Raw genomic sequence first — 106,569 nt, 5'->3', positions numbered from 1 at the left:
TGCCTGGATGAGTCCCTTCAGCTTTTTGTCAAGGTTTTTCAGAAGTAGTTTGTCCTTGCCTGCTTCTTAGGGCTGAGAGGAATTTACTAGCCCAAAATCACCTACCTATCTTTGTGGCTATGTTGAGACAAGAACTGAGCGTCTCCCAATTTCTAGCCTTAACCACCAGTCCAAATTGAGTCCATTCAGAAAAGAGTATTATTTTGAAAAATGTCTGTCTGGCCTTTAGGTAGAGGAGCTGAGTTCACAGCTTTAAACACTAAATGCAGGTTAACACATTAGCATTCTTTGCCTAAACAAATCATAGTAAAACAAGGATTCTCCTAGCAGGGCAGGTTCCCACAAGAGGCTGAGGTACAAGCTATTTAATTCATTCAATTCCACTGGATTTGAGCCTAATTGTGGGCAAACAAGTTGCGTTTATTGATCACTGTTTCCCGCAGTTGGTGGACTTAACAGGCTTCTGGGTTTCTGGTTTTGTATAATGTACAAAGACAATGATATTAATGATGTTATCCATTCAGTCATGTCCAACTCATGGGAGATTCTATGGGCCAGGTCTCTCCACATCAATGTACACAGAACACTACAGCAATTGGGTTATAGAACACACTGGGGCAAGCTAGTTTGTGGCTTGATGTGGAAGAATAGAATGATTATAAATGAGATTATTGCCACTAAATCTTCCTTTTTCCTGTTTGTTCCATATCCCGTAGGCACATAAAGAATAAAAAAAATCCAAGATTTTAAATTGTATAAAAATTACAATAAAGGACCACAAAAATTGAGAGCTGACTATAGCCATTACTACTTAGGAAATCCTCCATTTGGAGGATCACTTAACCCAGGCAACTGACTAAATACTTAACATGGTTTTTATCAGATGTGACTGAGCATGTCCTACAAACATTATCAGAGAACTTTCCTGGAATACTTCTGTTGCATGGAGGACTATTTATCTAGATGGGAGATTGGACAAAGCATTTTTTTAAAGCCAGAGCTCTATGATCTATAACATTTTACTTGGCTGATTTCAAAAAGCTAAGCAGTGTCAAAACTTGGTTAGTAGTTGGATGGATGATTACCAAGAAATCTCAAGGCTGCAGGCCTTGGGAAGTTAAAACAGGTCCCCCAAATAAGCAGGTTGAACTACTTCTATATTTCCCATGCTGTTTGGTAAGTTCCCAGGAGATGAGTTCACCTTGAAGGAGATTTGACTTTATAAACAAGTTAAAAGAAGGGTAAGGTTAACTGCTACCATCAGAAGCTGGCTGCAGGACCAAGAGTATATCTCACTTACTAATAATCCCTGTGAGTCATCAGAAATGCTAACTGTAAAACCATGACTTAGAATTACTTCATTTTTTTATAGAAACAAATATACAAAGATCTAATTTAAACCCTAGCAATGAAAGAAGTCTTTTGAGGCTAGATTCAAATCCTAGAAAAAGACAAACAGCCAGTTTGGTTTAGTGGTTAAGACATAAGGCTAGAAAACAAGAGTCTGAAAAACAATTGGGTAACTTAGGGCCAGTCCCTCTCTCTCAGCCCAACACACCTCACAGGGTTGTTGTTGTGAGGAAAATGGGAGGAGGAAGGTGTGTTAGATATGTTTGCCACCTTGTACAAATAATAAAGGTGGGATATCAACAAACAAATCATACAGCAGATTACTATTAGCAAGCAGCAATGTGTTTAGGTGTTTGACTCAGCATTATTTAATGCAGGGTTGAGTTAACTCTAAACAAGCATGTTATATGAATGCACCACAAGCTTCTCCAGTTCTTCCTCTACAGAAAGTAGATTTTTGTCCTTAAATGGCATCAGAATTTTATACACATCTGAATGAGTCTGACTTTTAAATCAAATCAGTGTTGCTAAATTACATAAGCCTAATTCTTCCCGTGCTAATTTTATTAGTACAGTAACATGAAAATACTTAAGACTGGTTAATTAGCTTCCTCAATTTCCTTACACTGGTATTAGTAAAGATGGCAGAAAGTTTGGCTAGCTGATATTAATCTCCTTTTCAAGGGTTTTGCAAAATCCCCATAAACATGTGTTTTAGAGGAATTGATGCTGATTGACACAAATAGCTTGCAATCGCCATAGCTAAATAAGAATTCAAACTTCAAGCATAGCCAAAGTTTCAGGCAAGCAAACACAGTAAAGTATTACAGGATTTTTTGAGACATGTTTGTTGAGGTTTTAAAATAGATGGATATAGCTGCAGTTTAGAAGGGCACCTTTAAAACAAAAGTAGAGGCAGAACAAAATGAGACAATTTTGGAAGTGATTAAAATCTGCCTTTTAATCATACAGAATATGTATATGCAACACAACTAACAAGAACTTTAAATTACATTGCATTGCACGAGACTTTTATCTAGATTCTAGAGATAAGGATATACTTAAATAAACAAGGAGAGTATGCAGTAATGCAAGGAAGTGATAAGTGTAGCTTGCATGTGACTATTTGGACCCTTTTTATGGCCCCAGAGGCATCTCCTGAGTGGACAAAAAAAATGCTATTTTGTTTGGAGGAGGATTGTGGAGAAGGTTAAGCAAGTAAAGAAGCTTAGGCTATTAATTTCAGTTCTTAACCTAGAACCATCAAGTAATTTGAGTCTTGGCTCCGTATATTGTATAAAACTCTTGATCGAACTTTAGCAACCTTACTGTCTGTAATATGATTTAATTCCTAAATGTTATACACAATGTTTTTAAGGACTGCTGAAATTGAAATTTCCAAATTACTGTCTATAAAACATTAGCATATTCTAAGAAAATGTTCTCAACTCAAAGGGTGAACTCTCCAGCAAATGTAGTTATGCCTAGTCAACCAAATCCTTAGATGCATTTCTCTCAATGGGTAATTAAAGAGTAAGCAAGAATAAAAGCAAAGAGTACTATAGTATCCCATCCCCTTCCCAGTAATGCTTAGGAGGATTATAGAAATGAAAATTTCTCCTTGAAATACAATTTGCCAATCTAGATAGTGTCTGGCAAGGTTGGTTGGAGGATTAAGGAGGCTGGTTAATTTCTCCATTCAGTTTAACCAATTTACTTACTAGGACAGGTGAATTAATCTATGTTTACAATTTTCTATTTTTAAGAACTTTTGCAAAATAAAACTTTTTAATCTTATTTAAAATCTAATATTTCCATAGAATCTGCAAATATGCCTCCATAGTCATCAAATTCTGCCCCAAAATAAATTATAGGCATTTTTCATTAAACAATCATAGTTTAAAGGATGCTAGTTCTAAAATTTCTTTATTTGTATTTCCAAAATAGGAAACTGGTCAAATTCTTCAGAACTGTCTATATCTAAATGTTGCATCTCATTTTATTGGGAAAAGAAATGTTACATCTATATGTTTTTCCTGTACTATGCAATATAGTACAACTCTAAGCTCAAACTGAGCTCTGGACCAAAGCAGAGTTGAAGTGGGCTCTTTTCAAGTGACAAAATGATCCCTGAACTAAATCCTATGGCCAATATATACACCAGTTGTAGGAATGGTGAAGGAGAGCCATGCTTAGCATGTGAATACCTTTTATAGTTCCAGCAGGCAAAGAGAGAGGCATGGCAGAATTATGAGACATTAATTGCTGCCCCTAGGGAAAGAAAAATTGCAGGTGTAGATCCTATTTTTAGAGTACAGATAGAAAATCTTATTTTCAAGCTCACAATTTTCACCTTAACTACATCTTCTCCTCCTTCAAGATTAAGTTTAAGCTGTGTCATATACAGGTAGTCCTTGATTTACAGCTGCAATTGAGCCCCACATTTCTGTTGCTAAGTGAAATATTTCTTGATTTTTGCCCCATTTTACAACTTTTCTTGCCACAGTTAAGTGAATCCAGCTTCCCCCATTGACTTTGCTAGTCAGAAAATTGCAAAAGGTGATCACATGACCCCAGGATGCTGCAACCGTCCTGAGTTAGTTGCCAAGTGGCTGAATTTTGATCACATGACCATGGGGATGCTGCAAAGGTCATGTGAAAAATGGTCATAAGTCTCTTTTTTCAGTGCTGTTGTAATATTGAATGGTCACTAAGCAAACTGTTTTAAGTAGAGGACTACCTGTATTGTAACCAGCCATGTGAATTTCCCTACTTTTTCACTCCTTTGGGGGAAAATCAAGACTGAGAATAGAACTGTTAAGAATATGTGTTTTAGACTATTCTAATCCCTCACTAGAATAGCCACACAGTTTTGGGTCAACATCTGTTGCAGACATGTCATTTTTCTGCTTCTCCTTTTTTCCTATCTCTATCTTTCCTAAACAGATAACATAAATATCTGTATTGGCCAGAGAGAGTGGAAGATGCTTGCCATCTCACAATGCTCAGTACTACCCATGGTCCTGCTAGCTGACCAATGGGAAGTACAGAAATCTGCTTTCTCTGATCCTTGTCTCATTGTTTGTCGCAAGAAAAAGGTTAATAACAAAATAACAGAGTTGGAAGTGATCTTGGAGGTTTTCTACTCCAACCTGCTTGGTCAAGCAGGAGACCCTACACCAGACATGTCAAACTCGCGACGTCACGTAACATTGTGCAACGTATTGGAACTTTTTTCCCATTGCCAGCAATGGGGTGGGTGCGATTTTCTCGTGACGCATCCGGCCCACGGGTTGGCAGTTTGACACCTCTGCCCTACACCATTCCAAGGAAATGGCTGTCCAATCTCTTCTTAAAAGCTCCAGGGATGGAGCACCCACAACATGCAGAGGCAAGTCATTCCACTGAATTTCTCCTTAGTTCTAGGTTGCTTCTCTGCTTGATAAGTTTCCATCCATTACTTCTCATCCTGTCCTCAGGTGCTTTGGAGCCCACTGAACAGGTAATAAGGCACAATGATATGTTTACTTCAGCAATTTAATAATACAGAAGAAACGGTAGTAAGATGCCCAGAATCTTTCTAGCTGTACAACTAAATGCAAGCTAAGCAGAGAATTGCGACCAGTCCAAAATCAACCCATGATATCATGGCAGAGAATGAGTATAGTGGGCCATGACAGCTTTCCAAATTTTAACTTGAGTGTAGAAGAATATCCCTAGGAGCAAACAAACCTGCTGAGGTCCCCTTCAGAAATTGCAGCTGGGGCTCTTACCTCTACCACTTATCTTGAGGAAACAACATGTGCCAACAGCATTAAAATGGGATCTACACATCATGAAAATTAAGGTTGAGGAAGCAAGATTGTAGGTTCAACTATCAAGTGCATGCCCAATGATGCTGGCTTCATAAAAGCAAATCACCGTGCATTACTTTGTAAATCTTTATCAAGAGAAATATTTTTTTATTTTTATTAAAAGTGCTTCAGCCAAATTTTCAGTTTTCAACCCTAGTTTTTTTAACGATTTCTCCAAAATATTTTGAATATCTGTTGTGCAGCTCTGTTATTTGCTATTATCATGCATAAGATTACCCCTTCCCATTTGGATTACTCTGGAAAGAGACCAGTCAGTTTGAAAGGACAATCTATATGAAAACAATATCAGGCTTGAATGCTAACCTTTTTCACAATATATTCTTTTTCATCCACAGATCAGGATATAACACTTAGAGCTATAAATCTGATGTCTCAGTTAGAACCAGATTAATGTATTATTAAATCCCAAATGTGAATTATCAATTTGTATTTCACAACTACTTTTATGAAAATCACGTCATTTTTTTTAATTTGGGGGGCACAATTCACTATATACAGGTAGTCCTTGACTTACGATCACAATTGAACCCAAAATTTCTCTTAAGTGAGACATTTGTTAAGTGAGTTTTGCCCCATTTTATTACCTTTCTTGCCTCAGTTGTTAAGTGAATCAGTGCAGCTGGTAAGTTAGTAGCCCAGTTGTTAAATGAATCTGGCTTCCACATTTGCTTATAAGAAGGTCACATAAGATGATCAAATGACCTTGGGACACAGCAACAGTCAAAAATATGAACCAGTTGCCAAGCATCTGAATTTTAATCACGTGATCATGTGGATGCTTCAAAGGTCGTAACTGTGACAAACAGTCATAAGTCATTGTTTTCAGTGCTGCTGTAACTTTGAATGGTCACTAAATGAACTGTTGTAAGCCAAGGACTACCTGTAATTCTGCAATATAGAAATTAGGAGATTTCTTGCTATTTTCCAGTGACTTATCACTTGGACATTACAGCTTATTTGTAAGGTGTTATATTTAGATTAATATAATAATTAACAATTTTGATATAGAGAAAACAATCAAGACCTTTTTTGCTATTGTTTAATCAGATTTTAAATTCGCAAATTAGAAAAACATTTATAGGTATGTTAAAAACACCCTTAAAACATAGCAGTATGCTACATAATTGTAGCATCCCCAAGACAAAACTAGAAATAAGTAATTATTAAAATATCACATCACAGTGTAAACTAATACAGTGGTATCTTAAATTACCATACACCAAGACCTAATTGTATGGATCTGTTGAAAAATAACAATTTTAAAAAAATATAGAGAGATTGGAATAATAAAAATGAAATCCATGGATAAAGTCTTTATATTTTGATTTCGGAAGGCAATTTGAGGAAATACTGCAACTATCCACTTCTGAAGCATATTTTCCTCTTAAAAAGCAGATACTGGAAGGGAAAAGTACGTAACTGTTTCCACATTCAACTGAGAAAAGTCCCTTTAATGTGTATCCAAATGTGAACTGAACTCCACATTCATATTTTTGCACTGATTAACATTTATATTAACTTTAGTAACTAAGTTATGTCCATGGTGTTGCTGGTTTCCATTCAGTACCTGTAGAATATTCTTGCAGAGCTAGCAAACATATAGTTTCAATATCGTATTTTCCGGCGTATAAGACGACTGGGCGTATAAGACGACCCCCCAACTTTTGAGGTGATTTTCATGGGTTAAAAAGTCGTCTTATACGCCGGAAAATACAGTAGTATTTTTATATACTGTTAGACATCTTTTTGCCGTTGTTAAGCTCATAGATAGCAGAAAATAATCAGATAGCAGAATGAGTAACCATGAAAAACAAAAGGACATGAAATTATATAGAGTAGGACAAACTGAAAAGAAAAACAAAGCTAGTGAAATGGTTCTCTTAACAAAGCCTTCTGAAGAGGTCGGATGCAATTATGATATGCACTGTTTTAAACAATGTTTGAGACTTCTGCGATAAGAGGGACAGATTTTACAAGTACAGTATGTGCAATGGAAACAGAAAAGCCAACATGAATGGAGCTGCCTATCAAATTGCTACAGTGACCTAAACAATTATCCCAGGGACTCAGCTTGAATCAATGCTAAAAAAAATATTTAAAAAAAGAAAAAGGTGTGACAATAAGATTGAAACCTGTTAAAGACAAAGAGCAATACAAACTTCCAGTATTTTCAAGTTGGCCCAGAATGGAAATCACATACTATAGAAAAATAATTAATACAATTATTACAAATATCCTGGTTTATGAAAATTTGTACACCTAGGGGTTTCTTGCTTGCTACACTACTTCCCAGGCCTTTTAGATTGGTTTCCTAGTGGAGGTTTTCAGGAACACATAGGAATTACTATGGGAGGATGCAAACATATTTCATAATCGAACTTTGGCTAAAATAAAATGTTTTGCCTTGTAAAATTCTCTTTTAATTTTTCCTTTCACACAGCAGGCTGTTTTAATGTGTGTGTTGTAGAACAACATTGGGTGAACCAGTATCCATAGTAATCTTTTTCTAAAGTCGTGGGTTAGATATTTTTCTGCATTGGAGTCTTCTAACTGGAAGACCTTTTCAAATCGAAAATGTTATTATTTCCATCTAATATCCTTTAACAAAGTCAGGTTAATTTTTAATTGCAAAATGGGCACATTTTTGTAATGTGATTTTGGGTCTGGGGGTTTGAAGAGGTTTGCATCCCAGAGTCCTTTTGTTTCTGCTCTGTATTTTCAAAAAACGCACTGCTGAATATCAGCCCTTATGCTGCAGAATGTGGGGGTAGAATCTCAAGGAAGCAAGAGAGGGTTTTCATAGGTTGGCCCCCAGTTTATGTAAAACACTTTATGCTATAGTTAAGATTGAGCATTTAAACTACTGTACTGACTTCAAAGCATGTTTATGCAAATGAAGCACCCCTGTTGGAAGTACTATACAGTACTAAAGCAGCCACATACCTTCCTTGCCGGTCCCAGTGGTTGTGTGTGTGTGTGTCTTTCCCTCTCTATGGAAACAACTGGGGACAGCTTCCAAAGCAGCTGCATGAACTTTGCAAAGGACACAGCTCCTCTGATGCACCAGCAAAAGGTATTCCATCATTACTAATATGTTCTGTAATGCTAGTGCCTTGCATAGCTCTAATTATAGTTTTCAAAATGTGAGTCTGGAAAAAAAAAGGAATTTCCTTTGTGGGCAAGGATAAAAACTCAAATACAGGTAGTCCTTGACTTATAGCCACAATTGAGCCCAAAATTTATGTTGCTAAGTGAGACATTTGTTAAGTGAGTTTTGCTCCATTTTATGACTTTTCTTGCCACAGTTGTTAAGTGAATCATTGCAGTTGTTAGCTTAGTAACCCAGTTGTTAAATGAATCTGGCTTCCCTACTGACTTTGTCAGAAGGTTGCAAAAGGTGATCACATGACCCCAGGACACTGCAACCATTGTAAATATGAACCAGTGCCAAGCATCCAAATTTTGATCACATGGTGACGGGGATCCTGCAATCGTCATAAGTGTGAAAAATGGTCATAAGTCACTTTTTTCAGTGCCACCGTAACTTTGATTAGTCATTGAATAAACTGTTGTAAGCCGAGGACTACCTGTGCTTAAGTTCTCAAATAATAAATAATGAAAAATAAATATCTCTTGGGAAAATAACCAGTATCTTTTGAGAAACTTGCAAGTATTATATTTCTAAAGTCCCTATGGAACTTGTTATTCATTCCCAAAAGATTAAACTTGGCTAGACATATAGGAACAGGTGAAAGGCAGGTTTTTCCAGTTTTCAGTAGTTTCCAATGTTTTCTATGAGTAAAATAAATAGCTCCTTTTTCATACACTGGAAGTGAGTTTCCTCGTAAATTCTGAAACTGAATATATGTGTGAGAGAGAAGAAAGGAGGGACAGAGGGAAGAGATAGAGAGAGAAATGCTATTCATCTGGTATCTAAAAAGTAGATTCTCTTGAAATAGCAATGAACAAGGCTGTAGATAAGGAAAACTAATCTTCAGTAAATAGGAGCTACCTCTACTGATGTTGACATTTTTGTACAGGTAACAGATATACCATTGCAGTGAATGCACCAAAATATATTTCTGTCTTCCTCTTTCCAATGAATAGCCATGGATATCTTTAATATGTTAACTGAACAACAGGGCAGACGTGTTCAGCCATTATAGAAAACAGTTATAGCAAGGTATCACTGCAGGCTGTATTAACAAGCTTCATTTCATGTACCCAACATAGTTTCTTCCTGATGTCATACAGTAGAGATTTCTGCATAAAGAAGACTTCTTATGGAGCTGTATAGTGAAGCTAGAGCTTCCATTATGTATCTGAATTTGAGGGGGGGCAGGGGAGAAATAATTTGGCACAAATAAAACCATACTAAGCCTACTTGCATGTTGCTCCATCCATGTTCTGCAATAAACTAAAAGAATGTTTGTATTTACATCAGGAGATACAATAAGCTTGTTTCTCCTAATGTTAATGTTTATTTCCACCAGCATGAAAGCCCTTTTTAATATTCAGTTACCTGCTCTCCAAATGAACACTCCATTTGCTAGGGAAATTATTAACTCACATCATTTGTTTCCTCCCGCAAAACACATCTGTCTGTAGTTCTCTCTAGAAGGAAGGTTTCAGAACAGAATGAACACCCCAAACAAGAAACACAGCCTACTCTTATTTCTCATTGAAAGACAGATTGGAAGGTCAAATTTACAATAACTTGACTTTCCTACTGAAATGTCTGTATCATTTCTTTCCTAGGTTCCTGACAATACCCAAGAGCTATTTCTCTCTTTCTGGGTTCCTTAAATATTTGGACATGTGGTATATAACATTTAGGTTTTAAAACAAAATAGGAATGAAAAATCAGCTTATTTTAATAATAACCAAATGCCATTTTTCATTTCTTACTGTGGGTCATTTTCTTTGTATTTTAAGGATAACATCTTTTCCATTCAGTAAAAAAAAATCTAACAGATACGCAAGCAAGCAAATGAAAGTTATAGCCCTTTAGCATATAATTTCTTTACCGATTGTAAATCTTCATCAGAAAGTAACTAATAATTTATCAATTCCCTTGATATATTTTCAAGGTAAAATTATGAAACAAAGAATTGGTTGGGAAAGTTTTATCAAATGTTACACTATGATCCCCATATATTACATCCCGCTTTAATTTTTTTCTAAACCACAGATATTCTGGTGTTACAGGGTTTATGGTGTTCAACTAGAAAGATAGTACCAATTTAACAATTTCACTCTTTGTTTAATATAAACTGAATTATAACCATGAGATAAAGAGGCCATCTTAAGCACCTTTTCACACTAATTCTGTAACTGATCCACCTTTACTAGTGATGCCCTGTGAAATGATTTCTATAGGATTAGATTTTTTATTGGAAAGCTGCAGCTTTAATAGGAATTCTGTGTACATTTTGTGAAGGTTGCTGCAAAACATACTCATCCTAAAGAGCAAAATTAAATTAAAACATTTGGCTCTAGAAAGGATGACTTTTAATATTTAAAAAAAGTTTTCAGAGGGCTTTCCTTTAACCACTGTTTTTAATCAGGAAAACCAGCTATGATTTAACATTAACAATGCTTTTCATTCTCTATTGTACAAACCTGATATACTAAGATAACCCTCCACTGAGGTGCTTATTGCAGTTCCTTCTTTTGACTTCAGGCAGTGGGGGTTTTCTGCTTCCATTTCTCATTTTGTCCCTCAGAATCCAAAGCTTATTTTTTAAATGATACTTTAAATATAATATACTAAACATGAAAATACTATTTAGAAACATTACTTTTCAGTAGATAGAGGGTTTAAGGCAATGCAAGATTTTTTCCTTCTGGTGTTCCAGATTGACACAACCATTTCCCACCCACATAAGTTCCTAAGGATTTACAATGTACATTCAGCATAGCGGCACGCCGATGACATACGTCGTTGGTCTTGAGTGCCCACTGAAATAATTGTAATATTTCCATATAAGGCGTGATCCACAGGAACATGGCACGGGAGCGGTTAATTAGCTTTGCTTTCATCTTACTAGTATATTCTCTAGAGATATAGCATTCTTTTCTTACTAACCATCCTTTCAGACAAATATAACCTCCCCTTTTAAAAGGTGCTATAAATGGTCTTGAAAATATAAAATATAGCATCTATAGCATCTGTAATCATTGTTTTGTTGCTGTATTTCTGGATGTGATTTCTCTTCTTTGATTGAAGCTATTTGCCACAGAATAACTATTATGTCCCGTAATTCTTTTTTCTTTTCCTTCTTCTTGCTGTTTGGACCATGAAGGCTGGATGCTTTCTTGCTCTTTATTTCGTTTTTGAGTTCTTTTCATTGGAAACATCAGCACTAAAATGCAGGCAATATGGAGGGAGAAATACCAGGAACTAATGCAAAGAGACAGAAAGCAAGAGCTTTGATCATTACATGATGTTTCAACACTTCTATATTTATCTACTTATCAGAAAACCAGCAGTACAAGGCAACGTACGTACATACGTGTGTGTGTGTGTGTGTGTGTGTGTGTGTGTGTGTGTGTAGGTGTAGAAATTATTTGGCTATCTCAGATTGTAGTTTAAATCCTAAAGATAATATATAGCTTATTATCCTTCTCCCCTGTCAATTATTCCAAACTGAGAAAGCCTAGCCATTTTCTAATGCCAGAAACACCATCATGTGGTTACAATATGCAAATGGAACAGAGGGAAAATATGTGGTTCAGAGGAGTGAACTTGCTCATTGGAAATCCCTTTTAGAATTTTTTTAAAATACTTATTCCTCTAATAACTTGCTCATTGGAAATCCCTTTTAGAATTTTTAAAAATACTTATTCCTCTAATAAGTATTTTCAGTTTTTCCAGTGTTCCAGTACCATGAACAAAGCATTTTATTTGTTTCTAAGTTCATTTTATTTAAAGGAAATTGTGATTTTATGTTAATTTCCTAAATCTCAATCAGGCACCAAACATCGCATAAAATTCTAGCCACTGAAATTGAAAAATGGATTACAGTATTGGTTTCTCAACCGTCAGCACATGTAAATAGCTTCCCTTCCATTTAAAGTGGCATTTTTTAAAAAAGACAAAGATCAACTTACCTGTAAAATATGTAGGAGGGTTTTATAGAGAGGAGTACAAATGGCACAACTGTGTAACTTATTGCTATTTGAGTTGTGATCCATGTCATGATATCATAACATAACTTAATGGCTGGATAATCAAGAAAATAATTTCTAATGTTCTTTCTAATCTAAATTTAAAGAGAGATACATTTAATTAGTAAGTAAACTTTTTTATAGAACAGGTAGTATCTATATAGATCTTACAAAAAGCTACATCTAAAGGCAGCTAAATAAAAAGACAACATTACCTCAGTCAATTACTTGAGAGACACAATGTTTGTAAATTTCAATACAAACTGACCTGGTAGATCCTTCCTGTACAATATGTGGATTAAATCATAACTAATCTTGAGATTGTATACTTCTCTGAAATCTGTGCTGCATTTTCAACTCAAAAAATTTACCACAATGCTTTTTAAATATGGAGTTTGAGAACTAATACTTAAAAAATAATTTCTTTAAAAAGTATGCTTAAAGTATACTGGCACCCTCCATTGCCCGATGTTACCGTTACCATCTCCCTTATATGCCAGCATATACCTTAGAAGAACTTTACTCGCTGCGAGATTCCCCCCTCTCGCAGGAGCGTCCATCTGTTTTGCAGAAGATCTTTCTTGATGACGGGTTGTGGGACCCTGAGTGATGGCATGCTGCAAAGAGGAGTTTGAGGGGGTTTTTATTGAGATTTTTAAATAAAATTTTAAGGGGATCCAGAATGAACTTGGTGGAGTTCGACCCGGACAGCAGTCCAGACCATCGGATGGTCGCGGGGGGGGGGAGTAGGTATTTGGGGATGGGCTCAGCTCCAAGTGAGGAGGGTCTTCCTATTTTGATGGTGATTGGGAGGGGCAGAGAGTGTGGGAGCAGAGGGCTCTATCGTAATCGGGGAACGGACCACCACTGTCTTCAAGCGGTTGCCTGTTCCCACCCTCATTGCTCTTCTCAGTCCCCCGGGGGCATAGGATTGCAGGACCCTGGGCTTAGGCTGGTTTATTTCAATGCAGGTCCATGGTGAACAAGGCTCCCCTCATACACGATCTTATTGAGGAGGAGAACGCGGACCTGGCCTGCATCACGGAGACCTGGTTCGGCCAAGAGGGGGGTGTCCCCCTCTCGGAATTATGCCCACCAGGCTTCCGGGTGCTTCACCAGCCACGGGCCCAGGGCAGGGGCGGGGTGGTGGTGGCTATTATTAGGGAGAGTCTTTGTCCGTGAGTGGCCACTATCCCTCAGATAGGCGGGTGTGAGTCTCTCCTTTTGAAGTGGGGTCCTGGAGTTCAGTTGGGCCTATTGATTACGTACCTGTCTACCAGCTGCGTGTCAGCAGCCCTGCCCAAACTTCTCGATGTCTTGTCCGGGTTGGCGATTGAGTTCCCCAGGCTCATAGTTCTGGGGGACTTCAATCTGCCTTCCATGGGTGAAGCATCTGAGTTGGCTCGGGAGTTCATGTCCTCCATGACTGCCATGGACCTGACTCAAATAATTCAGGACCCGACTCATAATGGAGGGCACACACTCGACCTGGTTTTTATCTCTGGGCAGTGGATTAATGGTCTGGGTAGGGGAGATTTAACCATACAACCCCTGTCATGGTCCGATCATTTCCTTCTCCAGCTAGACTTTCAGTACGCCACCCCCCGCCGCTGGGAGGCGGAACTGACTAGGTGGTTTCGCCCCAGGCACCTAATGGACCCTGAAAGGTTCCAGATGGAGCTTGGGACATTTCCTGCTTCCCTTGCCCACGACTCTGCCGAGGCCCTAGTGGCGGCCTGGGAGAGGGTGGCTGCTGGGGCCTTGGATCAAGTTGTGCCTTTGCGGCCTCTGACCCGTCGCAGATCCCGGGTGTCCCCCTGGTTTACTGAGGGACTCCGAGAGATGAAGCGCCGGAAAAGATGCCTAGAGAGCTGTTGGAGGTCCAGCAGATCCGAATCTGATCGAACACAGCTAAGAACTTATCTTAAGTCTTACCTAGTGGTGATGGAAGCAGCAAAGCGTGTTTACTTTTTCACTCTCATTGCGTCCACAGATAACCGCCCAGCCGCCTTGTTTAGAGTGACCCGCTCACTGCTTAATCAGCGACTGAGGGATGACCCCTTGCAAGGTAGGGCTGAGGAATTTGTACAGTATCTGCAGGACAAAATCGCTCAGATCCAGACTGGTTTGGACTCCGACTGGGCGGAATCCGGCAGAGTGGAAAGGGCAGGCCTTGGTTATACCATTTGGGGTGAGTTTGACCCTGTGTCTTTGGATGATGTGGATAGGATTATGTGTAGACTGAGCGCTACAACCTGTTTATTGGACCCATGTCCCTCCTGGCTAGTTTCGGCTGCTGGGGAGGTGACGGGGGGGGGGCTCCAGGCAGTTGTCAACACTTCATTGACAGAGGGTGTCTTCCCCTCCGCCTTAAAAGAGGCAGTGGTGAGGCCCCTCCTCAAGAAGCCTGCTCTGGACCCGGCCTCGTTAAATAACTATCGTCCTGTCTCCAACCTTCGCTTTGTAGCAAAGGTTGTTGAGAGTGTTGTGGCGCGTCAGCTTCCGCATTTCCTGGATGAAGCGACGGGTCAGAGGCCGCAAAGGCACAACTCGATGTAAAATAATGCAGAAACAAAATAAAAGAGACAGACCAATAAACACATGTGAAAAATAGAAACTTGTTGAAAGTGTAAAAAATTTGGTCGGGAAATTGTTTATTATCATCATATTTGCAAACAGTCTCTGTCATTATGCCTGACCTGAGGAACAGCATAGCCTTCAAGAGCCAGTTAGTCCCATTCTTACTGGTCTATGTGTAAGACATTAAAGATCTTTTTCTGTCCTGAGGCATGGTCATTATTAAGGAATTAATCAGATAGATGCATGAAGAGCTTTAGGCACAAAGTGTTGTTTAATATCTTTATTTAACTTTATGTTAACTGCTTAAGAGTTAAAGCTGTGACAGCCATATAAATTGAATATGTAAATAATCAAATATAGGTAGTCCTCAACTTACAACAGTTCATTTAGGGAACATTCAAAGTTACAACAGCACTGGAAAAAGTGATTTATGACTGTTTTTCACACTTACGACCCTTGCAGCATGCTCATGATCATGTGATCAAAATTCGGATGCTTGGCAACTGACTCATCACCGTTGCTGTGTCCCAAGGTCAAGTGATGACCTTTTGCAACTTTTTGACAAGTAAAATCAATGTAGAAGCCAGATTTACTTAATAACCGTGTCACTAACTTATCATCTGCAGTTATTCACTTAACAACTGGGTCAATAAAGGCCGTAAAATGGGGCAAAACTCATTTAACAAATGTCTCACTTAACAACAGAAATTTTGGGCTCAGTTGTGGTCGTAAGTTGAGGGCTACCTGTAATGCCATAAAGCAATTTAATGATTTTCAAAAGTCTTTTTTATTATAAAGCAAGGCTTTTTATTGTTTTTATAAACAACTAATCTAAAATTTTAAAAGTAAACACTAAGTAAGTTTTGAATTCATACAACTAATTCAAAAAAAGAGCACAACTACTTTTTAACTGATAAATAAGGGATACGTACCGTTCGTGCTGCAAGCGTCATTAGTACCCCTGTTAAGAAAGTTAAATAATATCCAGGATATACCCCATGCCAAATGGCTGATAAGATAAAGGTTTGTATTGTTGGACTGAAAGAGGCTCGCTCATAGCATACTCTGAAAGTAAAAAATATAATAATAAAGCATCATGTAGAAAGAACTGCATTTTTGCAACACTGAGGCCTGCCAAAAATCCTTGAAAGTTCCAAGCTGCATTCAAGACAATCAATCCTGCCGAATTTACAAATTATTAAGAAACGGACTAAGTTATCATTCAAGTTATAAAATGGTCTTTAAGAAGTGATTTTTCCCCATAATAAAAGTTATTGGAAATTTAAAGTTAACTAGGCAATCCATGCCCCAATGTGTCGTCTTTTCAGAAATATTTGCTCACCTAAATAGAGAAATGGAATGACCATGGGTGGGCAAAAAAGCAGTGGGAGTGGAAACACTGACTTCCTGTCAGCTTCCCCACTGAATTTCCTTGTGAGAAGTTGACAAGGAGCATCAGAAGTCTTCCTTCCTTCCTTCCTTCCTTCCTTCCTTCCTTCCTTCCTTCCTTCCTTCCTTCCTTCCTTCCTCCTCCCTCCAATTCCTGCATTTATTGTGCTTGTGGGAAGCTTGCAGAGAGAAAGTGTGAAGGCCATCAGAAACTTGCAAGTCCAAGGCCAAAATACTGACAAATGACTGCTTCTAGGTGGGGCAGGGAGTGCAGGAGTGTGGGTCAGGAATGGTATATGGGGTGCACAAGAGTGCTGCATGGTTTGAGAAGCGTGTGTAGGTATGTGCCAGAGATGCTGCTTGAGACTGCTGTGTGGGGCCAATTAGGGAGGGTGCTTGGGAATGCTTAATAGGTGCTGCAGAGATCCGGGCAAACATGCAGGGGGAGGGTACAGAGTGGAAACAATGCATCGGAATGTTCAAGAAGTGCAGAGCAACATCAAAACAGCAATAACTTCCCCCTAATTTCATTCTCTCAGGAGTCCTTGGTCCCAGATTTTTTATTTATATACTGTATATATTTAATTTGCATCCCACCTTTATTATTTCTACAAAAACTCAGGGCAGCAAACATATCCAACACACTTTCCTCCTCCTAGTTTAGACACATTCTGTAAGATGGCCCATCCAAAGTGCCTTGGTTCAGAAACTGGTGTCCTATAATGACTGTTTTGCCCAGTTAAAGCTCATGACAAGAGTTTTAGTAGCATATAGATATAATACTAAGAGAGTAACAATCAGTAGTAAACTATATCACCATGACTAAATAACGTCCTAGATCAGGCATGTCAAACTGCCGGCCTGCAGGCCGGATGCATCATACTGAAACCGTGCCCACCTCATTGCCGGCAATGGGGGAAAAGTCATGTGACATCGCGAGTTTGACATGCCTGTCCTAGATGATAAGGTAAGCAAAATTCAGAATTTCTCCCCATTTGTCTCTTGTGCACTGCCAAAATAACACCAGAGAAAGTCAGGCGGTCCTGACGAGCAAGACAGAATGAGATGCTGAGACTGCTGGAAGGGGAATTGCCCCAGTCAAGCCCATATATCTACCCTACATTGTTAGGAAGATTCCTTGACCATTAATAAATTCTTGGGTACAAAAATTGCAGAATGCTGGAAGAGAAATAAAACATTTCTACTACGCATTTAGGGTCTAAGACCATTATTCCAATGCAGAACTTCCAAAACCTAGGAATCTGGCAAAATATGCTTCTTGAAAATGGCACACTGTTACACCAATTCTAGCAACTTTGACATTAGGGAGCTGGCACCGAAAGGGAGCTAAATTCTGAGGGATTTCTAGAGATTCCAGCTCTGATTTATAGCCATATACACCAGCCTTAGTCTTCCTGAAGCAAAGGAAAAGGACAATGGATAAGCAAACAGAATAGATTCGGGGTAAACCTTTATTATTAACACTATTATCCCTAAATCTTTTGGGATAGCTTGGTAATACTGAATTATCAGCAACAGAATAATAGTTAATATTCTATATCAGCTTCTGAGAGTACTTTTGATTACAGTGGGATGTACATCAACCAACCAACCAACCAACCAACCAACCAACCAACCAACCAACGTACCTTTTGAGCCAAAGTGCTGTCTGAATATTCCAGTTATCAAGAAACATCTTGAAACTTGTTGAAAACTGTAATATGAATGCAACATTGTAAAAAAATAAATTGTATTATTTCAGAAAAGTAAGTATAAACTCTATATCCCAAAGAGATGGGCAACATAATTTACCAAGAGCCTTGGTGGAGCAGTGGGCTAATGCCGCCTTAAGTAACACCAGCTGCCTGCAATTAGTGCAGGTTCGCATCCCACCAGGCTCAAGGTTGACTCAGCCTTCCATCCTTCCGAGGTAGGTAAAATGAGGACCCAGATTGTTGGGGGCAATTAAGCTGACTTTGTAATAATGCCGCTTGGGGGTATGTGTGAAAGCCCTAATAAGCAGGCATATACATAGAATGAAGGCTACTGCTAAGCTTGTAAGCCACCCTGAGTCTTCGGAGAAGGGTGGGATATAAATGGAATTAAAAAAATACATAAATATTTCAGGGTCTTTGGCGGCTGCCTTAAGTCAAGTTTTTAAAACAATATTCTCAGAGTATTCTTTAGCAAGATTTACTAATACACAGGTGTCAAACTCGATCATGTCACATGATTGCATTCTTTCCAATAAGAGGTCACATTCATTCACATAGTATGTTGTATACTCTACATCAGGGGTGTCAAACTCACATCACATGACGTGTCACGACTTTTTTGCCATTGCTGGCAATGGGGTGGGCGCGGTTTTGCTATGATGCATCCAGCCCGCGGGCCAGCAGTTTGACACCCCTGCTCTATATAATATAGATTGTAATTACAGGTAATATATTAGGTCTGAAATCTTGTCTAGTGTAGGAAGGTGAAATATATAGTTGAGAAAACAATGAATAAAGGCTAGAGAAGGTGACTTTAGGTAGGACAGGATCTTGACTATTAATAACTCCTGAGAAGTCCATACATTAATTGTAACATCTGTTTCCAACAGATTGAAAAGGAAGGGGTTTCTTATCTCCTACAATAATAGCAAGTGTGCACATATAGTAAAGGGAGAATTTTCTTTTCTCCATTAATTTCAGTAAACATGTGGTGCTTGCTTATATTCTTGTTGAGCAAGTAAAATTTAAAACCAGAGAATTGGCCATACAATAAAAGAAAAGGAAATAATGCAAAATTTAGTTAGATTTGCATGGAACCACTGTTGCCTGAGACAAATTGAGAAGATGCTGACAAACAGAGAACTTGTGCTCTTTTAAGCAAGAGGTTTATGGTGACATCGGAAGAGGTACAAAGGTGGCAATGGCAGAATTTTCCTATTTTCACTGTGGTCACTGTGAAAATAGGTTCGGATCAAAACTATATTCTTGAAACTCTAACTTAAGCATTCTGAAAAGATTGATCTGACAAACCTGATTGGCACAAACAGATGTTAACTGGAAAGCATTTAGCCCCCAACTGCCACCTCACAGAAAAAAAGCATCTTCTATTATCTTGAAAGCATAACCATTTTATTACCTTTCGTTTTAATGCACCAGAAATATATTCAATTTTGTTGGAACAGATTAATACAACTATGCCTTTCTATAAAGATGTTCTCTCTCTCTCTCTCTCTGTATATATATGTATGTATGTATATATGTGTATATGTGTGTGTGTGTGTGTGTGTGTGTGTGTGTGTGTATCATTCTATTCATAAGATACAAGGAAAGGAGCAGAAAGATAAGAAGTATTATTTGTATTATTTATTTCTATTTATACACCACTCAGAGTCCCTCTGTGAGCAGGATGGATAGTTACTACTAAATGTTGGAAAGAAGGAAAGAAAGAAAGAGAGAGAGAGAGAGAGAGAGAGAGAGGGAGGGAGGGAGGGAGGGAGGGAGGGAGGAAGGAAGGAAGGAAGGAAGGAAGGAAGGAAGGAAGGAAAAAAAGAACTTGATGACAGGGAGCTGTAATGAACTCCTGGTCTCTTTTTTTAATACAGGTAGTCCTCAACCTATGACCACAATTGAGGTTAAAATTTCTATTGCTTAGTGAGACAGTTGTTATGTGAATTCTGCCCCATTTTATGACCTTTCTTGCCACAGCTGTTAAATGAATCACTGCGGTTGTTAAGTTAGTGACACGGTTATTACGTGAATCTTGCTTCACCATGGACTTTCCTTGTCAGAAGGTCACAAATGGTGATCATATGACCCATGGATGCTACAACCGTCATAAATATGAGTCAGTTGCCAAGCTTCTGAGTTTTCACGGGACCATGGGGATGCTGCAATGGTTGTAAATGTGAAAAATGGTCACAAGTCACTTTTTTCAGTACTGTTGTAACTTGGAATGTTCACTAAACAAACTGTTGTAAGTCAAGGACTACCTGTACATCGTTGCAATAAGGATAATGAAATTCTTGCTCATATTAAGTTCATTTTATTACTGTAACACATTACAACAAAGCAATACTATACACATTATGTAAATAATATCCCCATTTGGAAAGTGATGAACTAACCTCTATATGTAGAATTCGTAGATTTGAAATCAAATCCCAGTGTGGGACTCCATTTTTATCATAGCCTCTAAAGCCAAATCCAGCTGCATTATTAATTGCCTCTGCTGCAAAAAAAAAGTCAGGAATTGTAGAAAGCTATAAAAATATTACATATGGTAGCATTTCTTCTCACACAGAACTTTTAAAAAGTATATCTTGCAACTACTGTCGAAGCTATCACTAAACACCAAATACCAGCAAAACTCAATTTCTCACTATTTTCACAATATATAACACAAATTATTAAAAAGTACATTTCAAATTTAATGTTTTAAAAATAATGTAATTATTTTCCTAAATCTAAAGCCAGAGTAGAATCCACACTTACATATTTTATATCAGCTCTTCACCCCTCCCCCCCCAACTTTTTGAGCACCAGAGACTGGTTCCATGGAGAGTGGTTTTTCCGTGGACCAGAAGGGGCGTGGTTTCAAATGCTGACTGCATCCCCCACTGCTTGTTTGCGTGGCCCAGTGTCGGTTCACGGATCGGGGGTTGGGGACCCTTGTTTTATAGGATTCTCAGTACAATGTGGATGTTGGCAATATTTCATATTGAAAGTAAATTGTAAAACTATTAAAATAATTCTTTTCCTAAAAGTTACAATAATTGAAAGTGTTAAATCATATGATTCATATGACCACTGGATTTTTAAAAAGAGAAAATACCCTTTAAATAAATACTTGCCAATGTTTATCCAATAATAGGGTAGCATAGTTTTTTTTTTCTTTCTATGTTTTGCTACCCTAAGTACAAATACAGCAGATCTCATTCAACTATGGTAGTTATTTACAATGCCTGCTATGATGCTTCTGAGTCCTAATGGCCCTACTGCAAATATATATAATTATATTAAATAAATATATTTATTAAAATTGATTTGAAATTTAAATTATTTGTTAAATAATTAAAAATGTTAAAAGTTAATCATACACACACACACACACACACATATATATATATAATCCAGCAGCTCTTTTATTTCAAGAATTATACTGAAAATCTATTGCACAACATTGATTTAAAGATAGTAAGGGGGAATCAGATTAAGATACAGATAGCTGAAGAAAGCAGCAAGAACTACCAGGGTTGAACTTAAGTATGATCTATTATAGTCTTTGACTCATTTGCCATTCCACAAACTGGTTTAAAAATGGATTTCATAGTCAGCTATAAGGAATTTCTTGCAGTCTATTTAAAAGCCTATAAATTAAGATTATCAAAACAATTTAAGTAAACATTTTTGGAGTAAATTTAAATAAAACAAATACCACTTTTAATATTTCATTAACAATTAATTATTGGGTTACACCTAGATTAAAATGGAAATCATCATTTCCATCAAAGGTATCCAAGCAATCAACATAAAGAATGAATGGTATCATGAGCAATCTTTCCCTAAAATATTCTGCTTAGCTATCGCACTATCACAAATCATACTTTTATTTTTAAATCTGAGCTCAAAACACCTAATAAAACACTTTATTCACCATTAAAAAACTAATGCTTCTACAGTGTAAGAATTCCATTGGACATAGTTCTTCCTTGCCCCACAAGGGGGCACACTATTAAACTAATTCTTTCAGCCTTCTGTTATAAAACTTGTCAAAGGAACACTCCCTTCCCTTCCCCTCAATCCTCTTACCCAAAGTCCATGCAAAATAATACTTCGGCCTCGCAGCCATTAGTGACAGGTATAGGTAGACAATCTTTGTAGGAAACGATGCAGTTGCTCTGAATTGGTCATCAATGTTGTATTCTACAGGAAAAGTTTTGCTAACAGTCATATGAAATAATAAGGATAGTCCACACACTACAAGTTTCTGCGCCACAGCTATCTGAAACATGCAAGATATAAGACATTGTGAGCATCCTTTATACAGAAATCTTTTAAACATATTTATTTATAACTGATTTAACATATGAAGCATATTGCTCTTGCATGATTAAAATAAAATAAGACTTTCAGGGGTGGGTAATGATGGCCTTTTTACGACTTGTGGAGTTCAACTCCATCCTGGCTCAGGAATTCTGGCAGATGAAGTCCACAGGTCATAAAGGGGCCACCTCGGCTTTAAACCCTACCTGTCCAATATCAAATTAAAGGCAGGGAGGGTGAACTAATTGGCTAAAAAGAAAAAAGAGAACATTTATTGACTTGCAAGAGTGTCAAAGGAAAGAGACCAGGAGAAAAAGGGCCTGATGCTTTGGAAGACATGGCACTCAACTGTGTGCTAATAGAAATAATATAGCTTCCTTAGCTCTCTTCTAGATAAGCATATATCTAAAAACCTGGCACCAAGGAAGCTGGAAATAAATATAATCTTTAGCATCATAATTGCCATGATTAATGAGGCAGTTGTTTGCTTTCGGATTTTTTAAATTATTATTATTTCTAGTCTTAATGCAGGAGTCTGTTTTTAGAGGCCATTTTGGATTTCTTGTACATATTAGGGATCATAAAACTGACCTATTAGGGAATGAGGCATTCTGTTATTGAAATTGATTAGTTTTACATATTCCTTAATCATATCATAAAAGATAAAGCTAAGTAACATGCAACCAAAGATTATATTCTTCAACCTTTTACAAGACTACCTTACACCTTAAAAAAGAAGTTCTGAGCTATGAATATGATACAGAAAATATTTTATAGCCCATTATATATCAGCAATAGGTAATCATTTTAACCCATTTAATTTGGAATTATGTGACCATATATTAGCATTCAAAGTATAGCTTTAACTCCAATGTGGGTGATGTATAGCTTTTTGGAATTTTATTAGCATCCTGACACTGGTTCTTTATTGTTATTCTTTTTTACTCTTGCTACACTAGTTCATTTTGTTATTGTTGATATTTCTGCACACCTATGTAGGTTGTGATTTGGCTAATTACTGTATATGATTTTATCTCCTTGTCCTGTGCAAACAGCATGATGCAAATTTATGCATGTCTTGTCAAAAATAAATCTCAATTGCTTAGTCTGATTTAATGCTAAATACTGTATGTACACATAAAATTGTAAATCTCAGTATGTTTAACTAGCAGCTTGCAATATGGTCTCAGTTTCTATGTATTTGAAATATATTAAGAGAAGGTTGTGCGGCTTGGCTATATAACTGCAAAGAAAGCAATTTAAGAAAGAAACAAAAAACAACTATTCCCAACAGGGAGAAAAAAGCAAAACCTGAAAATGGTATTTATTGAAATGCTGAGAATCCTTAGTCTAAGAAGCCAAATAAACTTCAGCAGAGAATCTTTTTCAGAGGCAACAGAATACTTTGGAAAGAAAAACTCACTTCTCTGCCTCTGAAAAATGTTCTATCAAAATGCATTAGACTTTTTAAAGTAGTATAAAGAAATTGCTTTATGACAAGGCTAAGGTTTTGCTTTTCTCTCTCTTTCTTACAAATCAATCCGCAGATGTCCTTCTCATTTCGTACGTTTGCTTCTTTCAAAATTTCACACAATCATAAACTTTACTATAACACATAAGACTAATTATAGGAAGACAATAAAGTCATCAGAAAGGCCATGCATTAATATATCATACCTACATTTACTAGTCACAGAGGGAAATGAAATAGTATTTTAGAGTTTTAATACATTTAAGTTAAATAGGATATCAAATACCTCAGCATTTAAATTCCATGTTACTAAATTGTTATTTGCCTTCACCCACTCACCATTTAAACTGTAAGTACTGTATGTGTCAAAACTAGGGGATATTGATCAAAAACATACTCTATGTTGTTAGTAAGTCTTTTTATTTCTAGGTCTTAAGTATTAAGAATTGCAGTGTTTAAACAGAAACAATAATAAAATATGCTGTTCCATTTTTACTGGTAAATTCAGCAAAGAAAATAAAAGGGCCAACTGCAAATATACAAAACTATGACGTAACTGAAAGGATTTATAAATAGGTAATAAAATTCAACAGTATGCATAGAAAGAAAATTTTAAGAAAAGAACAAAAATTTATTTGGGGGTTAAGAAATCTATTTTGAACATAAGCTATTTTATCAGAGAGATGATTCAAATTATTAATTGACCCCAGAAGATACTTCAGTTAATTTATGAGAAGTCAAGATTGTGAGCCTTAATTTATAAGACAGTACTCATGGCAACAGAAATGCAAGAAGCATTTTAGATAATTTAAGTAAACAAGCAAGGTTCATTTAGAAGATAAGTTTTATTAGCAGGCTATATAGAATGTATATTTTGTTAATGTTTGTTTTGATTTGTTTAACAAAGCAAAGCAGTTCTGTAATTTCTCTACTGTAATTTCTGCTGGCTTAACATCACCCTTCCCTCAGATTCTAAATATACATTCTACTTGAAGAAGTTTTGCCTCTATACAGGGTTAATACATCCAATATATTTTTCTCAAGTAAAATATTGGATCAGAAAACAACTACAAGTAATAATTATAGCAATACAGTAAGCTAATAGATGCCCATATACAGTATATAACACACTCACATACAAGAAATAATTTTTCAGATTACAGTATTGAATCATTATGCCAATCCATTTGTTAGAAATTTTTAAATTACTTACAAAAATGTATCATTATATTTAGTATGCTGTATCATATACATTAAAAATATACCCGCCTGCTCTAAAAAGATATTTGCTTCCTGGTGGAGATAATTTAGGTGAGTAATCTCATAGAACAATAAAAGACTGTCTATATTGTTTTAATTTAAGAACAATAGTTCATAGAAAAACTCTACTTATTAAGCTCTACTTATTAAAGCTTACTTTTGTAACTCTAACTGCTCTTCCCATGAGAAACCCCAGAGCTGATATCCACGTATCTTTTCATTCGCTGAATTTACATTTCACTTCAGAAAAGAGAGCTCTAGATAGACTTTCCATGTTACCCTTTTAAAATATGGAAGTAGTTCACCTTCTGGTAGAATTAATATGTCCAATTTTCTCATTTTGGTTAGGATGCTGTAGGTTCCCAACCAAAAGATGTTTTTTTCTATGGTGGTCCTCATATTGTGAAATAAGCTCCCTCTGGGGGTAAGACTTGGATCATGAGTAAAAGCTACAGATGGCACAAAACATGCAGTCATATTTCTGATTAGATACTCCTGACATGTGAGAATAACTCCTATCTTTATAGTGCTGCATTGGCTACTAGATTTCCAGACCTAGTCAAAAGGGCTGGTTATTCAAGTCCTTTAAGCCAGGGCATTCATTGGGTTGTATTTACCAGACTTAAATCTGCCTGCTAAGTCTGGTTATTTACAGGGGGTCTTTTGCAAATCTCCTCTGTGAGGCACATGAGATGCGGATTGGGCACCAACTTTCTGTAGCAGTTCCCGTTCTAGGGAATACTCTTGTCCAAGAGAGACAGATGTTCCCAACACTACCAGCATTTCCCAAACAAGCCAAAAAAGCTTGTTCCAGCATCCATTTGGCTCGTCAGCTGATTTATTTATGGGCAACTGTGATTAAGTTTCTTTACTGTTTACTGATGCCATTATGTGTCTTAAATTTTCATTTTGACTCTCTAGTACCCTACCCAGAACTTGGGGAAATGGGCCATTAAATATTGTAAAATAAATAAAATAATATACATTTGCAGTTGGCTTGTTTTCATTTTTAATTGAATGCAAGAGGTCTACTCCCTTTTTCTTTTCTGTGTCAAGTACTATTACCTTTTGATTACAAAAATGAAGGGTTATATACAGTATATTTGGCAACAGGATACAAGAAACCTGTTTTTAGTCCCTGCTGAATTCATCCATAAGGTCCTGGGCAAGTAGTTATTTCATTTTCTTTGTAAGTAAGTTGAATAATAGTGTTGAACACAACAACGAATGTATCAAATACCTTATTTCTAATATACCATTATTTCAACTAGGTATGTCAATATTCAGTAATAAACTATTTATATGGAAGGGTTTTTTTTGTCTAGTTTAATTTTGAAAGTAAATTCTTGACTGTGCTAAGAACTAAAGTATTGCCAAGTTCTAATTCAAGAACTTCCACTTAAGTTGTTGGCTCCTATCATAGGCTAAATAAATGAAGCAATAACATGGTTCATAGTATGTAAAACCAGCCATTCCCAATGTAATGCACTCTCCAAATATTTTAACAATTCTCATAATTCATTTTCCTAGTTTGGAATTATAAGGATTGTAAGTTCAATAGATCTGGAGGGCAGCAAGTTGGGGAAGACTAGTGTACCATGTGGTATCTGCATTATAGTATTTCTTCTTCTAGAAATTAATTAAGTGATGTGTTTACATCAGGTGCCTAAAATTTTGCATCTCACTGAAATCAGCTGTAATACGATAACTAAGTCTTAGCTCACTGGATTTTAACTCAGGCTTTTAATGACTGAATTAACTAAATAATGTTTTAATTAAACCATTTCAATGCTTGGTTGCCTCCTCAGAAAATGCCATTAGTTCAGTAAAATCTTCCAAGTGTAATAAAGATTGTTGCGCTTGGATTCGTTAAATACTGATGATTAAACTGCAAGGATTCAAGAGCCAAAAATATTTCTATGAAGCCAGAAGCAAAAGAGATTTGTTCCATAGAAACATAGGAATATAAGAATAGCTGAAAGCTGTAAGAAGAAGAAACTTACGAAGATAGACAATAATTTCAGACAGTTGACACCACTTTGAGCACCAACAAATGATAGCTTGTAAAAAGGTATAATAGGAGTGAGATATTAAATAAGTCACTTTAAAATGTTGGCTAGGTTCAGTTAACATGCAATTAGCAAATAGACAGTGTTATTTTAAACTTGTATCATGCACCTAACAAAAGGAAAAGGGGCATTTGTTAATTTTATGTTACAGAAATGAAATTCAAACAACAACAAAAAGGAAGCTTATTAGATTAGGCAGAACACCGTTCTTTCAAATAGAGTTTCACCTTTGCTGATCCTCATAGTGCAAGAAATTTAAACTTAATCTAAAAACGTCTCACTGTATTCTTTGTTTTTAAAACCAGTATGAGAATCCAGCAAAAAAATACCCCACCCTATTTTAAACAAGCATTTCAGCAATACAAGGCAGAAGTGAAACATTTATATAACCATATAAAACTGCAAGTTGCAAAGAGAAAGTGCGGAAAATCAAGAGCTGCACCATTCAAAGTGTTTCCCCAAAGCACATATAATACGCTACAAAAGACAGCCAGGTTTCTCTTAATAACAAATGGGGAATATGTGAAGTGTCAAGAGCACACACGGTTTTGCTTAATGTCAGAAAGCTAATGCGGCATAAACAACAAAATATGTTAAGCAGATAAGCAGTACAATGGAAAAAAACTTACCTGTCCTGAGTAATTAAATCACATTTTGAAGTAGTGTTATTTATAGATCCTCACTGATAGATGCGCTTATTTATACATCAGAATTTTGTAGTAAGTCTTTATAGAGAGGAAGTAAACATCACCCAATTATCAATATTTGTTTATATTAGGAATAAAAAACCATTTTTATATTTGAAGTTGAACCTGGGAATGACGTTCTAAACTTCCTACATTTTTTTGGCTTCTGTGAGTTGAAACTGGTATTTGCCAATAAGTAAAACCAACATACCATCATCTCCACTTTTAATATAGGTTTGAAAGCAGCCAACCAATTTGTTTCGATATTGGCTGTAGGAAAGGTGAAAACAGAATCTTAATGCCATGAAAAGATTGTGAACAATCATATAGGGATTGTTCTGGTTCACAGCAGAGTATAGTGACACTTTCTGACTCAATATCCACGGAATGCATTAGTTACATCAGTTTGGAAAATTATTCTTGTTGTTTAAATCCTCTCTCTGTAGGGAAAGATGCAAACTTTCCCAAGGAATGAAGGGAAGAAGGAAAGATATTTTTATTGCCCCAAATCAGGATCAACCAAATGGGGGAGGAATTGTAAGTTTAAAAAAGAAGCAATTAAAATTGTTTTATCAGAAAAGTTATTGGAATGTATAAAGAAAAATAGAACCCTATAAAATCAAAATGAAAATCCCATCTAAACTTTAACAAAACAGCTATAAAGAGGCCATCTTGTTAAAATAACATGCAGAAAAACAGCATCCAAAACATTTTGGCTTGTATTAGTTTATCTATTATTATTTTGCATCCATATCTTAAATTCTATCAGCCACCTATTCCATAAGTGTTTATGAAATGGGTGGTTGTACCAGTTAATAAAATAAATAATAAAAATAAAATAAAATAATAAAATAAAATAAAATAATAAAATAAAATAAAATAATAAAATAAAATAAAATAAAATAAAATAAAATAAAATAAAATAAAATAAAATAAAATAAAATAAAATAAAATAGTGCTTCAGTTCTGCAACTGCAGAACATTGCAATTCTGTACATCATTTATTTGGAATAAATGCACTGATCATTTAGTCAAGAGTTATTTAATTACAAGTAAATATGATTGCATTAGAACATGTAAACTGCAACTTTTTGGGGGGAAAAATAAGTTCCCTTTATCATTCAAGTCAGGTACCGAAAGATTTGTGCACAGAGTAATCAGTTACACCCATTATGCTAAAATAAACTGTTATCTTCTTCAAAATACCAAGTAATTTTGATTAATATTTCATTATTTTTTTAAAAAAATTATTAGTAAATGTTAAAATAAAGCATTTTCTTAAAATAGCAGAGACTGAGTTGGATTTATCATTATAAGGGCTTGCAACACAAGACAATTTTTAATTAAAAAAAACTGTCCCATGGTAAACTTAATGCCTTGGACAGAAGTCCCAGAATTACAAGATGATAGATTTTAAGATATTACAAACAATATTTATTACATATCTACATGCATGAAATTCTTGCTGAAAATGAAATGCCGCTATATGAAACTGCTTTTAATTGCTTTTTACTTGAGAACATACATTTTTTGTTTAATGTAATAGATATTCAGTGTTATGATTAGTTTTTTGTTCTATAAAATGATTGTATACTTCAGCTTAAAGCAATGAGGCAGATGTGCATCTAATGCCTGTAACCACTGCCCACCTTACAGTGTATGAGGAAATGTTTACCAACAATTGCAGAATGTTTAGCAGTTTATGGTTCTGAAAATTAATACAACTGGCATTTATACTTATCAGCAATTACTAAACCCGTGTTTGCACATCACTATAAAACAACTTCTCTTCATCTTTGACTAAAAAATAATGGAAGGGGAATCCCTTAATGTTGCCTGATGATATTACTAACCAAAGTATGCAGCTAACAGAAAATAAATAAGCCAGACTAGCCTTCAGAAATGGCCCAAAGTGGGTAGAAAAGAACCTGAGAGAAGGAGGAGGGGGGAAGCTGGTAAGCATACAGGTGGACTTGAGAAGTTGTTGCTCAACACCATGAGAACCTAGAAAGGGGGGCGGGGGGACCCAGAAAGGTGATGAAAGGATGCTTGTTTTATTTTTATTTTATTTTATTTTTTAAAAAAAACTGTATCTAAAGAAGTAGTCATGCTCTCATCTTGTAAGGAAGCATCCAAGGCGTGGTGGCTCTTTTAAGAGAGGTGAAAGCCTATTTTCTGAGAGAAATCCCAACGGAAGGTCTCCATAAAAGCAAAGGAGAGGTAGAGCGAAGACTTCAGCTAAGAAAACCAAGTCAAATTTATAAATGCTAACTGGAGAGGAGAAAATCAGAGGAGACAAGTTTTTGATTTAAATGCAGATAGTCCTTGATTTACAACCGTAATTGAGCCTTGAATTACAGTGTTTATAAATTGTGCTGGCAGTCCACTGAGTCGTCATGAGACTGACCCAGTTTTGCTACATTTCTCTGTGGTGGTCATTAAGTGAATCACAGTGGTCATTCTGCAAATCCGTATTTGTTAAATGAACCCACTCTCTGCAGTGGGCATTTTTCCCCAGAAACAGGAAGTAAACAGCAGTTTCCAGCAAGAAATGTCATAAATTGTGGTCACATGAACATGGGATATTCTAAATAGCCTTAAATGCAGATCAGTTCCCAAGTGCCCAAAATATGATCATATGACCACAGAGGAGTTCCTTCCGTCAGAATATTGAATCCAGGTTGCTAGTACCTTTTTGGAGGGTCTATGATAACTTCAAATGATTGCTAAGTGGCTGGTCATAAATTGAGGTCTACCTGTATATATTTAATTAAACAAGTGGCTAATTAAGGTTTCAGATTTTGAGAGAAAAGTGTGATTTGGAGCAACTAGGATGTTTCAGATGATGGAAACAATTCAAGGTATTATTATTTTTTCCCTCTGGGAAGCTGAACCCAGAAAAAAAATCAAGATCTTTAAGAAGTTCCTGGCAGATATTGCATAAGAATCCATGTGCACTTCAAATCACATTTCTGCCTTTGAATCTGAAATGTTGCCCAGCCCTGTTAATTATTAATTAAATGAAGAACAAATAAGTAAGACATCTATTGTTTATATTTTATATCACGAGAGTGATTTTTAAATTCAACTCTGTAATATCTTTTGGTTCTTGTTTTAAAATTTAGTTACAGTTCAGTGGGATATCTAAGATGCCTTAGAAAGACTACCAGGAAAGAAAAGTCTACAAAATTAAGGCAATACTTATTGCATGGAAATCAAATACCAGCAAAAATTAGAGAAATAAAAACAACTTGCCTTGGTTTTTACTGATAATTTGGATGGCAGTATGTGGAATGATATAAATGCAAGTCCCACGTTTTCTACAACCCACAAGATCCGAAAGTAAGTATCTATGGAGAATATTGATCTTTAGATGCTTGATTACTGAAGAGAGAACTATGGGATTTATAAAAATGATCCAGATACAGTTTCAGAGTTATGCCTGTGAAAAATGCAGAATGCAAAGTAGACTTCCCATGCAAACACAACAGCACCGTTGCAATAACAATGGATCTTACATTTGGGGAGGGGTCCGTTTCTTCATATTTTATTTCTTCTTTCCCATTTGCTTCCGACTGTGTCAGTTGATATGATCTGCCTTCAATGAAAGTAATATAGTCTTTATAAGAGCATAATGGGCCTGCCAGGATACCCATGAAATTACAGTTGTAACTTAAATATTCCAGTAGACTTGGCATGTGTCTGTAATTCAAAGACAAGCAACTGGTGAGATTGTATGTCTATTTTAGTAACAAGAACTCTACTACAGAATAATATCAATACCATGTGGTGATTGGTTATAGATGAACTGTCTAGCTGACAGTAAACTTCGTAGATAAAACAGTTGGGACTCAAAACTAGTTGATTAGTGGTTTATTAAGGGTCCTGTGCCACTCAAAAGATCAATCTTTATGCAGCTCTCATAAAGATTGCTGAATTAAACAACCTCGATCAGATTTAGCCAATGGCAGTTATGGTTCAGTAATTTGAAGGGACAGTTTTTTCCTTCTTGGACATAATAGGCACAGCATGGGACGTGATTCATTAGGCAATCTGATTTCTCCTTAATGGAGAAAATCCAGGAAGTCAGACTAATTCAGTAGCATGCTACCAGAAATTTACTTCAATAAAACAGGGACATGGAAGCCAGACTCCAACAACAAAATGCAAATTGATCTTTCTTCAGTGTTAATACAGGTAGCCCTTGACTTGGTTTAGTGACCATTAGAAGTTACAATGGCACAAAAAAGCGATTTACAACCAGTCCTTTCTCTTTTGACTGTCAAAGCATCCTCCCACTCACATAATCAAAATGGCATGTATTTACGATGCTTGCAGTGTCCCAGGGTTATGTTATCGACATTTGCAACCTTCCCAGCCTGCTCACAACAAGCTTAGTCAAGGGAAACCAGATTTGCTTAACAACCATGTGATTCACTTAAAAACGGCAGTGATCTGCTTAACAACTGCCTTGCTTAACAACAAAAATTCTGGTCTCGGTTGTGGTCATAAGCTGATGACTACTTGTAGCACACTAATAATATATTTTAGTTTGCTTTTATGCTGCTTTGTTTAGTTTGGCCCAAAGCACTTACCGTGGCTTTCTTCGTATTACTGTAAAAAGGCAGAAAGCACCCAAATGCACAGAATCTAAATGCCTCTAACTCCTGCAAAGCTGCTGAAAGGCTGACTGACAGATGGAATCTGAGGCAGCCGTTGACACTAAAATAGAGAAGTGCTTACCTCACGGCTAAGCATCGCTGTGAGGGCGAGAGTTCTTCCTCCTTTCGGAACATTCCTGTGCATGAGCAAGAAAGAAAAGGGTAACCCGTTGGGCTGCTGCTGCAAGAACCACAGTCACATTTGAGTTAGGATAGTTCTTTCTTCTTCTTCCTTTTTGGTAGGGTAGTCATGAAGAGAAGTAAAGGCAATCTGAGGCCAAACAATAAAAGAGCAACCGATGCTAGCAGAGATTTGAGAAGACACTTTACCAGCATTCTAATCCTCTTTGTGATTAAGCTAGGATGGGCAGATTGGAACAGAGTTATGAGTCTAGATTTCCTAATCAGATTATTACATCCAGATGATTTTGAGGGTTCAGAATTTTGATTCACTATAGAGGAAAAAAGCCATTCTGTCCGTGTGCAGAAGCCACTGAATCATCAGGCTATTTTCTTCAAGGTCTAAATACTATTTAAAAGGTTGGCATTATTCCTTGCTTTCATGTTCAGTTCAAGCAAGCTAATCAGAACATGCCACTGCTACAGATCATAGCCAAGACTAAGTCTGAACCATGATTGCTTCCATAATCTGTTTTAAAATGACAAGCTAGGCTAAGTCAAAATATCATGCAAAAGTGCCATTTCTTGTACCTTTGGATCAGAAAGACTATGATAAATAATTAACTGAAACAAAACAATCTCAAACTCCTAGTTTACGTTGCTGTCTCACCTGAACTAATCATATGCAATTTTAAACATGTTATAACTTGAAGCTTGACAGCCAGTTTGGTGTAGTGGTTAAGGCATCAAGCTAAAAACAGGAAGCTAAGTCCTACTCCCACCTTAAGCAAAACAAGCTGGGTGATCTTGGGCCAGTCACTTTCTCTCAGCCCTAGGAAGGAGTCAATGGCAAATCATTTTGAAAAAACTTGCAAAAAAACCTGCAGGACCTGTCCAGGCAGTTTCCAAGAATCAGAAGGTGAAACAACGCATACAATTGAAAAAGTAAACTGAGATTGATCTAAAAACAGTGAGTAGAGCCAACATATATGGCTCCGTATAATCAGATGACTGAAGCGCAGTGGTTCCTATGGTTAGGATGCTGGTTTGACAATTTGTAAGCCCACGTTCAAAGTCAGAGTGAGCTCCTGTCATTCACTCCAGCTCCTGCTCACCTAGCAGTTTGAAAGCATGCAAACACAAGTATTTTATTTTTTTTATTTTTTTTATTTTAATCCCATTTATATCCCGCCCTTCTCCAAAGACTCAGGGCGGCTTACACTCTAAGCGCAAATCAATGTGCTTAGCAATAGCCTTCATTCTATGTATATGCCTGCTTATTAGGGCTTTCGCCCTAAGCAGCATTATTACAAAGTCAGCTTAATTGCCCCCAACAATCTGGGTCCTCATTTTACCTACCTCGGAAGGATGGAAGGCTGAGTCAACCTTGAGCCTGGTGGGATGCGAACCTGCACTAATTGCAGGCAGCTGGTGTTACTTAAGGAGGCATTAGCCCATTGCTCCACCAAGGCTCTTGGTACCACTTCGGTGGGCTCATTAATGGGGACATGAAAGGAGCCTCCCGTTGGGTGACCCCCCAGGCAATGGTTATGTCATTGGTTAATCCTTTCACCGCAAAAACGCTTTGGTGCTTCCGACATGGCAGTATAGTATCAGATGACTACTAACAAGGAGCAAAGAGTCATGAATATCCTAACTCTCTGCTACTATCTAATGATTGTCCAGATTTTTGCAGTAATTAATAGCTTTAAATGGCAAGAGACTACACTATTATACGGCTGTGGAAATCTGAAAAATTATTTGGATGAAATGATTCAGATTTCATGAGAGCACAGCAACTTCCTGTTAAAAAACCCCAAATTCTTAAGCTTTCTGCATAAGATTTAAGAAAGGGGATACATCTACTATAAGAAATCCACTTATTTAATGTTAATTGCAATTTGGAAGACTGCCATTGCTGCCTCTAATATTTCAGGGAGGGAGGGAAGAAGGATGCAATCATGAGGCCGACATAATGCAAACCATGATTAAAGTTATATTCTAATGCAGCCATTATCTCTGATTATTTACAAATAAAGCCAACTAACTTTCCTGGTCTAAAAGCAATCTCTTTTTAGATCTTCAGTTCTCAAAACTAAATAGCTAATTATAGTTATTTATTTGGACTCATAGTATTTTCCTAACTCTACACAATTTTTACTACTTATTTTTTGCAACTTGTGGCTTACTTTTATTTTCATTTACAATGCTTTTATATTCTATAGACATTTGATATGTAAATTTCCTTGAGTGTTAAATTGAAAAAAAGTTGACATTATTGACTTAATAAATTAATACAGCAATACAACTTGCCCATTTTGAAAATTAATAATTATACAGGAAAGCAAAAAACTAAGTAGAAATATTTGTTTAATGAAATCATTACAAATATCAGTTTTGTCAATAAAATTCCACTGGCTTTATAAGAAAAAATATATCATCTCTTCAACTGATTGAATATCTGGTATATGGATAGAAAATAAAGGGTTTTTCAAGACTGCAAGGTTAAAAGTTTAGCTGGCCAGAACACATTGTTCTACCTGCAAATTTTTTTAAAAAAATCTCCTCCCCAATTTGTGTTAAAAATTTAAAGAAGGAAGTCTTTTCTCACCCCCAAATCTTACCATCATGAATTTCGTATGCCAAACTTGTAATTTTCTGTGTAATTATCATCATTGGGCTGTAACAAAGATGGAGAAAGGACAGGAAATTTAGATTTCTTTTATAAAACAGTACTTCTCTATGGCAAGGTGATGCTGCATGAGACAGAATAGTTATGAGTCTTTTTAATATATATACATATATACATACATACACATAGGCTCAAGCAGAAAGAAACAAAGCAACTAATGGCATTTACACTGACAGGAAATGATATATTTTCAAAAGGTTTATAGCTGATTTGCTTGAGAAGTCACAGAGCCTGTTCAGAAAATGAAGACATTTCAGCTCAATTATTCCTCCCTCCATAAAGGAAGAAGCTTCCATCCTTCCTTTGTCACAAAGCATTACTTTATTGTGAACCAAATGTCAAATGACGTTTCAGATGGGGATATCCTGATTTGAGGACAAAATTCGTCACAAATTAAAAACAGGACATTTTAAGCCCTTTCCTTCAGGCACAAAAAGCAGAGGAGAAAGAGAAGCTTGACTTTCAGACATGCTTGTTCTCATTATGTAAGCATTCAGCTACATGCATGTGCACCATTCCCCACCATTGCTACCTCTCTTTGACAAATGTTTCAGATTTAAAATCTAAAGATTTTGCCAAATTTTCTAAAAAAAAATTTTAAAAAAGCATTCCCAAAATAACAAAATGTCAAACAGGAATAATACAGTATCATTAAGCAGACAGAGAGATAACAGAAAAAAATAGCATTGACCCCTCTAAATAATGGACCAGTAAAATTTAGCTTCATTTCAATTGCACATACACTTGCTCCATAAATATTAAAACATAATCAATCTTGCCCCTTCATGGATAACTGCCTTGTCGTGGCGAAGGGGCTTGCATAATTCAATGAAGCTATGAGCTATGCCGTGCAGGGCCACCCAAGACAGACAGGTCATAGCAGAGAGTTGACAAAACGTGATCCACTGGAGAAGGAAATGGCAACCCACTCCAGTATCTTTACCATGAAAACCCCATGGACAGTAACAAAAGGCAAAAAGATATGACGCTGGAAGATGAGCCTCTCAGATAGAAAGGCGTTCAATATGCTACTGGGGAAGAGCAGAGGGCTAGTACTAGTAGCGCCAGAAAGAATGAAGTGACTGGGCCAAAGCCGAAAGGACGCTCAGCTGTGGATGTATCTGGTGGTGAAAGGAAAGTCCGATGCTGTAAAGATTTTTTCTCCATAGGAACCTGGAATGTAAGATCCATGAATCAAGGAAAGCTGGACGTGGTCAAACAAGAGATGACAAGACTGAACATCGACATCTTAGGAATCAGCAAACTAAAATGGGTGAATTTAATTCAGATGACCATCAGGTATACTACTGCGGGCAAGAATCCCTCAGAAGAAATGGAGTAGCCTTCATAGTCAATAAAAGAGTAGGAAAAGCAACACTGGGATACAATCCCCAAAATGACAGAATGATCTCAGTTTGAATCCAAGGCAAACCATTCAATATCACAGTAGTCCAAGTCTATGCCCCAACCACCAGTGCTGAAGAGGATGAAATTGACCGGTTCTATGAAGCACTACAGCACCTTATAGAACTAACACCCAAAAATGATGTCCTTATCATCATGGGGGATTGGAATGCTAAAGGAGGAAGCCAAAAGATAACTGGAATAACAGGCAAGTTTGACCTGAGAGTATAAAATGAAGCAGGGCACAGGCTGACAGAATTTTGTCAAGAGAATACGATGGTCATAGCAAACACTCTTTTCCCACAACCCAAGAGACAGCTCTACACATGGATATCACCAGACGGTCAACACAGAAATCAGATTGACTATGTGCTCTGCAGCCAAAGATGGAGAAGCTCTATACAGTCAGTAAAAATAAGACCAGGAGCTCACTGGCTCAGACCATGAGCTTCTCGTTGCAAAGTTTAGGCTTAAACTGAAGAAAGTAGGGAAAAGCACTAGGCCACTCAGGTATGAACTAAATCATATCCCTGATGAATATACAGTAGAGGTGACAAATAGATTTAAGGAATTAGATCTGATAGAGTGCCTGAAGAACTATGGACAGAGGTTCGCAACATTGTACAACAGGTAGCAACCAAAACCATCCCAAAGAAAAAGAAATGCAAGAAAGCAAAATGGCTGTCTGAGGAAGCTTTGCAAATAGCTGAGGAAAGGAGGGAAGCGAAAGGCAAGGGAGAAAAAGAAAGATACGCCCAATTAAATGCAGAATTCCAAAGAATAGCTAGAAGAGATAAGAATGCCTTCTTAAATGAACAATGCAAAGAAATAGAAGAAAACAATAGAATAGGGAGAACCAGAGATCTTTTCAAGAAAATTGAAGAGATGAAAGGAACGTTTCATGCAAAAATGGGCATGATAAAGGACCAAAATGGCAGGGACCTAATAGAGGCAGAAGAGATTAAGAAGAGGTGGCAAAATTACACAGAAAAACTGTACAAGAACGAGCTTAACGTCCCTAATAACCACGATGAGGTGGTCACTGACCTCGAGCCAGACATCCTAGAATGTGAAGTGAAGTGGGCCTTAGGAAAACTGAGCAACAACAAAGCTAGTGGAAGTGACAGTATTCCAGCTGAGCTATTCAAAATCTTAAAAGACGATGCACTAAAAGTTCTACACTCAATTTGCCAGCAAATTTGGAAAACTTGGATTGGAAAAGATCAGTTTACATTCCAATTCCAAAGAAAGGCAGTGCCAAAGAATGTTCAAACTATCGCACCATTGCACTCATTTCTCATGCTAGTAAAGTTATGCTTAAAATCCTACAAGCTAGACTCCAGCAGTATGTGGCTCAAGAACTACCAGAAGTACAGGCAGGATTTCGAAGAGGCAGAGGAACTAGAGATCAAATTGCCAGCATACACTGGATCATGGAGAAAGCCAGAAGAAGAATCTACTTCTCCTTCATTGACTATGCTAAAGCATTTGATTGTGTGGATCACAACAAATTGTGGCAAGTTCTTAAAGAGATGGGAGTACCAGACCATCTTATTTGTCTCTTGAGAAACCTATATGCGGGTCAAGAAGCAACAGTGAGAACTGGACACAGAACCACTGATTGGTTCAAAATTGGGAAAGGAGTCCGGCAAGGCTGTATACTGTCGCCCTGCTTGTTTAACTTATATGCAGAGCACATCATGAGAAAGGCAGGGCTAGATGAATCAAAAGTTGGAATTAAGATTGCCGGGAGAAATATCAACAACCTAAGATATGCAGATGATAACACTCTAATGGCAGAAAGTGGAGAGTACAAAACTTGGGTTGAAACTTAACATTAAGAAAACCAAGATCATGGCATCCGGCCCTCTCAATTCCTGGCAAACAGATGGGGAAGAAATGGAGGTAGTGACAGATTTTATTTTCCTGGGCTCCAAGATCACCGCAGAAGGGGACTGCAGCCAAGAAATTAATGGACGCTTGTTCCTCGGGAGGAAAGCCATGGCAAATCTAGACAGCACACTAAAAAGCAGAGACATCACCCTGCCAAGAAAAGTGTGTATAGTCAAGGCTATGGTCTTCCCAGTTGGAATGTATGGCTGTGAAAGTTGAACCATAAGAAAGGCTGAGCACCAAAGAATTGAGGCCTTTGAACTATGGTGCTGGAGAAGACTCCTGCGAGCCCCTTGGACTGCAAGGCAATCAAACCGGTCAGTCCTAGAGATCAAACCTGACTGCTCTTTAGAAGGCCAGATCCTGAAGTTGAAACTCAAATACTTTGGCCACCTAATGAGAAGGAAGGACTCACTGGAGAAGAGCCTAATGCTGGGAAAGATTGAGGGCAAGAGAAGAAGGGGACGACAGAGAATGAGGTGGCTGGATGGAGTCACTGAAGCAGTAGGCGTGAGCTTAAATGGACTTCAGAAGATGGTAGAGGACAGGAAGGCCTGGAGGAACGTTGTCCATGGGGTCGCGGTGGTTCGGACACAACTTCGCAACTAAGAACAAAAAAAAAAAACCCAACCTTGAAAAATTGAACCATCAGTCCGCAGGGAGTACTTTGCCATTTCTACATCACACAGAAGATTTTCTTTTAGACCCACACATAATGGTAATAGCAGAGAAAGCAATGTGACAGAAATTCAGCAGTACCCTAGAGAATGCTGTTTCCCAATTAAATAACTCAAAAGTAGAGAAATGAAGACACATTCTTGCAATATAAACAATTTCTTCTAAAAGTAACTTTGGTGTCTTGTTCCAAGAGAATTGTAGGAAAATAGGCAAGATTTATCAGCTTTCATACACTTCCCCAGTACAAAAAAGATTAATTTGTGACCTCAAATACAAAACCAAGCTTTTAAAAGGAGGGAAGGGGAAGCTAGGGAAAAGGAACTGCAGAAAGGAAGTCTCTCAATGTTCATGATTGCACTGGACGTTTCCAGAGACATATAAAGATTTTTAAAGTCTCTATGTTTTGCCAGATGCAATAAGGTACAGGTAGTCCTGGACTTACGATTGATCGCTTAACAAAATTTGTAGTTATGACTGACTTGAAAGAACTTACTTACACTCATCCTCAGTGTTATGACCGATACACTATCCACACAGTTACATCATTGCATTTTCGGTGCTTGGCAAGCAGCTCACATTTATGACCAGTTGCAGCATTCTGCACTCATGTGAGATAGTGTTTTGTGGATGTTTTGCCATTTTCTAGCAAAAATGGCAAAACAACATCCATTGGATAAGCTGGATTCAGACTTACAATGCAATGATTACAATGACATGCTTAATGACCATCATAAAAACAGTTGTAAAATTGAGTCTGGTCATCTGAGTCTGGTGACTCAGTTTAAGACCACAAAGACTTATGACCAAAATTCTATTTTAAACTGTGGTCATAAGTCAAGAACTGGCTATACATTTTAATCAGGAGATGACACAAGTGGTTTGATCTGAATTCCTCCTGTCCATCCAACATCAGCTGGATCCCCTGGATGGACTTTTAGCACACAGAGAAATCATTTTCACAAACATCCTATTTCAGATATAGTTCTATTCTGAGCTATAAGGAGCTAGATAGGAAATTGTGATAGGGCAGCCTTCATCATATGTATGTATGTATGTACACACACACACATTTTCCCATATTATGTCTGAGTTATATTACCTCATACTCTTCTGTTGCAATAAACAAACAGGTAAAGAGTTCTAAAATGCACACATTCTGATTTTTAAAAATTCTGAAATTTTCAGACATATATGAAATCTCAAGTAAATTATACTTAATTCAGACTTAACTACATCTAGCTACAGAAATAATTGCAAGTACTGAAAATAGTTATCCTTACCCAGAAAAATCAGCAGAATATTGTCCATAGTCAAATATATAAACTCTAGAAATTTGGCACACAGTGAGGTATCCCAAAGCAAAAACAAAACAATATCTGGAAAAGAAAAAAAGTCATTGGGTTATCTCTCATACTGCCTATAGGCATTAACATAAGTTTAATTTGTTTTTAGGATAAGTGTTTGAAAGAATAATGTAGTCTGACACCTTATATCATAAGCACAGTGTTTTCCCAAATGTGCTCATACTGTCAACTGGTTCACATTTCTAATCCTTTTATTTATACACACACACACACACACACACACACACACACACACACAACCTGTGACTCACTGGGTCTCCTTTCAGATATTTCCTCACCTAAACAGAGACACAGAATGACCACAGACAGCAAAAAAGCACCTTTATTGTCATTACTTTTAATTAAAGCTGCTTTGCAAAAAAAAAAAGCGGCACTGCACTGTGAAAAAAGTTAACCTAATAATGTATAAAAAAATGCTTTCGCAAATTATTCAGTATTTTACCACTTGTTACAAGTTCTGCATGGATCTATCATTACACTACACTATTTTAAAATTTAAAGATATTATACACTATGCATACACTGGATCCTGAAATCAGAAAGCCAAGACCAAGTTGCCACCATGAGGCTTTCTCACTACAGCCTGAAAGCTCAGAGGACCTTCTGGAATGACATATATAGTGAGGAAATGATATCCTGTACAATTTGCCCCATGGCAGTGACAAGCGATACAGGTAGTCCTCGACTTACAACAGTTCATTTAGTGATCGTTCAAAGTTACAACAGCACTGGGGAAAAAAAGACTTATGACTGGTTTCTTACATGACCGTTACAGCATCTCCATGGTTATGTGATCAATATTCAGCCGCTTGGCAACTGGCTTATATTTATGGCGGCTGCAATGTCCTGCGGTCATGTGATCACCTTTTGTGACCTTCGGACAGGCAAAGTCAATGGGGAAGAGAGATTCACTTTACAACCGTGTTCAGTGGCGTAGCGTGGGTTGTCAGCACCCGGGGCAAGGCAACTGGAAGCGGAAATAGAGGGGCGGGCAGTGACGTCACGGCACTGCTGAAAAGATGCGCCCCGCAGCGGCGTAGACTTTCCAAGAAGATTCGCGCGCATGCGGGATGCTTCCGGGTCCCTCTCGAGGGCGGCTGGGCGGGGCTCCGACCTGCAAGAGCCGCTGCATTCAAGCTCGCACGTGAGCCCCACTAAATAAAGCCACGCATGCGCACGAAGCTAGGCCAGCCGGCCGGCGGGTCCGTCTTCGCTCGGCCAAGCCTGCCGGGGCGCCTGCGGGGCGTTTGCGGTTGGCCTGAGCCTGGGCGGAGAGTTGGCCGCTTCTATTTATTTTATTCAGTTTATGTGGCCGCCCATCTCACCTGCCGGACTCATTTCGCTTTGCAAGAAAGAGCAGCTCGAGAGCGGAGCCAAGCCAACTCTGTGCAGCCCTTGGGGCTCCCTGAGCAGCTCAGTGTGAGCGCGCCCCCCCCAGATGTTGCGCCCGGTGCGGCCGGCCCCCCCTGCACCCCCCACGCTGCCCCACTGACCGTGTTACTAACTTAGCAACTGCAGTGATTCACTTAACATCTGTGGCAAGAAAGACCGTAAAATGAGGCAAAATTCACTTAACAAATGTTTCGCTTAGCAACAGAAATGTTGGGCTCAGTTGTGGTTGTAAAGTTGAGAACTACCTATACAAGTTAGGACTCTCTGTATCACCTCGCAGTAAGATTTAAGATGAGGCTGTGGCTGTAAGTCAGAGTACTTAAATGGGATTAAATTTCTCTTATACCCAAATAATAAGCATTCAGAGTTGCAGTCTGCATATTTGAAACTTCTATAAAATAATGGTTTTACAGAAATCTTATTAATCCATATAATCCCCCCAAAATCCATACAAATACCGCCTTTCAGCAAATTAAAAAGATAAATTTCTCTTTCTTTTTCTAATATGTGGGCAGGTAATTCTGCATTAAATAGCATTTATGAACTTTTCGAGCAAACGTGCATTTGCTCAGCAAGGACAATTTTTTTTCATATCCTTTCTTTTCCGATGAACGTTTGAAGCATTTTGCACTAGAACACATGCCTGTTATGTTATTTTATTACCATGAACAAATGATAATGACGGAATAACCACCCATGTAAGTTGTTTTAACTGCACAGAAATCAACTGACATTTCCCCTACACTTGTACATTCAGTCCATACATATCTTATTCCTCAGCATTTAGTTCTGCTGTACTTCCCCGGGGGTATTGTCAGAAATGGGAAACAGAAGCACAAATCATTTAATTAAAATGGAGGGAGCAAAAGCATCCATTTTCCTCATCTCAGTAACTAAAAGATTTCTGCTGTAACTGAGCAGGCTCCAAATTCTGATCTTCACAGCGACAAACCTCGTGCCAGACAGTCAGTCCATCTCCATGAGTGAGACTAATGTACAGAACCAGAGGACAAGCCAGGAGCAAGCCTGGTCAGGAATGGAGGCTGACGCATCTGTTCAGCAGCCTATGAATGAAGTGGAGTCTCCCTAAATTGCTAGAGAAAGTCTAAGTAAATTAAGAAAAAGAACCACTGTTTTGGAAAAAGAGGTTGTTTTCTGAAGAGATATACAGGTAGTCCTTGACTTACAACAGTTCATTTAGCGACCATTCAAAGTTACAATGGCACTGAAAAAACTAACTTATGACTGTTTTCCACAGTTACAACCTTTTCAGCATCCCCAGGGTCATGTGATCAAAATTCAGATGCTTTATAACTGGTTCATATTTATGACCGCTGCTGTGTCCCAAGATGATGTGATCACATTTTGTGACCTTCTGACAAGCAAAGTCAATAGGGTACCCACAGAAAGTCACGTGTCACATGATTTCACACTTAACAACTCGCAGTGATTTGCTTTAACAACTGGAACTGCTGGAACTGACAAAGTGACATCAAGTTGGGCACAGTCACATGATTTTCACTTTATGGCCATGTTGAGCAGTGACACAGTGGCGGGCCCCAATTGCAATCAGTAAATGAGGACTATCTATAGCTGTACAAATCTTTTGTAATTTAAATCCCATTCCCATCTCTTTAAAACCAAGCTCTTTTGACCTAGAGCAGACAGGCACCATCTTGTGATCTTTGTCTTACATTTTCTGATGGCTGATCCTGATCAAGGCAACACCATTTCATCTTGTTTAGGTATTTTTTATTCTCCTTTTTCCCGTGCTAAATATATGCATTCAAAGTTTAAAACATGGCTTATACTTTCTCTCTTCTTTTCTTGCAATAAATTGGATTTTGTTTCTCTCTTGTGAGATTGCTGTGTATCTAAGAAAAGGCTGGGTTCTTCTAGCCACATGCCTTAAGCTACATGGCTAAGAGAATGCATTTTTTATTTGTTTCATTTTGTGAGATCATTGTTGTAGGCCAGACAATGAAACTGACTCCAGAGGTTTGACTGGAAGTATACTTTATTGTTATAGGCTGTAGTAACAGTAACTTAAAAGACTGTTTTTTTCCTTCCCTCCCTCTTACATTCAAGGAGGTGATTTTCTCCCTAATATTTTCTTTATTTTACAGGCTTAAAGCATGTTTGTACAGATGTTGCTGAAATCATCTCCGCATACTTTCTCCAAGATCATCCCTATGACTCCATACAGAAAATCACCAGAAAAATAATTAAGAGATGAGTGTAATTGTCCTATCTCTCATTACATAAAACAAGATGATCTTGACAGAGACAGAAAATATCCATCAGCAAAGCAAGAAGGGAAAAAGTATCTTAAGTTCACAACAAGCAGAAGAGTTCCAGACAGGCACTCCTTAATTCACATAAGAAAGGAAGCAAGTACAACAAAATCAGCCTTACAAGAGCCCGCTATTTGTGCCAATCTCAATAAAAGTAGCTTTAGCCTTCCTATAGAATTAGTTTTCTGGTCTGGTCTACTTGATGAGGCTAACACAGTTAAGATATGTGGAGCAGCATGGCAAGAACAACAACAAAGATTTTCAAAAAGTCTTCTTTAATTGAACTTATTGAAAGAAAAAAACAAGTTACAAAAAACTCAAAAACTGGAAGTTTTCGTTTTAGCACGCAATTTATTAGAGGATTCGCCAGGACTACGACTGCTTATTTCCCTTGCTAACAACATTTAACAGATGGGGAGATGGCTAACAATTTTACTGATAATGGAATAATGTTTAGGTGTTACGGGCTAGTAATGTTTCCCAAGATATTATCCATTTTCTCAGGTTCTGAGAAGCCCATAACAACGGGCAATTAATGCTTATCAAGATAAAAAGACAACAAGGAGAACGAAGGAGAATATTTGTAGCTCAGGGTTGAACTGAGGGGTCCTTGGTGCTCTCTGAGCTTGCTTGTTTTCTTGTAGACGTTTCATTGCCCTAACTAGGTAACATCATCAGTGCTAGACTGATGAAAACATAGGATTTTATTTTTTTATTTTTTATTGCTGTTAGATTTCCTTTTGTATTGAAAGGTATAACAAACTGTAATGTTGCTGGAAGAAGAAAAATCAAAGGATAGTTCAGCCATGATACAGGAGATTTTTAAAATGTCAGATCAGCCAGGGTCTTCAACTTCTTCATGCCCTAAACATGTACTGTACATGTACATGATTTTCTTCCCCCAAAAGAAAAAAAAAACCCATAGACAAGCAAGGAAGTGCTATACGGTTCTTTCTCTCTCTGTCTCTCTGTCTCTGTCTCTGTCTCTGTCTCTGTCTCTGTCTCTCTCTCTCTCTCTCTCTCTCTCACACACACACACACACACACAGAGAGAGTTCATGCACGTGCACACACACACACACACAAAGAGATTTAAAATAAAATTTATATGAAATTAAACTAAGACTATTTCAGTTAGTAAATGAGAGTAATGAGAGATGAGAGTAATAAAATAATTGCCACTAAAGACAGACACATATAAGAATTAGGATGAAAGAGATTGCACTTTGGTTTGAATTTGGATACGGTCACACAAATAATACACCACTAACGGCATCCCAATCCTCCTAAAATTTGTCTTCCTAGGAGAATTAACTTGCAAACAAATAAACAAGCAAAAACCCTGAAACAATTTCTGATGCATTTTTATCCTTCCAACAACAGTTTGAAGGGCTTGATAAAGTAATTCCAGATTCAGAATCCATAAATAATAAAACAACATTTCAACATTTTCCTTTTATAAGTTTATTAGAAGGTCTCAAATATAATCAGAAGGGTAAGGAAAGGTCTGTTTAAAAAAAAATCTGATGTCTTAGGGCTAAGAGCTACTGTTTCAGAAGATGTACAAAGAGCTCCAAAGTGGCCTGCTCAAGGACACCCTAATCTGCTTTGGCCATGAGCAAACTGGATGATTAGCTCATTCACTACCTCTCAGTTCCACTACATTGAAGTGTGGTTCTTGTAAGGATAAAAACAAGGGGAGCTCCCCATGTGCACTAACTACCCTGCATTCCCAGGAGGAAAATCTAAAGTAAAAATGTAATATATGAACAAGCGTCCACTTTAAGATAAAATCTATCCAAATCTTTTAACAGTTTATATTCTAAAGGGATATTTGCCACTACCTGTCTAGCATGACCTTTTGCTGTCGAGACAGGACTTGTTAAGCTCCTAAAGGAAAAACAGAAAAAAAGAAATAGGATAGAATATACTCAAACAACCAAAATCAGTGATATTCAAAACTACTGTACTAGCAAAAACAAAATCCTCCTAAAAAGTTAAAAAAAAAAAGGATCCGGCACCAAACTGAAAAACTAATACATTAACTTATTATCAGTCACCACTTTTCAATTGTGGGAAACCTGAATCCTAGCAGACTGAAGTTACTACCTAATAAACCTGTGTACCACTGTTTACTGAAATATGCTTTGCTTGACTAACATCAGCAGGGGTTCACATGTCTACTTCAACAGATGTGAAGTAAAAGGAAAATGGAGCTGGCTAGGCTAAGCAGATCAGTTCCCCACCCTGCAAGTTGCTTTGCCTATGACAGGGATGGGCAACCTTGGCTCTTTTATGACTCGTGGACTTCAACTCCCAGAATTCCTCAGCCAGCCATGCTGAGGGGAAGGGAGGGGTTTCCAAGCTGAGCCAAGGTTGCCTACCTCTGGCCTAGGACCTTTAGAGAAGCAATTAAAATGCTAACACAAGCATAAAAGTGCTTGGAAAGGAAAGGAATGTTGACAACAAAAAGGGAAACTGTACTTGCAGTCAAAGAACCGGGTGTGAACCAAGGACAAGGGAAGATAACAGGAATAGAAACATTGAATAATAACTATTATTCTAACGTGCAATCTCTACATTATTAATAAAATCACTGTATTTCTACTTCCACCTTCATTACAATACTATATCTAACCTCTTGGGTTACATGTATAATTTGCTTAACAAAAAACTACATAAGGTCCATTTCGCGATGGAAGCTCCAGTATCGAAATTAACTCACTCTATTCTTACATTGGGGACACGGTGGCTCAGTGGGTTAGGACATTGAGCTTGTCGATCAGAAGGTTGGCAGTTTGAATCCCGAGTGCCGCGTAACAGAGTGAGCACCTGTTACTCGTCCCAGCTTCTGCCAACCTAGCAGTTTGAAAGCACGTAAAAATGCAAGTAGAAAAATAGGGACCACTACGGTGGGAAGGTAACAGCGTTCCGTGCACCTTTGGCATCTAGTCATGCTGGCCACATGACCACGGAGACGTCCTCGGACAAGCGCTGGCTCTTCGGCTTTGAAACGGAGATGAGCACCGGCCCCTAGAGTTGGAAACGACTAGCATGCATGTGTGGGGGAAACTTTACCTTTATTCTTACATTGATGAGTATTCTGGCCTCTGTTATTAAAATAATTCATAAAGCAGAAATTTCTGCTACACATACACTGCATAATATATTTGCAAGGCAAATAAATAAAGAAGCATGAAGATAATAAGTGTAATTAGATATTATTTCAGTCAACTGCAACAACTCAGATACAAATGGAAAAGACTAAGATTTAGATATTAAGCACTCTAATGCACATTTACTGTCATCTCAGGATTTAGCATGCTGCAGACTAGAACAAATAAGCACAGTTCACTTAAAAATAGTGCTTTCATGCATGTATTAGACTATATGTTTTATAAATTTTGCATGCAAATAGCAAAAGCTTGTTTCAAATAATATCACACAACCTGAAGCAATTTCAATAAAACAGCATGCAACTAAAATTAATCATAATACATCACTTTATTTTAACCAAGTATTCTGCCAAAAAAGTAAGACATTCCTCACTCAAACTCACATTCTGTATAATTAACACAAAATGGAAAGGAGCCATTTCCACTCCAATACAAAAAAAAACACCAACAAACCCTCATTCTTATATTCTTGGCAGATAAATTACAAGAACAATGTAATGTATTAAGGCTTGGGGTTTATAGAATGTGTCATTATAATCAAACATACGCACAATAAATTTCCATCTTCTTCACCCGATTCTTCTCCAGCAGTAAGCAACACAAAAATAAGGATACACAAATAATACTAAACAAAGAGCTCACATTTCAGCCTGCACTGTAGTAATAAGGACAACTTTTGTCTACAGTTAACTAGACCCTTCTTGGGAAGGATAAGTAGGAACTAAGCTTGGATGGTTTTGTACATTTTTATGATACAGGCACCCCTCGAAGTGCAACTATTTAATGACAGTTTGGAGTTATGGCAGCCTTGGAAAAAGTAACATATGGCCCATCCTCAAAGTTACAACCATCACCACACCCCCACTGTCAAATTGCAATTTGGGCGTTTAGCATCCAGCTCACATTTATGACATTGGCAACATCTTGCAAAGACATGATTGTGATTTGTGACTTTCCCAGCCAGCTTTCTGACAAGCAAAGTCAATTGGAGAAGGTGGATTCACTTAACGACTGCATTATTTAATGACCATGTGATTCACTTAACAACTGTGATGATTTGCTTAACAATCATGGTAAAATGGTTGTAAAAAAACCAGGCCCAGTCATGTGATGGCTTGCTTAATGATCACACTGCTTAGCAACCAAAATTTTGGTCCCAACTGCGGTTGTAAATCGAGGACTACCTGCAAAGCTGATATCTGCAAAGTTCTACTGACTGGAGTCTTGAAGTGTGGCTGGGCAGTGTCTTACATTGTTATCTGGAATGCTGTTCAGCTTGTGGGCTCTGATGAAGCGCCAGGACGCTCTCCAGCATGGCTCTATCATCTGCTGTCTAGATCCATGGCCCTCCTCAAGATAGCTCAGGAAGGTGTGAGTGGTTGGGTCCAGCAAATGATCAATGCCTGTTTGGGGAAAGGAAATATGCCTGATGATTTTAAGATGTTGGTGTGTCTTCTTTTGAAGAAGACTTCCCTGGATTGAATTATTTGGACAGCTACCACCCTATCTCCAACCTCACCCTTTTAGAGAAAGTTGTTCATGGTGTAGCTTCTGCTGCAAAATGCTCATAAAAAAGAGTTTATCCGTATCCTTTTCCATCAGGGTTAAGGCTCGGGCATGAGATATTGGCCTAGATGAGTTCTGTCAGGACCTGGATGAAGGGAATGCACTCTTTCTGACCTTCTTGAGTTGGTGTCATTGATCAAGACTGCTGATGAAGGTCAGGAAGCACTATTTTACATTAATTGTTCCCTTTCCTGAGCAGGAAAGTCCAATCAATAAGGAAAGAGATTTCCATGGAGAGTCCCACAAGGCATGATCATTTTTCTTCCTAGGTTTTCACGTATACATTTTATATTATTATTTAATTTATATCCTACCTCAATTTGTACAATTCTAGGCAGTAAACATAATACCCCTGCCTCCTATTTTCTCAACAACAATTATCAGGTGGAGCAGACTCGAGAAGGCTCCACACACATTTGCACTACTCAGGTGACCCTGAAGACACAGATAAACCTCCAAGAGGCCTCAATGCCTAAAAGAAGGCAAATGACCAGCTGCCTGCAAGGAGTATAAATCCTTCCATTCCCTACCATCCAGTCAGAACTGAAGAAGCTTCTTGGATGGGAAACAAAACATCTTAAAAAAATAAAGTCCAGTTGCCTCCTGAAAAAGCACCTTTGGGACAACAATGACCTGGATGATTGAGAATCTCCATAGACAGGCAGATTGAGAGTGAATATTTGGCCTAAAGTTACCCAGCCAATTTTCATTCCTTAAAGAACAAATACGGCTCATGGTCTTTAATCAAGGACATTAGTTGCTACACCAAAGTGGCCCTCAATGAACCTGTTGCTACTGGGTATCATTGGTGAGATGCCATCAGCATTCTAATGATATTGTGTATTACTACTTGGGTCAAGCTGGAGATGCCATAAAAGTCTTAATCTGGGGCCTGAAAACTGGGAGGGGTCAGGTAGAAGAAAACAAGCTGAAATGAAATCCTAACAAAATGGACTTATTTGCCCCCCAAATGACTTGGTTTCCTGTATGTAACAATTGCAATAATGGATGGTGGCTTTCCCCCTGAAAGAGTACATCTGTGACTGAAATGTCTTCCTGGACTTATGGCTATTGCTATCTGGAGGCTGCAGCCAAGAAGACCTTTGCCTAGCTTCTGTTGTGATTCAGCGTCAGCCTGTGATACCGGCAGCTGAGTCTGATGATTCTGAAGAGGAGGAGGAGGAGGGGTTTGGAGAGCCTTTGGTGTCAGAGGGAGGCTCTGATGCACTGCAGGACTCTCAGCCTGGCCCCTCCTGTAATGTTCCTCATCAGACTCAGCCATGTGAGCACGAGGTATTGGACATAGATGATTCACAGCTGGATCTATTCAGGGATGCTAGGAGCAGGAGGCATTCCAGCAGAGTAGAACAGAGAAAGGCCATGAGGCAACTCAGTGAGAGGAGAAGAAGGCAATGAGAAGCCACGCTTGTCGATCAGAAGGTCGGCAGTTTGGCGGGTCGAATCCCGAGTGCCACGTAACAGAGTGAGCACCTGTTACTCGTTCCAGCTTCTGCCAACCTAGCAGTTCGAAAGCACGTAAAAATGCAAGTAGAAAAATAGCGACCACTACGGTGGGAAGGTAACAGCGTTCCGTGCGCCTTTGGGGTCTAGTCATGCCAGCCACATGACCACGGAGATGTCCTCGGACAAGCGCTGGCTCTTCGGCTTTGAAACGGAGATGAGCACCGGCCCCTAGAGTCGGAAACGACTAGCACACATGTGCAGGGGAACCTTTACCTTTTTTACACCATCTAGTCCAGGCATTTTCCTTATTTTAATTTTTTTATAGCTTTGCAAACTTTCCTTGTTGCTATAGGTTCATTTATTGTTTCTGTTTTTCTTTAATTACTCTTATAGAAATGGTTAATAAGTAATAATAATAATTGTTAATAACATGACCTGTAATGCTATACATAAAAATAATATGTGAGAAGTTAGGGATTGCATTTTGACCTCTGAGCTTCTGGAAACTTGTTACACAACATTTTGACAATTTCACAATGAGGACAATTGGGGTTTTTTTCAGGTTTTCCCCCCCTAGGTTTACTGGTGGGTAGATTAAGTTCAAAATTAAAGTAGAAAATTTCTATGAGGCAAACTGCTCCATTGTCTATTCTTAACCTTCCAGCAAACAGATAAAATACCCTCAAATTGCACCAAAGAGATTTAACATTACATTTTGGCAATGCAATCTGAGCGGCCACAAATTGGACGAGGAAGAGTAACAACAGTACATGGGTTGCCCATCCTGATGTACAGTCATTAAATATAGCAATAGCACTTAGACTTGTATACCGCTCCATAGTGCTTTACAGCCATCTCTAAGCGGTTTACAGAGTCGGCATAATTGCCGCCAACAATCTGGGTCCTCATTTTACCCACCTCGGAAGGATGGAAGGCTGAGTCAACCTTGAGCCTGGTGAGAATCAAACTCCTGGCAGTCAGCAGAATTAGCCTGCAATACTGCATTCTAACCACTGCACCACCACGGCTCTTTACAAAGCTCTACATGTCATAGGGCCAGACTATTTGTGAGGTTACTTTTCTCCCATAGTCTCTGCTACTCCAGAGATCCACAGCAGTAGAGAGGGCAAGCTCTATGTCCTTTCGATCAAACAATGTCATCTTATTGAACCCTGGAGTCATGCCTTCTCAATGGCCACACTTGCCAGTGTGTCCCTGGAGATTTGGATGGCCTATTAGCCTTTCTTAAGGCACTGAAGACCTGGCCATTTCCCTGCATCTGAGTCAATGAAACGGAATAATAAAGATGAGATTTTAAAAAAAAAAATCTTTAAAAATTACGATTGTCATTGTTGTGAAGAATTTGTGTGATAAAAAATGAACGTTTTGCCAAGAGTGATGCTTATGTTTCAGACTGATACTCCGTTTAAAGAGTGGCAAAATGATATATCTAAAATTGTTTCTATGGCAAGGGAAAAATCTCTTGAATTAAATCTAAGGTGTCAGAAGATGCGAAAGAAAAAAAGGAAGACTGACTTTGCCCAATTTGAAATTGTATTTTGCAGCTTGCTATTTGGTATGGATGAGAGAGTGGATGTTGGTTTTTCTTCAGAGCAGCCCTACTTCAGTGTATGGGATCCCAGGGCTGTCATCCCCCATAGCACATCCTAGCCTGCCTGCATTCCATAGTGGCTCCTGCCAATCTGTCCACAGTCCTTACAGCCCGCCCACATTCAGTGGCTCCCACTGGCGGCATTCACCCACCCATCTAAGCTCTTGTCTGCTGGCTTACTTGCCTAGGACTCCAGTACCTGGGTTACAACAACCACCAGGACTGGCTGGGATTACTGTCACTAAATGATACAGTCATGTGACATCATGCTTTACGACCGCATCACCTAGTGAACTTCCTGTATGCATAATAATTGGGTGCACAGAACTTTACACAATTATTGGAATTCCTCTGCTAGAGATTCTGTTTTGAAAATTAAGATGGACATGTGTGCTTTCCATAAAAAAAATATAAACTTTTGCAGTACCAATATAATGCTTATAATGGTAGCTTATAACAGTTATTAATAAGCTGTATTAATTACAGTCCTTGTTTATAGTAAACTATTCCAGCAATAAAACAATAGCATGAATAGCTGTTCCTCAGTGATCGTACCTCTGAGAAATTACCACAGTCCAGATTATTTAAGAATAAAAGGAAAAGAGGAAAAAAAGGAAAGAAAGAACATCCTTTGTTGACAGAACTGTGGCTATCTTAAAATTACACAATTGTACCTTATGCAAAGGGGCTCCACTCACTTGCTACAATGCAGCAGCCATACTAGTTCAATCTGAATGCTGAAAGGGGTTTTTGTGTGCGGTGCACATTCCGGGCTTTGCACCGGAATGACCTGACCACTTCACTGAGTTGGCCCACTTGAATTCCTTTTATTCATATGGATAGGGTAAAATGTATTTATCATAAAAATGAATACCGATTCAAGCCAGTATTAAACCCCCAAATTAGAAAATACTTGTTAGCCGTTATACAAAATGCTCTTTTCCCATACATTTACAGTATTATGAGATATCTTTATATCATCACTTTACTAAAAAAGAAAGAAAGAAAGAAAAAAAGGACAAAAGAAAGGTAGAGTAACATCAGAAGAGAATCACAGATTGGAAGGATTCTGGTCTTGAGGCAACAGCATGTTGGCTCCTGTTAACTGTAGCACGCCTATCCAAATTATCTCAGAGATAACCAAGGCTCCTGCACTAGGCTGAGAGGCGGAAAACACAAGCAATTAACAAGTTTCCTGTGAACTTATTCACTGGCCATAAATCAGAATCCGTTGACAGGATTCCTAGAGCTGAATGATGTAACTTAATTAGAGAATGCTCTACAGAGAAAGTATCTCTTGCCTGTAACTCATAGCTGTAGCTTAAATACAACAGAGAAAAGCAGATCCAACAGCATGGATCCAGATGTCCAGTCTGGGCTTTATTAGATAAAAGATCTATTTGCAAGGCAAGGAATGAGGAGAAACCAAAAACAAGAGCACTGAAGAATACTGGTTTACTAGCAGAAAGTAAGTTTCCAACCAGGTAGAGGAGCCTTAGATAGCCTACAGCAGGGGTAGGCAACCTCGGCTCTTTTATGACTCGTGGACTTCAACTCCCAGAATTCCTGAGTCAGGAATTCTGGGAGTTGAAGTCCACGAGTCATAAAAGAGCCGAGGTTGCCTACCCCTGGCCTACAGTGTGTGCAGCCTTCCCTAGAGAACTTGATGCTCTTTCCTCTCAAGGAGCTTGCGCCCCTCAGCCCTATTCAGCTGATTATTTATTTTAGCGTTTGACACGCTCCCAGGTTCAGCATCTTGAGTCCTTGTTCTTCCAATCAGCAGGTACCAGTACCAGCTCTGAGTCATTGTTTTCAAGCGGCCGACAGCTTGTTGACTCCCGTAATACAGGATGAGGGTCTGCCAGGATTTTCTCCAGCTTTAAATATCAATATCTCATCTTCCCTGATCCACTGGACTGGAGTATTTTCTAGTCCCTCCACTTTCTCCTTCAGCCAGGAAACAAGGCTGCACTTGGGAGAAGGGAGAGCCTGAATCCTCTTCAGGTAGAAAGGCAATTATTACGTGTCCTCTGGAGGTCACAATCATGCTTCCTTTGCTGTCCATGTTGCTTGAAGCTTTCCCTGCAAATTCCCTAGGCAAATTTCTATACTAATCTTCCTAGTTTGTTTGCTGCTGCCTCTCTGGGTAACAACTAGTCTGGACTGAAAGAAGGTGGAAAAGAAGAATTGGGACAAAAAAAGAGGTATTCCCCAGGACCTTCTGTCTGCTCTGGCCATTCACTCACTCATTCACTCACTCATTCATTCATTCACTCACTCACTCATTCATTCATTCACCTTGTAATCTGAAAACTGTTTCCATATTCTACTATATGTCCTCTTGAGCTCCCTACTTAGCAGCAGCAGCTAGCAAGCAATCAGCAGCTACAATCAACCATCTCTCTCCTCCTTAGCTTTCATTTCTTTCCTTCGCCACCCTTTTTGGTTTCTCTGCAGTTCACTCAATCTTTCCCCTCAAATAGGCATTTCTTTTTAACCACTGGCATCTCAGAAGGAAACAAGAAATGATTCCCCTAAGGAGTTCAGCACTAAATCAAAAGCCAAGAGTTGCAATCAACCAAGCTGAAAAATTTTAATACCCTCACTGTCTCCCAAGCACGGTTATCTTGCTTTCAGTCGGAACTGCATCAGATTATGCCTTGCTGCGTATTGCTATATTCCTCATATATTCCCTTGGAAGTAATGCAGTCTGAATCTATGACAGTTTAACCACATACATTTGAGATCTTGAGAAATGACAGCAGCAAAAGCAGAACAATGTCCATAGTCTTTTGAATGCCGGTTCATAGGGACCGATTGTCTGCCAGGACTGTGTGGCAAGACAGTTACCCGTTTCTTTTTCTCCATTAAAGAGAAGAATGCTATTTTGCCATACTGAGGCCCTTCTGTTGGTTCTGTCCTCTCTGGGAACACAAAGCCACCAGCAAGTTGTTTAAAAGAAAAAAGTGAAACTAAACCAACTTTTGAAAAGTTAACAGGCATTGCCACTATAATCCAAAAATATAATTTTGTGGCTGATCGGGACATCTTTGTCATACCAGAGATTTGCCAGAGATTCTGAACTCCAAAATAATTAATAGATATTAATAATTATACACACAGAGAGAGAGATGTATGCATATGCATATATTTTCTCTATTAGCAGCACAGCTGTATGCAACAAAGAAGATAACACTGTCTTTGTTAACTTGAGGATCTCTCTTTGACTGTTATCTCAACTTTAGGGAGGGGCATCTCTGAGCGATAAACAGCTGAGAAGGTAAAGAGAATTTGACAGATTACAAAATTGTCAGTCAATTTTACTTCTGAAATACAGTTAAAATTGGGAGAAAAACGTCATTGATGCGTGGGGAAAAATCAAACTATAATAATTCCTGGGATATATGAAACTTAATGAGCATATTCAAGGTGAGATTCAAGGTGCTGGTGATGACCTATAAAGCCCTTAATGGCTTGGGTCCGGGATATCTGAGGGAACACCTGCTGCCGGCATCAAGCTCCCTTCGTCCTGTGCGCTCCCACAGGGACTCAGGGTACCGCCGGTAAAAGATTGCCAGCGGACAATACCCAGGGGGAGGGCCTTCTCTGTGGGTGCGCCGGCCCTTTGGAACCAGCTGCCTGTAGAGCTTAGGACTGCCCCTGACCTTCGCTCATTCCGCCGGGACCTGAAGACCTGGCTCTTCGAGCTTTCTGGCCTGGACTGAGAGCATTAACTGGGGTTTTAATTGTATTTTAATTGTAATTGGGGGTTTTAGTTCAAGGTTAGTGTAATCATTTTAATTGTTTTTAATTTTTGTAACTTGTATTGTTTTTAAAAAACCTTGTGAACCGCCCTGAGTCCTACAGGAGAAGGGCGGTATATAAGTCTAATAAAATAAATAAATAAATAAATAAATATTCCAGGATAAACTTGTATAGACTAAAGCCCACTTCATTAGTGATGCTATGCTGGGTTCCACTGTTTGTGCAAATAGTGGTTTGGAATTCTCTCATTGAAAAAATATCAGATATCAATCTATGTTTACACAGGCGATGGACTCTTCATTCCATCCCAGCCTGTTCTCATCTTTCACTTCCATGTGTTTCAACATGTCCGCAATTTGGCCTCAGGATGGCAGCACATAAAAACAGCTGGCTCATACTTTGAAAGCTTCTGTAACATTAAAGGAAGCAGCCAAACAGATCATTGGCTGTAACAGAGGAAATGCAGAGAATGTACTTAGAACACCACCTCTAAATAGGCTTTTTGAAGGTACTGAATCAGTTAGTGTCATCCATCTTAAAGTAGTTTTAAAGATATGAACAGAATATCACATTACATTGTATTTCTCTTTGATGTCCTCTGGTCGACATTCTCTTTTTCAGATAATGTGTACATTTTAAGGACCATTTCAAATTATCTGTACATTTTCAACTATTTTTATATTGTTTATTTCTGGGTAAGGAAAAAGCATAGCTCTTAATCAAATATAGTCATACTCTCCACAGGGAAAATATTTCAGGTTACCTTGTAAAAAAACAGTTTTATTATTAGACCTGAATTTTAAAGCGGGTTTCGAAGCATTGCTTCCTTTTGCAACTTTTTATAGAAAAACTTTGTTATTTGGAAATAAGTAGCAAAACAGAACTAGAACCGTGGTGGCGAACCTATGGCACGCGTGCCACAGTCCTAGGCCTTCAGCTGGATTTTATACAAACTCTTCGCTTTAGGCCTCCGCCGTGTGCAAAAAAAAAAAAGGTTCAATCAATCAATCAATTTCAACTTCTCGCGGGGGGAAAAAAAGATCTGGCAAAGTTGGAATTGATTGATTGAACTTTTTAGTCCCACCCAGTCTACCGTTAACCACCACAGCCACGCCCACCCAATTGGCCATGCCCACCCAATTGGCCACGCCCACCCAGCACCCGACGATACGTAAGTCGGTTTGGGGTTGCAGTTTGGGCATTTGGTCTCTAAAAGGTTCGCCATCACTGAACTAGAACATTAATTTTAGAAAATTTTTAAATGGATTAAGAGGCCAGATTAACTGGAAATAAGATTATGAAATAATAAGAATAATGCCTGTGCTTTCAAAATCCTATCAAAAATGCATGAAGATTTTGAATTTAAGTGGGGAAAAAATTCCCTGGGAAAATGTTGCAGATTAGAGAAAAACATGGTAAGGGAAGACCTTGAAAGCTGGTTACTAGAGGAAACAAGAAAGAATTTAAGATTATAATGAAAGAAGACCCACTAATACAAAATAGAGAAAACTGTCATATCCGGAAGAATTCAAGGATTTTTATCAATAATTTACTCAAAGTTTCTATTGAAAATGGATTCAAAAGAGGACATAGAAAACAACAGAAAATCAGGCTGCTTTAGATATGGATTTAAAATTGAGAGGATACAGGAATGATATTGACAAAGATGCTCTACAGACTTTATAAATGAAGCTGCTGGATGTTTTATAACTAAAAGGGACACACAAATAATGAGTCACTTGGCACTTACAAAAGTGTGCTATACCCACAAAGGAGTTCCTGAGAAAAGATAAAGAATGAAAAGAAATCAGCTTCTGGAACACTACTGCAAAAGAATAAATACCCAGACTTTTAAAAGTATAAAAGCAGATTTATAAAGTTGGCTTATTCCACCAAGGTTAAAATGTGTATGATTTTTTTTTCTTAGCAGTTTTGAATGATTTTTCCCCCCAAAATCAACTGAATAATGAGTCAAGGAGAGAAGCAACCTAGAACTAAGGAGAAACTTCCTGACAGTTAGAACAATTAACCAGTGGAACAACCTGCCTCCAGAAGTGGTGAATGCTCCAACACTGGAAGTTTTTAAGAAGAGACTGGACAGCCATTTGTCTGAAATGGTATAGGGTTTCCTGCCTGAGCAGGGGGTTGGACTAGATGACCTCCAAGGTCCCTTCCAACTTCTTCTTCTTCTTCTTCTTCTTCTTCTTCTTCTTCTTCTTCTTCTTCTTATTATTATTATTATTATTATTATTATTATTATTATTATTATTATTATTATTATTTGCTATTAGATAAGATACAAGAAGAGAACTTTTGTGGCATTTTTAGAGAAAGTGATAAGCAACTGTATAGTGCAGGTAGACCTCAACTTATGACCAAAATGTGGGTCAGAATTTCCATCATTAAGCAAGGCCGTTGTTAAATTTTGAGTGTCACCCAATTTTACAGCCCTTTTTGCCATGGTTCTTAAGTGTTTCGCTGCAGTTGTTAAGTGTATCACACGGTTGTTAAGCAAATCCAGCTTCCTCTATTGACTTTGAATGTTGGGAGTCAGCAGGGAAGATCACAAATGGTGATCACATGACCCTGGGATGCTGCAATTATCCTAAATGCATGCTGGCTGTCAGGCACCCACATTTTGATCACCTCACTGTGGAAATGCTGCAAAAGGTGGTAAAGGCAAGGACTGGTGTAAGTCCCTTTTTTCACTGCTGTTGTAACTTTGAACAGTCTCTAAATGAATGGTTGTAAGTCAAGAACTAGCTGGATTAAAATTGAAGGAGTGTTAAACTTGCAAAGGAATTTCTGAAAGGCAATGAAGAGATAAGAAATTAATTTATGAGATTCGATGAGATTAAATTTCAATACACTATGGTATTTGGTAGCTCTTAATGGACTCCTTTCTGATTAATTTGGAATGATGAGGGTTTATTTGTATATAGATATATAAGATATGGGAAGAAGAGAGGGAGGTTTTGCATTTTTACAGAAAATGATAAATTACTGTGTAAAGGAAAGGAATATGAAATTGATTTTTTTGCTTAAGGTTATAGATAGATATAAATTGCTATTTCTGGTAACTCTTAATAGACTTTTGCCGATTAAGACTGAATCATGAGGTTTTATTATTTGCTAAAAGATATAAGATGAGATATGGGCTGAAGAGATTTTAGGTTTTAATGTTGGAAAAGGTGAAAAGTTACTGAAATTGTTTATATTTGGTCCTGCTGAAGGGAAAGTCATTTCTTTACCTATATTTCCCCTACTTTTCCCTTTACATATATTTTTCTTCCTTTCCCTTCACCATTTTTTGCTCCCTGAATTTTTTCTTTTTATATTTTTTGTAGTTTTCATTAATTTTTTTATCTTAGTACTTTTAAATTTCTGTAAAACTTACTACCGAAACTAATCATAAATAATTAAAATTATTATTTTTTAAACTTTACAGTCTCAAATTAGTTAAAACAAAATTTATAGCCTATTTATTTATTCTACGCTTTAATTAAAAGTTCAGAAGTTTTTAAAGTTTTGAACACCATTATTTTACTGCACGCAGCACAATTACAACAACATTGCCAAAATAAATACATGGTATGATAGCTATTTTGAACCTCTCTCAGCCTCATTTGGGAAATCACAATTCATCTCAATACTCTACAGAGCTAAGTTATAGTCTTGGGCTGACTACAATCTTAGTCGATATTAATACATCAAGAAATGCATATAAAACATCAGTGTTCAAATCTAAGATATTTTAAAAGGCAAGAATTAACATAATGTCTAAACCAAATTTTAGGGACAAAGTTTTCTAGAGGTTATATTTATTAAATGCCATGTATTTATGTCATACTACATGCTACATTTTTTTCCTTTCTTCCACAGCTAAGATCTTCTAAAAATTCATGCTAGAGCAATTCTATTCCATTACCATATTTGTAGGTATTGTATTAACCGGATGTTTCACACTTGTTTTGTTAAGCTAGTCCCAAGCATAATGTATCACGCAAAACAATATTTTAAGAACTATCTACAACTTTCATCTCAGCAAGTATCATGTGTGTCTCTAAACACATGAACCCTTCTGAACAAAGATTATCTCAGATAATGAATCAATATTTCAAAGAACTGTCAAGTCTGTTCATTACACACAGAGCGACTTTCACAAATAACTCCCAATTTCATTTCACAACTTCATATATGCCATGATTAGTATGAGCAGTAACATAGGTTTCCACTTTTTCCCTAAATGCCTTAATCCTGTCTATTTAGAGTCTGATTTATGTCACAGAACTCTTGTTTTAAAAGCATACATATAACCTAGAATTCACTTGCAATCAAAACATTTCCACTATGGAAACTGGACAGTAAAGGAAAAAAGCCACACAAAAAAATCTTTCTCATCGAACTCTCGTTTACTTGCCAAACTAAATCTACAAAAAACTGAATCCTAATATTTCCCCCAAATAATAATGGAACTTGTTCCACAAGCCAAGAGATGAGATGGTTCCAGAGGGTAGTCAATGCCACTTTGAAAGAGGGAGCTGTTCCAACTGCTTTGAAGAAGGAACTGGTTCCTCTATTCAAGAAACCAGGCGTGGATCCAACAATACTAGAGAACTACTCTTCCATCTCAAACCTCCCTCTTTTGGAGGAAGGTCGCTGGAAAAGTAGCAGGATAATATAGAGCAGGGGTGTCAAACTTGCGATGTCACGTGACGTGTCGCAACATATCGTGACTTTTTTCCCATTGCGCGGTGGGCGCGGTTTCGTTGTGATGCATCCGGCCTACGGGCCGGCAATTTGACACTCCTGATTATCTGGACTTACAGCAATCTTGATTCAGGTCTGTATATGAAACAGTAACTGTACCAATCACACTTGTGATTGGAGAAGCTTGCATGACAGAAATACACCACTATGGTGCTGCTGAACTGTCAAAAGCTTTCACTGTTGCCAACCATAATATGTCCTAGATTCCAAGAATGCCACCAAGGGCTGGGAATTGTATCATGAGATCCAGTTGGTAGTTGTATGGGAAAGGGTCAGGCACTCCATTAGGAGGTACCACAGGGGTCATTCTTCTTCCCAACTCTGTTTGACATCACCAGAAAGTTGCTAGGAGAGTTACTGGTTTACAGTCAAATACATTTGATATGCTAATGATATCCAATTACACATCTCCACCCTAGGCTAAATGGGCAGTTAAAACCCAATGCCTGGAGACTGAATGAAGATGGAAGGACTGCTGATTCAAAAGTCTTCTGATTCCAAGGGGTTATCAGTATTGATTTTTGATGGGGTTAGGCTTCTCAGAGAGTGCATGCTTCAAAGCTGGGGATTCGTCGGGACTGATTCCTCCTTGAAGACAGTCTTTTGTGCTTTTGTCATTTCTTACACTGATTACAGTGATTTGTTTTTGATGGAGTTTCACCTGGGACTACCCAGAAAATTCAGCTAACGTAAAATCCCAAAAGCTGGAGGACAATGGTGGATATTCTCCGTGGAGACTCTCTACCTCTGGAACAACTTAGCAGAAATTAGCAACTTAGCCTTGCAGAAACCTATAAAGATCTGGCCTTTCCAACACAGCTTTGGGACTGATTACTCAAGGCATGTATGTCAGAATGTTTCTGTCACTGTTTTATCACTATTAATTTTTGCTTTATTGTATTACTGCTTTATTATCATCTGAATGTGTACTTTGTCTAGAGTTCACCAAGACTGAGGCACTGGATAAATTTCATAAATAAATAAAAATAAAATTCTTCTAGTTTTCCATCTACAGTCAAGTACTGATTTATTTTTTTAATAATTGGAGTATTGTGTCACACCAATTCATCCCACAATTCATTAGCTACTCTCTCTTTAAATTGGTCAAATGAAACCAGTTCATTACACTCCATTCCAAGCAAAAAAATTGGAAATCGACAATAAATGTCCATACTTTATAAGTGTATTTCAACAGTAGATATTGCCATTCTGGCAGAGTTATCAAAGGCAGATGTAAATTTTAGCAAAACATTGGCATAACTATCCAAAACAGGATTATTTTCTAGATTTAGAATGGCCATTTGGCAGCTTTGTCAAAAATCCAAGTATAGATTTCACCCAAGAGCAATCTGAGAAAAATTTTAAAAGATACATACACTCCAATCTTTTTGAACACTGAATACTTTGAATTTTTCTGGACATCTGACATATTTATCAGACACGAAATGAAAAGACTGAAGTTGCGTAATTGTAGGAAGCAATGTAGTACCACAACAATAAGTGGTATTTCAGTCATCTGGTTGATTGCTTAAGTCAGATGGCTAAACCGAGCATTTACCCAGTTCTGGCACAGATTCACTTAATCCTTACATTATTAGAGGGTATTAGAGACCAGCTCAGCACTCAGCTGCATGGCAAGAGGATCAGTTCCAGCGCTCTGAGCCTAAGAACTTGAAGCCCTTTTGCCTCCCTTGTAGATAAAGTCTCACTGGAATTAGTCACACTATCTCCAATCAGTTTGGGCTGGAAATAGTTGATTCAATATTATTGATTGGTAATATTTAATAAAGAGCCAGATTTGGTGCAGTGGTTACCAGGCTAGAAACTGAGAAACTATGAGTTCTAGTGAGTCTCCTTAGGCACAAAACCACCTGGGTGATTTTGGGCCACTCTAAGTCCTAGCAAGAAGGCAATGGAAACGCACTTCTGAAAAGCTTGCCAAGAAAAATGCAGAGACTAATCCAGGCAGTTGGCAGGAGACATGACTAACTTGAAAGTGTGTGTGTGTGTGTGTGTGTGTGTGTGTGTGTGTGTGTGTGTGTGTGTGTGTGTACGCACGCACACACGCGCACACAATCATTACAAGGGAGGTTAGTGTTACAGAATAAGAATTCAAGCAAGTACTTTACTTGCAAATGAGGCAGACACATATATAACAATTTCTGGAGGTAAAATACTTGTCCATTTTCTGTTGTGAAGGTGGGAGAGTATTTGTTTTCAGAACTGCAAGTCTTTTTATCCGTGTGAAAAGAAATTCTCACATTTTTCATCTGCATTTACAGTATGTGTAATTAAAAATACCAATCATCTAATTCCCTTTCAGAAGCAAAAAAATAAAAGCCAAAACAAATTAAGGAGAGGAGAGGAGAGGAGAGGAGAGGAGAGGAGAGGAGAGGAGAGGAGAGGAGAGGAGAGGAGAGGAGAGGAGAGGAGAGGAAAGGAAAGGAAAGGAAAGGAAAGGAAAGGAAAGGAAAGGAAAGGAAAGGAAAGGAAAGGAAAGGAAAGGAAAGGAAAGGAAAGGAAAGGAAAGGAAAGGGTGGGCTAATTCTAATTTATACCAACACCATTTAATATACAGTTTATTATCAGTCTAGCTGTCCATACCATGCTTGCTTCCAGCATGTTTGTACATGCCTTCCTACACTGCCTTTTGCTCTTTAAACATTTCTTCTTCTTTTTTTTAGGTTCATCAACTCCAATCAAAACTTTTTTAGTGTTTTTCTTTCTCTCATCCCATTCATTCTTCGATGTACCGGTATGTTTTGCAATTTTATCCTCAATTATTTGTGCTATATGACCAAACCACCTCAAATAAATTTTTCATACTAGTCTCTCACTTTTTACTTAATACACTTTTGTTCAGTACTTAATTCTTTGTAGAACTGCTCTCTCCTTGATTAGCTACAAAAATTTCATTAAATTCCCATTACATTCAACGTACTTTTATGTTTCTCCTGATGTAATTAATCATCAAATAAAATGACAGACCACATGCCCATTACATTCCTGCTAGCAGCTGCATGTCTTAACATTTCTTCACCCAGTCCCCATTTTTAATAAACATTCCATTAAAGATAAAAGTTAAGGTTCCCCCGTCCAGTCGTGTCCGACACTAGGGGAGGGTGCCCATCTGTTTCTAAGTGGAGAGAGCCAGCATTGTTTGAAGACATTTATGTGGTCATGTGGCTAGCATGATGATATATCAAGGCCCATGGAAGACTGTTACCTTCCCACCGAAGTGGCACCTATTAATCTACTTGCATTTGCATGCTTTCATACTGCTAGGTGGGCAGGAGCTGGGGCAAGTAACGGGAATCACCCCATCGCCTGTCACTCAGATCCTGAATCCTGGCTGTCAGCTTTCCAGCTGACAAGCTCAGCATCTTTAACCACTGAGCCATCGCACCTCCAAACATTCCATTAACAACTTATAAAAATTCATCTAGTTAGTGTCATTGTTGTTGTTGTTGTGCAAATAATGTATATTTTTTAGTCATTCCCTCCATCTTGCTTTTCTTTTTTTTTAAATCTTAATTTTCAAAAAACCATTTCTCACTGCCTTATACTTTCTACCCAACATTATTGCTCAACAACATGGCATCATCAAATGTATTTAAAATAGACGGGACTTTTTCATACTTTTCATTTGTGCGCTTTTGTGGCAATCTGTAATATGATTCCTTTTCATCATTTTCCAAAAGGCTTCTGCATCCTATTTCTTTGTCTAGTTTTTTCCCCCCTCATTCTGTTGGGAGAATAATCTATCTTGTAAAACTTTTTCATGCAGGATCTGTATTTTTACACACTTTTATCATTTAGTCTCTCTCTATTCCAAAATTCAGTTTTCTGCGGAACTGGTGAGAGAGAGAGATTTGCAGATCCTGACCTCCACTACTCATCATGACTGGTTTTTCTGCTTTTTCATGTACAATAATACTTTTTAGTGAGACACAGAAGGTAGAGTCTATTGTATCAGTCATACCCAAATCATATGGAGCATTACTTTGCTGGTAACACAGCAATGTGAGCATACAAGCTAGAATATCTAATCTAGAGACCATCTTGCAAGCCAAAACGCACTGTGGCCCGCATCCCACCAACTAGAGCAAGCGTATTGATACACACTCAGTGTATCTGTCTCCCGTGGTTTTCAGTTTATATTTATTCTTCTTGTATGCTGGTGCTGGCTGAAGGTCAAAGTACATTGGTTCAATTTAGACGCTGAGAACCTGTTCAGCAGTGTCAATTTTTTTAAAAAAAATCTGAAACAAGATGGACAAGGCAGCTGAACTGAAAATAATAAATTTGAACATGGTAGGATATAAATTACTAAGCTGGTTATATTTAATAATGCAATCACCCTATTTAAGCAAAAATCTCCCAAGGAAACATTGAATAATTTGCTCCAGACAACTATACAAACAACCTGAAATTGTATTTCCAATTTGATCTTATTTTGTTCTATGCAGATTTTCTATATAGCACCCCAACTTAATAACTGAAACACAAAAGCCAGGAGGCAATAGCAATAGTGTATATTTAGAAAATTTCATGAACGTATTTATTGTGGGATACAGACTTAGTCATACTTAGAACTAAAACCACTGAAATTAATTGGGCATTAACTAGACTACTATAAGCCCTACTGGTTTCAATAGGCCTGTCCAGACTACAAAAAAAATTAACTCTCCTTCTCTTGGTCAATAAAACATTTCTGGTTAATGTACCTTTGTTTTTTGCAGGAAGAAGCAAGTTACCTGTAGAGAAGGAATGGCAGAACCCCGGGCAGGGTTAAAAGAGGGATCAGCCTAAAATACCTACGGAGCCACAAGCGAACTAACTCCAACCCCTCTTGAATTCTGCTGACCCTTATCTAACCTCAAGCAGGTGCTAACTCTTAGTTGAGAATATTTCTGTCCATATGCATGATTAGCAATAAATCAGTTCAATTGGACTTCCCCCTGTGGATCTGGCCTTTTGCCTGACATGACCCATTGGTTCATTTTTAACTTCTCAGAAAGCAGTATGAAAGTTTAAGTTTAAGTTTATTATATTTGTATACCGCCCTTCTCCCGAAGGACTCAGAAGTAGAATATGTAAAAAATGAATTCATTCATATCCCTAAATGAGCTCTTGCTAAACCAAGAAATACTAGCTACCCAACAATGCAATCCTACTATCAGTTACATTTCCAAAGTACTCAGGAATGCAAAGTGCAACACAGCCTCTGGTGCTGTAGTCCAGACCTGCACACAATATGCAGTTTGTCAAACAGCCTTATGCATCCCGATGGCATGTTCTGAAAAAAATAAGCAATCCATTGCTGCCAATTATTGACACCACTAGGAAGAATATGTTACTTCTGCCCAGGTTGTCAGAGCACCTCCCATCTCAAAAGACATCTGCCAAGCACCGCCAACATCTCCAAGCAATACAGGCACTGCCAATGCCGATGCTACTGCCATGGAACTGCTCTTCCTTTGTCGCCTTTTTCCTCCTTTAGAGCATGTATCTCCAACCTGTGGGTCACAGGCCACGGCCTATTGGCCACTGGGCCGTGTGAGTGGCTGGCCGGTGTGCATGCATGCAAACACAGCCCCACTAGCGTGAGCATCACCAACAACATTACAGGCATTCGCAGCCCCACTCACACGAGCGTTGTGGTCACTCACAGCCCACTTGTGGGCAACAAGTGTTCGTGTGCACACATGCACATGCATTCTCTCTCTCTCTCTCTCTCTCTCTCTCTCTCTCTCTCTCTCTCTCTCTCTCTCTCACACACACACACACACACACACACACACACACACACACACACACACACACACACAACCATCTCTTCTTTTCCCCCTGCCCCCGTTCCGGGCTACCTACCCCAAAAGTTCGGGGAACTCTACTTTAGAGTTCCGCAAGCCTGCTCTTGTCTGAGACACACAGGCTGAAATCCCTCACAACCACAAAGTTCAATGGGTGATTCGGGGGTAGGCATTTTCTTTTCACCCCACCTATCTCATGGGTTATATTGTTATGGGAACCAACTTAGAAAATAAGAACAGAACAGAAAATGAGAAAAGATTATAAACACAATTAATAATACTAAAAATAATGACATTGACAAAGCACCATCAGGATAAAAAAAAGAGATAAGAATTTAGTAGCACGTGGGGGTGGGGTAGGGCTCTCATTCTCAGACCTGTTTGCTGCCACATAACCCAGGAGCTGCTCGCTATACAAGTGTGTCAATTTCACTTTGCTACTTCTTCTTTCTAAGGACTCCATAATGTCCCATAGAAAATGTGCCTCAGAATTGCTTACAACAGCTTTTCAGAACCAACATAGATTACATTCAAGCGCAGTGTAGGAAGCAAAAACCTACACGTTTTAGTACCAATTCATGTAGTAACATGATCCTAAACACAATGTTGATCTTGTCCTATACTTAATTGGTACTTAATTATACAGATGAAATCATGTTATTATAATTCTGCTACCATAATTACAAAAACACACACGCACAAAAATCACTAGATTTATTCTGCTACATAAATTCTATATGCCAACGCTTAAGTCCTGTACTGAACATCTTAATTTGAGAATGAGGTCGAACTAATATTGTCAGTACTTTTACTAAAGGCCATAATTCCCCACCAGATGCTTTCCAAATATATCGGGATTAAAATTCTTTCAATACCAGCCCAGAATAACTGGGGAATTTCAGGAGGTGAAATCTTATCATATCCAGAACAAAAAAAAAAGGCTGAAGAAGTCGAGAAGGCTCTTCTGGCCTTTAACAGCCCATAAAATCTTTATTTTTTTTAAATCACTGTTTACAATTTTACCAGTCAACGAAGGACTGGCTTCCCAAGTGAGTCTGTGTTGCACAATTAATTTTTACCACAATTCACAAAAACATCACATTTTCACGCCAAGATGGGAATAAAATGTATACATGGGCCAGGTTCAACATTTTACAACTTCCTATGATAACTGTATCACATAGGTTTGAATGTGGCACATTCTATGGCACAACTATAGACCTCCATCCGGTTTAACATCTATAACTCAAGAAGAACCCTAGTTTTGTTTTTGTTTTTTTAATCCCATTTATATCCCACCCTTCTCCGAAGACTCAGGGCGGCTTACAATCTAAAGCACAAATCAATGTGCTTAGCAATAGCCTTCATTCTATGTATATGCCCAGGCAGCTGAGAGAAAGGGGCGGCAGAAGCTGCATCCCCCGAAAGAAGTCTTCGCCGAGAAAATCTCAGCGCCCATTTTCTTGGTGAAGACTTCTTTCGGGGGATCCAGCCTCTGCCACCCCCTTCTCTCAGCTGCCCAGGCAGCTGAGAGAAGGGGGCGGCAGAGGCTGCATCCCCCGAAAGAAGTCTTCGCCGAGAAAATGGGCGCTGAGACGCCTCATTCTCTCGCTCAGCGGAGACTTCTTTCGCGAGATCCAGCCTCTGCCGTGCTGCACCGAGAGAACAGCAAGCCGCCCCATTCTCTCGGCGGAGCACTCCACCGCCCCATTCTCTCGGCGGCTTGCCACCCCGTTCTCTCATCTCAGCAGAGACGTCTTTCGGGGGATCCAGCCTCCAGCTGCTGCATTTCCCAGCCTCGGCTTATACTCGAGTCAATAACTTTTTCCAGTTTTGGGGGTGAAATTAGGGGTCTCGGCTTATACTCGAGTCGGCTTATACTCAAGTATATACGGTACATAGAATGAAGGCTACTGCTAAGCTTGTAAGCCGTCCTGAGTCTTCGGAGAAGGGCGGGATATAAATGGAATTAAAATAAAATAAAATAAAATAATTCAGATTAAGAAGACAAAGGGGCAACATGTAGCATGTACTATGCAACTAGCAATGAAGAGACAACCAGAAGGCTCCCAGATGTGAATCAAAGCATGCCAGTTATGCTTATTTATGGATATAAGTACTGTGCTTTTTTTCTTTCTTTAAAACTGATGAATCAAAAACTCAAATTTCTCTACTATCTTGTTACAGATTTTTGTACTTAGACGGAATAAGAGTGTGAAGTCAGAACACTGAGGATGAAGCAATGAAAACATGTTAGCAACTGAGTACAGAGAATAACAGCATCCCTCCAGGGTTTCTAACTGCAAACAGTAAGCGTGGTAAGTTTCTGGCACTTTAAACAGCAGATAAGATGGATGATACTTTTCTACATAAACAAGATGCCTGAAGGTGAATCTAGGCACCGGAAGTGATTCTAAAATACTCATAAGACAATGTACATTGTGCTCAAAATGAGAGATATAGAGTGCACTAGGATAGGACTTGTTTACTTCATAACATATATAACTTTTCACCTAAAATCCCATTCGCCTGCAATTTATATCACTCTCTATACTTCACTTAAGGATATATGAATGGCTCAATACTCACTTGTGCATATTTTCCACTCCTATAATGATCATGATATAGTATGAAATTCCACTTTGTATAACAAAATGTAAGGCATACCTAGGAAGGAAATATTATGATAATGGCTTATTAATACAGGTACCAATTCAGTTTTAAATAATAGAGAGAAATAAAACACTGCCCTGATCTGCTCCTTTGTTGATAAATTGTTATCTATTAGAATTAAATTAGAATTTCAGAGACATCAAAATTACTCTAAAGCCATTGTCACCCATTGCTTCCAAGTTTAATAAGTGGGTCCTGTCGTGATCCCTCTTTTAAGAATACACTAATGTTTGGGAAATAAAAGCCAGCACTCTGACATTAATTCTAGGAAATAAAAGCACTGAAATGAAAAATCGAGCTACTTACCATCCAAAACAAAAAAGTGCAAGATAAAGGCCCAAGAGCGTGGCAACAACATGCCTTATGAATGGACTAGTTTTGCTTGAATGAAGGTAAGTTCGAAACCACACAGCAGCCAGCAAGGCAAACAGTTGGCACACTACAAAGTTGACCTGCAAGAAGAGATAATGATTATTAAAAACATTAATATTCACATAATTATATGTTGAACTTGATTTTCTGTTTATGCAACAAACAAAACCAACAGTGGCAAACATTTAAAAAAAAAAGAACTTTTAACTCACACTTTCACAATAAAAGTTCCGAATCTGTTTTTTTTTTTAAAAAAAATCCCCAATTTGCGTTATTGTTCATACACACGGAAAAAAAGCAAATCTTTGCTGTATTTGGACAGTAAAGAGGAGCTTCTTCAATGAAATAGATGGAAGGGGAACTGTCTGCATTCTAAAAAAAATGGTATTAAGAATTTATTTGAGAACCTTGTATTCTGTAGATAGGGCAATAGCAACTATAGCTTTTAGAAAGGCTAGAAAGAGTTACAGTCGAGTTAAGATGGATTCCTTTCTCAGAACAGGTCCCAAAACAGATAGCTAATACCTGAAGACATTGCTGCTGCAGCCTTTTCTCAGTCTCAAGTATTAAAAAAATTTTTTAAAGCACATTATCTAAAGAAAGGGAGAACAATCTTTAAAGCATGGCTGCCACAGATAAAAATGCAAAGTAAGGGCATATTTAGTAATCACATGCATTGCGATTCCGTGCAAAGGGAGCTCCAAACTTTATTGGAAAGAAGTTTGGAAAGTGCATATAGGACCAGATGCCCATTTCTGACTTAGCAGAAATGGGAAAATACCAAAGCTGCCCAGCAATCTTAGAAATAAGGTCAAGAAAAGCCAAAGGGAGCTTGAATTCCTTTTTATAAAATCAAATACAGTATCAAATTTCAACTGGCCTTCTGGCTTTTCACAAACCCTTAAAAGCTTGGATAACTAGTTAGTTGAACCTGTCAGGAGGTGTCAACTTACTTTTGGTTGTTATTGACCTTGGTTGCCATTATGTGTTTCTTTATATTCTTTATATTATATATTTCTTTAGAAGAGCATATAGTAACTGTGACTAGGGGGGCCTTCGCCCAGGTTCGCCTGGTGCACCAGTTGCGGCTCTATCTAGACCGGGATGCCTTGCGTACGGTCACTCATGCGCTCGTGACCTCTCGTTTAGACTACTGCAACGCTCTCTACATGGGGCTGCCCTTGAGGACCACTCGGAGGCTCCAACTGGTGCAGAATGCAGACGCGAGAGTTGTGTTGGGAGTCTCCCGATACTCCCATGTTACACCTTTGCTCCGTGAGCTGCATTGGCTTCCAGTTGTCTTCCGGGTGAGATTCAAGGTGCTGGTAATGACCTTTAAAGCCCTACATGGCATGGGTCCGGAGTACCTTAGGGAGCACCTGCTGCCGGCATCAACTTCCCTCCGCCCAGTGCGCTCCCACAGAGAGGGCCTCCTCAGGGTGCCACCGGTCAGAGAATGTCGTCTGGTGGCCCCCAGGGGGAGGTCCTTCTCTGTAGGTGTGCTGGATTTGTGGAACCGTTTACCGGTTGAGCTCCGGATGGCGCCCGACCTTCGCTCCTTCCGACGGGATCTAAAGACCTACTTGTTTGAACAAGCCGGCCTGGCCTGATGGGTTTGGGTTTTATTATTGTTTTAACGTATTTTAACTTATTGTTGTAAGTTATTAGGCACTTTGTTTAATCTTTTCTTAATTTTTGTATTTTTGTATTTTAGTATTTATTGCCCTGTTCACCGCCCTGAGTCCTTCAGGAGAAGGGCAGTATACAAATAAAATAATAATAATAATAATAATAATAATAATAATAATAATAATAATAATAATAATAATAATAATAATAATAGTTTATTTTGTATCCTTAGTTTTCAAATTCTGTTAGCATACCCGAAATTGCTGTTGCAGGTTGGGCAGCCATATAGACAATTAAAAAAATATAGACAATAAATTATTGTGCCAAGAATATGCAGCGTGCTCATGTAATTTATCCCAAATGTTTGTTTAAAACCATGATTCCATTTAGAAATTTGTTTACCACAGATGCCATCACTGTACAATGAAATGGCAGCACATGTCCTATAGTCGCCATTTGGTATTTTGGTAAATAGGATTTTTTTTCTTATATGATTATTGCTCTTTTAGCTGTGTTTTATTTGATTTATGTTTTAACTGTTAATTACTGTAAATAGTCAGATGTTTTGTGAGTTGTGTCATTTCTAAATACAGGTAGTCTTTGACTTACAACCATTTGTTTAGTGACCACATAAAGCAGGGGTGTCAAACTCAATTGCATTGAGGGCCGCATCAGCATTGTGGTTGCCCTCAGGGGGCCGGGTGGGTATGGCCTGGGTGGGCGTGGCCTACTGGGTGGGCATGGCGAGAGTGCGTATGGCCTACTGGGTGGGCATGGCCAACTCTACATCGTTCACATCAAGGGTGCCTATGGGGGCCTGGGCAGGAGTGGGACAGATCTGAGGGTCTCTGGCAGAAGGAGGGTCTCTGGGCCAGGGCCAAGGCAGTGGGGGCTGTTCCCTCACTGTTTCCAGGATGGCTTTGCGGGCCACATGAAACCACTTCGCGGGTCAGATCTGGCCCCCGGGCCTTGTGTTTGACATGTCTGACATAAAGTATAAAAACACTGAAAAAAGTTACAACTGTTGCAACAATCCCCACAATGGTGTGATCAAAATTTGGGCATTTGGCAGTCTGTTATCTTGCAGTAGCCTGAGATCATGTGATCACCATTTGCAACCTTCCCAGTCAGCTTCCAAGAAACGAAGTCAATGGGGGAAGCTGGATTCGCTTAATGGCCATCTGATTCACTGACCCAGGGGTCCCCAGTCTGTGGCCCAGTACCAGGCCGCAGCATGCCAGCAACCGGCCTGCACAAACAAGCAAAGTCCCATCCACGGGATGCAGGCAGCACACAAAACCACGCACCCTCTGGTCCACAGAAAAATCTCTCTCCACCGAACCAGTCCCTGGTGCCCAAAAGGTTGGGGACCTCTGCACGTATCTACTGCAGTGATTCACTTAATAACAATGGCAAAACTGATGATAAAATTGGGCATGACCTCATGTAACAGCTGCATTCTTAGCAACGGAAATTCTAGTTGGAGTCATCAGTCAAGGGCCACCTGTCACTAATTTATCACTATTACTATTACTAATTTAAAAAGGGAAGTGTAAACAAAGGAATCCAAAGAAGACCCACCCAAGATAGCAACTAGGCCTGAGGGAAAGGCTACTTGGAAGAAAACTGCCCAAGCCTTGAGCATATACAAAATAACATCAGAACACTCTTTCCGTGCAGAACTGATATTGGCACTTCTTTATACGTGCAAGGGTGGGGACAGAATGAAGGAATGGCTTTATCTACTCATTGCTGTCCAACAGATATTGTGCCAAGCCCGGCTCCAAAGTTAGAAACAAGCTCAGTCACAGAGGAAATATCCTTGGATAGAGAGGTAGAAGAAAAAGAATTTGGATCCAAATCCCATTTCACCCCCCTCATTAGTGTTATTTCGGCAAGCCAGTTATATCCGTTTGCCACTTTCATGTATATCCCCAAAACAAGTTTCATCCTCTCTCAGATCTCCGGCTCATCTCTGCAGAGCTATAAAGTAATTCAGACGTTTCCCCTTTTCTTTTTTTGGTGCTTGTTTAACATGTAAATAGAGCAAATTAGGCTGCGATTCTCAAAAGAATCAGGGTAGGTCCAGAGTCACCTTTGGCACAGCATGGTGGAAGGTTTGCCAAGGCTTAAGAATCTGTGTACTGAATGGAATATTTCCCAGAGAATTCTACCCGAGCCATTTTTCTCTTATGTCTAGTTACAGAAAGTAAGGAAAGCTGTTCAGCATCCCAACACCGTCTCACTCGATTGCACCATTACCAAGTGCAGCATCTGAACAAACAATCTTATGTCCACAATTTGTGGCTATTAAAGTATTTAAGGCACAGTGCTTCTTACTGTGTCTTCCTTTTGCAGAATTATCCAGGGTGGGGGTGGGATAGGAAGGGAATCAAATTCCCTACTTTCCAAACTCAGGAAGGCTTTTGAAACCATTCTTGCAAAGCTTGGAATACGAAAGCTGGCTGTAGTACTGTAATGTAAGCTACTATTCAAAGACACTGTGACTTACAAGAGACCCAACCAATTCTTAAAGTAACAAGAATCCACATTAAAATTGAGACGCCCAAATCTTACTAGTGATCAAAACCAAGAATAAGCTCTTGATGTGTAAAATATACCATGCCTCAGATTGTGCTACAACTGATAAACTTCATCTCACCCGATATGCTACCAATAAAGTTTAGCTTTATATAAAAGCAAAGAATGATTTAGAAAGCCTGTGATAAACCTGAGGTCATAGCTTTTTAAAATTAAATGACTGTTTCAAATTTCCTCCCCTAGGAGAATTTTGAAGGGACGCGGTGGCTCAGTGGGTTAGGACGCTGAGCTTGTCGATCAGAAGGTCGGCAGTTTGGCGGGTCGAATCCCGAGTGCCGCGTAATAGAGTAAGCACCTGTTACTCGTCCCAGCTTCTGCCAACCTAGCAGTTCGAAAGCACGTAAAAATGCAAGTAGAAAAATAGGGTCCACTACGGTGGGAAGGTAACAGTGTTCCGTGCGCCTTTGGCGTCTAGTCATGCCGGCCACATGACCACAGAGACGTCCTCAGACAAGCGCTGGCTCTTCGGCTTTGAAATGGAGATGAGCACCGGCCCCTAGAGTCGAAAATGACTAGCACGCATGTGCGGGGGAACCTTTACCTTTACCTTTAGGAGAATTTAAGTGTTTTTTTTCATTCCTTTGACATAAAATAGTCCCCAATACAGCATATTGTGTCTGTATGCGTGTCTCATTATCAGTGAAAAATGCAGAGCAAAGATGAAAACCTACAGAAAAGGCAAAAATCCTATTAGGTAGACTAAATAATGCATCTGGAAGACCAGTGAAACTGGAAGAAAACATTACCTGAGAATCAGACTTTTCAAAACTAAGTGCCAATAAAAGCAGTACTGTTCTGTAGGTTGACACCCTTTCCAAAAGGGGATCTTTTCATTTTGTCTTTTACTATCTGCTATGTCTAATCCTCTTCCCTTTCTTTGTGACAAGCTCTCCAAGATTTTCTCTGCAATACAAATGGGCAACTTGTAACTTTCCATGTATCGCTGAACTACAATTTTCAGAATCCTTCCTCACTGGCATGTTTTTCAGTAACATATAGGTCACAGGTTCTTCACTCAACTCTCACTTAAAAAGCATTCCTACTCTGCTTTCACTTTACGCTTTTACTTAAAAGTATCTAAGAACTTGCTGATCCTTAGGCTCTGAAATTCACTGTAAGGCGACATTTCCATCCCTCCCCTTTTTTAAAAAAGAAAGATACTTGGGTATATCCTGACATTTCACCTGCTGTTTATCCATTATTTCATCAGGTGACTCTAAGGGAGCAGAACCAACCCAGGGCTGCCTTGCAGCCACTTCAGTGCCTTCCAAACTCTTGAGCCTTTCCCTCTATGGCCAGTTGGGTTTAGGAAGCAGAAGATTCTTGGATCTTTCAAACCAGTTCTCCTCTCCCCTGTCCTCCAGGATCTACAGGACCTGGATCTATATCAGCCCAAAGAGTGGAAGATCAGTAGAGGAGGAAGAGGAAGAGGTGCAGGATGAAGCAGGAAAGAGGCGCTTTGTTATCTGATTATGCAACAACCCACTCCCCGGTGTCCACCAACTGCTTTAGGCTAGTTTTGAAGAGGGAGGGGGCTGGAAGACCTATGCAAGGACACTAAAGCTGTGTTCAAAAGAAGCCCCAACCCAAGTTAAGTACTCTTTCAAAAGAGCAATATTCTCAGTGGTAAGATTCAAATATGTGAACAACCAGTTCTCTGTGTGGATGCCGCTTCTGGAAGTCCATTCTGGGTCTGGGCAACCAAAAATGAGCTACTGGTTCTGATGAACTATTGCGAACTGGCTGAATCCCACCACTGAATATTCCCCTCTTTCAAAGTAGCCAGAAAACAGCTGACAGGTGTTATATAGCCCTTTCTCAAAACATGCCTCCTGGTCATTCACAACCCAGTTAAGAAAGTGATTGGTGGATGTTTTCCACTTGCTGGTGACATTTGTGGAAGGGAAAGTTTGATGAATCCCTCAAGCCTTTTCCTTAAGTTGCACAGAAAATAAGGCAAGCACCATTTAGCACCATTCTTCTGTAGGGAGTAGATGTCCATGGTTAGGGCAGCAAGTTTTATTTATTTACTGTTTCTTGCAAGCTAGATATTACAATTTACAACAATAAAACATAGAATACTAATATAGTCCGCGACTTACAATTACAACTGAGCACAAAATTTCTGTTGCTAAGTGAGACATTTGTTAAGTGAGTTTTGCCCCATTTTCGACTTTTATTGCCACAGTTGTTAAGTGAATCACTGCAGTTGTTAATAACATGGTTAAGTGAATCTGGCTTCCACACTGACTTGACATGTCAGAAGATAACAAAAGGTGATCACATAATCCCAGGACAATGCAGCCATCATAAATGTGAGTCAGTTGCCAAGATCTGAATTTTGATCACATGACCCTGGGGATGCTGCAATGGTCATAAAGTGTGAAAAACATCACCACTTTTTTCAGTGCCGTTGTAACTTCAGTCACTAAATGAACTGTTGTAAATTGAGGACTACCTGTACAAACACAGACCAGAGAGAATACTGAAAAAGAGATAGCAAACGTGATTCTGATGATTAAAAATAAATAAATAAATCATAAAATTGGAGTAGAGAGCCAGCTCAGATAACCATCTAAAATAATCACACATGTAATAGACTCTAGACATCATTAAAAATTTAAAGGACTATGAAACTTCATTACACATTTCTATTCAAAACATATTTCTGTGGAAATATTTGAGGGAAAAATAATATAATTAAGAGGAGAAAATACAAATTGTAGATAATTAACAATACATTAAGAAAATACTATAAAAATGTGTATCTGTTGGCCTTTCAGGGTAAACCTGACAGAAATCACAACCAGATGGGCTAATTCTACTTAATCGTAGAACTAAATTGACAGAATCCTGCAAGTCTTTTTTTTTATTAAAAGGTTTTACAGTACATTTTATCTTTAGCAAAACAAAACAAAACCCCTCCCAACCCCCTCCCCTCTTCCCCACCCTCCCCAACACCTCCCTCCCTCCCCCTCCCCCCTCCCCGACTTCCCAGAGCTAAATACAAGGTATAAAAGTAGAAACAATCATAATCTACCATATGCAAACAACAATAAACTATTAAATCTATCGCACTTTAACTCTTATAAAACAACTACAAGCAATATAAATATCAAATCAACTTATTCAAATGCTAAATGAAACTTTTTAGTCCCATATTTATTCTGGATGTAATCAATCCATTTTTCCCACTCCACAATATATCTCTGTTGCGAATGGTCTTTCAAATACGCTGAAATCTTTGCCATTTCCGCCAGGTTGGAAACTTTTAAAGTCCATTCTTCTATAGTCGGCAGTTCTTCCTTCTTCCAATATTGCCCTACTAAAAGTCTTGCTGCCGTAATTAAATTCAACATCAGCTTAGTGTCCACAACAGTAGTGTCAGTAGTAATGCCCAGTAAAAACAATTGCGGACAAAACTTTATCCTTTCCTTAAATATCTTCTGCATATTCCACCAAATTTTAATCCAAAATGCTTTAACCTTTTTACAGGTCCACCATATATGAAAATACGTTGCATCTTCACCACCACACCTCCAACATATAGGCTGGCAATTCGGATACATACTTGCTAATTTTTTAGGATCTAAATGCCACCTATAAAACATTTTATAAAAGTTCTCTCTTAAATTTTGAGCTTGCGTAAATTTTACATTTCTCACCCAAATCTTTTCCCAAGTATCCATTGTAATAACTTCTTGAAAATTCTGAGCCCACTTTATCATACAATCTTTAACAAGTTCTGTCTCTGAATCAATTTCTATCAGTGCAAGATATATCCGTTTGATATGTGCTTGACCTTGAGTTCTAATTTGCTTTACCAAATTTTCATCAGTCATTGAAAAACCAATTTTCTGATCTTCTTTCCACCTGGCTTGTAATTGCCCATACTGGAACCAAGTTTGAACAATCTTTTCTTCTCGTAAAAGATTATACGGCTTCAAATACCATACATTCCTTTCCATACTTAAAATTTCCTTATATGTAATCACATCATGTTTAAACCCAACATTAATATTTTCTATTGCGTGTTTCGGTATTGCCCATAAGGGTATCTTATAATTTAGCTTGTGTCTATACTTTTTCCAAACTCGCAACAGAGCTTGTCTTAAAATATGCACCTTGAACACATTATCCACCTTCTTATCATACAGTAGATATGCATGCCAACCAAATAGCAGATCATGACCTTCAAGATTTAATAATCTCAGTTGTGTTAGATTAATCCAATCACTTATCGCTGACAAAGCAGCAGCTTCATAGTATAATTTAAAATTAGGCATTTTAAGACCACCTCTCTCACGCGTATCCTCCAAATAATGAGCTGTCATAAGTTGACTATATCCTGTGGATAAGCCTTGAGTCAGGCCAAAACAGGAATGAAAGAGTTAATTAGCAAGGTACATTCAAAAAGCCTTGACAAATACTTAACACATATTTGCCTTGCCTTCTAGCTAATACAAGAGAGAAAGAACCTGTGGCTCAGGAAGTTAAAACAACTGCCTAATATATAATCAGCCCAGGTTCGAATCTCAGATAAAGGGTATGACTGACTGATGAGAACATAAAGAGTTCGAAATGATCATCTCAGCCTCCCAAATTCTTTATTAGCAATTTGAATAATTTGCACAAATAATGAGCTGTCATAAGTTGACTATATCCTGTGGAGTCAGGCCAAAACAGGAATGAAAGAGTTAATTAGCAAGGTACATTCAAAAAGCCTTGACAAATACTTAACATATATATATATATATATATATGTGCATATATATATATGTGTGTATATATATATGTATGTATATATATATATATATATATATATATATATATATATATATACACATACACACACACACACATATACACATACATATATATACATATACATACATATACATACATATACATACATATATATATATATATATATATATATATATATATATATATTCATATATTCTATCAAATTACTCAATTTGTTTGATTAATTTTGTTTCTGTAATTCCTTTGTTGCTGTGCGGCTTATGTATTTGAAGGTATTTAAACCAATTAATATGGAAGAGTAGGAAGAGATTTGAAAGATCTTAGGTTTTCCTGTTAATAATAAAGTCTTGTACTCTAAACAAATTACTTTCCATTGAGTTATCTAATAATTTAAGATTTAAGATTTCTTGAAAATTGCTTAATTTTGTGTGTATCAACCCCAATATGGAGTTATGCAAAGGAAATATAAACCTTTCTGAAATCCATTTTAAGCAGCTAGCACAACAATAAAATCTGAAACCTAGAACTGCTAACCCATCTCACTCTTCTGAATTCTACGTTCCTGAATGTAATAGTTGGCCTTTTATTACACCATATATTAATTTAGTACTTCACTGAATACCTTATTTTCAATAAAGATATACATTTCTAAAATAGAAAATCTAGTTTAATGAAATATTCATTTTTCCCACTCCAGTTCTGAACCAAGACAAGTTTAATTTCTTCCATCAAGAAGTACCTGTTGTTAAGTGTTGACAGGTTGATGAATGAATATTTTTGAAGAGATCTTTGTTCCTTTTTCTCAAGAAAAACTCCTAATTATTTGACCTTTTTATAGTAATATTAAAGGCTATTAATTGATATAAACGTTATTTTCATCCTGCAAAGTTCCATATCGAGCCTGAGTTTTTCCTTTCTTGAACATGACACCAACCATATTGTTTTATATATTCTATCAGCATGTTTAAGGAGACATAGGTTGATCAATTGTTAGTACAATATCATTAGCAATTAATTCCAATTAATGTTCTTGTGCAGTTAATTTCACTGATGGAATTTTATTTTCTGATGGACTTTTATTTTCTTGACATATTTGGATTGCCAATGATTCTAATGCTAATAAAAAAATAGGGAGAGACAGGACATCCTTGCCTTATTCCCTTCAATATAGTTCATTGCTGCAAAGTAAGACCATTCGCTTTAATTTTATTTTTTTTATTCTTTATAAATATTCTATATCCGTGTAAAAAAAATTAGGGCCACAGCCTCCTTGCTTTTGGGGGGGAGGGGCAGATGTGAAAAAAAAGGTCAAAAGGTTTTTTTAGAGGAATTTTTAGACAATAGCAAATTTTAAGTTGGTACAATTTTCTGCTGATTGGACTAGTTCATAGCACCTTATCTTAATTCTATCACTGAAATTAAAGGATAAATTAAATCCCTGTGGTCACCAATAAAATACCTCATTAAAGTATTTAAACCTATAATATATTAAACACAAAACATAAACATATGAGAGGGACACGGTGGCTCAGTGGGTTAGGACACTGAGCTTGTCAATCAGAAGGTCGGCAGTTTGGCGGGTCGAATCCCGAGTGCCGCATAACAGAGTGAGCGCCTGTTACTCGTCCCAGCTTCTGCCAACCTAGCAGTTCAAAAGCACGTAAAAATGCAAGTAGAAAAATAGGGACCACTACGGTGGGAAGGTAACAGCGTTCCGTGCGCCTTTGGCGTCTAGTCATGCCGGCCACATGACCACGGAGACGTCCTCGGACAAGCGCTGGCTCTTCGGCTTTGAAACGGAGATGAGCACCAGCCCCTAGAGTTGGAAACGACTAGCACGCACATGCAGGGGAACCTTTACCTTTACCTTTTTATAAACATATACTTAGAAAACCTTTAAGACTATTTTATAATCAGGTAGCAACAGCTGAGAAGGACTTCTTTTTGGTAACAATTTCCCTTTATATTAATCAAGGCCATCCAGAAGGGAGTTTCTGATGCAAATTTCCAAGCCAATAAATACAGGAGGAAACATTCCATTTAATATTTTTAATACAAGCTATTATGATTTTCAATGTTACTTAGAACTGAGGTAAACAGTGGACTATAAACCACTCATAATCACTACACTAACTTTTAAAATAGATAAAAAGACACACAAAAGAAATAAATTTGAATTATTTTAAATCTCACTAAAAGTATTAAAAATATTCTTAATTTTCTCCCTAAAATTAAATGGATACAAAGAACCTGTTGGCAGAGGGGTTTTTAAAAACAAATTATGACAGGTTTCATTTCTAAAATGAATGGATAAGAAGATAGCAGTAACAAGTTGAACAAGAAAAGCATTTGAAGACACTTGATTCATAAACTTTGACCTAACGTTGAAAGGGACCTGGACATCTGTTCCTGGTTAAGAGGAGAGGGTCCCTATTTTTCTTTAAGTTAACCTACAACATAATATTTTATGAGCTAATTTCTTCACTTAAGAAGTTAACTATTAACCCACTGTTCATATATGTCAATTTCAATTCAATTGGATGGAAACTAATCAAGCAGAGAAGCAACCTAGAACTAAGGAGAAACTTCCTGACAGTTAGAACAATTAACCAGTGGAACTACCTGCCTCCAGGAGCTGTGAATGCTCCAACACTGGAAGTTTTTAAGAAAAGACTGGACAGCCATTTGTCTGAAATGGTATAGGGTTTTCTGCCTGAGCAGGGGGTTGGACTAGATGACCTCCAAGATCCCTTCCAACTTTACTATTATGATTACGATTCTTTATTTCATACTGGTAAAGAAACTTATATCCCAATAATACTGTGAACAATACTGTTGAAAGTACAGTATATATTTTGGGTCACCCATATCAAGCAAGCCACAAACACAGACTAAATATAATCTACTTGGAAGTAGTAAATTGTAGAAAAACTAAAAGTACATTTAGCACCAGGACAATGAGAATATAATCAGCTATCCTATCAGCTATCAAATGAGGGCAGAAGACTTATGTAATTGTTATTTCAGGATATGATTATAGAATTTATTTATTTATTAATAATTTATTTTGGAGAAGGAAGAGACAAAGAACAGAAGGTTCCCCAAATCAGTCAAATATATACGTTTGATCACTGAACTAGAACTAGTCATTCTGAAAAAATAAACCGCAACAAAGTTAAGTCCTTAAAAAATATTGGTAACAAAGCTACAGTTCATAAAAAAGCTTTTAAAAATTGATGCAGTTAAACTGATACATGCAGTTTATAACCAGGTATGTAAAAGGCTTACAGTGGCCAAGAACCTGAAAAACATCAGTTTGTACTCCAATACCAAAAAAAGGCAGCACTAAAGAATGTTAAATGTACTGAAGAATTGCACATATCTCCTATACTAGAGAGATAATGCTCAATATTTTGTATTCCTGACCTCGACTATACATGGAAAGAGAATTGCCAGTTGTGAAAAATGGATTCAAAAAAAGACACAGATAACACAGATAATCCAGTAGACAGTAGAAAAGGCAGGAGTTCCAAAAAGTCATCCCTTTTTGCTTCATGGATTGTAGAAAGGCTTCTGACTGTAGATAACCCTCAAAAACATGAGTAGATTAGACTATCACATCTGCCAATTGATAAATGTGGAAGCAACAATCAAAACAGAACATGGTGCAATTAAATAGTTCAAAATTGGAAAAAGAGAGTGTCCCAAGGTTGCATAAAATATTTAATTTATATGTACGTATCATGAAATTGCTGGAATAGAAGAAAGGTTATTGAGGAAAACATCAAAACAAATAAGCTATTTATACCAATTTGATAACTGACAATAGGTAAGACCTACATAAGCTCTTGCTGAAGTGAAAGAAGAAAAGCTGGTCTGCTCAATATGCTTTTAAAAAAGATGTACGAAAGATAATGCCAACCCCCAATGCCAATACAGGCAGTCCTTGACTTAAAAGCCACAACTGGGACCAGAATTTCCTCACTAAGCTACACAGGGCTCACTTTACCATATTATAATTCCAGAATCACTAAGTGGGAAGAGGAGAGCAGAGTTCACGGTAAGGAGCACAGACAGGGGCACCACAGGCGGTGGGAGAAACCCGAAATAGGATCCACACATCTTGGGAAGGATGCTGCAGTGTATCATGAGCTCAGGGAAGCCAGGGAAAGAATATGATGCAGCTCAGGGATTTCCTGGCACATCACAGCTCTAGGACTGCAAGAAGCTGCTGCCACCCAAAGCTGGCCCAGCAACACAGCACCGGAAACCACAGAAGACAGCACAAAACCACCACACCACAGGAAGCTCCAACAGTGCAGAACAAAGCCACCATGTCCCAGGAAGTGCAAAGGGGCTACTCGGGGCACTGAGTCTCTCTGGCTGCTAGCAATGGTGTAAAACCCAACTCCACCTAGCCCAGCAGTGCAGTGAGAAGGGGCCACTTGGTGCACTGGGAAGCCATAACCACCCCAGCCTAGTCCCAGTCACCGTCACCCTTACACTCTGCCACCCGAGCTGACCTTTGCTGAAACTGTGTTGCAGCTCAGATCCCTGGTCCCTGGCACCCTAGCTGATCTTTGTTGCTGTCTTTCTCCTGCTGCTGAGAAAGCATTCTGGGCCTGGCCCTTCACGAGGAAGCTGCTGGTCATATGAGAGGCCATCTTCCCCGGGTCTCGTGAAGAAATTGCCATGTACAACCTGTGGAAGAAAGCCTCATGTGTCCACAAGTGTGGGCAAGCTGCCAAGCAATTGAACTTTGATCATGGGAGCCCTGCAACAGCTGTAGCTTCAGAGATCAGTTGTAACTTCTTTCATTCAGCACCACTGTGACTTTGAAAGAATGGTCGTAAGTCGAGGACTATCTATAGATGGGGGGGAAAGACTAATAATGGACGCTAATGTTCTAGGTTCAACATTTCATAGGTAGGATGACATATCCATCCCATAACAACATGCCTGCTACTTGGGAGAAAGACTATGACAGATCTAGACAAAATGTTAAAGGTATATACAAAGACACATACTGACCTAGTCACAGGTTTCCTAGCTGTAATATATGGTAATGACAGCCTCTGAATGGTGGTGCTAAAAAAATATTGTGAGTATCTTGGACTACAAGAAAGAACAAAGGATTGAGCACAAGATGAAGTAAAACTCTAGCCACCTAAAGTTGTGACTCTGAGGCAACTTTTCAATTTGATTTTAAGTACTTATAAACACACACATTTCCATTCGCACATACTGTACACTACTCACTGGAAGCACTAACAATGAAACTAACGTTTAAGTATTTTGGGCACATAATGGCACAGCAAGTGTCATTAGAGAAGACCACAAATGTGTGGAAAAATTAAAGGCAATAGGAAAAAAAGCACAATAGAAAACAAGATGGCTAGATGGCTTGTATCACGGATGATACAAGCAGAAGCTTACAAGGTCACAGAGAATCAATTACTAATAAAAACAGTCCAAGCAAAATTAAAACCACTGGGTCACAAAGAGCTGGAAGTGACTGCACAACTATCCACAACAAAAGTTCTATTTAATGCTTAAGATGAGGAAAATGTCAAGAACATGAGCTACTGTTTTCCATAATGATTAGACTCAAAGCCGGCTGGCTGACTTTAGGTCAATCACTCAGGATTGTTGTTCTGGGGAAAATTGGAGGAGGAAGGTGTTTGTCATCTTGAGTTACTTATAATAAAAGTAATAAAGATAGGGGGAAAACGAATAAAATAAAAAATATATATTGTACTTATAGTGATTTGCTTTGCTGTAGCTACTAGCATGTTGTGCAAACTCCACTAATTGTACATGTAGTGTGGTTTTTGTTTCTTGCATGAGCTCACCCAATTATCATTTATGCAATAATTATACTTAAGCAAACTGCAGCTTGGGTTATTGTGCAATTCATATAGTATTTACAGAAACACTTAATTTACAGTGCCCTTCTTCATCTGAATTCTCACAGCCGATTAGGATACATGTTGGACAACTTCTTGGGATCCAGATGCCATCTATAAAACATTTTGTAAAAATTTTCTCTTAAATTTTGAGCCTGGGTAAATTTAACATTTCTGACCCAAATTATCTCCCAGGTGTCCAACGAGATTGGTTCCTGAATATTTTGTGCCCACTTTATCATGCAATCTTTAACCAATTCCGTTTCCGAATCCAATTCAATTAAAGCATTATATATCCTCTTTATATGTGCACATTTTGAATCTCTAATTTGCTTTACTAAATTTTGATCTGTAATTGTGATACTAACCTTTTGATCTGACTTCCACCTAGCTTTCAATTGGGTATATTGAAACCAAGAGTAATTTATGTTTTCTTGTCTTAACTCCTCTGCTGATTTAAGTTGCCAATCATTCCCTTGCAATTTGAGTAGTTCCTTATAGGAAACCGTATCCATACTCACTCCCATAGATACACCCTCTATCGCGTGTCCAGGAATTCCCCAAATCGGTATTTTATAATTTAACTTATTATAGTACTTTTTCCAGACACGCAGTAAAGCACTTCTAAGAATATGGGATTTAAAAGCCCTGTCTACCTTCTTATCATAAAGCAAGTATGCATGCCATCCATATACCAAATCCCATCCCTCAAGATGAAGTATTCTCTTGTTAGTTAAATTAAGCCAATCACTAACCCAGGTCAAAGCAGCCGCATCATAGTACAATTTCAAATTCGGCGCCTTGAGTCCCCCTCTTTCCCTGGCATCCTGTAAAATCTTGAATTTAACTCTTGGTTTTTTCCCCGCCCAGATAAATTTGTTAATACCCTTCTGCCATTGATCAAGGTTGGCATCCTTTTTCAGTATAGGTATCATCTGAAACAGAAAGAGGAACTTTGGTAGAACATTCATTTTAACAACTGCAATTCTTCCCAGTAGTGATAATTGTAATTTTTTCCAATTATTTAAGTCCCTTTGTACCTTCAACCATAGTGTTTCATAATTATTCTTATACAATTTTACATTTGAGGCTGCAATATGCACTCCTAGATATTTAACCTTCTTCACTATTTCAAAACCTGTTAAGTTAGATAACATATCCCTTTCACTCGTAGATAAATTCTTGGATAATATCTTAGTTTTATTACTGTTCACCTTAAACCCAGAAACCTTACCATACTGAGTTATAATTTCCATCAAGTCTACAACCGACTGTAGCGGTTGGGATACTGTCACAACCAAGTCATCAGCAAAAGCTCTCAGTCTATAATCATTCTGTTTTATTTTAATTCCCTTTATCAAAGAGGACTCTCGAATTTTAATTAGTAAGATCTCTAATGTTAAAACAAACAATAATGGTGATAGGGGGCAGCCCTGCCTTGTACCTTTTTCAATTCTAAAAGTCTCTGTTAGTCCCCCATTAACTATAATTTGTGCAGTTTGTTGTTGATATATAGCTTTAATAGCATGTAGAAAACATGCTCCAAAATTCATCTCCTCAACAACTCTTAATAAAAACTGCCAATTCAATTGGTCAAAGGCTTTCTCTGCATCCAAAAATATCAGTGCTGCGGAGACTTGGTTGTTCTTATCCAAATATTCAAGCAAGTTAACAATTTGTCTTACATTATTTTTCATATACCTCCCAGATATAAATCCCGATTGGTCACTGTGAATCATTTGTTTCAAAACTTGCATTAATCTATTAGCCAATACTTTAGCAAAGATCTTATAATCTGTATTTAAGAGCGATATAGGTCTATAATTTTTAGGTTGGGTAAGATCTTGATCCTCCTTTGGGATCAACGATACAAAAGCTGTCCTCCATGATGGAGGAACTGCGCCTCCAGTCTGAATTTCATTAAACAAAATCTTTAAGGGTTCAATCATTTCAGGCAGCAACTTTTTATAATAAATTGCTGTTAATCCATCTGTTCCTGGAGTTTTGCCCAATTTCAACTGTTTAATAGCTAAAGAAATTTCTTCTGGTGTAATTGGGCAATTCATCTCAAGTTGTTGTTCTTGTGAAAGTTTTGGAAAATGAGCTCCCTGTAGATACTTATCTATATCTAGAGCTTGTATATTCTCTTTAGAATATAATTTCGAGTAAAAATCTAGGAAACTCCTCTTAATCAAATTTTGTTGGTAGACTTCTTTTCCTTTATATTCTATTTTGTCTATAGTACGTAATTTCTGTTTCTTCCTTAATTGATAAGCCAGCCATCTACCAGGCTTGTTGGCGTTACAGAAAGTATTGTGTTTGGCATAACGCAAATTAGTTGCTACTTGATCAGCCAATAGCATATTAAATTGTTCTTTCAATAAATGTATTGAGATCTTTAAATTATTATCCAATGGATTCAAAATAAACTTTTTCTCTTTAGTTTTAATCTCTTCCTCGATATCTAAACGTTTTTGCACTTGCTTACGCCTATAAGCATTATTCATATAAATCAAAACCCCTCTCATATAGGCCTTACTAGCATCCCAAACCATTTCCATCGAAGTACTTTTATGCATATTCGTGACAAAAAATTCTTTCATATGTTCTCTACATTTCTGCAAGAACAAGTCATTTGTAAATAAGTTCTCATTCAGCCTCCAGGATCTCCTACTAGTGTCTTCAGTAAAGAGCTCCAGCCAAACAGGACTATGGTCAGACATTGTCCTAGGGAAAATCTTAACATTCTTAACCGAGGAGGAAAGGTCAGTAGTAATCAAAATGAAGTCAATCCTGGAAAAAGATTTGTGTCTATCCGAAAAAAAAGTAAAATCCCTGTCTCTCATATTCCTTTCCCGCCATACATCTCTTAATTCCAGATCTTCCTTCAAATCAAAAAAGGCTTTAGGCAATTTTGAGTTACAAAGGGTTTTAGAAGACCCCTTCTTGTCTTCAGATGGCACCAAGACCCCATTCCAATCCCCCATCATAATAACAGATTTGTAATCCAGTTCAATTAGCCTTTGGTGTAAGAATTTTAAATTTTTTTGCTGTTGTTGATTTGGAGCATATAATCCAATAAGAAGAACTTTCTTTCCTTGTAATATTAATTCAATACTAACATATCTCCCTTGCTTATCTGATTCAATCAATCTTGCCGAAAAGTCTTTTCTTAAGTAAATAACCACTCCAGCCTTCTTGTCCGGAGCAGAAGATGCAAAATATGTTCCCAATCGGGAATTAGTCAAATATTTTTGATCTCTTAATGCAATATGTGTCTCTTGTAAACAAACAACGTCATTTTTATGTTGTTTCAAATAAAAAAATACTTTCTTTCTTTTCTGTGGTGAATTTAGCCCGTTAACATTCCATGTCAGGAACTTCACCATCTCTGGTGACCATGAGCCTTTGGAACATGGCCTGAAGATCAGCTGTTGCTCTCTTAGGACGTGCTCGTCCCACGGGCTCTAAAACAGTCGCATCTTGCGTAGCTGAACCAGTTGCAGACTTCTGTTTTTGTTCCTTTTCCATACGCTTATGTGCAGCTCTTGTCATCCTCTGTTTTTTTTGGGTCTTCCTTTAATATCAAATTCTGCTCTATGGCCTCCGGTTTCTGGATCTCCTCAGGGGGCAGTAACATTGCCTCTTCACTCAATTGTTTATCATCTTGTCTAGCTTCTGTTCTCTTAATTCGGGGAGATGGTGGTAAACCTGCTTTCAGGACCTTAGTGTAGAAATCTTTTGCTTTTAAGATTGTATCCAGTCTGTATCTGGTCCCTGCATAATTTACCACAATTCCAATAGGAATTTCCCATCTGAACTGGACTTGTCGCTTCTTAAGCTCATCAGACAAAAAGGCAGTCTTTCCTTTTTCCAAGAATTTTTGAAGGTATCTCCTTTAAGATCATAATATCTTGGCCTGCAATCTGGAATTTTGTGCCGCTAAGCCCTGGAGTGCAAGCACTATATCTTCCCTCATCTGGTTGTTTTGATTCTTTATTTCTTGTTGCAGAACTTGCGTTGACTGCATCACAACTTGCTGGATGTCTGTCAGTGTAAATGCAGGAGGTGGGGGAGAGGGTGGTTGTACTGTAGGTTTCATCGAAGTCTGCCCTGCAGTTTGTGGCATAGGTGAGGAGATAGCGTTCTTAGAAAGCGGGGGCCCTCCCCCACGTTTCGCAGCCATCTCTTAAGTTTCAATTTCCTCTGTCACCCAGCAGAATCAAAGTTCAGGAAGGGAAAAAAAAAAGTAACAATTCTCCCAGAGTTCTTAACTTTCAATAGGAAGAATAGGGAACAGGCTTTCAAATACACAAAATCAAATACACAAAATCCAATACTGAATAGAGTCAATTGCGAATTGTATCTCTTGCTTTGTAGTAAAATATAACACTTTTCAAACACAGTCACTTCACACAGGAGAGAAACACTCCAGCGCCATTTTCACTCCATTTCACACTTGAAGCTTGAAGAAGATAATGAAACTGAGTTAAAGTTAAGATCCAGTTTAAAAATCCAGATCTTCCTGCTTTGCTCTGCCTGCTTTTCAAAATACTCACAGTCCCCTCTAAGCAGCAGGTGCAGTTGTCGCGTCTTGTTCCACTCCTTTTGGAGCGAAGACGTCCTGGGAGCGGAGAAAGCCTGGGCTCCGAGGGAGCTCACCCTTTTATCCCCCAAACTACTTGGGAGGATCGTATGGGGGCTCTACCTCTATCCAGGCAGGCTCGCCTCTCCCTCTTCTCCCGAAGAAGCAGCTCCAGTGCCGCGGAACAGCTGGTTTTGCTGCCTCCGGGCGTTTTGATGCTTCCCAGGATCGGGCGGCTTCAGAACGCCGCCATTCGAAGCGGCAGCGCTACCGGAAGTCCTTTCTGCTATTGCTTTTTAATAGCATTCCTTATATGCATGTTGGTGAAGAGTTTCAGGGGGCCTTGGCTGACAGACATTTTTGTTCACAGACATCTCCAAGACTGGCATAGAAGATGTATTGGTTGTTTCTGCTTGGCTGTATATGCTGTTGACGGGAGTTATCTGGCTGTGGAATTCAAGGGTCCCCCTCTCTTCTGAAGTCACATACTGCATTCACATTGATAAGGGCGGGGGGGGGGAATCACAGAGCCACTAGCCTCAGGCTAAGCCATCCTGAAAGTTTGCTTAGCCTGAGATTTAGTATTCTCAATAAAGTTCATGGCTAGATAAGTTACCTGGGTTTATTCTAAAAAAAAAAACTACTTCAGCTTTCCTTTGCTTTACAGACCTGCAAAGGTTGTAAATTCAAGGATTGGTTGCAAGGTTATTTTTTCATTACATCCTATGAACAGTCAGGGACGTGGTGGCTCAGTGTGTTAGGACGCTGAGCTTGTCGGTCAGAAGGTCGGCAGCTTGGCGGGTCGAATCCCTAGTGCCGCGTAACAGAGTGAGCGCCTGTTACTCGTCCCAGCTTCTGCCAACCTAGCAGTTCAAAAGCACGTAAAAATGCAAGTAGAAAAATAGGGACCACTGCGGTGGGAAGGTAACAGCGTTCCGTGCGCCTTTGGCGTCTAGTCATGCCGGCCACATGACCACGGAGACGTCCTTGGACAAGCGCTGGCTCTTCGGCTTTGAAACGGAGATGAGCACCGGCCCCTAGAGTTGGAAACGACTAGCACGCATGTGCGGGGGAACCTTTACCTTTACCCTTATGAACAGTCATTAAATGAGACAATCACTAAATGAGGAGTACCTGAACATGCCTAATAGAATGCTTTATATAATTCTAAACTCTGTAATGATTGAATTCGATTCTTGTGTGACACTTTTCAAATCAGGTTTAAATGAGCCTTGGTGGAGCAGTGGGCTAATGCCTCCTTAAGTAACACCAGCTGCCTGCAATTAGTGCAGGTTCGCATCCCACCAGGCTCAAGGTTGACTCAGCCTTCCATCCTTCCGAGGTAGGTAAAATGAGGACCCAGATTGTTGGGGGCAATTAAGCTGACTTTGTAATAATGCTGCTTGGGGTGTGTGTGAAAGCCCTAATAAGCAGGCATATACATAGAATGAAGGCTACTGCTAAACTTGTAAGCCGCCCTGAGTCTTCGGAGAAGGGCGGGATATAAATGGAATTTAAAAAAAATGTAGCTTCATTTTTTTTGCAAAATACTGGCAAAAAGTAACATAATGATGAAACAGTGGTCCAGCAATTTAAAAGTGTTATCAAACTAAGAAATTCACTACAGGTATCTTGATTCTGCTCCTGCCTTTCAGAGGCTCAAACAAACCAGTTCCCTCTCTTCCTCATTTTCTCACATACATGCAAACATTTACAAAAGAAACAGCAACATTCAGATTAAATACTTATCAAGGAGATAGTGAGAAATCTACACAGTTCACTGCTTAAAGTTTGGGGTTAGTACTTTACACCCCAAGGAACAAGATGTAAAGTCACTTTGCATATTATTTGTAAATGCAGTTACCAATGTAAAAGTAAAGAAATTATCATGCTAACCTAAAAAATTTTTTTTATTTATACATATAAACAGTTTCCAAGTTTTTAAAAGCATTGATTAAAAACCCTCCATCCTGCATTACTCTTGTATGTGTTATGTATAGAATGCTGATTTATTTTAGTTTTTCAATTTACAACAATTAAAATGGTCTTCAAAATCTCAGCCAGTACACATGCCAGATGCTTTTCCCATTAACAGATTTAAGTTACTAAAGCGGGACTTATTAGGGTAGCATTTGATTCAATTTTGTTACGGTTCTATCTAAGGAGATAAATCACACTGTAAAAAAGAATACAAGAATACAGTATCTTTTCTCAAAGGGAAGAACCCCCTCATCTTTTATCTAGCATTAGAAAGGGCCATTGTTAAGGCTATGATTCAGACACGAATAGCCATGTAAAGATTTGATGAATACCTACCTAATCGCTGTATAAACAAGAATGGGCCAAACCTATGGGAAAATATGTACTTTTCCCATCTGGTGAATGGTTACTAAGGCAAACAGGGTGGATTTTTTTCCCCTCCCACCTCTTGAAGAAAGGTGGGTGGTGACGAAAGAAATCCACCCTAAATTTCTTTTGAAAGAACCTGCCTTCAAATGCAATCTTCATGTTGCACTAAAGGATGAGGTAACTACACTCTGCAAAATATTTTAACACTGGATTTTTCATTTTTTTTATTTTTTTTAATTTATAATTATAATATGCTGGTGATGACCTATAAAGCCCTAAATGGCTTGGGTCCGGGATATCTGAGGGAACACCTGCTGCCGGCATCACGTTCCCTTCGTCCAGTGCGCTCCCACAGGGAGGGTCTTCTCAGGGTGCCACCGGTAAGAGATTGCCGGCGGACGACACCCAGGGATAGGGCCTTCTCAGTGGGGGAACCAGCTGCCAGTGGAGCTGAGGACTGCCCCCGACCTCCGTTCATTCCGCCGGGACCTGAAGACCTGGCTCTTCAAGCTCTCTGGCCCAGGCTGAGGATTAATCTTATTTTAACTGGGGTTTTATTTATACAGGGACAAATATAATTTTTTTTAAAACTTGTTTTTAACTTTTGTATCTTGGTTTTTAATTACCCTGTAAACCGCCCTGAGTCCTTCGGGAAAGGGCGGTATATACATGTAATAAAATAAAAATAAATAAATAAATAAATAAATAAATAAATAAATAAATAAATAAATAAATAAATATCCTGCCTTTCTATACAATATTGTTGAGTAAAGCAATTTTTTTATAAAATAAAAAATCCTGCCAGTAAGACAAAGAGTCAAAGGTCAACTAGATACAGGTAATCCATGACTTGCAACCATTCATTTAGTGGCTGCTCACATTTAAAATGGCAATGAAAAAAGTGACATGACCAGTTTTCACGCTTAACAACTGTTGCAGCATCCTCGTGGTCACATAATCAAAATTTGGGTGCTTGGCAACTGGCATGTATTCATGACACTTGTGCTGTCCCAGGATCATGTAACCACCATTTGTAACCTTCCCAGCCAGCTTCCAACAAGCCAAGTTGGGGGGGGGAGCCACATTAGCTTAATAACTGAATGATTCACTTAATGACTGCTGTGATTTGCTTAACAACTGTGGCAAAAAAGTTCATAAAAGAAGACAAAACAGAAATTTTGGGCTCAATTGTGATTGTAAGTTGAGGGCTACATGAAATGTTAGTGTTCTTTTAATGGCCATCATCATCATCATCATCATCATTAAAGGTTGAGTTTCAAAATCAGGGGAACACTTGAAATCTTTAACCATTTTCTTTTATCTTACAGAAGAGAACAAGTTTGGAGCAACAGGGGAAAAACCAGACACAGGAGAGGATGCTAAGTTATCCATTCAGAAACATTTTTTCAACCACAGTTGTTCCTGTGGACTTTTCAAACACCAACCAAAGAGGGAACTCAAGATCCAAACAAGCAAATGGAAGATTGGCAGGAGTTTGAAATCACATCCAATTTGAAATCACATCCAAGCCTTGGTGGAGCAGTGGGCTAATGCCTCCTTAAGTAACACCAGCTGCCTGCAATTATTGCAGGTTTGCATCCCACCAGGCTCAAGGTTGACTCAGCCTTCCATCCTTCCGAGGTAGGTAAAATGAGGACCCAGATTGTTGGGGGCAATAAGCTGACTTTGTAATAATGCCGCTGGGGGGGGCGCGAAAGCCCTAATAAGCAGGCATATACATAGAATGAAGGCTATTGCTAAGCACATTTGATTTGTGCTTAGATTGTAAGACACCCTGAGTCTTCGGAGAAGGGCGGGATATAAATGGGATTACAATTAAAAAAAATTGCAACCTAATAGGGTTGTTAAAAAGGGATTTGATTTAATGTTAGAATTCCCAAAGGTTGCCTAAGGTTGCCAAAATACCTGCTGATACCTCTTTTGGTACACTACAAGTGGCCAGCCATAAAGAAAACTGCTAGCTTCCTTACAGCACAGTGGAGTATTTTTGGAAATAGGCAGGCCTGTTTAAAAATAATTCTGGTATACTAATACTTTATTTACAAATATGTCCTTCCCTTCATTGCCAACTCTTTTGTAAATTAGGAAGGCCTTACCTCAGAATTATTTCAAAAATTGATTGGTTAAGGTTTATATCCTGCCTTTCCACGAGTAGCTCACCATTCCAAACATGCATTCAAGTGAAATCAGGCAGGACATACATGAATGAATGAATGAATGAATGAATGAATGAATGAATGAATGAATGAATATAAATCTCACACCAAGCCATCACTGGTATTAAATAGCATTGGAACTCATTCCTACACTTTGTCTGACTTATTTTGTAGTGAGATGTTAAATGGTTAAGACAAAGAGCAAGCGTAGCAGTGAACTCTGGTAGTGATCTTAATTTGAATAAAGATAAAAGATTTAACATAATAATTTTACCAAATATTGTACTTTCAGATATATATATATATATATATATATATATATATATATATATATATATATATATATATATATATATATATATATATATATATATATATATATATATATATATATATATATATATATATATATATATATATATATAAGCAATTAAAGGTGGCAAGATTCTGGCTTATTTTTTCAAGCTTTTTCAGTATAAAAGAGACAAGATTTATTTTGTTTTGTGAAAAAAGTGCAGGCATCAACTGTTGATAAATCTGAACACGGCTACTGCATTACACCTCTTATGAAAATGAGAATTAGCTCTTTATAATTTGATTTGCCGTGCCAACCCAAGGCTGCCTCTGTTTAGAGAAAGGGAAAAGAAGTTCAGAAGAGAAAGCAAAGCTTGAACATGAAGGAGCTATTTGAAAAAATCACCAGGGGCTGGAATTTGGAGTCACTTTCTATTAATTACATAAACATGAAAAGCCGATCCCTCTGCTTTATTGGCTGTGGAGTTCTGGAACAGAATCCTTGGAACACTGGAGAGAGTGGAATTATAACAGTCTCCTTTTGAATTACAAGACCAAGGACCGGATCAATAAGACCATTTCTAGGATTGCCCAAATATTTTCCACTTCTATTTCTTCCCATACATGCGATCATCCCAACACAGAAAAGGAGACTATTTCAAAATATTACAATGGTTTTCACTGACAAGAAATTTCTCCTTGCAGAATTTCTTGCAGAAGCAGACTAAAGATACATATTGATCGAAACCAGATGCTGCCATTCATAAGACATTTAATTAACCCATTTCAAAAGTGTGACAGTCAACCAGAGGTTGGTAAATCTCATACAGGAAGTCCTCACTTAGTGACCATTGTTTCAGAGACCATTCAAAATGACAACAGTGCTGAATAAAGAGATTTAGGATCTGTGCCCTAAGTACAGGTAATCCTTGACTTATGACCGCAATTGAGCCCTACATTTCTGTTGCTAAATGAGACATTTGTTAAGTGAATTTCGCCCCATTTCATGAACTTTCTTGGCACAGTTGTTAAGTGAATCACAGCAGTTGATAAGTTAGTAGCCTGGCTGTTAAATGAATATGGCTTCCCTATTCATTTTGCTTGTCTAAAGGTCGCAAAAAGGAATCACATGACCTTGGGACACAGCAACGGTCATAAGTATGAACCAGTTGCCAAGCGTCTGAATTTTGATCACATGATGATCCTAAGGTCGTAACTGTGAAAAACTGTCATAAGTCTTTTTTTTCCAGTGCTGTTGTAACTTTGAACAGTCACTAAATGAACTGCTGTAGGTTGAGGACTATCTGTTCAGCCATCACAGCATCTCTGCCGTCACATGATGAACTGAGGTGCTTGCAGTCCATCCACCCTTACAACCACAGGGTGCTACTGCAACTTCCATCACCCGCCTATCTCTCCTCCACAACACCAGGCCCACCAGTGCATGCACAGCTATCCCAGTCCAGCCTTCTCCCCGTCTAGGAGGCCACAGGCAGTTACAGGCCCACCAGTGCCCACAAAGTGCCCCACTAAACCTCACTCTTTCTCTGCAGCTGCTGACATTCTCCCAATCGTTCGGAAAAATCTCCTTCTTGCCTTCCGAAGGACCGTGAGAATGGTGCCTGCTTTTGTGGCGCTTCAGGAGCCTCCATCTGAGAAGGCCACCTCCAAAGGAGGCTTCCAAAGCACCACAATGGCAGGCATCATTCTCACAATCATCTGGAAGGCTTCTGAGAGTCCAGCTCCTGTTGTAGTCCTTAAAGGTTACCTGTACAGCCTTTAAAACCCTTTTTGTGGCCTCTGGAGTCCTTGAGGAACATGCTGCCAACATTCAGAAGCACAAATAACAATAGCACGACTTTCTGCTGATTTGGGGCAAGGCAGAAAACAAAACACAGCACGGTTGATGAGCTCTCACTTTGAAAGCTTTAAATGTATTAAAAAAATAATCTTTCCCACTCCAAAAAGGAAATTCCATCCTTTCCAACTATCACCTGCTGCTCTTGGTATGCCAAACAATAATTTTATTAGAAAGTACAGCCCTGCCCACAGAAAACAAATGCTCACTTTTGAATAAAGTGAGTCAAACTGTTGTTATCTACACTTTATTAATTTACTGATTAAAATCACATAGTTCTCAAAGTGGCACTATCCTAAAGAGACTAGGGTGGCATATTTCACGCTTTCTTGCCCTCATTTTAAGATGCAATTTCCTCCTGTTTGAGCAAATAATATATAATACCTCGTATTATTTTACAGTTTTCTTACTCTTCAGTATTTAGGTGTTCTTGCTTAGCAATTTGTTCATGTGTTTATTTCGCTCTAATAAAAGCATTTCATTGCGTTTTGTTGTATAATTATATCACATACCGTATTTTGGTTTCTAAAACCAACACCCTAAATAGATTAAGATAGTAATCTTGAAGTCCCAATATTATCAAAAATTGCAGTTGACACCTGAAAATGTCAACATGCAAATTTGGTGTCCAATGGAGATCTGTTCAAGCAAAATTGAAGGCCATCTCTGCCAAGTCATAAAGGAACATGACAAAAATGTTATTTCTCTTCACACAGCTGATCTGAGAGAGATAAGGGACTGAGAGCAACACTCTCTAGCAAAAAGCAGTTTTCAAAAGAAATCTAATTGCGTCCAATTCAGACAATTTGCCATATGCCAAACTTTGGATGACTTTAAGTTTTAATCAACTGGCATAAAATACCACAGTTATTTGTACCCAATCTCTGCCTAAGAATTTAGACAATACACTGTATTTTCTTAGGATATTTATTTCTATAATCAGCCTACCATTTATATGTTGGAAGTGGCTACTTTTAAACACAATTAAATAAGTCTATCATAAGGCTAAGATTCTGTAACTGCTCTTCCCAGTTGTAACCTATGTCAGTGAAAGCTGAAGCCATCAAATCTGCTGAAAAAAAATGTCCCTTTGAATTTCAGTGCTATAGAAAATTGACTAAGAATACCTAGGAAAAGCAAGAAGAACAAATCTCAACACTAGATTCTGGAAGCACTAATAATGAAGCTAAAACTGAAATATTCTGGACACATAACATGATAGAAAGAGACATTGGAAAAAAACCAGAAATTTTTGAAAAATTGAAGACAATAAAAAATAGATCAACGGAAGACTTAATTGTTTAGACCCAATTAATGCTGATTGACAATCAATCAATTGCATCCATCAGATCACAAAGATGAAAATGAGCAAATAAATGAATAAATCATGTCTGTCCTCCCAAGTTATGATTCTTAAAAATACTTTTTGTTTTTACAAAAATCATAGTTATTGGAAGATTTTTTAGAAATGGTCACATACACTCATAAATTACTTTAATAAACTTTGGAGCCTGCTAAATTCTTCCACAGAATCCTGCAAATATGGAGATAATTCTGTCCTTACTTAAACAGCAATAGCATTTGGACTTTTCATATTTAAAGCCCTCTCTAAGGGATTTACAGATTCAGCACATTGCCACCAACAATCTGGGTCCTCATTTTACCAACCTCGGAAGGAGGGAAGGCTGAGTCAACCTTGAGCCAGTCAGGATCAAACTCCTGGCAGTTGGCAGAGGTAGCCTGCAATATTGTATTCTAATCACTGTGCCATCATGGCTCATTTAAATTTGGTCCCAGTGCCAGCAGCTCTGGAATTTGATGATTTCCTCATCAGAATATTTCTGAAAATCAATAAAGAAATTAGATGGACTATTGTAGCCATAAGCAGTGAAATCGCCTAGCTTACAGAATGGGTAAAAATGGCTGTAATTATATTTAATGGAAGCCAAGGAAGCAGAGATCACAATCAAGTAAGTGTATTAACCTAGCATTAGACCAGGCAGAAATTCAATATGTCATCTACAAAAATGATCTTCGAATACTTTGTCTCTCCCCTTTTAAAAAATTATATTTTTACACTACATTGCAAACTTGAACATGAAATTAACTGTTCCTACCTTGCATAGCTTGCTGTAATCCATATTTCATTCAAAAATATGGAGAGAGGAGTAGAATACATATTTTTATACATTCCCAACAGAACCCATTTTAAGCACTCAAATAACCTAAATTAAACACTCCCAACTCTAGAAGCAGGAACAGAGATACATTTCTACCTTCTGAGTTCTCTAAAATGAGACGCCTCAGTTCAACAACAACAAAAACGTAAACTACCATTAAAATTTAGTGATGCTATTTCATTAGAAATATAATGGTGAGTTGTGTTTGTACATAAAAACATGTTTTAAATGAAGTTGTCAGTGCTAAGTTTTGTTAGTAGTCAGCATTTATAACATTTGATTTAGCTGTTGGTTTTAAAAACCATATGGTGGGGGGGTTTGTTGACAATATAAAACCAACATTAATTCAAAGTCTGCCTTTCAAACCTGGAGGGGAAAATATGAAGAAACATAAACACAAAACACTGAGATGCATTTTGCCATTGAATCCCTACAAATCTCAGAAATTCATATACAGGTGATACACACAGACAGACAGACAGACAGACAGACAGACAGACAGACACACACACACACACACACACAAACTGAAGACACCTCCACTTTTAGACAACCACTGTAGAAGGAAAAACCAGCAAGTATACTAATTCTGTAATTCCTCTCCAGACAAGGAGTGAACTTGAGATTGCCCACATGTGCTCCATATAGTTGTTCACTGAAAGGAGTCCACAAAAAAACAGTCTCTGATGAGTTTAGAGCTCTGAGAAGCAAGGAAATAGCCGTGTTGTCTTGCTCCAACCACTACTGGCACTGTTAAAGACGCTGGTTTGGTATACTTTCTTTTCTAAACACTTTTAGAAATTGCTTGTTAATCGCTTTTCAGCTATTAGGAACCTATGGGTCAATGTGTTTTGCAGCAAAATAAGGGTTCCTTCAATCCTTGGTGAAAGAAACCTAATACAAGTTCAACAACTTAAAGAAAAAACCCTGGAATAAAGAGCCAAAAGGTGAACAAAATACTGATTTTTTATAAGCTAAAGGTATAAAATGTGAGCGTGTGGAGCTGACCCACGCACCCCGCACCTGCTTACCTTGCAGCCAGGCCTCTCCTCGCCAGCCCACTTCTTCTGCAGTGTCTTCAGCAATCAGGCCTGCATTTCACAGTTACAGGACTTGCCGGAAGGCCTGTGCAGCCAAGAACCAAGCTATGGATTAAATTCATACCTTGGTTCTTGGCTGCATAGGCCTTCCAGAAAGGCCTGACTGCAAAATGCAGGCCAGAATGCAGCTGCAGAAAGAAGCTGTTCCTTCGGCCCCAGAAGAAGTGGACCGTCTGGGCTGGGCTGTCGGTGCCAGAGGTGAGTAAAACATCCCCCCAAAAGAAGACATTGTACCTCTTTTGGAGGCAATAATAACAAGACCCGGTCTTATTTTCAGGGAAACACGGGTAGTTATTGACTTACCACCATTTGTTTAGTGACCATTTAAAGTTACAACAGCACTAAGAAAAGGATTTATAACTGGTTCTCATTTTGTACAACTGTTGCAGCCTCCCCATGATCAGGTTATCAAAGTTTGGGTACTTGGCAATTAGCATGTAGGAGAAGAGAAGGCAGAGCCAAGAGAGGACTCAGCCTAGAATCATTAGGTTCCCACAAACAGTACAAGTCCAGTCCCCTTTGAATTCCGTTAACCCTATCTTATACCAATTTAGTGCTGATTGTTAGTTGACCAGATTCTTGGTATAAGTTTGAGCAATAATCTCAGTCAAAGGACAAAGCGGTGTTCTCATATATTCTATTAGTATTAGACCTTAGAGTAATCCTGTATTACTATTATTTAAATCAGAAAGAACCCAGTTTGTAACAGAAACGTCTAAGCAGATTATTTCTGCAATATTAACCATGCCGATTCAAAAGGCTGACGACATTCACAAGTTAACTAGGAATCATGTTAAATTGCTCCGGCTAATAAACACTGCAAATTAGCCTTATTATACTAAAACGTTATTGCTAAAATTTGCCCATTTCTCACACATTTTCTTCTGGTGTGCCATTAGTGCTATAGCAGGTGAAGGGTAAAGCTGCTATATGAGCAGAGAATAGGAGAGTATTTACCTTCATAGGAAATGAAAGTATATGTTTCATGTAATTTGCTTCAACGCAAAATGAAACAATATCAAATTTATATGGTAGCCTATGTTGTGTATACATTATAAAAGGAATGCTTATTATTAAGCATTCCTTTACAGTGAAGCTAATAATTCTTTTTATACCTGCTCATTTTAGTGTAAATAACGTAATCCTTTTCTTAGAGTGAATATATTTATTCCCTACAGCCAAAACCACAGTAAGTGATTCTATTACATCTGATTATTCCTTGTAGCTCACTTTTATAGCTCTAGGCCAGACATGTCAAACTCGTGACGTCACACAACATATCGGGACTGTTTTGCCATTGCCGGCAATGGGGTGGGCACGGCTTCCACTTGACGCATCCAGCCCACGGGCTGGCAGTTTGACACCCCTGCTGTAGGCAGTTTTGACTTAGAACTCTTCTTGTCTTCACAAACTAAATTCAAAACTTATTCCCAGTTTGAGATGGAAGATTTAGACTGCCCTTGCCCTGATCTCTAGAATCTATAATAATGACTTCTGTCTGCCACCACAAGATTAGCAGCTGTAGGAAACCTCTTGTCTATCAGAACAACCCATTTCTATGGCAACAAAAAAAACAGCAATGCCAGAAGATACTTTTGCTTGCTGCAGTCATGGGGTCAGACTAAACAAAGTCAAAAACATGGACCTACTGACCCTTGGAGCAAAGAAGTTCTTCATGCAACAAAGACATGACAGGTGATAATAAAAACTGGAATTTCTCCAATTGTCCCTGAAGGTAGTTGGGATGTCTCACGATTAATATCAAACAGGTTGGACCGCACATAGGTCACTAGGTTAGATTCTTAATGTCTGTTTTCATATTTCAGGGGGAAAATCCTACTGAGTTGCATCTATAATATTAGTCTACACACTGAACAAGACATATTACAGTATATGATAAGAGAGAGAGAGTTTAGTGTAGTGTTAAGGCATAAGGCTACAAACCAAGCAATTGTGCATAAGAGTTGTGCCTTAGGCAAAAAAAACCAACTGCTGGTGACTTTGGGCTAGTTAGCGTCTCTCGCTCTAGGAAGGTGGCAATGGCAAACCACTTTTAAAACTGCCATTAAAAATGCAGGAACTTGCCCAGGGTCAAGACTGATTTGAAAGCACAAAGGAAAAAAACAAGATAATAACGGAATAGATCTACAATGCTGAAAAACTGTATCACTGATAAGCATGTATTGTATGTCTGTCCATGAACTCTCTGCCTTTTGAACACACTTCAGCAAGAATGGAGAAAACACTGTATTATTTCTGCCTATTTCTGTCGTCTACAGTTTCATAAAGAAAATCACTAATAAGCATATTCTTAATGAAGAGTTAAGCTTTCTCCATTGCTATAGCCAGATTACAATAGAAATAGAACTTTAATTAAGATAGCACTCCAAAGTATATTTTATCTTTAAAAAAGTTAATCACTCACACGATTCTGTGCTTTCTTGTCTTTCTCATGTGGCACTGCAGTTTCAGAATTTCTTGCTCAGTTAAGATGCTTTCTTAATTTCCCACCTTTCTTTCAGATTTATTTTATATAATGAAAATAATTCTATATCACTTTTCTGAGTACTGTTAAAACAATGTATTCAATTCAAAATAGTCACATAGTACAGCAATGAAATATATTAAAAAACATTAAACCAATAACCATTTAGAGGATACATTAAAAAGATGCAACTTGGCACTTTTTCAGAAAGTAATAAGAGTAAGCAACTAACCTGAACTCCAAACATGTCCCATTATGTGTGAGCAATTTAAGTTAACATCTTTTTTCCCCACATGCCTGCTTCTCCTGTAATCTTAAAAACCTGCACAGGTTTATAAGGATTCTGCAAATGGGAAAACATACTACAGCAACTTTTTCTTAATGTACCCACAACATACACTCAAAATATTAAATATGTCAAAAAAGTTTGGGGATACAAAATAGAGGAGAAAAAAATAGCCCTATAGAATACCATAAGGCAAACAAACCACGGTGTCAAACAGGTAATCTCTCCCTCTAACCACAGTCCAGTAGAAAAAGCTTGTGCAATCAAAATATAATGTTCCAAAACTTAATTCTGCAGGTTGACCAGAAGCTGTGGCCATCAGGATTAAAATCTGCCAGTAAATCCAAAGGTAATAAAACTGCACCTTTTCCAATGTAGACCATCAAAGTAGTGACAATTCTATAACCTAAGCAAAATTTGATTTAACTTGTAAGATAATTTTTAGCCTAACAAAGAACTTGAATTATAATACTGATACAGTACTGTATAATATAAAGTTAACATATGAATGCTAAGCTTATTTTGTTGCCCAAAATGACAAAGTATGCTTAGCATACTGTACATCCTTCAAACCAGAAAAAAAGAATCAAACCAGATGTTCAACTTCTATTTTAAAGTCAGAGACAAGCCCTTCATTGCAATTTTAGATATCAAACAAATTGCAAAAAGGAGAAGTACACTTCAAGTGAACTGGAGAACTTTTTTTTAGCAAATGGAGAAGAAAATCACTGAGCTTTATATCAAAGATAAAAGTAAGACATCACTACTCATTCTTCTCAGTGCCACCCCGAAAATGATTAATATCTTTCTGGACTGCCCTCTTTTCAGCACTGCAAGTCATTCCATCTACTCTTTGATTTTGATTCACTCTTTGCAGCTTCAAAATGAAAATAATTCAATCAATGCCATATCCCCTCAGTTATTACTAACTATAGACCACTGCCATCTTAATCATGGCAATATAAATCTTTATTAGCTGTTCATAATTGGTTTTCAGCATGAGTAACTATTCCCCAAAATCAGTTAATGGAAGAGACAGCTTAAGTTACAATAAAATTATTTGTCCTTTAAATCTTTACCTTGTTGTTGCTGCTGCTGCTTAAAACAATGGAGAAATAAAGATATAAAGGAAGTAGGAATTCAAGATAACAAGTTTAGGAAATGAAGAAATAACAAACCATATGCATGCAAAATCAGGAACAAGGGATGCTATTGCCCAATTGCCTATTAAAAATGGCCCCAAAGATAGCCAAGGATACCAATAAAATGATGTATTGGAGTTAAAGGATTCAGTACATGAAAATGTACAAATGGATATAAATAAATAAATAACATTTGAAAAATAGCCCTAAGAAAATTCTATTTATAGTGACATGTGGAAATGCACATCAGGTGCGTTTTATGCAGAGAAGTGTCACAAATGTAGATTTAACTCAAGACTTGCTGAGACTTCTTCTAATGAAAGTTTTAAACAAGTTCTTGGACAGTAAATAAAGCTATCTATTTTGGACAGTTTAAATATTGCACTCAGTATCATCATAACTGTTAATTATATTTCAACAGTCATTGGAGACGAAGAATTATCATACATCGGTCCACCATAAGAAAATTTTAGAAAGTATTTTAATATATTTATCACAAAATTTAATTCTATCCAACAATATTGACAGAAAATACTGCATAAGCAGGGCTACTGGATCTAGGCCAGAGCTCCCCAACCTTTCCGGCTTGGCGGCATGGAAAGAAAGGGAGGAGCAGGGAAATGTGCACGCACGCAGCCCACGCATGCATGCACAAATGGGTGAGCAAACAGCAACAGTGCTGGAGTGAGTGCCCACACAAATAGGTTGCATGCACCCGTAGCAGCGTGCTGGCACCTGCATGCAGGCACAAACAGGCCACTAGCGCCCGCGTGATGCTGATGGCGGTGCTAGCACCATGCATGTGCAAATGGGGCTGCTAGCGCCCACATAGCGGCACTATGAGTGGGGGGAGGCTCGCCAGCTATTCCCATGGCCTGGTGGCCAAGAGGCCAAGGTCCAGTACTGGGCCGCAGACCATAGATTGGGGACCCCTGATCTAGGCAGCAAAAATCTAGATGAGGAGCAGTAGATGGTAGCAAAGAGATACAAAAATTCTACCTCCCACCTGCCATCTAGTGGTTATCCAAATGTTTGCAAACCTGATCTGTTGGTCCTACTGTAAACGGCTTTTTGAACGGTAGTATTTCTGCAACAAATTACAAGCTCAATCTTTACTACTGAAAATTTTATTTTCCACAACTGCTTTGTTATAAGAAATAGCAATAAGATAGGTGTATGAATAATATATACTCCCTGAACGCTCAGCAGACAAATATTAGTAACATCCATACTGATATTAGGGATAAAATGCTAATACACTCACACTGAATGTTCCTGTAAAGTATGAAATGTTTTTCACAAGACATAGCCTATTGTCTGAAAATCTAAACTATGCAAATGCAACCTAACTCAAGTTAAGCGTGCAGGAAAAAAGTTGCTCAAACTTTTTCAATATTAAAAAAAACATACAATGCATAACATCCATCCAAGCTAAGGAGTTTGTGGCTCCCCTGATCTTTGTAAAACTACTTTCCAATGAAATAATGGGATTTAAACATCCTAATATTTCACAGCATCCCTCAGCAACATTCCCTTGTGGGAAACCAACCCACAAGTTCAGAGAATGAATCTCCACCCTCTTCCTACACCCAAGCTAAAGATATTTGCTACTATCACAAACATTCCCTTATGTATACACAGTGTGATTTTTCCCCCCAAGTCATATCCTGGGGATTTCATTCTTTCAAAAATATTTTTTTGTAAGAAGCCAGTGATCTAGCTATTTACTTGTAAATAAAATGGCAGCTGAATGTAAAAGTGATTCAGTCCCACTTTATTCAAATCACATTATAGGAATTTTGCTTTAATCATATAAATACTACTCAGAAAATATTGCCACAAATTGCGTTATTTCCCTACACGTTCCTTTTCTTGTTCTTCAATGTCAATGGCTTTCTTTAAAATGTTCTTTATATTGGTAAATACTTGTTATCAGAAACAGTTTGGGATGAAAAGAAAGATAATTTTCTATTTAATTTTCCTTAGTAAGATCACATCCATATTGGCTCCCTGTAAACATTTTTTAATACAATGGAAAACCTAAAGTAGTTTAAAACTGTTAAGATTTTCACAGCTATCGTTTCTCACTGTGTGACAAAATGTACCACTTTCAGTACACATAAATGCAATTAAAATGCATACTAATTTTGCTGTGAATTTTAATCATCCGGAACAGGTAGAAATTTGATTTGTGTGCCTGTTTCTGGGAGATAGCTAACTTGTAACATTTATCAACTTCACAGCCACCTAGCATTTGCATCTTTTCCTATTCTCTGTAAACATCAGAATACATTACAGTCATTTAAAGCTACACAGTAAGTATGCGCTATTCATACAACCTTGTCCATTTATTAACCGCAAATTGTTAAAAGCTCTGCAAGTATCTAGCATCCCAATCTTTCCCACGCAGCCGGGCAATGAAAAGTGCCACAATTACTTAAGGCCAAACTGATACCTATGAAATCCTAACCCTCAAGAGGATGATCAACAGGAAGGAATCTTATCACAGGTTTTAAAGGAGCCTGGATTTCTCACCACTAAAAACACAAAGTCGAGACTTTGGGTTCCAAGGATCCAGTTTTAAAATCTGTTCCGATTACCTGTCTTCAAAGACTGAAGTAGGCTATTTTAACTTCCACGTTTGCTCCGCACCTGAGCAAACAAGCCAGGTTAGCCATGACATCTCTTTAATCACGGGGAAAGGGTCGAACGGTAAGGCAAGCAAGCCCAGATACACACACCCTGGGAACATGATGACTCCACGTACAAAAGGACGAATGCGCCCATAAATCGCGACCTCCTCATCCATACACCACGCCAGACCTCCGTGCACAGTTCGGCCCAGAAAAGGATGAGCTTTGCAACCAGCACACCGATACCCGTCGATGAATTTAGCAAGGTTGCTAACTTCGGGATGGGTGCAACCTGGGATGCAACTGTGAGACAGCCGGGGGGGGGGGAGAGAGAGAGAGAGGCAGGAAAGGCTTGGAAATCGCGAGGGGGATGGGACGGCGAGGCGGGGAGGGGTCGAGGGGGGGCTCCATCCTTCGGACCGGCTCGCCCCCCTCCCCCTTTTTTTTTAAAAAAAAAGGAGCTGCTTCCCTGCGCGCGCCGGGGCTCCTCACCTGGTCTATGGGTAGCCGAATGGCGTTGCTGAGCGGCTGCAGCAGCGTGGAGCCTGTGGTGCTGGTGGCCATGGCGGAGAAGGCGCTCCCCCCTCCCCAAGCCTGGGGCCAAGCCAAGATGATAAAGAGCGAGAGAGGGAAAGGGAGAAGGTCCAGCGGCCGCCACCGCTCCCCTCCCTTCTGCTTCAGAACATCAAGAAGAGCGGCAGCGGCGGCAGCGGCGGCAGCAGCAGAAAGGCAGAGGCAGCGCGAAAAAAACGCCCCAACCCCGAGTGGCGGCGGCAGCGGCGGCGGCGTGACAAGAAGAGGGCAGCAAAACTCGCCCGGGCAAGTGACGGCTTCCCTGACCAATCCCGAGGCAGCTCCGGCCCCAATCCATCGAGAAGAGGCGGGACCGATCGACCCACCCCCACCCCCCCGACCGAGGCGGAGCCCGGCGGCTGCTAAGTGACAGCGCCGGGATTCAATACTGGCGCTACTCTGGT

The 106,569-nt window shown here is 38.4% G+C and overlaps 1 protein-coding gene across 1 annotated transcript; it reads right to left on the bottom strand.

Annotated features, from left to right (window-relative positions):
- Positions 1–6,263: 6,263 nt before the first annotated feature.
- On the bottom strand, positions 6,264–106,287 carry MBOAT2 (membrane bound glycerophospholipid O-acyltransferase 2). The gene is made up of 13 exons (XM_081314094.1): positions 106,085–106,287; positions 69,535–69,680; positions 69,145–69,222; positions 40,617–40,712; positions 35,294–35,349; positions 32,632–32,686; positions 31,407–31,590; positions 22,169–22,361; positions 20,485–20,588; positions 18,014–18,078; positions 15,908–16,040; positions 12,339–12,490; positions 6,264–11,628 (listed from the first exon to the last, which is right to left on the bottom strand). The coding sequence occupies exons 1-13, from the start codon at positions 106,154–106,156 to the stop codon at positions 11,403–11,405; spliced, it is 1,560 nt and encodes a 519-aa protein (XP_081170220.1). The 5' UTR covers positions 106,157–106,287; the 3' UTR covers positions 6,264–11,402.
- Between the last annotated feature and the right edge of the window lie 282 nt (positions 106,288–106,569).

This window comes from Vipera berus, assembly GCF_964194415.1.
Source record: "Vipera berus genome assembly, chromosome: 1".
In the NCBI taxonomy this organism is placed as follows: Eukaryota; Metazoa; Chordata; class Lepidosauria; order Squamata; family Viperidae; genus Vipera; species Vipera berus.
This window is presented reverse-complemented; position numbering and strand designations above follow the sequence as displayed.

Bases quoted from the DNA above. Each gene is read 5' to 3' on its own strand.
- MBOAT2 (XM_081314094.1), bottom strand. From the start codon at position 106,156: ATGGCCACCAGCACCACAGGCTCCACGCTGCTGCAGCCGCTCAGCAAC. The intron at 32,687-35,293 runs GTAAGATTTGGG...GCTCATGCACAG, and splicing joins GGCATACGAAATTCATGATG to GAATGTTCCGAAAGGAGGAA. The intron at 12,491-15,907 runs GTACGTATCCCT...CTTTAAATTTAG, and splicing joins TGACGCTTGCAGCACGAACG to ATTAGAAAGAACATTAGAAA.